The sequence below is a fragment of the Cupressus sempervirens genome, chromosome 9 (genome assembly GCF_028749045.1).
Source record: "Cupressus sempervirens isolate cs-2001-9-10 chromosome 9, ASM2874904v1, whole genome shotgun sequence".
NCBI lineage: Eukaryota > Viridiplantae > Streptophyta > Pinopsida > Cupressales > Cupressaceae > Cupressus > Cupressus sempervirens.
In genome coordinates this window covers 694,437,071-694,581,249 of record NC_143126.1, presented here as the reverse complement: position 1 = coordinate 694,581,249, position 144,179 = coordinate 694,437,071, and the positions used below count along the sequence as shown (strand labels likewise).

At 34.4% G+C, this 144,179-nt stretch overlaps 1 protein-coding gene across 1 annotated transcript; it reads left to right on the top strand.

Moving 5' to 3' along the window:
- Positions 1-29,877: 29,877 nt before the first annotated feature.
- LOC149540622 (Cysteine proteinases superfamily protein) lies at positions 29,878-85,256 on the top strand. Its single transcript, XM_089801712.1, has 10 exons — positions 29,878-30,335; positions 45,380-45,968; positions 49,475-49,548; positions 52,517-52,571; positions 52,772-52,846; positions 62,833-62,906; positions 63,011-63,059; positions 76,586-76,670; positions 84,616-84,672; positions 84,959-85,256. Exons 2-10 carry the CDS (start codon positions 45,804-45,806, stop codon positions 85,000-85,002), a joined length of 678 nt encoding a protein of 225 aa, XP_089657838.1. The 5' UTR covers positions 29,878-30,335; positions 45,380-45,803; the 3' UTR covers positions 85,003-85,256.
- The last annotated feature ends 58,923 nt before the right edge of the window (positions 85,257-144,179 follow it).

Sequence of the window (144,179 nt, the reverse complement as noted above, 5' to 3'; positions counted from 1 at the left end):
AGATCCTTCTTTGGACCATTGACAACCTAGGAAGCTTGATCTTATTTTTGATATGTTAAGGACACACACATCCTTATGCCCAAGTCATTTTCAATTCTCTTTTTGGAAAATGGGATTATCTTAGGGTCCGTTTGGTTCATGGAAGATGACAAGAATTGGACTTTTCATAATCCGGATTTGAAATTTTTTGTGTTTGTTTCAAATTTGAAAAAATGGAATTAGAATACCAAACTTCTGATTTTGTCTAAAAACTAGGTAATTAGACTTCCCACTAGCAACTAGGAATTGAAAATCAAAACTAGTTATGCTTTTTGGGGAGTGTAAAAATAATAGATTGGAATTTTTTTGGAGTCTGCTTGCAACTCCAAGCTTATGCATAAAAATGTGTCTTCTCAATCATCTTTCAAGTGAAACAAATGGTTGAAGAAAAATCCCAAAAATAAGAATGAAGATTTGAAAAACCTTGATTTGGATAAATTGAGATTTGTACAAACTAAACGGATCCTTGAGGATTAATATTTTTGATGGATTGACTAGCATACCACACACACTTTCTAGACTAGTGAATTCATCTTTGATGGGTTGACTAGTATGCCCCACACACTTGCTAGACCATTCAATGCCATCTTTTGTAGCAACATGCCTTTCTTGTGTAGTTCACGATAAGGAACACAAACCTCATTGAGTGAGTTGAGTACGCCCACATTGCTAGCGACATATATCTAATTGTGATTTTGGATATGATGAAGACTCGAGTCTATTAAGGCTTGATAGTTTCTTTGTCTCCTTGGTCATGATGAGATCAAGACTTATTTTTGATATACTTTACTACAATTATGTGGTAACTCATATTGCCACTAAAGTGGGGACTAAATATGCCATCTTAAAGTGAAAGCACCCATCATTAAACCAAGAGGCTTTCTACAGTGACATCAATCTTCAATGTAAATATTTAGCAATTTGAAATAAAATTGACATGCAACTGGTTGTTCTAAATTAAAAAAATTGATTGAATAAATTGCAAAGGACAACAGAGGAATGTTATCTAGATTGTAAGAGACAATAAAGAAATGTGAAAGGTCAATAAAATAATAATTTATAGGAGTTACAAGAATGAGTTTTGAAACTTACTAATTTTAATACTCATTTCCTTACCAAAGCAATAAATTTGTAGATAAGTCAAAGAAAATCTATGCCACAACTAAAAGTTTAAATGCTCCACAGAAGAAAATTGACTTCTCAGGAATAGTTTGATGCTTTGTTTTAAATGCTCTATTTTTTAAAATATTAGAGTTAATGGTTTTTTTTTTTAAATGCATTGTATTTTATAAAATGGTAAAGGATATGTAGTCTACTAAACACATCTAAGTATGACAATATATGAATGAGAGTTAATTGGTCATTGATAGTGATCTTCTCCAAAATGATATTTCTCAACTTATTTTACTTATATTTTTTAGAATATAAGTATGTTAGTTTAAGAATTTTTATATCTTGCCCTTTAGTGACCTTATGGACCATGGATGGATTCATGCTCAATCAACTCTTTCTCATGTTCTATCTCACGTCTTGTATTTTTATTTGTGCAAATTTTGAGACCTTATGATTAGATATTTTTAGAACAACCCTAGAATAGGTCAAGCCAAATCAAACTATTTTGGAATAAGATGACCCAGGTTGACCTATTCCCTAGGGAATTTAGTTACTAAGGCCAGTTTTGTCTTAGGTTGCAAATTTGGAAATCAGATGACTATTGGAATCACAATAGGAAAGGTAAACTTATGAGGGGAGGGGGTGGGGGGGTGAATCAATAGTTTAAACTTGGACCCATAAAAATTTTACCACACATCCATCTCATACATTCAATGAGTAAAATGGAAAAACATGTAAAGCATGTACATCTAGAAAATGTAAAACATATAAGCAATCACACACATATGACACCAGATATGATTACCTAGAAATGCTCCAAGTGAGAAGGTAAACTGGGGTGGGGATGACACCCACAAATCTTCACTACTATAGTAATAAAGTATATCAAATGAAGGTTACAATATTTTGACCATGAGGCATGATCTACCCTATGAAAGGTCTTCTTTGTTAAAGGCTTACAAAGACTATTAAGTCTCACCTTGTTAGAGGATTTCAACACCCTATTAGAAGTGTGGCTTGCTAAACGACTTTAACTCACAACTAAGTAAGCACCCTACTAAAGGATTTCATACAACCTATTAGGACTACTCTGTTAAGAGATTTTGACTAAAATCACTGTTAGAATGTCTCAGCTTTGATCATGCAGTTAGCACTTGATTGCTTGATAACAAATCACCTCTAAATAGTGTCTTCTTGATTAGATGTCTCTTTGTTGTATCCTTTTCTCTATCCTCAATTCTTCTCTAACTAATTATGTAATGTAGTTTCACTTCATAACTTCTAAGCCACCATGAATGTTATGTTTACGCATGCAAACTATTCTCTTCGCTCCTTCTACACCTTACACACTCACTAATGAGTTTAGGGTTTGTCCTCCTTATGAATACTTAGGTGACTTAGGGTTAGGTATGAATTTGTGATTGAGATTCATCCATTTTTCCACTTAATCCTTCCCTTTTTCTAATTGGCTGCATGTAATAGTATAGGGAATCCAACTTGAGATTCGTCCTTATCTCCAAAAAATCAAAATTCGATCTTAAGTCGGCTTAAAAATGGTTTACATAGTTGTTTGTACCTTTACAAACAAATATGTCAAAACTGTCTTACTTGATATTTGAAGTCTTTGATGCTTGGCGTACACTAATCTTTATACTGTGACTCGACACTTGTATTGCTCGGCATCCATTGTTCACTCTGCTTCTGTGTCACTCGACATATACTATCTACTCAACACTTGAGTGACTCGGCACATGAGTGGTTCAACACTCACTATGACTCGGCATGGTCTAATATATACGTGTTGTGCTTGGCATGTACTTGTTATTTGATATGAACTAAGTAAACAACTTAAGTGTGTTGACACTCACTTGTCAAAACCAACCTGAGATCAAAAATCTCCCCCTTTGATATGAGTGTCAAAAACACTTGAGTATACTTTAACATTCTTAATCATACAAGCATGACATATCTCAACTCGACTTATATACAAAACTTCAAAATTTCCAAAACTTTGTAACAACTTATATACCTCAAAAGTTGATAACTCCCCTTGAGTTAATATGTCTATTTTGTAACCAAAATTTTGTACTCCTGTTAAGTAAATGTGTCTCTATTGATACACTTTGACTTCATGCTCTATTTTGTTGATACTCTTTCATTTGATACTTCTTGTATTTTGATGCTTCTCCCTCTTTGCTTTCTCTCCCCCATTTCTCACTTTCCTTATGTCTCCCCCATTCTCTCATTCTTCCCAAAATATTTCTCCCCCTTTATCTTATTCACCCCCTTTTTGACACTTATGTCAAATGGGCTATACACTTATTCTATGTTTGTCTAGAAAAGATTTATGTACATCCAATATCATTTTGAGAGCTACATCCCAGTTCTCACATGCTAAATCCAATGACTCGGTTTGGATTGCTAGCTCAACAGCAAGGTGAACTAGACCATCTGAGGTAGAAATATTTGGGTCTTTATTCATTAAGGTTTTGACATAGCCTAGTTCCTTGTGCAAAATTTCCATATGGGGGGTAAGAGTGGCCTAGATGCTAGTCAGTTTGGCCCTGATGTTGACCTCATCTATTGTCAATACAACTAATTGACTTTGGGTTTGAAGCAGTGTTCTAAAGTGTTGGCTCTGAGCTAGATTCATTGGCAGTTTTGCACCTAATGTAATAATTTGGCTCTCTAGACTCAGAATGTGACTTCTGGTCTCTTGGGTGAAGAGTGATGGATTGCACAATTTAGTGTACAATGATAATATGTTCTCAAGTACCTTCTTCACATCCTCAACTTTAGTTGCCAATGCAACTTGTGTCAGTTCTATTTCACCTGATATCTTTTCATTCACTTTGCTTTGGAATTTCTTTTCTGACCATTCAACTAATTTTGCATTAGTATCTAGGTCTTCATTACTGACCTTCTCCACTATACCTATTAGTTGTTCCATTAGTGGCTTGGTCTCATCTAGAGTTGGCAAACTGAATGCATCTAAAAAGATGTCTTTAATATCTCGCAGTGCCTACTTTTTCCTACGCTCCCTTCAAAGCATTTCTTGATTTTTTTCCTTACTAGGGCTTGTTGTAGTATGTCCATTTATTCTATGGTCATGGTATCATAATAATATTTTGGCAAAATGATTTCTTTATCAAGGCTCACATCTCCATATTGAATTACTTCTTCAACCTTTAATGAACTCATGCTCGACGCTAAGATCTGCAATGGTGTAGCATCTATGCTCGACTTTTGAAGAGTATGACTTGATGGAGTGCCAAATACTGGTAAGCTTACTAGGGCTTGAATAGTTTTTTGCTCCTTCAGTTCTGGTGTCATCTCACTCTCTTCAGGTTTTCCTTGTTCTACCACAATAATCTGACTTGCACCTTGATCTTGTGTTGTAGGTGTAGATAAGTCTATCTAACCTATTTCTTATTGTTTTATAGTAGAAACTTTTGCTTCCACTATGCTCTTTTCTACTATATCAATATTGGCAATTGTATTGACTTTGTCTGATATGGCTTATGGTATCTAGACCAAAGGTTGTACATTAGTGACTTGAGGGATGATAGAAGGTGGTTCTTGTGGATTCACCTTTTCCCTTTCAGTATCAGTCACTATCTTCTGTAATTCATCCACACTTACCAAAACAAGATTGTCACAAAGTTTGGCCTACAGTGTAGACTGATCTAGTATTTTCTTCAAATCATCCTTTGTAAGGGAATTGATGTTATGAGCTAATAGATCAGAAACATCCTTAATAGTTACTGTCTCAGTAGTCTCCCTCGTTACATGTTGAGGATTGACACTCAGCAATTTGTGTCTTACACACTTTGATCTTCTTGTTGCTCTTCCTCAACTATTGCCTTGTCATCTATTATCATTTCTGCTCCTCCCTCAATTGTACCTTCATTCTTATCATCTTCTTCAACATCCTTGACCTTAATGGGTTCTTTCTCACCTTCCTCTGTTGTAGTTAACCCATAAGTAAGTTTCCACATCTGAGTGGTCTTCTTAACAACATCCTTAATATTATTTTGCAAAATGTTGAAGGCTCTATATTTAGGTACAAACCTAATTGCATATTTCTTTATAGCCTTAGCAATCTATGCCTTGGTAAGTTCAGGCATCACTTGAGCTAGAGATGTTTCTCTAATTTGTTTCTCCAAGTTCAGGCAATAGTGCCATTTTTGCTCAACTCTCTCATATAGACTCTTAGGTATTAAGCTGGAAAGTTCTAGTGGAGTTGTCTTGAATTTCGCCATAATGGCATATATGGCCTCCTCCACTTGATTTTTCTCTACTTTACCCAAATTATCAAAATCAACATGACTAAATCTTGATAAGTTTGCACTATTCTTAACATTTTCACATAAATTTTCTAAATCTGACAAAGGATTGTGACTCACCACCTTAAATTGGTTGTTTTCATTTGATTCTATTTTCTCTTCATCTGACTCAACTTGTGCCACATAATTTCTTCTTGGCCTTTCCTGCTCTTGGCCTCCTTTCTCTACTGGTTTGGTCTTTTCCTTGGCCTTTTGAGTTGTTGCACATGTACTAGCTCTTGTAGTAGGTGCAGTGGGCTTGGGCTAACTTGGCTTGGCTACCTTCTTAGCTTTAGTTACTAGTTGGACCTTAGCTTTCCTCTTCTTTAGCTTGACAGGAGTAGGTGCTTCCTCAACTTCTTCTTCCTTGGCACCTTTAGTCTCCTCCTCTTCTTGGTCTTCTCCCATACCTTGTGTCAAAGCTAGTGGTGCATGTGTCTGAGAGTCTTCTTCCTCTTCATCCTCCTCTTCTTCTTCTTCTTGCTCAACACCCTCTCCAAATTTGGCTTTCAATTTCTTCACTATCTTCTCCTTTTTCTTCATGGCAGAGGCAGTCTTCAATTCCATGGTAATTTTGGACTTTACCATCTCATAGTTTCCAAATATCTTTGCACTTTTATCTACCTCTTTTGCAATTAATATTCTAATGGCTACATAGGCTTCATCCACATTAATTTCATAACCTAAGGGTCTCAACCATCTTACCCTTGGTGTAGTAGCTTGTACATAAGTATAATCAACATCCACTAGAAAACATACATCATCATAATGTTTCTCTACTAGTGACACTAGTATTCTCAATCTTTCCTTCATTGACTTCTTGAAGTCTTCAAAATAACGTGTCAATAAGGATTCAAAATTCTCTCCTAACTATTAATGTACTCACCAATCTACAATGCTACTGATCTGTTGGTTTTCCATCCCACAGTGCCAAATGAAGGGAATGTGTTTTGCACATAAAAGAATATACAAATTAATATAAACCAAAGTTGCATTATGCACTCTTTCTGATTGCTCCAAGGTTCTCCATCAATTGTTGCAATTGTAGCTCTACTAGATCATATGTGTGATCTTTCTTGATAATTTTGTATCCCACATACACAACTATATAGGGCACACTATTCAATCTACTAGATTGGGAAAACTTGTGTCAAATCACCCTTGCAGCAAAGTCAATCAATGGATCAGTAATTGTATCAATTGTCATGCCTCTTTTGTTCCAGATAGCTCTAGTATTCTTCTCAATCACCTCCTTTGAATCACTTCTTAGTGTCTTAGGCCAATCCAAGGTTGGGTAACCAGTAACCCTATGAATTATTCTCTTAGTAATTTTGACAAGTCCGTTGTCTAGCCATAATAAACCATCATGAATTTGGCTAAGCACTATACTTATCCATTATATTTTAAAAATATTTGGAAAATATAGGGCTCATGTCAATCTCTTCCTCTGTACGATTTTGAACTCTTCTTTTAAAACACCACTATCATAGAGTCTGCCATATGCTTCCCTAATCTCCATATCACCAATGTTTCCTATCTTATAGTTATAGCATTTTCTTACATCTTGTGCCAATATCACATTTGATGGAATCATCAACAATGCACTAGAAGGATCTTGCTTATAAGAAATGTTAGGAATAGCTTTGAAAATGGGTTGCTTAACCTCATTACTCACTAACTAAACATTTAAAACTTCCTTCCCCTCTACATTCTTTGAATTTGATGCCATAATGTAAAACTAGGGTTTACAAAATTTAAACGGCGTAGCTCGACTCTTGATAAATACCTTATGAAATCTGATGAACAAGTGTAGAATCACTGCTTAAATCTTTAGTAGTTTCTTTGAATGGATTTCTAGATCACCTTCTACTTTACTCACTCTTTCTTGAATTTGAAGTGATGAAAAATGAGATAAAATCAATCAAATACCCTTTGAAAATCTTGCAATAAATGTTGAGTGCTTACACAGTTGTAAGCTCAAGCTCAACAGCAACTGATATCAAGCTCACTTGACATCCACTAACATTTCAATCACTTGGCAACCACTATGAGCTCGACATCAACTAGCCAGACTATTAGCTTGACACCTTATAGCATTTCACTCAACACACATAGGAAATATTTCATGCTCAACAACAACATGAAAAACTTAAAGATTTATCTTGGATTTCTAATAACTGTAGGATTTGAGCAAATAAGCCAATCAAATCCACGAAGCCCAAGAAAACCTGTCATGGAGAAGAAAAAGACAAGAAGAGGCAAGGGTTTGATCTGAAAAACATGCAAAAATGTATTCAGATGAAGAAAAATATTATTCAATGGATTCAATGAATTACAAAGAGATCAATCCTTATAAAGGAGATCAAAACCCAAAAAGGGTAACCTAAAGCCTAAAAAAGTTGCACATTATAATTAATAAAATATTAATTATATGCACCTACGAGATAGCTTAAGCAAACTAGAGTAATAGGAAACTTAATTAATTAAATCAAAGTGATTTAATTAATAAGTGAAAATAATTAATTACTCTAACACCCTGCCTTAAGCGAAGCTCAAGAGGTAAGCTAACCTAGCACAACTATGAAAGCAGAAAAATGGGTCCCGGCAACAAGGCCTGATCAAATACCCAATACAACAAAATCTCTATGAAATGGAGAAACAGAGAAAACCACATGGGAAAACCCTACTCCAAAAAAAGATAGCAAAGAATGCTCCAAAAGGTAGGAACAAAGAGAGATCATGAAGAGAACCACTGAAGCAGAAGAAGCTGCAAAACTCTATCAAAATGTTGATCTATAGAACCTCCACGAAAATAGAAGGCACAAACTGAGAGTGTCTATATGGTAGATGATCCATCTCACCAAAATGCATAGGTAACCAGCCACTGCAATCGCTTAGTATCTAGGATCAGGTACTAAATACATAACTCACACTAACAAACCATCAAACCAAGGAAGCATTAGAACCAACAATATAACCCCCCCGTAATGCAAACGGGGTGAGGTGATAGGCAACTGAAAAGGTGGGCCAAAAATCTCCTACAACACAAGAACCAAACACATCGAGAGTGAGGTACAGTCAACTATAAAGGCACGTGTCACCAACACATCATGGGGCTGATGTCATGGAAGGGACACTCACTTGAAAAAGGAAGAGGGCCTAAACGAAAATCAACTATCCCCCATGACACTTTATAAAATAGTGCAAGCACAACAAACCACAATGATTAAAAGGATCCCAAAATGCAGGAAGTGGCACTTTATCTTAGTGTGTTTGCATAAAGATTCTTACAAATGATATCAACAATAATCAAAAAAAGCATAAGAATGATACAAAAGAAAGTACAGCCCAAACTGAAGCAACTAAAGCAACAAAATTGATCCTTGGACCTAAAACAACTAGGATATCCACTAGCATGCAAAAATGTTGAAGACTGAATAAAATGTTCTTGGGGAAGAATTTGGAACAACAACCAACATCATTGGAAAAAACATGGAAATAACTTTCCAATGATATAAAGAAGTCCAAAATTGGAGATTAGATGCTCAAGATACGCCTCCCGGAGTGCAAAAAAAAACATCCAGATTTAACTACCAAAATAGGCAACCAAATTGCATCAAAACCCAAAAACACCTATGCAAATATCTACATCTCAAAACCAACTTTCCAGTGCATTTTTTGGATTAAAAAAATATATCTGTATGCTCAAGTTATGGCGAAAAAACCACCAGGGCCTCCAGAATGCATGAAAATTTATTATTTTAAAATAAAATAATAATAAAAAACAAAAAAACTCACCAGTGCTAGCAGAGCGACAGCTAAGCGGTGGAAGGGTGGAGGGTTGCAGCAGGGCAAAGCTATGGTGAGGCCATGGCTAGGGCCACTACAAGCCGCTAGCAAACCGCCCGCAGTAACCACTACTAATGGCTGCTAGCAGTGACCGCTAGCGGTTCTGTCGCGGTTTGCTAACTGCTGCAGGCCAAAAACCATGCAGAACAATTTTTTTTATTTTTTCACGTCTCAGATTGTGTGCAAAGGTCGTATGGCCCTGCCTGACAAAAAAAAATTGCCTCCCAAATCCACGTTGTCCAAATCGGACAAATTTTATATGGAAACAGGGGTTTTGATGTCTTTTGAATCCATCTTTGATGTTCATTTGGCCTCAAACTACTTTGAAAATCAATGACCCCTATTTTCTTAGAAAAAAATAGAAAAAATACCAGATTTGATCTGCCAAACTCTTGTTCTCCCTTTTTTCTCCAAATACCAAACGAGCTACAACAGATATGGCTTTGATACCATGTAGAATTTGAGCAAATAAGCCAATCAAATCCACGAACCCAAGAAAACTTGCATGCAGAAAACCTATAATGGAGAAGAAAAAGACAAGAAGAGGCAAGGGTTTGATATGAAAAACATGCAAAAATGTATTCAGATGGAGAAAATTATTATTCAACGGATTCAATGAACTACAAAGAGATCAATTTTAATAAAGGAGATTGAAAACCAAAAAGGATAACCTAAAGCCTAAAAAAGCTAGGGTTGCACATTATAATTAATAAAATATTAATTGTATGCACCTATGAGATAGCTTAAGAAAATTAGAGTAATAGGCAACTTAATTAATTAAATCAAAGTGATTTAATTAATAAGTGAAAACAACTAATTACTCTAACAATAACATCTTGCATCTTTATTCGTGCTAATGTAATTTTTTTAGTGCTAAGTCATTTTGAAACTGATGTATGATATAACCTTTAAGTATCAGTTCCACATACCTCTTGATTGCCTAGTTTAATGAGGTGTGATCACTTGACCCATTGGGTGAAGTGATCCCTTCTCCATTTGATGTACTAAAATCATCATTTCTCTTCCATGTCTTGTTCATTTCATCTTTGATGTGTTCAACATTTGCCTTGGCTTTGCCTTTATCAAATTCACAACTTGGTGCCTTTGACCTAGTTGGACAATACCTATTGACGTGACTAGTCTTCAAACAACTAAAACATGTGGTTTGGCTCAACCACCTTTAGTAGTTACCTTTGAAGTGTGTCCTAATACAATTCTCAGGAACATGTCCATATTCTTGAAAATAATGACAGCTATACCTTGCATTATAACCCCAGTTATAAGAGTTGCCATTGTTCCTTACCTTTGCTTGCTTGCTTGATGACCACATGGGTTTGGATCTGCACTCAAGAGGTCTATGTCCATACTTCTGATAATTATAGCAATTTCCTTCAAATCTTTGTGTATGCATGGTCCTAGTTCTGCATTCACATGCCTGATGACCTTGTTAGTTGCACTTATGGTAGTGAACCATGTTCTTAGGCTTTACACTTTGATTTGTAGACTTGCTCCTACACACATTAGCAATATGTCCTTTCTTACCACAATTATGACAAGTGGGTTTGGAATTCTTACCTTTGTTGTTCCTTTCTTCTACATTTTTGGATGAATTTCCTTCTTTAGTGATTGTGTATCCCAGTCTAGATGTATCATTATTAGATCTAGGGGATCTCAATAGTTGCTCAAAGTATTTGATGGCTTCATTCGGTTTGTTCAAACTTTCAGCAAATTCCTTTTCCTTCTTTAGGTCATTTTTTAATTGCTCATTCTGCAGTTTCAATGTTGTTATCTCAACATCCTTGACATTTAATTCATAATTGGCATTCATCATTTGACTTAGAGTATCCAATTGCATGTTGGGAATCTTGGTTAGTTCTGATGATTCTTCTTCAAGTCTGTTGGCCAAAACTCATTTGTCTTCTTCAATCATAGCTTTGTCGTCCATGGCTTTCTTCTTCCGTTTAGTCACCTCACATAATAGTATAGCTTGTGATTCTTTCTCTAACTTGAGATTTCTAATTTCCTCAGCTTGGGCTCTATTCTTTTCCATTAGATATGCATCTATTGCGTCAAATTCATTGGAGTCTCCATCTACAAATAACTTAGTAGTATCTATCTCTCTATATTGTGTGCCATTCTCCACAATAGCAATTTCCTTCTCTTCAAGGATTTCTTTAGTTCTTCTCTTGCTTCATTCAGTTGATTTAGAATTAGATGAATTTCAATCTCCTGGTTCTCAATAGTCTTTCCCAGCTTGTAGACTTCCATTTCAAGATCTTTCCTCAAAGTTGCAAAGCTTCTTTTTTAGAGAACAAAGCTTTGATACCAATTGTTGTAATCACAATACGAAAGGTAAACTTTTGAGAGGGGGAGGGGGGAGGGTGAATAAATAGTTTAAACTTGGACCCATAAAATTTTTATGACACATCCATCCCATACATTCAATGAATAAACTAGAAAAACATGTAAAGCATGTACATCTAGAAAATGTAAAACATATAAGAAATCACACACATATGACACCAGTTATGATTACCCAAAAACCCCCCAAGTGAGAAGGTAAGATTGGGGTGGGGATGACACCCACAAATCTTCACTACTGTAGTAATAAAGTGTATCCAATGAAGGTTACAATGTTTTGATCATGAGACATGATCTACCTTGTACAAGGTCTACCCTATTAAAGACTTACAAAGACTGTTAGGTCTCACCTTGTTAGATGATTTCAACACCCTATTAGAAGTGTGTCTTGCTAAAGGACTTTAACTTACAACTAAGTAAGCATCCTGTTAAAGGATTTCATATAACTTGTTAGGACTACTTTATTAAGAGATTTTGACTAAAATCACTTGTTAGAATGTCTCAACTTTAATCATGCAGTGAGCACTTGATTGCTTGATAACATATCACCTCTAAACAAGGTCTTCTTGATTTTTCTTGATTAGATGTCTCTTTATTGTATCCTTTTCTCTATCCTCTATTCTTTTCTAACTGATTCTGCAATGTAGTTTCACTTCATAACTTCTAAGCCACCATGAATGCTTTATTTGCGCATGCAAACTATTCTTTTCACTCCTTCTACACCTTACACACTTGCTAAAGAGTTTAGGGTTTGTCCTCCTTATAAAGACTTATGTGACTTAGGGTTAGGTATGAATCTACAGCTTAGATTCATCCATTTTGCCGCTTAATCCTTCCCACTTTATGATTGGCTACATGTAATTGCATAGGGAATCCAACTTGAGATTTATTCTTATCTCCAAAATATCAAAATTCAATCTTATTTCAGCTAAAAAAAGGTTTAGATAGTTGTTTGTGCCTTTACAAACAAATATGTCAAAATTGTCTTACTCGGCATTTGAAGTCTCTGATGCTCGACATACACTAATCTTTATATTGTGACTCAACACCTATATTTCTTAGCATTCATTGTTCGCTCGGCTCTTATGTCACTCGACATATATTGTCTGCTCGGCACTCACTATGACTTGGCATGGTCTAATATATACATGTTGTGCTTGACATGTACTACTTGTCTGGCATGAACTAAGTAAATAGCTTAAGTGTGTTGACACTCACCTATCAAAACCAATTTGAGATCAACAATTACCTCGTCGGATTGTTTTATTTTTGCACCCAAAAAATGGTATGAAAGGAAGCCTAGGCACCTCATTTTCACATCCAAGGATATCAATCATTCATTATATAAATGAATAGTACTCAAGAATTCAAGTAAGCAATTTTTCCCATGGAATTTCAAGAATATAAAGCATTCAAGATTCAAGGATCCTTTGTGAGAATTCCCTCTTCAAGATCTAGCATTTTGTTGGTGATCAATGAAGGAGATCTAAATTGTGACATCCATCGTATAATTATTAATGCACATTTGCATCCATGGCTCCATGATGTGATTTTGGTAGATCCAATGTATTTGTGGAGATTTCCTACATCCTTCATTACAAATTCAACATTGAAAACACGCAAGCATTGCAAAATCCTTATCGACAAGGGTTTCATCAAGCATGGTGAATATTTACATTTGTCTTACTTCCTTTCATTCTTTACATTATATTTTATTTCAAGGTTGATTACTCAATATAGGGCTTGACCAAGGCAAGCCCTTCCCCAATAAACATAACCAAATTTTCTTTTGTGTCAGAGTAGAATATTTGAATCATGGTTACATATTTGAAAACTACTTGTCAAGATCTCTCCAAAGAGGTTGGGTTGAATTTTCTATAGTTCCCTGAGAACAAGCCCATCCTCCCATAAAGTTTTTAGATACTTTCCCACCAATTTGACTTGAGAAAAATAGGGTTTTCTATCGTGATCGTAAATCCACAATCAAAAGTTCAATCATAGTTTAAGATCTATGATTCTAAAGGTGAAAAGATATATTCTCTTACACATTTCAAGGTAATTAATTCATCATTTATTTAATATTTTGGCATAAACATATTATCATATCTTAATTAGGATGATTGCATATATTTAGCACCTAGATCTGTCTTACACTTGTCATTAAATCAATGGGTTTAATTTTATATTCACATCGCATGAAAGAGGACTTTCGTGTATACTTCCTTAATATAATTTGGGTTTAGTATTGACATTCCTTCATCTATTCGGGTTGTTCTAATCTAACTTGGGTTATATTGAGAGTTATGTTTGGAAGCCCCTCTTTCTCTTGTACTGAATGTTTAATGGTGAAAGTGGTTTGTTAATTAATTTACTACACATGGTTACATTATAAAACTCATTAACACACATTCTATTTTTCACCAAAATAGTTTTTAAAAATACAAATCAATAGTTTATCTAGATGTGTATTTTTCAACAATCGTGTGATTTTGGTGAATTTTAGTGAGTGGAGATTCAATCCTTTTCTTAAGAATTAATGAAAGTTATAAATCCGTTTAACACATACAATGCATTAATCAAAATATGCTAGGATGAGTACACTTAATGATGATTTTTATTATTTTGTGAGTTTGAATTTGACCAAAAGAGGTTTGATAGTCTTTAGTAGGGGACAATAAGTGTATAATTCAGGTACATAAAATGAATTGAAAAAAAAAAAAAAAAACTTTTATCATTTCAAATTACTTAGAATAAGATAACTTCACATTTAAAATCATAAATTCTCATTACTTGTATTAGTGAAATTAAATATTCATTACACTTTACTTAAGCTCACTTAGGATAATGGATTGCATAGTAGTTTGCATATGAGACACTAAAGATTTTACACTATATTTGCACATGGTGTAGGAGAGAAATTTCACTTTAAGCTTGGTGATAGTTTTAATCATATTCCACTTTATGCGTATGATATTTACATTTATTGTACATATTACATTATCATCCTCCACATGTCACATATACTTCATTACATAATAGAGGATGACTCACCTTTGGTAGATATGTGATTCCACCTTGTGTACGAGATACCTTGTCTAATCCTTATCATTATCTCCCATTGCCTTATCTATATAAGAAAACATTTCTAAATTGTAAATTATTCTAGTTGAATCAATTCAATCCATCAGTTATGGTATTGGAATCTAATTAATCTCCATTAGTGATAATATCATTCTTGCATCTTATTGCAATTGCCTTTCTATTCTCTTGTATAAGTTACGTTAGTATTTTATTTGATCCTAGAGGTGTTACAAAGATGTAATACCCCTCCTTTACTATCATTATAGACTCTATTGTTAAAGTTTTATAAATTGTAAATCATTCTATTTGAATCAATTCAATCTATTAGTTATGGTATTGTAATCTAATTGGTCTCCATTAGTGACAATATCATTATTGCATCTTATTTCAATTGTCTTTCTATTCTCTTGTATAAGTTATGTTAGTATTTTATTTCATCCTAGAGTTGTTATAAAGATGTAATACCCCTCCTTTACTATCATTGTAGACTCTATTGTTAAATTTTTATCTAACTCTTCTTTGGACATGATATCCCTTAACTGATATTTGAAATACAATACTTTGCTATGTAAGATAATTGATAATATCACATAACGATGGTTACTTACTTGCAATGATGATGCTATAATTACTCTTAATTAGTGAATATAACTTCATTATGATGTGTCTTCGAATGATATTTACCATATCTTCGTGATGATGAGTTGATTATGTTAGGATATGATGATATTTATAGTCATGCTTTATTAATTATACTTACCCCATATTTGCATGTGTATGGTGTGTGTGTGTGTGTATGTGTGTATGTTTTACATTTCAGTTTGATGTGCCTGATGTGGTCAAGGGAGGGAGTTGTATTCACTTACAAATCAAGATCTACATGATGTACCCCTCCTTGTCATTGCTTGTTTAGCTTATATATATATATGCACATGTACACACTCATCTTTATATAGGTTGTAGGTACCGAGCATTGACTTCCCTTTATCATTAGGATGACTATGCACTATCACAATAACTCAATGATAAGAATGGGGAGACAATGTTCAAGTTTTAGTCCCATAAATCTAATTACTTATCCTAAGAAGGAGGACATTTATCTAATTGAATTCCCTTTTAAACTAGTGAGTTTTTCTTTGTGCATGTCATTTGATTTTGACTTTAGTCATTTTTGCTTATGTTTCTTTTGTGTGAGTTTGACTATGTTATTTACTAGATAAAGGGTTTAATTAAGGTGCTTGGACTAATCATATGATATTTAAATTATTGAATATTAATTGATTAAAAAGAAATATTAAAGCATGCTTATATTTAATTAAGCGAGAAATTAATTAAATATATGATTTAGTTTGATTTAAATACATATTTTAAAAGTCTAATTTGGAAAAAATTTTAATTTTAAAAAAATATTCAATAAAATATTGCAACTTAGTATGTTAATTTCTCTTGGGTTCCAGAGCGGGGCTTTACATTTGGTATAAGAGCCCGAGTTTCTACATTGGAAAATTTGGGTCTATTGTGTTCCATCATATAACAAGTAGTAAAACTTGCAATAAGATTAAACAAAAAATACCTATAAATAGAAAACTTAGACAACATAGTTGGACAACAAATTGGGAATAATAGTACTCTTGAAATGAAACTTTTATTCATAACACTTAACTTTTCAGACTTTTCTTCTTTAACCATACATTTTATCTTTATTATCTCTTAGCTTACTTGGAGTTCTTGATCAAGTTAGTATAATAGACTATATTGATTATGCACTTGGTAATGTGATATTGATTTCTAGTTGATGCTTAGATGCATACGTATTGATTGGATCTTATTTAACATTACAATACATCTTGTATGATTGCTAGTAAGTAGGACTCATAATTGCATGAGATGATATGAAAAATATTAGTAACAATCATAACTGACCCATCCATCCATTTTGTTCAAAGTGCATTCTTTAACACATCTAGAACACTAGATCATTGGATTTCATGAAACAGTTGCTCCCTAGAGTGTGGCTGCCATTAGTCACCTTGTTATGTGACATATGTTCTTAGAAATATTTGTTTTTGGTTATTAATGATTTGTTTGTGTTGTGAGTGGGCATGTGCTGAATTTTGATCTTTATTATGCCTAGATTAGTCACCTTACTCTCCTTTTGATATCTATTTTGTGACATTGATCACTCTTGTTTTACTATTAAGAAATATTGTATAGTTTTCTTTTCTATTTAACGTTGAACTTGATATTCACCCACTTGGGTTTTTCTTTGAGTTCTATGGTGACTGAGGGGCATCTACGTTTATATTGTATAGTGTTCTTTTCTATTTAACGTTGAACTTGATATTCACCCCATTCAGCTTAGAGCCAAGGACTGAGGGGCATCTACGCTATCAAAATCACTCGGGGCACGATCTTAGCCTCATCCCTTATGATGTTGGAGCCTTGCACTCAGCAAGACTTGATCCCTGGTGGGCTCTTTGTGAATCATTCAACTTCACCAGTAGACGAAGGGCCCATTGACATATGCTTTAATTTGATTTAAAGACTTAATTTAAAAGTCTAATTTTGAAAATAGAAAACAAAATAAAATAAAAAGAGAATTGAAATATTAAAGAGTAAATATTGATTTATTATAATGATAAAATTAGAGTTGCACTTAAATAGTGGACTTTAATTAAAATAATAAATTATGATTCTAAAAGTGTCATGCAAAATAAACAGAGTGGAGAAAAGAAAGAAATCAATATTTAAAATTAAAAGTGTTTTGAGTGTGCATAATTTTTAATAAATTAAGTTATTTAATATTTAATTAAAAGTAAGCAGTCTTTTATTAAATTAAAAATTAGAAAACCCTAGTTAGGGTTATGACTCTTTATTACAGGTTTTTTGGTCATTTAAGAGATAGACATGTTTTAGGAGAGCAATTGCGGGGGGGAGGGGCAGTTAAAGAATTTCTTAAAAGCTTGGGAGTATTTTGGATTGCATATTTTTGAGCTTGTGTTGTCTTCAAAATTTTGCTCGCATGTTTAAGGTAGTGTTTGAGAATCTTACAAATCTTTCTTTTAAAAAGATTGTCTTCTTCATGTCTGTCAGATTGTCTTCTAGTGATTGTTAAAATTTATCAATGATTTGTATTTGTGAGATCTAAAAGGGAAATTAATTTTGGGTTATATTATTTTTGACAAATTAAGAGAAAAACTAATTAACTATTCTTGTGTAGAAAATTCGTTAAAACTTAAATTTATAAAACCTTGTTTTAAAATTACCAAAACCATGTTTCATGAAATCTATCAAAACTCTAGGTTCTTCTTGGGAAAACTTACATGCAAAATAATTAGAAATTAAGAATATTCATCCAATTTAGAGCTTAATTAAATTTCCTTGTAAAATTAAAACAAATTGAAAGTCAAAGATGAATTAGACATCGTCAGTCAAATGACAAGTTAAATTGAATATTAGAATAAAATAAAATTGAGAAACTTACATATCAAAATATATTTACATATTTTATAAATAAAATAGAATATATTTATTATGAAAAGAATTATCTTTAATATATATGTGTGTGTGTGTGTGTATACATACATACATACATACATACATACATATATATATACACATATGTATGTATATATACATTATATATACATACACACATAGATATATCTATGTGTGTATGTATGTATATATATACATTACATATACATACACACATAGATATATCTATGTGTGTGTGTGTGTGTGTGTGTGTATATATATATATATAACATATGTATATGTACATATATGTGATATACATATGTACATATATGTATGTATGTACATATATATGTATGTATATATGTACATACATATTTATATGTGCATATATATGTATTGTGTGTGTGTGTGTGTGTGTACATATATATACATGCAATTCAATGTTGTTATGCATTTAAAAGAATGATTACAAATGAATAAATGCATGTTACAAAACTAATAGAATAATCATGCATGTTTAAAAGTAAACATATGAATGTGAAAATAATGTATGCAATCTCACTTTTACATTGTATATATTAATTTTTCTATTTATTAAAAAATTATGGATTAATTTCAAAAATTAAAAGAAAATTTGAAAAATAAAATAAAAACAGTTTTTATAAAAAATTATTATTTATTAATTTTAAAAAATAAATACTTATTTATTTGTAAAGTGGATGTTAGTATTAATGCATTCGTAAGTCTAGTTAAACTCTTAGTTGCATATAAGTGATTATATTTTTATTAATGCAAGTGGAAAGTTAATAAATACATATTTATGATATAGCTATATTTTAAGTGAAGTTGTAGTGAAGTTAACTATATAATAATCATTTATTTATGGTTAGTAGATATAATGAGTGAAAAAAAAAATATAATTATAATTATAATTTTATAGTTGTAATTTAAGTTGAGCTTTTTATAATTGAACTAGGAGTTCATGGAAGTTAAAGTAATATTCTAAGAATGGTATTGATATTAATATTTAATATAATGCTTTATGTTATTAACTAAACTATTTATAATGTAAGATCATTTAAAATTAATAATAGCATGATAATAGCAAATAGTTAAAATTGTTGAAATATTAATATTTAATTAAAAGATAATTTTTGAGTTGAATGTTAAATTATTCAATAAATTATAGAAAATAATATCATTATAATATTGATTAACTGTGGTGAATATATATATATATATATATGAAGAATCTATTTTCACTTACACTGTAGGTATTCGTGCATGTTTTGAACATAAACTCTTGAGTCAAAATTAATTTTGTTGCAAAACTAAACTTGTACTATTATTGTGATTTCTTATTATGTGGTTTTGTTGTATTTTCTTTTATGATATTTTGGGGGTAATGTAGTTGTCCAATTAGTGTTGTACACCAAAGGCTATGTGATTCTATTTTCTATGTGAAATGATATAACCATTTTTATGTATCGATTAGTCCATGTATGGTTTGGACTATAAGTGTGAGTAACCCTCCTTGTTTTGATCATTATGTTTTTTAACCAAAGGTGTGACGACCATTATTTTGTTAAGTTTGATTTATTTGGTCACCTTGTATTATCATTTTTGTTGACATATGTTTTGGATGATTGGGTTGTGGAGAATTTTATTTTATGATTTAATCTATAATTTGAATGGTTATCCTTATGTATGATGTATTCTATGATGGAGATGGATGTTATTGATATAGGTTTATTATTATTGTGATTAGGAAACTTAAAGGAATGTTTTTGATTAAGGAAAATAGGTTTTAACAGGGCCCTAAAACCTAAACATTACATAGAACTAACAAAAAAGAATGCTTAAAGTATCAAAAGAAACTAAAAGCTACCAGTTGAAACAACTCCCCACACTAAAGGATAAAACCAATAAAAAGCTAGGGAGTCAAAACAAAAAACCAGGACTGTTAGAATTCTTTAGAATAACTGAGAGGTGGGGGGTGAATCAGTTATCCAAGGTCCAAATGCACTAATAATACTTTTTCACAACTTATAATGAATCCATACACTTTTCATCCATCCAAACTTAAATCAACCATCTTAGCAAGTTACAACAAATCAACATGCAACAATAAAACATGCAAGATTAACACATGACACAATGACTTACGTGGAAAACCAATTTGGGAAAAACCACCAGTAACATGCTACTTGATTCTCACTCTTCTAAAGTGATGCCCTGTTAAAAGCCTGCCCTGTTAAAGGCTTACAACACACTATTAAATGTGACCTTGTTAGAGGATTTCACCAAACTATTAGGAATGGGCCTAATCAAAGGACTTTAGAACATTCACTTGGAATGTCACCCTGTTAAAGGATTTACAACATGGCTATTAAACCAACCTAAGTCCATAGGATTTAAACTATCTGTTACAATTGCTAGAGAGTAACAATAATGGATTGTTGATCTGATACAACTTACAACATACTTTGTAGATTTCAGATCACTCTTCAGTTCAGTCCTTTTGCTTGGCTTTTAATCACTTCAGTTCTTACAGCTTGTCATCTCAAGCTTCATCTCCTTGAGTAGTCTTACTCATCATACCAATGCAATCATCCTTGTGGTCGTCTATCCAAAAAGAGTTTATGTGCTTTCTTCTCCTTAGAACCTTCTTTAGCACTTCATGCTTTTATGCTCGACCACCTTCTCTCTCACTTTGCTTCATGACCTTATGACTCTTTAAATAGAAATTTGATTTGCCTTTTCCGCTCAATTCTCCCTCTCCAATTTTAGGGTTTCAAATGGATTAGGTAGGATACAATGTATCTACCCTATATCTTGCTCTTATCTAAAAATCTCATCTAGACTCCAGTTGTAATCTCCAAAAAACGTTCTACATGGTGTTCTATGCCACCAGCTCATCATTCTTATCTTCCATTTAATTCACAGATTTCTAGATAACAACCTTGTCAGCTTAGATCTAGCGAATCTTTGATTTTCAAAGTAATGCATCAACTCGGCATTATTGATTTACTGATGTTTGGCATCTCTGTGTTACTCGGCACTATTAGTTTTCTGATGCTCGACATCTGTTTCTACTCGGCATCTAAAGTTCACTCGGCATCTGAAGTTCACTCGACATCTGAAGTTGAACTTGCTCGGCTTCAACTAGGAATCTATTCGGCACCTAATAGCTTGCTCGGCTCCCTCTCTCTAATGAACTTTAGTTAGGCTTTACAAATGTCTTAGCTAAAACCTTACATCTTTGATATGTTTCAGTGTGCCCATTCTCTATGTCTTAGAGTATGTCATCAATATACTTTTCATCAACGGCTTAGCTGATCCTTCTACTTCATTTCAACATCATAGCTTCAACCTTTCTCTAGGTGTTCTAGTTACATCTTATTGATTGCCTCCTCCTTATCAATCAACCACTTGATAGTATTTGGATCACTAAAGCAATTGTCATTCCTGCAAGTAGCAAATTTGACATCAATGACAAAACAATGATTGAGAACATTCTTTACCAGTTCCATATGATCATTCCAACAATTTTCCTCATGATCTTTTCAATCATTTCCAACACAGGACAGGCCAAGAAAAGCCAGGGCGCTCAGGAGATATCTCTCAACATTTCTGCTGCATTGATTTCCAACCGCCTCCTTCATGTCTAAGAGTTTCTGGTCATGTTCCAAGGTGTTCTTCTGCCTCATGCTGGATCTAGTACACTTACTCAAGCTATCATCTGGGGTCCTGTCCCTTGCACTAGGGGGGACAGGGTCCTCCTCCTTGATGATTCTTTGCTCCTCCATTTTGTTAATGAGTAGCTTAATATTCTCATTGGCCTCTTTGAGAATATTATAGCTTTGTTCCACTATAATCTGCATTGAGCTCTCCATGATTCAGACCCTATTCTTGACCTCCTCCACTCTGTTGTCCATGCTCTTTTCTTCCTCCGTTATCTTGTTCTTCAAGCTGTAGTTCTCCCTTTCCAAGTTGCTGACCCTGTATTGACTTTATGGAATGTTACTATGATTATGGGATGAATGATTCTTTGAGCTACTATATTGAGATGGATAATAAATCCTTGTGTAGATGTGATTTTCTTTCCTATGCTCCATTATTTTACTTTGGTGACTTTTATCATTATGGTTTATAAGAATGTTTTAGTATTATTTGGATTATTTTGAATGAAGCATTACAGTAATTTATCTAGGTGTATAAGGGGGAAGTGGCTTGCAATGGGGGTTGGGGCCTTAAGTGTTTTACAGGGTAACACATTGTAAGTAACTTAATTAAGTGATAACACTACACATGAAATGAGTTTTTTTTAAAATGAATTAAAAATGTTAAGTGTTCCTCACCCATGCTTTGAGCACTAGTACAGGCTAGGATGGGAGTGAGAGAAGATGCTTGATTGTGATCTTGCATAATTAGTTTCCTTGTCTGTACAAAATGATTACTAATGCCACATAGAGTCACTAGGGGGCCAAAGTCTAGAGAGAGTGCTAGGATAACCTTAGAGTTGAATGATATGACAATACTTCCTCGTATGCATCTTAAATTTCTTATTTATATTTGTAGTTATGTTTTTATTTTCGATTGCCTCTAGGATTGTCTTTTTGTATGAGTAGTACCACTTGTTGTAAAACATTTTTAGGATCCTTGCCTAAGATTTGTGTTATTTATTCTTTGGTTTGATTATTCGTATGTGGATCATACATTATCTCCCCTATATGGTGGGAGTGGGAGCCTAACTTGGTGACCACACAGTTGCGAGGTAGCAACTTTTTACCATTTGGGTTACCAGTAGTTTGGCAGTATTGGATGTTCGTCGATGAGTTGTACTATTATCATTCTTATTATTATGTTGGAGACTCTATTCCTTTGATGGATCTATATATCATGTACCTTATATCCTTAGATCTTAGGAGATGATGTACTGTTTATTGATGTACTTATATTTTTTATTACATACCCTATGACATGTGTAATGGATGTGGTTATTTGGATGTTTTTTATCATATTAGTTGTACTTATGTATCTACTTATGAGATTTATTTTATTCATTCATTCTTGTGGACGTTATATTTAAGATTAAACTAATTAGTAAAACTTCTTAAACATGACTCAACGTGAAGGAACCCTTGAGGAATGAAAATTATCATCAAACTTCATTTGGATTCTACTTTCTAATTCTTATCTAGAATGGGAAGCATTTGTACTTGGTTCGTAGACGTTGGACTATGTTTTGTCTTCAAGTACTCATTGTTTTTGCAAGACATTAGCCATTATTTGGGGGGGGGAGGGGGAGGCTAGGGAGAGTTGTTTCCTTCTTTCCTTCGTATGCATTCTTTGGGGGTTCTTAAGTCCTCCATCTACGCATCGTGCATTTTTAAATCTCTTTTGAAGGGGAGTTTTCTCCATTTCTCTGCTTTATGATAGATTCTTGCATTGTACATGGATACCTAAAATGGCATTGTAGTCGACATCCATCTTACATTGTGAGTTTATGTGCATTCTCCTAAATTTTACTTAAGGGAGTGTTGGATTAATTAAATATTCACTAATCATACTTTATTCAAGCTTACTTTGCATAACAATTGGCTTATGAGACACCTACGAGTTTGTGCCTTATTTGCACATGGTGTGGAAGAAATTCCACTTTAGATGGTGATAGTTGTTATCACATTTCACTTTATGTGTGAGATCCATCTTTATTGTACATAACACATTATCATCCTCCACATGTTGCACATACTTCATTCCATAATGAAGGATTTTCTAGCTTTGGTGGACATGCAATTTCACCTTGTGTGGGTGATAAATCACTATCTCTCATTGCCTTTCCTATATAAGAAGACACATCTACATTATAAATCAATCCAAATAAATCAATTAAATCAATCTATAATGCTTAACCCTAGTTTTCTTTTTGTTATATTGCTGAATTCTTTTAGGCCAATTTTCATGGTTACATGATTTGAGTTAGTGGTACTTGGTTACTTGATTTGGTTGATAATATTTACATGTTTTAATTATATATTTGATGAGCTATTCTATACTCATATATTTGATGTGCTAACGATTATTTTTTTGATGATGATGTTTTACATACTTAATATAGTGATTTTAGTTGCTTTCATGATGACAATTATATGGATGATTTATATATGGTTTTATGGTTACTTACCCCATACTTGCATGTGTATGGTGTACATGTATGTTTTACTTTATGTTTGACATATTTAATGTGGTTGAGGGAGGGAGTTATAGTCACTTGCTAGTCAAAATCTACATGATGTACCACTCCCTGCCATTGCCTATTTAGTTTTTATATATATGTACATGTTTGACTTTTGTGCAGATTGTAGGTTCTAGACATCGACTTTCTTGAATTGCTAGGATGAGTGTACCCTATTGTAGTATCTCAATGGTAAAAGAGGGGAGGTAGTTCTCAAATCTAAATCCTAAACCCGAGCCTAACAATCCTAGAATAAGGGAAAAGTAACTGACTTCACCTTTTTGAATTTGTCAAAGTGACATGAATTCAAGATTTTAATGTTTGAGTTTGATTTGTACTTTGTCTTTTTAGTCAAGTTTTATCTTATTGAGTTTGTGTGTATGTTGTGATTTTCAAGTATAATTAAATCAACTAAAGAGATTATTAAGTGATTTAATTAAATAATAATTTAAAAAGAAAAAATAATTTAATTATATTTAATTACTTGAGAAATTAATTAAATGGAATAATAGACTTAAAGATTTAATTAAAAGACTAAATTTGGTGCAATTATATTTATTTAATTTAATAATAATAAATTTAGAAGTTGCATTTAAATAATGAACTTCAATTATTATTATTAGTTAAATTAATAAATATGTTTTCTAAAAATGTATTTTTATAAAAAATATGAAGTGAGAATAATTTAAATAAATTTTATTCTAATTAAAGGCAAAAAGCATGCAAAAGCGAATTAAATAAATGAAAATAATAAAAGGTTTATTTTAATGAGAGACCTTTGCATGTTAAAAATCAGAAACCCTAGGTAGAATTAAACTCTTTATGAAGAGATTTGAGCCCATTCCTACACAAAGATTTTAGGGAGCAAAATTTGGAATTGAAGTAAAAGAATTGTTGAAAGTTTCAGAGGGTTTGGATTTGTAGAGATTTGAGCCCATTCCTACACACAGATTTTAGGGAGCAAAATTTGGAATTGGAGCAAAAAAATTGTTGAAAGTTTCAGAGGGTTTGGATTTGCATGCATTCACAGATCATCTTAGATTTTAGCTGTTGTTTTGAGGTAATGTTTGAAAACCCATTGTAGAATATTATTAAAATATCCATCTACTTTGTGTCTTCCTGAGTGCTTGCATAATGCTTATTAATTTATTGTATTTAATTTTCAGATAAAGAATTATGTTGTAGATTCTTAAAAGGAAAACTTATTAATCAAGAAGATGCGGCTAAAAACTCTAGAAAAAAAAGAAGTAAATTATTTTGACTGTATTATTTTAAAACCCTTTCCAATATGGGGAAAAACTGGTTATAGAAAATTGGAAGAAAACAACAAATTCAACAGCTTTGAGCTTTAAATTTGCCATGTGATTATTAGAAAGTTTCTAAATAAAGATAAATATTCTTCTTACATCTAAAATAATTTAATCACAAAATTTATTGAAAAAGTAAAATATTAATTGAGAGGAAAACATGTTGTAGCTAAACTCATACATACATGTGAAAACAAATATACTAAATATAGTAAACTAAATATATTATGGTTGCATGCCAATAGTGGCATGTTGTGATGGTTAAGTTGTTGAGTTGTTATCCTTGCCATCAAGGTTCAAATCTAATGAGATGAGGTCTCCTGTTTGTGGCCTCACTGGTTCATAGCTCGAGGGCAAAGCGTTTACCCCTTTTTAAAAAAAAAAAAAAATATTATGGTTGCATGATTTGAGAGATCAAAGACATGCAAAAATATTAATTACATGTTTATTTTTATTTTATAAAAATATAATTTAATTTTTAGATTTATTTTAAATACATTAATTTATTTAAAAGATTAATTATTAATTTCAGATTTTAAAAAATGTTATTTATTTATTTTAAAAATTAAATAAATACACACTACTTATTTTCTTATAAGTGAGTTTTTAATATCAATTCTTTTCAAAAACTGTGAGTGACTTATAACTTGTTATATATTTATTAATACAAGTGGAGCTATAAGTTAATACATATATATTTGTGACGTAGCTATATTTTAAGAAGAGTTATAGTTAACTATGTAATCATCTAGTTCTAAATATTTAAATATTATGAGAGAAATTGTAAATAGTTTAATTAAAATTATAATTTCAAGTTTGAGTTACCTCGAGTTGCATTATGAACTAAAGGAAAAGTAAATATTCATATTAGACTTCAATAAATGTCAAATTAATATTTTAGAAATGAAAATTGATATTAAGATTTAATCTAATAATATACATTTATGTTATTAATTAAATCATTCACGATTTAAGATTATTTAAATTAATAACATGATAATATTTTGTGATTGATAACCTTTATCCAACTGTGAAATGATTATGAGATGAAAACTTGAATTTGATGCGTGCGCGCACACACACACACACATACATATACACACACACACGCGCGCGCGTGCACACACACACACACACACACACACACACTCTTGTTTTAAATGTATGTTGAAATGTCATGTTTTATCACGATTATTTCATTCCTAAACAATGTGCTATATTTACATGTTTCGTGATGAGATTGAGTTCTTTTTTGTAAGCTCATGTATTATGATTTTCTTGGTGTAACTTACGAGGTTTCAATTTGTTATCTATTGGTGCTTTCTAGTTGCTTATATATGATTGAGGTGAATATTGTGATTTTATGAGATATACTTTTTATGAGCTTAGAGTAGGTTATCTATGTGTATGCTAGGAAGTGGCTTCCAATGGAGGTCGTAGCCCTAAAGAGGTTGCTTGGGTAACCTATTGTAAGTTGTATTAATAAATGACAACAATGGGGTTATAATGAATTAACAAGAGTCAATGTATTACCTCACCCATGTCTTAAGTGCTAGTACAAACTAGAATGAGAGTAGAGAGGATGCTTGGTTGCAACCTTGCCTCGTTAGTATGCCTTGTCTATAAGAAATGATATTGATTCTGCATAGAGTCACTAGGGAGTCAAAGTCCAGAGAGACTGCCAATGTAACCTTCAAGTTGACTCATGTGATGACACTTGTCCACATGCATATTAGGTTTCTTACATGTCATTGTTGCCTCTGGGATTAGATGTTACTTGTCTACTTGGTACCTTTGAGATAGATTGCTATCAAGATTCCTTGACCTAGATTCTTGTTACGACTTTTGGATTCTTATTCGTTTGGGACTTGGGGATTATCTTTTCAGTACATTGGGAGTGGGCCATTTAAGTTCCACGAGGTCGGGTTGTAGTGTTTCTTATACCATTGAGATTCGACAACTTAATGCTGATGCTAGATGAGCCTTTTGTATTTGTTCTATTCTTCTTATCTTGTGATTATGTTCTATGGTCATTTTATGGTATTTTGTACTTTGGTTATTTGAGATTCTATGGGATGTTGTATCTTCTCATGATAAATGTTCTTTTATCATTTAATACCCTGCGACGTGTGCAAAGGATAAGTATGCGTTCTGGTTATGCCATGTGGCATCTTATGTACTCGTATATTCTTTCATGTGATTTTGTACCTATGGTTATTCTATGACATGGACTTTGTTTACTTATCAGATTTAATTTTAATAAAACTTATGTGTGAGATTCAACATTATGGAACCCTTGAGAGATGTAACTATTATTGTATTGTTCATATATGTATTTGAGTTATTGCTTTCACTATGTTATCTCTTGTTTGTTTTAATCCATTTTTTTATAGCAAACTTAGTGGCATTATAGGTTAATTTCTCTTGGGTTCCCTAGCGGTGCATTACACTATAAATTATGATACTATAGTCCCATTGATGTCCATTAACAATAACATCATTCTCGCACCTTCTTGTAATTGTCTTTCCATTCTCTAATGGAAGTTTTCTTGGTCGGTTATTTGGTCCTAGGACTGTTGCAAATTCACCTAAAACTTTAACTATTTGTAATATATAACTTTTTGCTAAAGTAAACTCAAAAATTCATCTCTAGACAAAAATCTTACTAAACTAAAGGAATCATTTCTACAAAAATGTCGTACTCCAAAAAGAGGAATGAAATAAATCACAAAGAAATGCTTCATGACAAACCGATCAATAAAATGTCAAGATCAACAATAAATAATAGATAACTCATTTGCTTTGATTCTACATTACTTGTTGCTACATAACTATCATGACGATGTTTGATGTTCCTTACACGTGTTGTTGCATAACCATCTCAATGACGTTCAATATTCAATCTCATAGTCAACAAATAATAGTGTTCAACATGTCGATATATCTAACATGGAAGATTTTTGAAATGACACAAATAAAAAATCACCACCTATGTATCACGTTTTCTAAAATTATATAAAGACTCACCACACAATATTGTGCAAATAATTAATTAATAATAATTAGTATACAATATTTTTTTAATATAAATTACAATCCACATATCTATCACACCTCATTTGTTACAAATATTATTATATAGAATTCTTTATTTTATCGGATAACATCTATTATTAGTTCCTGCCAAGGCAGGATACTATAGCATTCATTGAAATGCAACTGTTCCATTTAATTGTCCAATGAGATTTGAGTATTTTTTGACAACTTTTTAGATTTCTAAAGTTTTAATATATATTGAAGTTTTTAGAATTATAGAGAAAACATTTATCTTCAATATGATTGGCTGCTTTTTGCTACAGTAGTGTCTTTGGCTCACTTAAGAACTTTATACACTCCAATGTGAAAAAAAAGAGAGTAATAAATAAAGTTGAAAAAGCACCATAAATATCTTGTACTTATTCTAAAGACAATAATAAATGAATTTTTAAATGTATCATAAATATTTTGTACTCATTTGAGAACAATAACAATCTTGAAATTTTTTTATTTTTTATTTTTTACATTCTACAATATTGTTGAAGTATTTTTATTTCAATTTAAAACAAAATTGGCACATAATGACAAAAATTGTACCACAAGATAGATCAATGTAATTATCCAAACAAAATAAATCTACCTCTACATTATTTTTCAAAAACTATTATTTGTCTTGCTCATCATTAATCGCTTAATACAAAATAGACATTCTCTTGGTCACGTATGATTTAAATGTATTTCTATATTTTTCTTTTACCACAACAAAATCAATATACATTATGTATCAATGACATTTCATTTTTTAAATTTTGTATTAGCTTATTAGTCAATGTTGTATTTGCATATACAAGCATAATACAATTTATTTTTTAACTCAAATTTTTTTATGAACTAATTGTATGACTAATGCAATAACAAATTATACACCGGCAGGAACTAGACGCTATGCGTCTTGTCTTTTATACTCATTCAACTTAATTTTAAAATACACAATCCATAAAAATCTTTTCGTATATGTTTGACTGGTGAATGAACTCATTCCAATAAGGTTGCAGCTATCCCATCTATAAAAAATAAATATTTTGACCTAGTTCAATTCCCCTTCAATGAGAAAATACTCTCAAACACGTGGAAAATTAAAAACGAATGGGATAACTCCACATACACGCAAATCAGGCGGTTGTCCTCCACAACAACTTACCCGCGGGAGAAACCCCGCAGAAGTAAATATCAGACAAACCTAATCGATCCATTTTTGAATAAGCATTACGCAACACGTACTTCCTTGCCACTTCAACGTTTCCAAATTGTTGGATTCTATGCATTGATTTATTTATATCCCTCCGTAAATATGTATTCCAATCTTCACTTTCGGGGCACCATGATTTTTTGAGGTTTCTTGTTCTACATTACTGGCGACTTTAAATCTGCAATTCCAACCGATCTGTCAACAGGTTACAAAATATTAGAAGGTCTTTGCTCCTGGGGACGTAATTCCTAACTGTAAGTCCCAGCTTTAACGGCCCTTGTAAGATTTGAAGCATTTTTCCGTGTAATTTGCAACTTTTATGATAAAAAATGAACAATTGTATAGGCTTTATAAACCATGCTGCAATCTTAAATGTGTGGAAGAGTTCATGACAAATTAGATCCAGGATTGATGAAAACCTAACTAGGCCTCTCAATTTAACGAACCCTTGATATGGGCTGGACAACGGAATTTTCGAAATTGTTTTAATTTTAATTATTTTAACTCGCGTCCGAGGTATTAAACCTTGCTAGGTTCTGTATGGGTTGTTCATCTTGTCACTTGTGGTTCACTTCCTGTTGCATATCCTTAGTTTTATAAAAGTTCTGACTGTCAGAAGATTTACCCTCCGGAGTTTCTCCTCATAATTTTTTTTCTGCAATATGAGCTTTTTATTCAATTCTATATTAATTTTTATAGTGGAAATGGATCTGTGCTTTATATGCCAATACATGCTTACTAGGATGATGGAGTTTAGGCTCATTTAGGAGCATATATAGACTTGTAGCTGCAAACGGCTGATCCTGTTCACACGAGGCTTTAAATATGATTTTTACCAGGACTTTTAAACTTTTTAAATGCGTGATCCTTTTACTTTATCCTTCCTTCGCACACCCTATCTTTGCGGGAAATTCCCATGGAAATTGTGCAATGCAAAAAATATCCAAGTTATGACAAGTATTTTCTTAAACTACAGTTAACATCTATTGAAAGAACATTAACTGAAACAGTTTTTCTATATAGGGGAAAGCTTTTTGGCTATTTGTTAGCAGTTATTCGTTTTCAATACAAAATTTGAGAAGTATGTTTGTTGATTTGAAAAAAATCATTTGATTACCATGCATTTTGGTCTAGGACTTTCTCGTGTCATGATATTTAATTTTTTTTTGGGTTAATTTCATCTTTTAGGACTTTACAATTTTTCTTTCTATGTATAACTTTATTGGGGATGTACCAGGTACTCTTGTTGTGTACTTCCAGTTCTGTTGGCCTTTCCTAGCCGCGCACAATAGGAAATTTTTGATTGAATAAGTTAAATAATTTTATTTTAATATGCACATAACTTTTACTGTATTCCTCAAAGCTGAAAAGCATTTGTAGAATTCCTTGTTTTCTCTCAACAATTAACCTATAATATTTACATTTGCATGTTTAGGAGTGTATAAAGACACCAATTATTCTAAACCTGGGGAAAAAAGTCGATTCCTTAGAGTTTCCTTGGTTCTAGATGATTTTATATCATTAGTTATTCATGACTTTGATTTACCAATCTCAAGGAATGGTTCTCTACCAAGAAATAACTCAGAATCTTTTCATACTTTTAGCTGATGCTAGCAGAAAATGGACTGTCATTGGCTGTTATGGTTTTTAATTTAGAAAAAAATCTACATTTTGATTTTTTAGGGTGTTATTGGTTGTGACAAATAGACGAATCAATAGAGAAAAGAAGACATTGAAAAAAATTAAATTTGATATTACTAAATTATAATCAAAAGAGAATCTCCTTTCATAAAATTGCATGGGAAATTTTACCAATTATTTTTCAATGTCAAGTGGATCAGACATAGACTTACATGAGTAATAACCAAGGACAATAGGAAACTAAATTCTTCCCTTTTTCCTTTCCTGCCATCTTATGTTCACTTCAGCTACTTGTCGACATGCACCAATCAGGACAAATCTATCTTCAACATACTAGGGCAATTTAAATCAAATAGGGAAGCACATCAAATCCTCCAGTCCTAATGTAGGTGGATCTCTAGAATCGTGTGGAGTAGCTGCCATTTGTGTTATTTGATTGGATGGCATCTAGAGAGATTCTCAAACCCATATCTCCGTGGATTTCTCTCACCATTTGCATAGTGAATGCATCATTCACTCTTTTGAAACTCCTCTAATTCCTTTTCTATTGAAACCGAGTATAGTAGTCTTGATCAGAATCATTTATACCTCTTTCAATTTCCCTCACCATTCATATAGTGAATGCGTTATTTGCTCTTCTGAAGCTCCTGTAATTCCCTTTCGATTGAAGCTGATTATAGCAGTCATAGATCTGACTGGATGGCATCTAGAGAGATTCTCAAACCCATATCTCCGTGGATTTCTCTCACCATTCGCATAGTGAATGCATCATTCACTCTTTTGAAACTCCTCTAATTCCTTTTCCATTGAAACCGAGTATAGTAGTCTTGATCAGAATCATTTATACCTCTTTCAATTTCCCTCACCATTCATATAGTGAATGTGTTATTTGCTCTTCTGAAACTCCTGTAATTCCCTTTCAATTGAAGCTGATTATAGTAGTCATCGATCTGACTGGATGGTCTCTAGAGAGATTCTCAAACTCGTATCTGCTTGGATTTCCCTCACCATTCACATAGTGAATGCATTATTCACTCTTTTGAAACTCCTCAAATTCCTTTTCTATTGAAGCTAAGTATAGTAGTCTTGATCAGAATCATTTATAAAATTATATCTTTTTCAATTTCCAAGCTAAGTATAGTAGTCTTGATCAGATTCATTTATATCTCTTTCAATTTCCCTCATCATTCACATAGTGAATGCGTCATTTGCATTTCTGAAACACCTGAAATTCCTTTGCAATTGAAGCTGATTATAGTCGTCATAGATCTGAATCATTTCATCGCAGACTTCTATTGGCAATTAGCCTGGCCATGGTCTACTGCATGCAAGTGCGTGGAATAAGTAAGAAGCCATATACAAGGACTTGTTGGTGGAAATTGAACCATCATCGATTGTTCACTAATGAGCTGAGTCCAATCAAGACATTGTTCACCTTCAATAATTATTTGGATGAAGAAATTCATCCACTAAAAATTGTGGGCATTTTCATTACCCTTCAGTCAGTGTAGGAGGACTAATGTCTGAATTTTTCTCAGCAAAATGGGACACTTGTAGTCTCTTAGGCAACCGAGATTTACCATTCTTTGGAGTTACGGACCGCTTCTGAGAAAATTTGATTTTACATTTGTTTTTCTTCTCTTGAAAATGCTGATAAGAGAGAATGGAGTTGAAATCTGTATGCTACTCTCTCATGTAAATGCAGGCAGGAGCTGAAAGTTTCTCTACTCACCATGATCAACCTGTTATCATTTGTTCTTATTTCCTTCATCTCAGGATCACGATGGTTTATGCTTTCAATTACAAGATCTGTTCATTGCACTTCTACTGGATAACCTGTAGCTCGTAGTAACTAACTCTCAACTAATTGTTGTGTCACTGGAAGTTTGTCTTCTTTATCAATTCTCTGCCTAAAATCATTTAATTTTATTGATAAGTAGGAGATAATTTCCACAGCCAGTCAAATTGTGATATTGCTATCAGGATTAAATTGTGTGATTTTTTGAGTCAAACTCATTGACCCATGTTTCATGAGTAGTGATTCAACATGAATCCATCTCTCATGAGAATAAATGGAACACTTAGCACTCATTGGATCTAGGTGATGCTCACACGGGTGAAGCACTGGGACTTCCCGGGAGGTCACCCATCCCATTACTACTCCAGCCTAAGCGCGCTTAACTGCGGAGTTTCCTCTGTGGTTAAACCCAAAGCTTGCAACCCCATTTGCAAAACCTTCACTAAGTGTTGTGCCTTACGAACCATTTATTAGAAAGCCCCTTAAGCTCATCAATTGATAAGTAGGAGATAATTTCCACAACCAATCAAATTGTGATATTGCTATCAGGATTAAACTGTGTGATTTTTTGAGTCAAACTCATTGACCCATGTTTCATGAGTAGTGATTCAACATGAATCCATCTCTCATGAGAATAAATGGAACACTTAGCACTCATTGGATCTAGGTGATGCTCACAGGGGTGAAGCACCGGGACTTCCCGGGAGGTCACCCATCCCAGTACTACTCCAGCCTGAGCGCGCTTAACGACGGAGTTTCCTTCGTGGTTAAACCCAAAGCTTGCAACCCCATTTGCAAAACCTTCACCAAGTGTTGTGCCTTATGAACCATTTATTAGAAAGCTCCTTAAGCTCATCAATTGATAAGTAGGAGATAATTTCCATAGCCAGTCAAATTGTGATATTGCTATCAGGATTAAACTGTGTGATTTTTTGAGTCAAACTCATTGACCCATGTTTCAGGAGTAGTGTTTCAACATGAATCCATCTCTCATGAGAATAAATGGAACACTTAGCACTCATTGGATCTAGGTGATGTTCACAGGGGTGAAGCACCGAGACTTCTCAGGAGGTCACCCATCCCAGTACTACTCCAGCCTGAGCGCGCTTAACAACGGAGTTTCCTCCGTGGTTAAACCCAAAGCTTGCAACCACATTTGCAAAACCTTCACCAAGTGTTGTGCCTTATGGACCATTTATTAGAAAGCTCCTTAAGCTCATCAATTGATAAGTAGGAGATAATTTCCACAGCCAGTCAAATTGTGATATTGCTATCAGGATTAAACTGTGTGATTTTTTGAGTCAAACTCATTGACCCATGTTTCATGAGTAGTGATTCAACATGAATCCATCTCTCATGAGAATAAATGGAACACTTAGCACTCATTGGATCTAGGTGATGCTCACAAGGGTGAAGCACCGGGACTTCGTGGGAGGTCACCCATCCCAGTACTACTCCAGCCTGAGCGCGCTTAACGACGGAGTTTCCTCCATGGTTAAACCCAAAGCTTGCAACCCCATTTGCAAAACCTTCACCAAGTGTTGTGCCTTATGAACCATTTATTAGAAAGCCCCTTAAGCTCATCAATTGATAAGGTTTTGCAAATGGGGTTGCAAGCTTTGGCTTTAACCACGGAGGAAACTCCGTAGTTAAGCGCGCTCAGGTTGGAGTAGTACTGGGATGGGTGACCTCTTGGGAAGTCCTGGTGCTTCACCCCTGTGAACATCACCTAGATCCAATGAGTGCTAAGTGTTCCATTTATTCTCATGAGAGATGGATTCATGTTGAATCACTACTCATGAAACATGGGTCAATGAGTTTGACTCAAAAAATCACACAGTTTAATCCTGATAGCAATATCAAATTTTAATTTTATGTGCCCTAGCTTGGTGTCTTTGATTTCTGGTAGTGTGCGTAATGAACTAGATAAATTTATCACCTAGATACTTGTACTTCATGGTGATTAAATTGTGTGTAATGAGCCCAACTTGGACTCACACCAATAACACCCGGAAAATTATGAATTTCTAAATTTTTTGACTTCATTATCTAATTCCAGGAAAAAATGCGAGCTTTAATTTTATCCAAGATGCTAAATGATGCCAAAATGATATCAACTTCCCACTTATTTCATTTGAATACCATATCAGAATAACAATTGAAATTGATGAGTAAATTCTACCTTCAATCCTGCCCCCTGAGTTTGCATATATATTCTGAAAATAATGTAACTCTCCTTGACTATGCAACTCAATTGAAACACTAACTGAAATGCAAGTAAATGAACAAGTGATGCCCATTATCAATCATTCAATTATTTGCCTATTACAGTAAATTTGGAACCTGTTCTCAATCTTCTACAGGCAGCCTCAAAATGATTAATCACTTCTCCCAAACTGGACGCCCTCTTCTCCCACTGTGATGGCAGTCAAAATACTCAATGATGACCTAGCAACGTACATGTTTTACCCTCTGATGTCAGTCACAGCCCACCTGATATTAATCATAGGTCATAGGTGTTTCTTTATTGGCCTCCAACCTGAATATTAGCGCCCAGAAATTATTGCAGGCCCTAAATATGGAAAATGCAGACCTCAAATAAGGAGATGCAGGTCTGTAAAACAGAATTGCTAGCCTTGTTAGATGGATCGCAGACCTTCAAAAATGAAAACGTTGTCTCTAGGATTTCCCAACGCTGCCACTGAGATGGATCGATTTCTTCAGGCAAACACAGCAATCTTTCCCACAACTGAATTGTCATGTCCCTAAATTTTAATGTAATAATTGAATTAAATTAATTAATTAATTAGTCTCAGAATTTAAATAATATAATAAAATGACTTTTGATTAATTACTTTAATTGATTAAGATGGGCCCAATTTAATATTATGTGTATGTGTGATTCCGATTGATTTAGTAAATCTTGGACCCACTTTTATTTAATTGTTCCGTAGGTGTTGTCGTCGGCTATCTTTGTACACTCTCGGAAAGGTTTTTCCCAACGGGTATTTAAGCACGGCTTGTAGGTAGTCGTTGGCATGCATTATTTGGATATTTTTCTTTGTATTGCGGACTCCTTTTGGGATTCTCTATTGTTCGCCATTTCAAAAGTGAAAGATCTTCCCTATTTGGTTTGTTCGGTTTCAGTGGGATTCAACCTTCACCCTATTCTGTTGCCTGTAATACTTCGCTCGGATCTAGCAAATCGGAGCACCATCTTGTGGCAAATATTATTTGAAGATTATATATTCTATCTCCATTCATGTTTTGGCTTTATTTATGAAGTTGGATTTATAAGTGTTTTGGTTACAAGACTTAGCATTCTGCTGCACACCATCCATCATTGTGGCGTACAACATCACATACACCTGCCCATCACCATTCTTTATGGCCATTTGGGCCTACGTACGACTACCCAAGACAACCACACTGCCTGATTGTCTCACCGTACGACCTCCTACCGTACTGCACCCTACTCGATCGTATGACCATTGTCCCTCCTGTCCGATGCTGAAGCCATCATCCACCGTATGGGCATATTCTTGACACCGTACGACCATTCTTGTACGACCTTTTTTGTGAGTTGACACCGTACGACTTTCCTATTGTGCCTGCTCTGTCACCATACAACCTTCTCGTGTTCTTGCTCTCGCAACCATACGGCCTAGGTCATTGCACGACTGTAGCATTACCAGATCGAAACATTACAGTGGTATCAGAGCAATCCCCTTCGGATCAAGATTCCCTTTAGGCTGAGTTTCCTTTTGGATCAAGTTCGCCTTCAGACCGAGATTCCTTTCGAATCAAGATCGCCTTCGGGACGAAATCCTCTTCGGGTCGATATTGCATTCGGGTTAAGATTACCCTCAAGTCAAGTTTGCTTTCGAAAAATTACAGTGGTATCAAAGCTTAGTTATCTTGCTAGCTTGCTGGGATGATTGAGAGATTTTGGTATTGGGATCACACTATGGCGTCGAACAACGATGGAGAGTGGTGGTTAAAGGCATTACAGAAGATTGGCAAAGAGCTCAACGAGGGTGTTGATCTTCCATTAGATATATTGGAAGTATGTTTGTGTCAGGTGAACCAATTACCTTCAAGATTTATACAGAGAATCCTCTTTCCAATTAAAGATGCCTTAAGTCAACCCAGGCTTTTAAGACACCACGACAAGGATAAAAGATTGGCAGTTGCAACATGTCTCAACTAGGTCTTGAGAATTTCGGCTCCTAAAGCACTGTATGATGATAACACTATGATAGAGATATTGCAATTGATAGTTGACAGCTTTCAGAGTCTTGATGACTTCAGTAGTGACCCTTTCAGTAGGAGATCTACAATATTGGAGAATTTTGCAAATGTCAAAGTAACCTTCTCTTAGATCTCAAATTGTAAAATTTGGTCCATGATATGTTTCATCACTTCTTGGTCACCATCAAGGAAGATCATGATACTAAGATTCCAATTGCTATGGAGTCTTATGATTTCGTGCATGGATGAAATATCCCCAACCCATCACATCTATGTTATGGGCTGTTGGTAATCTAGAATGTATCCCCTTTATAGCAACATATAGATTGGTCAATAATGTTTTCAAGCATTGTGAAGAAAAACTAATATCTCATTTGCACAAGTGGGAAAAAATGGATGACAATAAGGGTGATGCTTTACGTGAGGAGAATGAAGGCATGATTATAGGACTGCTCTAGGAGGATTTTCTAAATCTTTCTACTACACCAAAGTGGGGAGAACACCAAAAAAATGAAGAGGTTTCTTGCACGGACCTTGTGAAGACATGGACATATCAAGTTGTGCCCATCACCGAAGTTGTGCCTGAGGTTGTGCCTGCCACCAAGGCACTATTCGTTGAGAAAGTTCTATCAGTTGCCAAAGTTGTGTCCATCATAGAAGCTATGTCTGTTGCTGAGGCTCATTGTGTCATTGAGTTTGTGTCCGTCCTCGAGGTTGTGTCCACCGTTGAGGTTGTGTTTGTTGTCGAGGTTGTGTTTGTCATCGAAGCTATGTCCATCATTGTGGTCTTGTTCATCGCTAAGGTTGTATGTTCGTCACTGTTGTTGTGTCTATCACCATCGTGTCCATCACCATCATGTCTATCACTAATGTCGAGTTCGTGTCTGTCACAGACGCAGAGTCCGTGTGCATCGTTGAGTTCGTGTCTGTCACAAACACCGAGTTTGTGTCTGTCACAAATGCCGAGTCTGTGTCCATCACCGTCGTCATGTCTGTCATCGACACCAAGTTTGTGTTCATCGTCGAGTTTGTGTCCATCACCATCATCACCAACTTCGAGTTTGTGTTCGTAGTTGAGTTCGTGTCCGTCATTGTCGTTGTGTCTGTCACTGTCATGTCCATCACCGTCATGTTCGTCATTGATGCCGAGTTCATGTCCCTTGTTGAGTTTGTGTCCGTTACCGTCATGTCCATTAGAGACACTGAGTCCATGTCTGTCATCGAGTTCGTGTCTATCACCGTCGTATTCGTCATAGACATCGAGTCCATGTCTGTCATTGAGTTTGTGTCCATCACCGTCATGTCCATCACTGACACCAAGTTCGTGTTTGTCGTCGAGCTTGTGTCCATTACTGTCATGTCCATCACTAATGTCAAGTCCATGTCCGTCATCGAGTTCGTGTCTGTCACCGTCATGTCCATCACCGATGTTGAGTCTGTGTCCGTCATCGAGTTTGTGTCTGTCACTATTGTGTCCGCCATCAACACCGAGTCCATGTTCATCGTTGAGTTCGTGTTCGTCACTGTCATTGTGTTCGTTGTTGTCACCGTCACCATATTCATCATCGTCATTGTGTCTGTTGTCATCACCGCTGCCTTGTTCGTTGCCATGTTCATCATCGCCGTTGTCGTCATGTATGTCATCTTCATTGTGTCTGTTGTCGTCACCGCAGTGATGTCTATTGCCAAGTCCATCATCATGTTCATCACCGTTGTTGCATTTGTCAACGTTGTTGTGTCCGTCACCGACATCAAGTTTGTATCCGTCATCAAGTGTGTATTCGTCACCGTAGTTGTGTCTATCGACAACATGGCTGTCTCTTTCATCATTGTGTGTCTGTCATTTTGGCTACATTGGTTGCAATAGCTACATTTGTTGCCATTGAGACATTGCTTGCTATCGAAGCTCTATCCATCATCGAGGCTTCAACCGAGGCTCTGTGATCCATTGAGGTTTTTATCTGCAACTAAAATTTTGTTTGCTGCTGAGGTACTCTCCGTTTTCTGCCAAAGTTCCCTTTAATGAGGTACTCTTTGCTGAGGCTCGCATCATGCTGACACCCTTCACTGAAACTCTTGTCGCCGAGGTCCTCACAGTCGAGCCCCCCTTTGTTGACATTCTCATCACTGACGCTCTCTTCGTCAAGGTTTCATCCATCAGGAATATTATAGTGTTCGTTGTGATTGCGTTTGTGTGCATGACCATACCCAAAGAGATTTTTGAACATAATGACATAAAGATTTCATCAATTTGTGTCATTTGGATATTGGTGAAGGCTACGACAATGTTAATATTAGAGTGGCACAACAGATGCTTAATGACAGTGTGGTGCAAGGGAGGTTTGATGACAATTCACTCATTTCGCCTGTATGTTTGGTTTGGGATCCTGGTGACTCAGGATACGTCAATATTTATATTAGAGAGGCGCAACGAAAGTTTGATGGCAATGTGGTGCTGTGAAGGATTGATGTCATTTCACTTGTCTTGCCTGTGCGTTTGATTTGGGACCCTGGAGCTGTTGGTGTTTCGTCATATGACAGATTGTATAAGGGCAAGCAATCTTTGGGCAGTGAGGATTTGTCATGTCCCCAAATTTTAATGTAATAATTGAATTAAATTAATGTATTAATTGGTCCTAGAATTTAAATAATATAATAAAAAGGACCTTTAATTAGTTACTTTAATTAATTAAGATGGGCCCAATTTAATATCATGTGTATCTGTGGTTTCGATTGATTTAGTATATTGCGGACCCACTTTTATTTAATTGTTTCATAGGTGTTGCTGTTGGCTATTTTTGTACACCTTTGGAAACGTTTTTCCCCAATGGGTTAAGCATAGCTCGTAGGTAGTTATTGGTATGCATTATTTGGATTATTTCTTTGTATTGCGGATTCCTGCTGGAATTCTCTATTGTTCGCCATTTTCGAAATGAAAGATCTTCCCTATTTGGTTTGTTCGGTTTCAGTGGGATTCAACCCTCACCTTATTCTGTCGCCTGTAATACTTTGCTCGGATCTGGCTAATCGAAACACCATCTTGTGGCAAATATTATTTGAAGATTATATATTCTATCTCCATTCATGTTTTGGCTTTATTTTTGAAGTCGGATCTATAAGTGTTTTGGTTACAGGACTTAGTATTTTGCCGCACACCATCTATCATCGTGGTGTACAACATCACCGTACACCTGCCCATCACCATTTTGCATGGCCATTTGGGCCTACTATACGGCCACCTAAGACAACCGCATTGCTTGACTGTCTCACTGTATGGCCTCCTACCGTACTGCACCCTACTCCACCATACGACCATTGTCCCTCCTGTCCGACGTTGAAGCCATCACCGTACAGACACCACTCAGTAACGTACGGGCATATTCTTGACATCGTACAACCATTCTCGTACGACCTTTTCTATGAGCTGACACCATACGACTTTCTCGTTGTGCCTGCTTTGTCACCGTATGACCTTCCCGTGTACTTGCTATCGCAACCAACAGCCTAGGTCACTACACGACTGTAGCATTATCAGATCGGAACATTATAGTGGTGTCAGAGCAATCCCCTTCGGTCGAGATTCCCTTCGGATCAAGTTCCCCTTCGGATCAAGATTCCCTTAGGACTGAGTTTCCTTTCGGATCAAGTTCGCCTTCAGACCGAGATTCCTTTCAGATCAAGATCGCCTTCGAGACGAAATTCTCTTCGGGCCGATATTGCATTTGGGTCGAGATCACCCTCAAGTCAAGTTCGCCTTTGAAACATTGCATGAATCTCGTAGGTATTCAATGATAAGGCAGTCACAAATTCTCATCAATTATATTGAATCTATTAGTATTAACTAGCGTTTCAAAGCCTAGATATGTAGATAAAACTAACCTTCGAAATCTCAAAATAACAGTCCTCCAAGAAACAGTAATATAGTAATTTATAATTCCAATCTCCCAGTGACAGACAATAACAGTAAGGGAGATTAAAGAACAATTCTTAAAAAACTAATTCACAATAACTTAGCTGTGAATTACTATGAACTTTTCAGGAACAAACCCTTATGCTTCAACGTGGGCACATAACTCATCAAACTCGGAAACTCTTCACAAGCAACAAGAGCGAATAATTAAGTGAACGCTTTTCCCATCAAATGGGTACATATTTATAATCTCCAAATGGTACAAAGTTTCCCGAAAGCAACTTCACTTAAGAAGCTTCCTCAACACAACATTAAAATATAACAATGTGCCATATAATATAATAATTATTAATTACTTTTGGCTCCCAAAAATGACCTTTTCCACCATAACATAATATTTTGACACACAAGGCCACTGTTTCTTGTATCCACGATTTAAAACTTTTCATCCCGGTTCTAATAGGCAATGATATTGAGGTGACTAACATAAAACATCAACAAAAATAACAACCTCAACAAATCTTGATGAATAATAACAATGATTCAGCTGTCTTGCGAAAACAACTGAAGAAGTATTAGAATCAAAATTTGACAACACTAGAGTGATCTTGATGAAGAAAGATGATGAATGAACTTGACTGAGTGACTTACTATAAATAGATGCTCCCTCCAAGATTCTTGGAGCCCAAACCAAAAGCTTGAAATAAAAACTGAGAGCATATCTCTCATCAGAACCAACAATATGACTTACTATAAATAGTAAGTTCCTCAAACGAAGCTAAAACACACCATAGGCTGCTGGAAAGCCTATACCCCAACCCCACAACTGAGACCCTCAAATCCCACTGTTAGCTCACGAGGGTCACGATGGCGAACTGACCAAGCCAATTGCAGGAACCTGCTAAAAATGGAGACATGACATTGTATGCTCAGAGATAAATTTTGATTAGGGAACAATTTTAGTAGAATTTTGAGAGCAAAGAAATCTATAATATATTACTGTTTTTGAACTTATTAACCTTTTCTAGATTACCTTGTGGCACATAGCTAGCTTGGAGATTTGCGTGATTCACTATACCTTTGAGGAAACCAAGCCTTGTATCATCACAATTCGTCTCTACATGAGCTCCACAATTTTACTTCTTTGTTTCTGCCAATTTGCTTTTGAGTGCCTGTTAAAATGAGTCTTAGGGCAATCTAATCTACTACATGCACCATCATAGGTGAGCATTAATGGCATGCATTAATTGTTTGTGCATGTAAGCTGTTCTTTGAATGCTTCTTTTCGCTGCTATATTTGAAAATAGTGGCTCAAGTAGTTGATTGGGGAAATCAATGATTTCAAAAATCTTGTTGGGTTCCAAAGGTGGTTTCAGAAACTTATACAAAGCTGAAAATCAACTTTTTAAATCCTTTGAAAATATTCTTTGTATGCTAATGCTTAAGGATTTTTCATGGTTATGGGTTCTTTGATGGATGTCAACGTGACTGAGAGAATCTTGTTGGCTCCTGACAAAGCTTTTGGAATAAGGCCAAAAGACTGACACAAACAAATGAAAGATGCTTTGAGTTTGAACTTTTCAAAACATAAGTTTTGCTGAACTCAGCAAGGTTGTGAGAACCTTGTTGGAGATCAATGTGGTTGTGGAAACCTTGTCAGGTTTTGACATGAGTCAAGGAACTGAAAAAAAAGAGCCAATGCAAAGGAAATCATTTTTAATCCTGTAAAGATTAAATTACTTCGTTGGAACTTGGAAGGGTTTTCAGGACACAAGTTTCAAAACCTTGGGACTTCTCTGCTAGCATAAGCCAAGAAAACTAAGAAAAATTGAGGCCGACAAATACAAAGACAATACATAGCACATGAAGTCAAGTACAGGTTAGTGCATTTACATGTATATTATTCAAGTTTTGCATTTAGGTTTTCAGCACTTCAGCATACCCTTGTGATTTTTTTTTTCAGACAGTATCATGTGCTGCAGCACTAGATCCGGTATTGACTTTATTGAAGGCGTCATGTTTTGGACATCTGACCCCAGTAGCCAGGGCAAATGATCATAATGTGAACTTGGGACTGAATTGAGACATGCTCATTGGGCAAATGATCAACAACTTCAGATGGGGTTTGGGTTTCTGACATTTCCTCAATACAGTGAATTTGATTATGGGAACAGTTGGCTGGGAAGACATGCAGTAATAAAACTTAATGTGTGAAATGGCCAAACAGAGATATGGAGTTGCTGTCCTTGCAGACAGTAATGCTTTTTATGTTTTGTCGGATAACAGAATGTTGGAACATGTATATTAAATTGCATCTTAGGAAGAGTGGACAGCAATTACGTGCATTTTGATTGGCAGTAGGTTAAAATTCTTCATTTGTATGCCTGAAAGAGTCCCTCCTTTTTTTACTCCTTCAGAAAGTTGGCCTCTTGGCATCTAATCATTATATAATGACTACTAGTTCAAATGGTTAGCAAGCATCTGGCACTAGGTGCCCAGGCGGTCTCTGGTTAGTTGCAATTACCATATTCTAATGTAATACAACATTCTCATTTTACCAATAAAAAAGTCAGAATTTATCAACATTCTTGCAAAATTAGAGGTCCATTATAGGTTACAGGTTGATAGTACATTTTTTGTGCTCTGAAAGCTCAAACATGACTTTAAACACCTAAACACAACTGCTAAAGTCCTTTTACACAACATATAGGGAGACTAACTGTAAAACTGATGTTCTTTGATGTGGCATTATATATATAGATATATATAGGCTTTCATTGTATTGCTTAGGCTGTAGAAGACTTCTTGGATTGTCCAAAGTATATTCCGTTGTCAAGTTGAGTGGTTTCTTATTGGGCTATTCTTTGCCCATCTAAATCCTTGGCCAAGGTAGATTAGAGGCTGGTTTGCTGCAATTGATCGCTAGAGGTCTGGGTGCTAGCTGACAGAGGGGAGGTTGATGGGGAAACTCCACAGCCTTGTCATCTGCTTAGCCGACACTTTTAACACCGGAATGCTCAGGTGGCAGGACTAAGGTGCCCCAAGCCTAACCCCGGGGTAGGGAGGGCCTTTCTCGTATGAGATTGTGTGGGGATATGATAAGGTCTGCAGTTGGGTGGTTAAGTTTATGTCAATGCTTCTCCTCTTCACCTGATGCTGAGGTCTGCACAACATATTGACAGTTATTTCGATGCATATATGAATTCTTAATCTTTTGCTTGTACATACTTTACATGTTACTTTGAAATGCATAATCGTATATATGGTTTATTATTAAGTTTCTTTCAAATGTAATGATGGAAGTTGGTAATGGAAGTTATATTAGTTTCTTTCATACGAATTTGATATAGTCATTTGCTTAATTTCTGTTTACTTATTCTTGTATAATAAATTCAGTTGATAGTTTCCTTTCTATACGAAGTAACGGATTAGAACTACCTTATGTCTTTCTGTTATGAAAGTCAGTTATAATCTTAGAATATGTTCTTCAATTTCAGCTTAGTAAAATGGTATGTTACAGCTGGGGTTTGGGAACTCATGATTTGGTTTGTGCAACAATTAGTTTGACTTTCTGACCACTGAATGCAAATGCATTTCTAATGCCATCATGGGTGCATAAACTGAGCCTATTTGTTATTTCTTTTTTAGCCAATGCGTGTGTTGAGCTCTAATAATTTGTTAAATTGCTATCATTGCAGAAGAGTTACTTTGGGGGAAATTTAGGCTTCTGAAGATTGAATTGCAACGAGTTGGCTTGTTGCTTGGTGCTTCTTGATACTTCATGCTGTCTTGAGAGCATGAAAGAAGATCTAAGTCTGCATGTTTTTCCTGTTAAAAAATCTTTGTATATTATGGTTATGTCTGCATAGTGATTTAAGTCATTTCAATACTAGGCAACTGCTCTTGAATCATTCCATATTTGCTCCATGCTACGTCAACTTTCTGAATTAGAAGGTTATTTTCAACACTTGGCGATCACTACACACAAGAGGAAAATACTTTGCTGTGAGAAATTAGAGAACATCAAGTTTATCCTTTCTAGTAACAGAGTGATTTAACCTGGCATCATCTCTGATTGGTCCATAGAAAAAAAACATTTTGCTGCTATTTCAATAAAGGAATATGAATCGGGATAAGGGGAGTTTTGGGGAAAGTTCTAGTTCAAGTTCCTTGAGCAGTCAACAAGATGTTGGAGATGACAGGATGATTGCAGAGCTACTTTCTGAAGAGTACTCAAAATCAAATGCTGCTGTTGGTAGGCGCCTATCACATCTAGATTCCATTCCGGTGAGATTTTCTTCTGTAATGCTGTCATTTTGTTTGGTTAAAACCATAGCTTTTAGTTAGGTAACTATAATAGCTTTTCTATCATGTTATATATTAGTGGTTGTGATTGGCTTCCTTATTTTATGTTTGTTGCTATGTTTTATTGATTCAGCCATCAAAATACTATTGTGATTCTATTGACTATGCTTAGCATTGTTTGCTACTTTCTTATTCAGTATGAGTGTTGTGAATGATTTATCAATTATATTGTATTATGCAATCTGTATATTATGGAATTGCTTCTAGTTTGTCTGATTTGATAATCACCATTGTAAGAGTCAATATTTCCTTCAATTTAATAGTGAATATTCTTCCAGATATTTACTACAATAAATTCACAAACCTTGTAATTTAAATACCTTAATATTCTATCTCTTTAAGTATCATTTTTTTCATTTTAAAAATATTTACATTATATGGATGCAAATATCTAAATTTAGGTAACATAATTTTTTGAAAACACAACGAAAAGATAATGATGGTATAAATGAGAGAGTATTAAGAAGTGTTTCCGAAAGCACAGTTGCACAGGCAAGTGCAACAATTTGCTGGACAAGTGTCCTAATGGGTGAGCAGCTACCACTTTCATGTATGGCTGAGCTTGATGTTGTAATTGAGACTATCTTAGAAAATACCTACTATACTTCTACAAGAAGAGAAGCTACATGTACATCACATAAGCAATGCTTGTATCAGACATCTAAGGTTTTTGCCTTTTTCCTTTTACGTGCAGAATGCTTGAATTATTTTAAAAACCGATTCATTCATTTTGACTTGATTACCTTATTGGCTTTTTGTGATATAAAGGCATACATATTTATATTGTCTGATCCGGAGGTAGTATTCTAATCATTATAGAAATCATTTGTAACTCTAAATAACACTACTAAGGCACTTTTTTATAATGTAAAAAATGATATATATCATTGAATTATTATTAATAACTTGCTTACAACTTACATCATGAAATGTTCAATCGATGTTGAAAATTTGGGACATTGTGAATTACATCAGATGAGTACTTAAGATTATTGTTTCTGTTATATAAAACTCTTGAGTCTCCCTTCTGCTGTTGGTTGAATCATACAAAAATTTGACAAAAAGAAAAAGATTTGTACAGAAACAGGAAAGTTATTATTATCTTATATGGTGTGCTTTGATGGGTTTTCTGTGGAAAGTAGTGCATTTATTTTATGAAGGGTGATGGGTTCCTTTATAATTCCATATGCAAAGAGTGATCACAAAGAGTCTGAAAGAGTGTAGGAAATAATTAGAAGTTTAGAAGAAATGCCTTTCTAGGTAGATAGGTCTTTTACCAATTTAGTTTAAGTGGATTCAATCTTTGCTGTAAAATTAGGTAATTTATTTGTGTGGAAACTTCTATCCTGTTGTTGGCTATAAAAGTTAAATAAACTCACTAGTTTTTGTAAATCCAACCATCGTGTTACTGGTTCTGCTAGGTTAAGTAAATAGTTCAACCACCAAATTGATGTATGGAATACAATCATACGTGCATGACTCAAGGATGTGATATGCTCAAGAGGTCACAAGTAAACTCTTAGTTGCTCTCAATCTGGTGTTGTAAATTAACTAAGGTAGATGTGGCCTTGATTATATAGAAGTGACACCTAACTTCTGTCAAATTAAGGATTGATGAAGCAGTGGTGGCACTTGATTACCTCAAATCAAGGCGTACACATGTCCTTATTAGTATAATAAAGCAAATTAAACCTACCTAAGTTGAGAACTGGTGATGTATGCTTATCCTAGGTGGGTAATAAGCAATAAAGTAAATAACTGAATGCAATAGATAAAATAATGCACCAAGACTTCCAAGTAATTCTTGGTTAAGAGTGCTCGGATATTCTACAATGTAAGGAAAAATTATCATTAAATATATGTTAATGGTTGTTCAGTATCTCTCAAAATCAACATTACTTATACATACTAAGGTTTGCAACATTTCTTCATTGACATTTGTTCCTAGGACTCATCATTGCATCAAGTAATCTTACCATTTCAATTGAATAATAACAAAATGCAGATAAGGTAGGCCTGTTATATATGTGATCATAAACTGAAGCTATGTAAATTAGAACCAATCATATTTTGTATATTATTACAACAGAAGTTCTGCCCTCACAAAATTTGTTATCATTTTGCTATCTTCACTATGACCAAGGAACTTGCAGAACTAAGGACAAGGCCAATCATGTTAATCATAGTTTGCCGACTCAGATTCGGACAGTACTCAGCAAGCTGAAAATTATCAACTCGGGAAAAACTCAGCATATATTCGACAAAAACTCGGGAAAAACTTGACAACTCAAAGTACTAAAATTTAAAATCTCTTAAAGAAACATATATTTTTTGTAGAATTCAATTACAAATTGTATTAAATTAGAAATTGACATCTCAACAGAGAAAATGCATAGTTTTATAGCACTAACATCACATGAAAAATGCATCTGATCCAGTGTTTTCCTTGCATTGAGATTTTTACCTACATTTTTTAACATCTATAAATACCCAACAGTTAAACTTGAGAGTACTCGCCCAACAAAAAAAATTGGGAGTACTCGGCAACTCTGAGAGTACTCGCAGAGTTTGCAAACTATGATGTTAATCATATCTAAAGTTATATACTTAATGAAAAGATCTACTAAAAATATACAAATAGTTTGAATTAAAAATGCAAGTGTAATCTGATTGATGGCACAGTTGCAGGTCTTTAGGGAATTGATCATCAGAAAGGAGAAAATCTCAATTTTGACCTCATTCTACTGTTATTATTCATGGACCACTTGCATATCCTCCCCAGGAATCAAAGGAATACAGTTCTTAATAAAATCATAGATAACCCCAAGAGCGTTTTCTTCAAGGAAATATCATAAAGTGAAGCCTCCATCTATAATTATTTACTAATCAAAATTCCTATTTGATCTTGTAAATTAAGATGAAGATACACAACCCTTTCAGGTCACTTGCATTGCTAGAGAGTGTTCATTTTCGTAAACATAATTTGCTAGTAATATAATTAACTTGAGTAGATGGGTATGATGTATTGTAGTTCTCCTCCAATAGAATCATATAACCTCAAGAGCATTCTCTTCAAGGAAGAATTAAGGTTAAACTTCCATCTATAGTTATTTGTTAATCAGAATCTCTAGTTAATCTGATTAATTAAGATGAAGGTACGCAACCCTTTTCAGGTCACTTGCATTCCTAGTTTGTCTTATGATATTTTGTTTAGTGTTTTTTTGGGCTTTAGTTTCTGAGCCAGGTAGAGGTTCATGCAACATGTGGTTGAGCATGACCATCACTGGTTGAAATATGAGTTAGAAGTTTGAGTTGATTTTATATATTCTTCAAGTACATAAAAAGGAGAATCTATTTCCTGCAAGCTTTGAATATCTTTTAATTTGCTGAAATGAAAAGCACATGTTTGACATTTGTCTGGTTGACAGCATGTCCCTCGCATTAATGGGGCTATACCTGATGAAAATGATGCAACTTTTGATCACCAGCGACTATTTGACAGGTGAAATATTTTCTCTCTTGCAATCAGAAGGGGAACATTAAGATACAGTTTATAAGCATATTTGTTTTCATATGACTAAGAAATAATTTTTTTTTTTTTTGTAGATGTATATCAAATAAATCCACCATTGTTTCTCTGTTAGTTTCAAAATTTCTTTTGTTATTTATTGCTTTATAACACAGGACACTTTGTACAAGACATATATCAAAGAAGTATCAGGTTGCAGACACAAACAATACAGTCAAAGATTGCTTCTTATAAAAGACTGGAAAATATTTGAGGAAATTAATAAAATACAGAATAGATCTGAGATCAAGCACAGAAATTACAAATCCAGTCTGAAGGTCTATCCCTGCTAATAAGAAAAATAAGAAAAGAAGAGCAGTACAGATCTTAACTAGCATTACAAATATGCTACATAAATAAATAAGGCCTTAGTGGGGTCATAAATTTCCCTTATGACCTGCGATTCTATGTGATACTGCTGAGAGTAAAAAATGCAGGCCTTCATTTCTCATAAAATATTATATCCTATAATTGTCTGGATAATATAACCAAAAACCTAGACCTCGTCAGAGTCTCTAACCAGCTTTGTTTCCATGATAAACTTTCAATGAGAGAGGACCCAAATTGAGGGTTTGATTTTATGTAATTCATTGTGTAATGCTTATAATGACAACACCGACTATGTTCAGCTTAAACCTTTACTCCAAAGTTCCAAACATGTTTTTGTTTGTAAAACATCTTTAAAATTTCAAATTGCAATGCTTTCAATAATGGCATTGTTTCCATGAATAAAATACTCATTTGACTTTCTCCTGAGCTCCCTAAATAAAATTTTCACAATTCTGTGCTAAACAAGGGATGCAATGCGTCAAAATTCTTGCCAATAATTGGAAAAGAAGGAAAATGGAGATTTGAAGGTAGAAAGGAAGGATATGAAGAGAGAGCTAAAAAAGAGAATGATATGTTATTATAAGGACAAGTAAAGGTAGAATGATAGAGAGAGTTGAAGGGAATTTAAAAAATATTAATAATTATATTATTTTAAGAAATATATAAATAACAATAGAAATTATATTATATGAACGAACTGGTCATTTCTACCAATTAAGTCATAAGTTGAAATAATTGATTAAAAAAAAAAAATTGTTGATGACTTAATTCAAACTACCAAAATATCTAATTAGTTTGAGGGGTAGTATTAGTTTTACAATTTGTAAAATGGTATTAAAAAAATTAGAGTAAGATTGTAAAATAATAGCTAGTAAAATATAGTGTAAACTTAAAGAAATAACATTTTACAAATGACAAAAATCAACATCAATGTAAAACTAATAATAAATATATTCAAAATAAGAAATATAAAACATTTAACTCTATATTTGTACTTGGTAAGAAAAATAGATAGTGATAATTAATATTGATTAGACATTCATTGGTGAGGTGGAAGATAAAAATGATTACTTTTTTGAAAAGTTAATCTACTTGTCACAAATGTGGAAAATATAAAGTTGTAATTAATGCATTCATTAATGCATGATAGACTTGTTAGAAAATATTTGTATTTTTGTGGAGAAAATTGAATTTTCTCCTTACCAAAAATAGTATGGTCCAATAGAATGAATGAAAAATGTGATTTATAAAATAATGAAAAATTAGAAAAAGATATAAACATTTGAAATTTCTTTTAATCTTTTAAATTCTATGAGTTGATTAGTTAATTGAATTGAAAAATTGAATTGAATGATTCCAATACTTTCCTGCCAAAGGCAGGAACTAATAATTGGGGCATCAATCAATGGTCTACAGGTTCGCACATATGAATGTAGGTCACAGTTTAATGGTCATGATCGAGGGCATGATTTATTGATAACTTTCAGATAATGTTCTTTCTTATCACTTAGACAGTAGGTCTATCCCTGCTAATAAGAAAAATAAGAAAAGAAGAGCAGTACAGATCTTAACTAGCATTACAAATATGCTACATAAATAAATAAGCCCTTAGTGGGGTCATAAATTTCCCTTATGATCTGTGATTCTATGTGATACTGGTGAGAGTAAAAAATACAAGCCTCCATTTCTCATAAAATATTATATCCTATAATTATCTGGATAATATAACCAAAAACCTATACCTCAACAGATTCTCTAACCAGCCTTGTTTCCATGATAAGCTTTCAATGAGAGAGGACCCAAATTGAGGGTTTGATTTTATGTAATTCATTGTGTAATGCTTATAATGACAACTCTGACTGTGTTCAGCTTAGACCTTTACTCCAAAGTTCCAAACATGTTTTTGTTTGTAAAACATCTTTAAAATTGTAAATTGCAATGCTTTCAATAATGGCATTGTTTCCATGAAAAAAATACGCACCTGACTTTCTCCTGAGCTCCCTAAACAAAATTTTCATAATTCTGTGCTAAATAATTAGGGCATCAATCAATGGTCTGCAGGTTCGCACATATGAATGTAGGTCACAGTTTAATGGTTATGATCGAGGGCCTGATTTATTGAGAACTTTCAGATAATGTTGTTTCTTATCACTTAGACAGTAGGTCATCCCTGTAATTTTTACCAAGCATTTCATGACCTGCATATTATCTTCTAAGGAAAACCTTAAGGCTTCAGGTATATAATGCACTTTGTTGCCATGCTAAATTTCAGAGAATATACACCAATTTATGTATAACAGAATAATAAAAGTAAATAATGTATTGAGAACAGTTGGCTACTGCAGCCATTATGTCTTAATGTAAATACATTTATACAAGCTTTAGCAGTTACGGCCAACATGGGCTCAAGTTGACATTTATGAGTTACATTCTAATAAATGTGTGATATATCTTGTGACTTCTACTGACTACTATTATATAATCTTCTTTTTCCTGTTTTTTTTTTTTTTTTTGCTGCCCTAATAAATCATTATGCGAACGGAGTTGAAATAATGGTTTTCTTGCATGGTAGGTTAAATCAGCACGGTTTATGTGAATTGAAAATGGCTGGTGATGGAAACTGCCAGGTCGGTAGGCTTCTTTATAATGTATTTCGAGTTTTCACTGCAGGGAATCAGATAGAACTCATGAAAAGGAATCACTTGTTACCTTTTCTTTTGTGATGAAGTTGATCCTTTATAATTTCCTCATATATAAATTTAAGCTTGTGGTATTCCAGTTCCAAAATATTAATATTTTGTGGGCTAAACTTTGATTGTCTTTACAGTTTCGGGCATTGTCAGATCAGCTATATAATTCTCCAGAGTATCATAAGCATGTCAGAAAGGAGATAGTCAAGCAGGTAATAATAAATATACAGTAGTACATAGCAAGGTTATGCGATCTTGATGGGTTGGACCATTTAAAACTGAGGCTAATGCCTTGTTCTCTGATGGTAATTCTATGCTTGAAGCTGTGAATCATGTGCATTTATTGGATTAGAATCTAGATAGAGTCAGTAGTTGTTTGAACCTAGAAATACTTTATATCTTGTTCTCTTTTTTGCTTCGTCCATCTTGTGTTCTCACACTCAGCTTAAGACTTCTACATCATCTCTGTCAGATATCTCGATTGAGGAACATTGCTACAACACCCTCCAAGAGAACTACTTTTTAACATAGCTTATTTTGCTAAGTTATAATTGCTGTTCGAAAGTATACCATTTTCAAGATGTTATCTCACTGACCTGTTGCTGGTCAATATTAGTAATGTCTCATATTGATTACTATATTGGTTAGCTCACTAGATCAACATTAGTAGTTCCCTCAAGTAAATGTTTTGAATATTTGTTGAGCAATTCTTGCTTTCTTTTGTGAATATGGAAAATATTTGATGTACATGCTCATAATTGCTGTTGCTATTTAGCCTAGATGGCCGGATTTTCTTTTATGGTGTTCCTTGCATCTTTTGAAAATTTGACCTTGTTGCATAATTTATGTTTCACCAATTCATTTATATAGTTGAAAGAGATATGAGCATTGTTCTTTTGCGTATGGACAATCAATTTGTGGTCTTTATTCTTATGCTTGTCGATAATTCAAATGACCAGACACTTTGTAATGCTTGTTGCTCAGGTACTGCATCAGTTGACTATTCTTGTACAATACTATTCTCCGCCTCTTTTGTTGTTGGTTGATCATTATAGTTTAAGAAACTTGTTCAAGTGCAGAAATGGTATATATTGATTAATTAGAACTCAAGGATCATCAAATTATTGAGACCACTTGCTACTTGCTAATGGAAATCAAGTTTACTTTTTAAGAGGAGAATATTATGAAAACAGAAATGAAACTTTCAACAACTCACACCAAAACTCAATTTTATCCCGAAAACACCCAGTGTGGATATCACTGGCTTTTATGGAAGTGGCAATGGCCTTGCCACCCTCTATATCATGTTGGGAAGATAATTATAAGAAGTGGGACTTTAATTCTTCCCTCTACTTCTGCTTGGCAATGAGCAGCTCAACTCTCTCTATAATGTTTCTGCCTTTCTTTTAATCTCAAAAACATGCTTTCGAATCAAGTTATAATCTTCTTTTATAGATTTCATTGAACAAGAAGTTTCTGTCAGGCCCTAATTACTGCACACATAGGAAGTTCGTATTTTGATGGATACTCCTGTTGTTGCAGTCTTAACAAGGTATCTACTACTATCGTGCTCACTTGCATTTTGTTGTCAGTTTTTGTGTTTGAATTTGTCTATGTACTTGTTTAATTTATTGTTCAAGTTTTGTTTCTCAATACATTTTCTAAATTCAATATGGATCACACCTCCTTTCTTAAAAGGCTTTTGGTCTCACAATAGCTTAACGAGAGAATAAATTCTGGCCGAGTTCTCCCACTCTTTCTTTGGAATACCACTTTGCTTGTCTCACCTTGTGATCTCTGTGTACTATTTTCCATGTTTCTTGGACTCTATTTGAGGTTTCCCTTGTTTTCTCCTCTTCTACCACATGCTCTGTGAGTGTGGATCTTCCTTCCATACCCAAATCTTCTAAGGAGAGTTGTACCCTTAGTTGAAAATCTCCGTGACTACTTGCAGAACTCTTGAGTACTCGTAAGGCAGAATGCTGGGTGTGTAAATTATGCAAAATTCGGCCACGATGTTATCATTGTTTTATGGCAATTTTAGGGCACGAAATTACTGTCTTGTTCCCCTGAATCGCAGCAAAAAATCGTCTGACAAAAAGTATAAAGTGCAAACAAAATATTTTCTGTGGGTTTTGCTGGAATTTTCGATGTGAACTGCCAGACAAATGGCATGCGACTCAGCATTTTGCAAATCATTCTTACATTTGCCTGAGACAAATACACAATATTTCATTTTATATTTTATATATCCATAAAAACAGTCTTAACTTTATGTTAATTTTCTATATAGGTTTTATCATTTTATGCATTATTGAAAAAGAATATGAAAAATAATCTTAAATTTACGTTAATTTTCTATATATATATTTTATGCTTTATTGAAGAAAACCCTATTTTGAATCTTTATTTATTGAGTCTTTCAACATAATTAAATTTTATTATCAGTAACTTTTTTGTAAATTTTTTTAAAGATTTAAATGATTTTTAGATGAAATTTTTGATTTATAATTTTCATTGACACCTTTTAAAAATTTTAAGAATATTTTAAGCAAATATATATATATAAATGTTCTATAAATTATATAATTTTAAAATATTTTCAAAGAAAAAATCATCAGTGTATGCGTGTGTTTTTAAATATTCTAAAAATCATTTACTTTATTGGAACACAGAGATGCAATCCACCTAATTTATCAACATTGATAAATCATCTAATCATCTAAAAACATTACTGTATGGATGTATTTTTAAATTTAAAAATATTTCCATTTTTTTTTTTTTTGAGTGTTTGATAAATTTGCCGAATTATTGCCTTTTTCGTCCTTGAGGTATTGCTGAGTCCTGATTTTTTAATTTTTTTGGGTCAGCTGAGTTGGTGCTGATTCTTTATTCAATTATAACTTGTGCCAGCTTTTCCTCTTCATCATTGAACATGGACAGCTCATAAAGCACAAATACTCGCAATGAACTCTTGAATGCATCTTCACGAAAGGAGGGAGATCAAGTTTGAATCTCATCACATTGTCTTGCTCTACTTGTTCATCTTGTTTATCTAAAGCTACAGTAAGTGGTCTAGAAGGCAAATATTGTAAGCATGCATCAAGTGGCGACTCATTAGAAGAATGTAATTCACTGTTTTAAGAATGCTTAGTGTATGGGAGTGATTCATCCCATGTCTTGGGACTGTTACACCCCTTAAGGAGCTGCACCTAGATCGTATTGACCACAATTGTCTAATCATCTAATCATGTATTTGAGGGTGAAAAGTTGTTATCTTTTTAATCTTTGCATTCATCATACTCCATAATATAGGCCAAATGCACCAACATACCTTGTGTCTCTATCTAAAATTACAGACGTAGGAAGCCCAAAGTGCACTCATATATTTTAAAGAACATCTCGACTGCCTCTTTCCTTGCAACAATCTTTTTTTTACAGTGGTTAGATTACACATTTTATTTAACTTATTAACTACCAAAAACAAGTAATCAAGCCTATCGCTACTCATAGACATTTTACAAAGTCCATAGAGACAATTTCCCATGGCCTCGTGGAGATTGGCAAAGAAAAATGTATTCTCTTTCCTTCTCTTGTGTTTATGAGTGCAATATAGTTTTCAACTTCTAACAATCTTTCTGTTTGCTGCATTTAGGACCTAGGCCAAAACACATGCCATTGTAAATGACTTCTATAGTTAACCTATGTTGGAGTTACTTGTCATGTTGAAGGTATGTGTTTCCTTCATTAGTAGAATTCTCTATACTCTTGGCACACAATTTTCCTACATTCTTGAGTTTAGAGTTTATTGCAAATGCTTATGGAAGAAGTTTTTCGTTCTCTTCTCAAAGCCTTTATCATGTGCAAATTCTACAATGTAAGTCTCTTTTGTGTAATGTTCCCTTTTCAAAAAGATTCACATTATGGATTGAAACCCCCTTTTCCCCTTATTGTTGATGAGCTAAACTTGATTGAGCCCAACCTCTTAGGTGTTAATTTCTCTAAGTGTGGAAGTTGTGTGTTCAAACTTTTGTGTGCGCACAAGTTGTCGAGGTTTTAAACTTGTCGTCTCAGCATGCCTTTTCATGGAACTCCATGCTTTCTCCTTTACCCTTGTTGGAGTTTTAGACTTTGGCATCTTGGCATGCCTCCCTACCAAACCTCAATTCCAAAACTTGTTGCATGAGTTATGTGGTATCTTTGATCCTCAAACTCTGATAGTCCCACCTTTTTGACCTATTCTTCTCATCTACTTCCTTGCATAACAAAATTCCAATAATCGCCAGTTTTTACATAACAACCACTCTAGAGGGGATTTCCCACTTAGACAAAATATTGCTTATCATTTAGGTGTGGATGCTCATGTACTCATAGTGTCATAAGAGGAAGATTGATGAAGGGTGCTCCCTTTAATACCATAAACCATAACAGAAATAAAGAAACAACAACAAATGCGAGAACGGAATATGGACTTCTTTTTTGCGCCGCAAATGCGGAATTACAGAATTCACAAGTACAATATGTTAACCCACATGGGCGCCTTCATTACAATAATCTGCAAGACAAGTTGCGAACTATCACCTAGGGCTATCCTAGAGAATGTTTGGGCCTTTCTTAAATAGGCAATTTTATGCCGCCCGGGAAGGTTCTAGATGCTCAAACTTAATACCTAGGGCCGACAGACCCTAACAATACATATAGAGTCCACTAAATACATCTTTGACAAATTATTTAGAAATTTTGGTAGCCCAACTTCGGAAGGCCACAACTCTCAAACTGTTGCTTCTATTGGCTATTATAACCACTTTCCAAAAATGCATCTTTTGATCTACAGACTCGAAACTGTGGAAGCACCCTTCCGTTGAGTTTTCAGAACTCATCCGAGCACTCTAATGCCTCCAACGGTGAGCCTGAAGATTTTTCTGCAAATTTTTCCACCAAAAATCTGCAATAACTTCTCCGATACTTATGCTGGAGCAATGGGATTTTTATGGTAGGCTTACATCTCTAAAGTGAACCTTCCTGTAGAAAATGAGAACATTTCGAGCTCATATGGCAAACTTTCTAAAAATAGCAAGTTCCCATAAATAGTAACCACCCTGTCTACTAGTCCTTATTATTAAAATAGAAAAGACTAAAAAGAAAATATTTTTGGGTGATGCAAGATTGCTCTTACACCTAGGATGCTCCTGCATCAAAGACACCAAAATTTATTTATGCAGTGGTTGCATCCTCAGCAACCCTTGATCCTCGTGCAAATTTGTGCTGTTGTTTGGGGGGGAGCTCTTATCTACCATCAATATGAAGGTTATAAAAAGAGGGACACATTAGATAGAAGATTATTCCATTCTATGCACAAATGCTCTATTTGAAACTGCACAATATATTACATTTCTCTCATGTTAATTAATGCTATTTTTGTTAGGAGGTTACCACGAGAATCTTTTGGAATGTTTACTGGTTTTATATTGGGTTTGGATAATTATTTAAAGCATTTCCTTTTATACTACCTTTTCTCCTTTCCATGGGTTAAATTGTATTTTGAGTGATAATAATCAGTTTTTTGAAATTTTAATATATTTTCCTTTTCTATGGCTTTGTTATCACAAAAGTTCAATTATAAAATCTGTAAATGAACCCTATGCTGGTGGCTGCCGACTTACACATTTGTTTTACTTCGAGAAGCCTGATTTGAGAGTAACCTTTTTCCTTTTATAGGACTTGTGTTCTCATGTTGACTAACAACTACCCAATAACAGAGTGAAGATTGAGGCTGCAAAAGCATAATAACTTGCCACCAAAGGATCAATAGATATCCCAAAATCAAAACTAGAAATAATTTCAGCTAGAGCCAACAACTCCACTGGTGACTAGTGGTGAATGGGCTGAGATTCTTCGATAATTATCCTTCCAAATGAACGAGTTGTTAACTTTGTTAACTAGGAGGTATTTGAAGTGCTGCAAAGAATTCAATGGAGTTAGTTGAGTCTCAGACATGTTGGCAAAAGGGAAGTCCTTGTTACAAGAGAAATATTGATGGCTTCCTCACAGTTATAAAGCACTTAAGAAAATTGTTAGTCATATTGAGAACTCGATAATTATTGATAAAGAGAAGAGAACTTTTTATGCAATTAAAAATATTTAACCAAAGAGACTAGAACATAAGCCGCGTGTTTATGGACTGAGAAAAGAGTTGAAGGTCAATGACGTGTTTGAAAATGCTAGGAAAACATCAAAATATTACAAATATACATTCCATATAAGGAGATGAGGCAAAAGGAGTAGTTCAAAATTTTGGGAACCGTAGCTTACTTAAACAGTGATGGGTTAAAGGAGCCTCTTCATCATTGCAGAAATACATCACATTTTGGGCTGCTAATGGAGATCCATCCATATTTAGGTATTTGGCAATGTGTACACACACACACACACACACACACAGTGTACACATATTGGGAGATAGTGACGAACTTGGCATAAACTTCAAAAAACAATGCAAAAAGATTTATGTTGCTTAGAGATGGCAACAAAAGTATCGTTGAAATTTTGGAACACCCAACAAGGAAAGTATGGGTCCTTATGGGCATACAATAGAAGATTCAAAGAATTGTTGGAGAAATCAGAGGAGACAATTGATGGACAAAGGAAATAGCGGAATAGAGGGATTGATACACCTTTATGGAGCAATATGAAGGTGGTCCCACCTACATCATAGGAAGATGTATAGAATTGAGCAATGGACTTTGGATTCTAGAGCAAGTTGTCCATCAAGTTGATAATGTATATTGACAACTATGATGAAAGTGATGACACATCTATTGATATTATTGGAGGTTTTAAGAAAATATATTGAGAATGATGAGAGGATTGAAGGAGACATGAAAGACTGAAAAAGACTTGTGCATTAATTGCAAAATGGGTCACATAGGAGCTTATTGCTTGAAAATGTTGCGTAAGGTTTGGCAAGTAGTAGGTTATTTTGTCAACTTAAAGAACAAGAGCACATATAGACCTTTTAGTATTTTACATAAGATGATTTGTCTATGCCACCCACCATATTGACCAAGCCTCAGAACCAAAGAAATAATGATCAATGACAAAATAGTAATAGTGGGAACAATCAAACTTATTATGATCTTCAAGTTCTAACAAGTACGCAATGTGAACAATTCAATAGGTAAACAACTTGTGCTCAATATTGTCATACTAATTAGAATAATGAGAATTCCTATCAATGGTGTGGACTAGGGAACCATAGTGATGCTAATTGCTTGAAGCTATCTTTAATGATGCTTCATAGTGATTGACATATAAGTAGGCTAAGCTATGGAAATTCACTCTCTAGCAAAGAAAACACAATGCCTTGATAAAAAGACAAAAGGAATGTCAAATTGAATTCAAACTTGAGGTTGAGAAGGGCTTCATGCATATTTGATGCTAGGGATGATGCCTATTAACAACATTGTAGATGGAGGGTTGAAATACAAACTCTATTTGGTCACTGATTTTCCAAATTGTTTGAGATCAATACAACATTGAAGTAATGGATGTACCAAAGTCACATAAGGTGCTCATTGGAGCTCAACCAATCATACTCAACTAAATGACCATCTCCTTATAGAAGAAGGTTTATGATGTTTTCTTAGGCTTTCTTTGGTTGATATTGCTAGTTACAGAGGACGATCATAATCGGAAGAAGAATCTTCTCTTTGTCGAGAACAAAGGAAGGTATGTAGCTAACCTTAAAGTCAAGTAGTGAGCGAGGATCCAAAGTTGTCAACTTCTTTAGATCTAGACTCTAAAGAAGAACCTAATTGGAGTGCTAGCTAGATAGTGTTTGAGGAATCAACTATCCAAGTCTTAAAATTTGGTTTTTGAAGAAGGCCATAGCTAGGGTTCTATAGAATCAAGCTATGGAGTTTTAGAGGTGTAACAATGCTCTGAAGCTGAAACAAATTCACTTGTTGGTCTCTTTATTGGTAGATGGAAGATTAGGAGGTTTTCTATTGAAATTGTTATTGTATCAAGATGATGGAAATAGAAGAGAATTTATTTTGGGACTAGGAGAAGTCAATGATGTTGAATTCTAACTTCTTTAGAAATTTTATTTCATTCTCGGTGTAACCTTCAAAATAAATGATACAAAGTTGATGAATCCAAAGTCGATAGTTATCTTATGCATAAGTTCTGGAGCAGTGTTGACGTAAATTAGGAGCTTATAGGAGGAAACATATGATTATGGAAGGTGAAATGACCTTTGAAAGATTGGCCTACTAAGGAACAATCTTTAGAAGAGCAATCTCTTGAAGTTTTACTCTTTTGAAGTATAGATTGTTCAAATATGATCAATCTTGTACTTCAGTAGGGCTTAGGTGATATCTACTTGCTCATACTACTACATGCCATAGCTCTACCATTCTATGACCCCCGTTGCACAACTACTTGTACTATGACAGTGTACAATTACATGTCTATATGGTTATTGTGGTTCTTTAGAAACCCATCCATATGATCATTCCCATTCTTTGACCTTTAGTACAAGATTTCATTGACTATATGACCATTCTCTTTGTAAGGGCATGGGTTGATTGTATGACCATTTGTACTTTGGTTTGAACTTTGTGTCAACTATATAGTCATTTACTTGGGTCTATGTCAACCTAATGATCACCATGGTTTATATCATACAAAACACCTCTTGGGTGTTGTTCCACCATATAGTCACACGGAGCCCTATATCCTTGTCATACAAAATATGTAGGACCTTTTGTTCAAACTTTATTATTTTGTATGCGCCCACTATTGACTTGGAATTGTATATTGTGCGTCATATGGCCTTGAAACTTAATGTTTGGTGATAAATTAAGAAACGCATGGGGAAGTTTTAAAAAACTGATCAATACCAAAAGTGATTGGTTAGAGATATTTGGCAGGTCATAGGTGAAGTTGGAGGACAAAGCTGAAGGGGGATCGAGTGCTAAGCCCACTTTAGTGTTTCAACCTGTTAGATTGGTAATTATCATTTTCTGGAAGACACCTATTTGTGGAGTGTGTTGTAGGATAGGCAGGCCCAATCATTTGGGTTGCATGTGGAGATGGTAGATAAGAACAAATGTGAAATTTGTTTATTGAAGTAGAGGTAGAATGATGTCATCTCATAGTTACCAATGGAAAGTTAACACGATGATGACAGAAGTGGGTATACTGGTGTAGTACTGCAGCCAATATTAGAAGTTTATTGCTATTTGAAAAACTAAATAGAGAGTTGTCAACACTTCGAGCTGAGGATACTTCCAAAGAATTATTGTTTTTGTCAGTATGGTTGTTGGCTTGACTTGTTGTGGTCTAAGCAATTAAACACTTAGTCAACCGACATATATGTAGAATGAAGAAGGACAAGAAGGGAGTTCTCACATTGTCAAACTCTTCTTGTACCATGGCCATTGGAATTTCTTTACCTTCTATCGATAAAGTTGCAATTATGTGATTCTATGCTGTGCAACATTTTGTATATTCATGCATTTGTAGTACTTTACATTTGTGTTCTTTAATGGCCTGATGATACATGGAAGTTAGTCTTGTTCTAGGGCATTCGTTTGCCACTGTCTTGTTCTATATCCTTCTTGACTACAAGCGAAACCTTGTTCCTCCTTAAATGGAACTTTATTTATGAAGTGCAATGCTTTATCCTTTTGACAGATAATAAAAAATTCAAGTCAATTTTATAGTATGTTAAAATTGAGGTGGGCAAGAGAGCCATTCATGATCAGTTTTTGTTATTCTTTCCAAATTCATTGGTTACATCTCTTCAATTTACCTTTTGTGTTTTAATGAAAGCTCAAGTAAACTAATCATGCACTGTTGCTGTTTTCCACTAATTGCATCCATGCACATGCTTGTCCAGAATGCTTATTACAATGTTGCAGTTGCCAAATGATTTCTTTAGCTATCTCATGAATTACTCAACTTAAGATGCCTCTTCTCCATGGTTGGTTTTGTTTGTTCAATAAGGGTTTCGTACAATTATGTCTTTTCTTCAATCGGTATAATTGTTTTGTTTGAGGTGGAGCCCAAAGTTATGTGAGATGCTCATCTGGGTTGTATACAGTGTTGTGATAACAGATCATGCAACACATTTAATATTCCTTTGTTTCTCATGTTTCTTTCAATTGTTGATTTTACCTTTTTGAAGTTGCAGCTTAAGAAATATCGATCTGCATATGAGGGTTATGTACCCATGAAGTACAAGCGTTATTACAGGAAAATGAGAAAGTAAGGTTTCTGCCCATGAAAAAATTTACTTTACAATTGCTGACTGGATGTTAGTCTGTTTATTCTTTTTTCAATATAAAACACTTATTTGCATTGATGTGCAGGTCTGGAGAATGGGGGGATCATGTTACCCTGCAAGCAGCTGCTGACCGGGTATGGTTTTCACTATATTTCTTTTTTAGTGTGTTGTGCAATTGTTCAATTTATGTTTTGCATTTGTTCGGCAAGGGAGTTTATCACATCAAATCATTGTTGGTTCACTGGCGAGGTGAATTGTGATTCAGTCCATTCATCAAGGCTCCGATCTTGGAGAGTTCCCTCGACTTTGGTGGGACTATAATAATTGCTTTGGAGTAAAGCACTGCACAAGTTTGACAGAAAAGATGCCTCTTATTTTGGCATCTTAGTTGAGTTTTAGTGCGAACCTCATGCTTGGTTGAGTCTTCGGGTGTGTTGACTGCTTGTGATTTGCAGCCTGCTGTACTTGTAACTATTCCAATAAAATGAACATTCCTTCTGCAGCATTTACCAAACAATATGAAGAGATTCTATCTTCTGTATGGTAGCGGCCATTCATGTTTTGGTTTGAATCACGAAACCTTAAATTACAGTAGTTGATGATTTCACTTCCTTGTGTGCAAGATATTTCTTTTATTTATCAGGGAGAATGACACTTTCCAGATTGGCTGATGAAATATTTGATAGCTCGAACATTTCTAATTTTTAGGCATAGGTTGAGATAATGAGATGAAACATAGAAGCTGCATTGGTATGCTGTCAAACCAATATAAACTCTAAAAATATTATTTACATATTGTTTTTTGGTTGGAGGAGAACCACATGGATTCACTGGGAGGGCAATATGATGCCATGTTCATTGATATTGGGGGTTTTTAACTTAGTTATAGGTTTGAATCTGGATGCAGATGCCGGTTACCTGGTACGCTGATATATATGCAAAAAAGTGCATGAAATACAAAAGTAAATCATTTGATAGCATGATACTTCCTCATTGATCAATGCCAAATCCTAAAGGTAAGTATTAAATGTCATCTGATAATTCACAGATAATCAAATAAGATGAATGTATATGTTCACAATTCCAATGAAAACCAGAAAATCATTGCAATTACAAAATGTAGATCATGATTAATAAATTAGAATTGTAAGGATTATCAAAAATTTAATCTTCCTCTTCAACTCCTGCAAGTTCAGGATCATTTGAACCCAAAGTGGTTCCACTTGCACTAGATGCACCATGTGTCAGGATGTAATCATCATCATCATAAGCCACAGTGAGTCTGGAATGTCCTCTTTTGAATACTCCATATTTTATGTTTTATTTTTCCTTGGTAATATGCAAATTATGTCTCAATCATTTCTTTTTTTTTTCCTCTTGTGATTTATTACAATATATATCTTTTCCTTTTCTACAGTCGCGCGCCTTTTGGAAGAAGGCATAATATTGTTTTATTAGTAATAGATTCATATTGATATTATTGTTAATTAATTAATCAATCAACAAATCTGTTTATTTGTTATTTTATTCTATATTCCATATTATGATTACTATTGTATATTATAATTTTATTATAAAAATATTATATTTATATTTAAAATATCAATTATATAATCATATATGATAATATTATGGATTTAAATAATAATATCATTTATTTATATTATGATTATATCAGTTATTCATTTTTGATATTTTATCATTATAATTATTTCTTTATTTATAATATATTAATATATTTACATATTATATATTTTTAAATCTGTTAATAATATATTATAATAGAGTATGTTGATTTCTATTTTGTTTTTATTCTTTCATTCAATTATTGTTTGTATTCCAAATTGGGGACATCAAAACAAGGGACATGACAATCCTCCCCTGTCAAATTTTGCTTGTCATCAAGCAAGACCATCTATATGAAACTTTTCTTATAGAACTAACATACAACATTAGGATGGAAGAAGACACCAGGTATGCATTAAGTATACATGTAATAGACACATGAATGGATGAAGACATGGAGCATACATGAAGTAGACACATGAATGCATGAAGACACGAACCATACACGATGTAGACACATGAATGTACTTACACACGAAGCATACACAATGCAGACACATAATGCATGCATTCTTATTTAAATCTTACATTCTATAATTTGCAATGAATTGGGGTTAGGAAAATGATTTACAAAATTTACTTCTTTGTTATGCTTTTGATTATGAGCCTTGCAACTTATTATAAGTGCATACATGTATATATAAGTTACAAAAAATTGAGCCATGATAAATTATTCCAAGCCAATCTCGTACTAGGCCCAAGAGTTGAACTTTGGCCCCCTTGGCCTCGACGCCAGGTGTTAAGGATCCACATGAGCTGGCTTGCTTAGCATGATCCTTGTTTTTCTTCCATATTTATTCAGGGTGCTTATTTTGTTTCGCTCTTATTATTATTGAAGTCAAGAAGAACGCTTAGGATGTAAATAGATTGCTTATGCACCAAACTCAATAGTTTCCCTCGAAGTTTACAGATCCAAGGCCTTAAGCCTTTCTTGGAACTTGCCTGCAAGGCGCTTAGGGTCACTGATCCCTACCCTACTCGGGAATAACTGACCAGCGGGATTTATACTAGCTTATCCCTAAATACACCAATGTTCTCTCATCTCAGACTTAATACCAATTGTAATGTTCCATGATAGGATTAGTTCATCTTTAACACTCATATCCAATCTTATTACTAATTCAGCTCAAGATGGAAGAAGTTGATGTTATCCAAGTTGCCTAGACACCACTATCAGTGGATTCCTCAAAGTTTACATATCCAAGCCCTTAAGCCGTTCTTGGGCCGATGACTGCGAGGTGCTCAGGGTCACTGATCCCCACCCAATCTTGGGACAAATATCCGTTACTTGGAATTTATACAAGCCCTTCTTAGCCAAATAGCAATAGACTAAGTATCAATGCATATATTTATATAATTTCAATTTAGTTATCAATACCATTTGTAATGTCCCTTGATTGGGTTTAGTCCAAATTAACATAGATTAGGGATCTTACTATCCATGATTATTACATTCATGCTAACCTTATTATTATTTTAGTTTAAGAAGAGTGCTCTCGATGTAATCACATTGCTTGGACACCAATCCTCAATAGGCTCTCTCTCAAAGTTCACAGATCATGCCCTTAAGCCTTTCTTGGGACGATGCCCTCAAGGTGCTCGGGGTCACCGATCCCCACCCTATTTTGGGATCAACCTATTAGCTGGAATTTACTCTAGTGTCTCCCTGAATACATCTCTGATCTCCTTCTCAAAGACTAAGTTTAATAATAAGTTTAGCATGCACATTTGTGGGTGTATATATATTAACTATGATTAGCAAAGGATTTAGGTTTTTATACATACCTGATATGCATTTGTATATTTATAAATACATAATTTGGTGCTTATTAAGATTACCTGGCTGTTCAAGTAATTTATTTATATCTTTATTCCCATAGACTGGTACTGTTCGGTGGTTCCTTTTCATGGTATTGCTGAATCAATAGTTGACTGTTCTGTATTTTCTAACTGTTCTTTTTTATTTCCTTCTCTGCTTTTACAATTCTGAGATGAATGTCACTGTTGTTACAAATCTTTGATGGTTTTAACTTGCTTGTCATCACCATTATGTTGGCTGCTCTATGGTTGCAAGGAAGGCTAATTGAAAGTTATGCCTCCAAGTTCAAACACTTAAGTGACCTTGATCTCATACTACATACTTAGGTTGTGAAGTAGTGTTTTAGTTGTAACCCTACGTATAATATTTATCCAGTCATACGATGTTTATTGTTTACAATTTTCCTTGTATTATTACCCATTGCAGATTTATTTGATTGTATTGTCATTTCCTTGTACTGCCTTTGTATTCCATAAACCCACATACTGCAGAACAATCTGAACAGAAGTATTTTGCATATGTTTTGAGAATTGTTGTAGTAGTGAATATTATTATTACTGATTATGTTTATTAATGGAGAACATATATAGCTGATAGATAGTGGGAGTCAAATCTCTAAATCTGAATCCTTGCTCCTATGTATCATTCCCTTCTAATTGATTCCCTTTTACTTATTCTGTGTGGTTAAGAGTGATCCTCTGTACTTCCTTCTTAATTCTTGGTTGTCATATACATGTTATTCTGACCTATTGTGTGCAACATTCATTGACTTCATTACATTTATTCCATCATGCAGTTCCTTTATGTGCTGATAGATGCTCGATGATTGCTGACTGTACCGTTGCAGGCAATTCCTGAGCATGATATTCTGTGTGAAATCTCTCTGTATCCTTGACTGCATTCAACCCCATATTGTATGTCACTTGTTTTCACTTGTTATATCCACAGCAGGGATAACTTTAAGAAACCCCCCTTTGTAAAAAACTATAAAACTTTGGCGAATCCAACATTATTTCTGGGGGAAAAAATTATTTTCTATTGGCGATTTTTTTTTTCAAAGTAGGAAAAAATTTAATCTTATTGGCAATTTATTTTCCAATCCTATTCAATTTCTATAAAATGTTGGCGAATCATTCAATATTGAAGAAAATAAAAGCTAATAAGCCATAGCTGCATAAGTACACATACCTAGAAACTATTATTCTATTATATGTAGCCTAACTAATTATTGGATTTGAAGGTTAAATGAGCCTAAGTTAATATTATATCGTATATCATATAAAACCCCTATTTTTATAACCGTTGGATGATTTCTAATCAATGGCCCAAATCCCATTTCAGGCTTTTGTTTGGACACGAAGTTTTAGAGAAAGTTCCCGAAATAAAGACACGTGCCTACAATATTATCTATTCAGGACAAATTGAGAAAGGATATAAAGTTCCAAGGAAAATCTCTGGAATAGAGACGTGTCATATATATGTACTTAAACTCTAACTTGACTTAAATTTATACTACATAATGGCGAATATGACTATCAATAAAGGCAAGCCTTGGGAATTGTAGGTGAAAATATTTAATGTACCGTGTGAAAAGATTAAATTCTATTAGTGAAGACATTACTAAAAATAAAATAATTTTGTATCATTATTGGCGATTGGTCGAATCATGGGACCCAATTTTCATAAAGTGGTTGATATGACCATCTCAAAAGTGCAATTTTTTTTCGCCAAATCCGAGGTCCCTAGTTAGTGAGATTTGCCATTTGGCAAATATTCGCCACTAAAGTTATCCCTGATCCATAGTGACTCCTTTTACACATGTTTTCTCTTACTTGAAAATGATGAGATAAGCTTTATAAGCCTCTGAGGTTTAATTTCTCATGTCATATTGATATTTTGGATTGATCTACTTTTATCAATTGCAATTCTACTGCTTGATCTGCTCTCAAAAGCCGAATAATACATTTTGTTTGTTGTACCCAAATTACTTTGATGTATTATAATATGCCTAGTTGCAGTCAACTGTTGACAACAACAGCTACTTTTAAAACTGACTAAGTACAACATTCGTAAGGTCACTGGGATTGCTATTATTATCTTTAATAGGCCTTCAAAAGTCAATATATGGATTGCAAAAATTAAAGAAGCCTCTTTTAATGTAGCAAATCCGGATGTTTTAGATGCCCTGAAGTGGCAATTGTGTCTGGTTATAATAATCTTCTAAGTAACTTAACTGATCCTATCATCCACCCCAAAAGCATATACTTGATTATGTCTCCTTCCAATAATAAAACTACTCGCTTGTCAAGCTATTATCGCTCCGGTATAATCCTATACTGCTGACATAGGCATCCTTGTATGATGTGCCCTCCCTTTGCTGGCAGTGTATGTACCGTATTCATATTTGCTGCTGTGTTTAGTTGTAGCCTCCATCCTTCTATATTGCTGTATAATCCACAGAATAAGAACATGTTCCACGTCTATTAATTATTTTCCAACTATCTACCTCTAACTCGATCTCATTTGTTTTCTTTTATTGACTCCAGACAGTCGCTGCTCACTGAGTCAACCAATATTTCTAGAGAATAATGTCTTCGATATCTCTATTTTAATTAATATAATCACCTGTAGCTATGTTTCTCCTTACTTGATGTCCATGTTTTTTTCTTTTTCCCTGCAGGATGTCAGGTTCTGATACTACTTGTAATGTCCCCCTTTGGGTACTCCATATTTAATGTTTTATTTTTCCTTTGGTAAAATGCAAATTATGTTCCAATCTTTTTTTTCCCTCTTGTGATTTATTACAATATATATTTTTCCTTTTCTAGAATCTCACCTTTCGGAAAATGGTTTGCTATTATTTTATTAATAATAGATTTATATTGATATTATTATTAATTAATTAATCAATCAACAAATCTGTTTATTTATTATTTTATTCTATATTCCATATTACGATCACCATTATATTTTATAATATTATTATGTATGTATAATATTATTTATAAAATATTATATTTATATATAAAATAACAATAATATTATTATTCTTATTAATTTTTTTATAGATTTTTTGATCGGTAAAAGGTCAAGGCCAATACTTTTTATTAATTATTAAAAGGATTTTACATGGTTCCTTCGTTCAAACAAGCATTGGTAGGAAAGAACAGAGTCAAGAAACCCTCTAGTCTTGTCAGGGGACTAATGTCCACTAAAATTACAGACAATATTATTGGCGCATTCCCTATTTACAAATTGTTGAGATTGTAAGGATTATTCCTCAATTTTCCCAAAGTTTACATTTGATCTATCTTTCCTTGGCAATTTTGTAATTTCTCTTTGATGGATGTTCTTCTTGCTGCTTTGCCTTCTTGATTGAATTCCCATTTTGTTTAGCCTGCATCTAATTACCTCTTGACCAAGATCATTGTTAGAATTTGAAAATTAAAAGGTAAATATAGACTTAGCACAAATCGATAAGAAGGATATTAGTTCAGCAAGGATACTTCATAGATATTTCCAATGCAATGCCAGATTTTATTCTAGACCTTAACATTGTAATCAAATTATTACTATTATTAAATTGTGTAGAAATAATAATATATTGATGCAAAGTAAATATAACAATAATATTATTATATATGATGATATTATGTATTTAAATAATGACATTATTTATTTATATTATGATTATATCAGTTATACATTTTTATATTTTATCATTAATTTTTTATTTATAATATATTAATATGTATTTTTTGTTGGGTAGTAGGCCAAAGCCAATATTAATCATTATTATTTGTTGTGATCAATTATTATTTATTAAGCTTGGGTAGACTTGATCCCAAGACCTCCCAGATAAGAGGTTCACAATTTACCATTATGTTGTAGGCTCTTGCCTTGTAATATTTTAATATATTTACATATCATATTATTTTAAAAAATATTTTAATAATATACTATAAGTAGAGTATGTTGAGTGTTCTTTAATTTTTATTTTATCATCAATTATTGTTTGTTTTTCAAATTGGGGACATCAAAACAAGGGACATGATAGAGTAAGATCCTCAACGGTTGCATCCTAGTTGGCACACTCAAGGGTTACGTCCCAAAGCTTCACTACCCCATCCTTGTAGTTTGGAGTCTTATAGGAGATGTAAGTTATGAATATAAACCAAGTCTGCACTTTTATATGAACCCAACTGGTTATGCTTTATTGAGTGGATAAAGGTGTATGTACTCCAATTCCATTCAGTGGCTGAAAAACTTGCAACCTGGACAGTTTCACGAAATAAAAAATCAAAATGCGAAGTAATTTGAACAATGTTAGTACTAAATTGTAAAATACAAGTGGTAACAAAAAAAAAAAAAAAACTTGTGAGAGGATCTTGATTGCAATTGGTTAGAGGAATGCAAATGTTTGACCATGGAGGTAACACCATGTGGTAGCTTCCATTTCGTATTGGTCATTAATAACAAATCGGGTCTCAACAACCCAAGTCAATATCAATATGTCAATAAATATTAAGCAAATTTATATACAATGTGATAATTGCACATGACATGAAATTTATTAAAATTAAATAAATAAACTAAATTTAATAATTTCCTTCAACAACTCCAATTTCGAGAATGTTCTGAATATTGATTGTGACATTTTTTGGTTCCTCTCAAACATCTAGATCTCCTCCCCCTCTTTGTATATTTGTTTCACCCACTCTATTTGAGTGCCAATTTATTGTATCACCAAGTTGAGGGACTATATAGTGCATGATGTCCAAAAAATGTGCTCATAGCGGTTCTCAACCAAAGCACCTATACTCCTACAATTTTTTGCATTTTCTATGATTACTTGGACCACATTCTCACTACCCACCATCTATGGACACAATGAGATTCTTGGAAATGAACTATCATCTTTCACTTCCCCTTCACAATCAATTGGCTTTAAAAACTTTGCCCCTTTTGGGGACACTACAATAACATTAATCAATAGACGGTTTGTGGTATCTTTCCGTCCATCAGAAATAATAGAAACACCTGAATCAATCAAAGAATCTCTAATTGGTTGAAGGGATGTCTCTATAGTATATCACTCCTTGCAACAAGGTGGTATGCACCTTTTCATACCGAAGACTTGTGAAACCAATTGGTGCACTATTGATTGCCTTTGCCATTTCGTTCCACTATGGTGATCTCACCAAGCTGAAAGGAAGACCATTGACGTAGAGGCAACACCCAATTTCTTCTTCAGCAATGTTTTTCGCCTCCATTTAAGTGTCTTGTCCAATGAACCTCTTTTGTGGGTTGTAATTTATACTTCTTCCACTTCTGATATAGGCAAGAATGAATGTTTGGAGGTTGCAACTGATTCACTGATAGATGCATCTTTTTCTTTGTGGATGGAACATCATTAGAAGTTTGTATTGATCTTTGAACCAATCTATCAGCCTCTTGTTCTTTTACAAATGCTGCTATTTGTACATGAGACAACCTCTTCTTATCTTTGCCTTTTCACATTCCCATCCCTTTACTAGTAGGGCCCATAAAGTGAAGTTTGACTCAATAATATGAGCTATTTTTTGGTTTATCATCACAATAATGACACTTATATGCCCCACCCCTTGCAACTTGTGAAATTCTTGTGGTATGTCTCCTTAAAGGAGATGCTTATGGTGGTTTCACTCCCTTATGATTGAACATTCACTACCAACCATTCTTGCAATTTGATTTCTTGCTATTATAAGAAATTTAAAAAAATTAAATTAGAAAAAACTAAGAAATACAAGCATACAAGTGCAAAAAAAGATACTAAAATATTATAATAGAGAGCTAAACTTGTTTCTTTCTTTCTTAAAAAAATTGAAATATATCATCCCAAATTGGAAAAAATTCATCAAAATCTTAAAAACATTCATTCGAAGACTCAAGAATGGTGTCAAATGCGTACTTTAGACGCTTAGATTCCCTTTGTGGAAGCTATTTGGCACTCCATGAATGATCCTCTTCGAAAATAATCACTTGCTCTTTGAATTGCCAAAATGGACTACCCTTTGAAATGCCAAAATGAAGACCAAATGAGAAGAGAGCAGAAATGGTATGTTAAAAAAATGAATGACCTCTTTTAGGGCCGTTTTAGGGTTTTGTGAAAAAATAAAAATAAAAAAAACGCTTATTAGCACATGCTTTAAGTGAAAATTTTCACTTTTAAAAAGTTTTTGCAATTGTTTTTGTGTTCTGTGAATCCAAATGTGCATGGGCGTGCACAGGAGCACTTTTTCTACTTGTGGGTGGACTGAGCACATGCTTTAAGTGAAAATTTTCACTTTTAAAAAGTTTTTGCAATTTTTTTTGTTTTGTGCATCCAAATGTGTATGGGTGCGCACATGGAGCACTTTTTCTCCTTGTGTGTGGATTGAGATGCGCATCCTTGCACACCCACAAGGTGCAAAAGCACTTGTACTCATGTGCACCACGCACTAGTATCCTTGTCTGTGCACATCATAACCCACATCTAGGCCTTGTGATAGCACACTCGGTAAAGTAAGTTTTAAGATAAAGAGATCTAAACCAAAAAATTAAAGCATTAGGGTTGATGAGGTTAATTTAATTTATTTTAATATCATTTTGGGTGGTCGAATGGGTGAATATAAAGTTTTTTTAAAAAATGTATTTTCTTGTGGTCAAAGGTCTAGAGTATTTTGTGGAAAGCCAAACAATAGAATTTATGATAGAAAATTTGTGTGGATGAGGAACTTTATCAGCTTAACTGTTTTGGTTATTTTTGTGTTTAAGAGTACACGAAGAATCAAAGAGGTGATAAAACTTAAACAGATATAATAAGACAATACATCCATAAAAAGATGTGACCACAAATATTAAGTGTTAGGTAATTCAGGGTTTAGATATCTCTCAAGTTTTAGTAAGGCTGTATAAGTTTAGATTTTCTCTTATATTCATAAAATTGAGATGTACACTAACATGAAATTAGAATCCAATTTATTTTGCATGCCATTTTTTGGAATGTTAATATAATATGCATGCAAAACAATTAATAGAATTTTTCTATGGGTGTTCATCAAGCCTATCATGACTTTACATGAAATGATATTCCTCTTATGAAATATTTATTTAGTTCTTTTTGATGTATTTATTATTAACTACTGAATGTAAAATTATTGTAAATGATGTGCTCCAACTTCCAAGTTATGAGGTAGAAATGGAAAAGGGATGTAAAAAATGTTTCCAACATATAGGTATGGCGATTATTTGGTGTGTGTTTGATAGAAATGAGTATCAAAAGGTGGTATTAACAATTGAGAGGTAAAAATAAAAGTAAGGGTATTATTTAGTATCCTATGATTAAACATGATAGGGCATAAGTTTACTGAATGCCTTATGAGAACATGTAATTTCTGTATTTTGCCTTTCTTTTGTCGGTATTCATTTTTTAAATATTTAGTGGTCATCTCTTTTGATTTATTTAACTGTGACTTTTTTTTGATTGAGCTGGATTCAAAGTTACCAATCATCTTAACTTTGTATTTAGACATTGAAACTTAAACCTTTCTCTTTGAATGCACAATACATCTTGGAGACCATTTCCTAACTTGAATATGTAACTATTTTTAAAGTTTATCAAGGATAAGGCAGGACATGTGAAGTCCATGAGAACTGTCTTGATCTCTGAATACAATTAATTTTTTCATTCCCCGCAAGTTAAAAGATTTGGATTGGGATCTTTTTTTTTTTTTTTGATCTTTGTTACCCTCCCTGTAAAATCAGGAGAAAATTATGCATCCAGAGCAATAACAAAAGAAAGTGCATTGGGGTAGATCTTGAGAATAGATTTTCTTAGAGCTTTGGTTTCGTGCAACTTATTACTAATTGTTCTGTTTTAAATTTTAAAAATTGCATGTGAGCTTGCTAGATAGAAGGTTTTGTGATTTTGGCATTGAAGTTTTCTTGACATGTAGAGTGGATCTGTATAGCTGTAATCATATCCGTTGTACCAAACAAATGCATGTAAAATGTGAATCTATCCAATGCACTGTTGGTTTTTCATTGCATATGCTAACCTTGACTCCAAAGCCCTAATCAGACTGTCAAAAGTCAATTATTGGAAAGAAACTTGATATATAAGTGATGCATTAGTTTTTAATTTTGTGTGCTATGTTGAACATTGGGTCATAAGATAGCTAGTTTTACTTTTTAGACAATTAATTGTACTGTTGTACATGCCGTAGGTGTTTCCATTTTAAGTTCGAGTTTCAAACTTGTTCTTTGACTGGTGACTTAAGTAAGCAGACACATCTGCTTTTAATCATCAGAATTAAAAGAGAATGTTTTGCAAAGAGACCTTCAACAATTATATCCTGCCAGCTATCCAAAATCATAAGGTACTAACAAAGTTAATTTTTAGGTCACAGTCAAGACAACAATTTGGCGTAAGAGAGATCCCTTGTGAAAGTTCATCAAGGATTATTTTTTTATATAAATCTATGTATTGCTTATATATTGTACCTCTAGATTCAACATCATGAACAATCTGAGGAATAAACAAATCTTGTGTATCTTCCTACAACCAGATTTAATTTTGTTTCTATATTGGGATGTCATAACATTTGTATTGGTATGGTAAAATACTATATTACATGTGTATGGAACTATACATTAGGAATTTAACAAAAGGAACAGCCATAGAATCTGCAGGAAGCAGGATTTCTGAAACCAGAAAGCCTCCTTCAGAATTGAAGTCAACCAGATCATGCATATCAATTCCATTAAAAAAAGATCACATCAAAAGATTAAGGCAGCATAATTGTTGTATCAGCCCTATTGGGTAACCAAAAAGTACGCACCTCACCAAAACTAGTGAGGTTCTCTGATGTGAGGTATGCATGGGGCAATCACAGTATTTTACTTTCCATTAATTCCACCATCCTCTTCTAAATCTTACAATTAGAAAAGTAGATTAAGCCAGTGGTCAACTCAGCTTATACCTTGGTCAGAAATTCTTCACCTGTTTGCTTGATACCTCACACAATGAAACAAAATCCCTTACTCAAACCATCAATTTCTCTATCAAGGGTTTGTTCTTCCAATAACTAGTGAATGACCCCTTGTCTCTATTATCAAGGGACTAAAGGATCTTAGAATTGGTGCCCCCATAACATTGTTTAATAGAAACAGTTTGGCTAGCTTTATTGAGACCAACTTTACTACATTCTTCCATGACATGATTAGTCTTAATGCCAATATTGAGGGTAAATCAGAATTTTAACTGCCAAATGGATTGCTTTTTCCAGTTATCTCTAAATTAATTTTAGCCTAAACCATTGAGTGAAGATCCTAATTGATTGATTGCTAGTTACTTTGATGCTAACCCAATCACTGGAGAAGGGTCAGTACAAATTAGTACTAGTAAAAAGGTCATGTTTATCTTTAGAAAAATGGCACAATGATGCAAACTGGAGTTATATAAGCTTTTGGCATGTTCATAGGAATACAATAAATTCAGTAGACAAAGCAGGGTTCTGGTTGTGTGGACTATTTTGATTTCTTTAAGAAGGGAGTGAGTGATAAGGTTAGGGATCATTAGGCTCGTACAGTCCACAATAGTGATGTGAACAAATGTTTGGATTTAGCTTTGTACCAATTTACAATATCACTGTTTTGGATCACACTCTGTGATCATTGTTGGGAGAAAAAAATTAGAGAAAAAGAGTTTGTGCAGAATCTAAATTGAAGTTATGAAATGACAGAAATCCTTAAGGCTAATTGCACAAATAAGAAAAGATATAATATACAACTGAAGATTAGACCATATTCTGAAAGCACTTTGTAAATGGAAGAGTTAGCCACCACAAGGTGGAGGTTTTCTTGCACAAAAAGTATTAAGACACATTTGCTTTTGAAAATTTCCTATGGAGATGAGTTGATTGTCTGGAATTTGGTGTCTTGACTTTTTAGCTTTCATATATACATATGGATGAAGTTGGTATTGTTGTTCCTTTCCACGGCATTTATTAATTACTTTTTGATGTTCATATGCCAAACAAGAGTTCATGCTCATATTAATCAACTTATAGTAAATTGAAGAAGACTTCTATTCCTCTGTATTTACGACATCTATAGTGTTTATTTTCTTCTATGATTGGCAGATTGTATGCCTGAGTAACGTTGTTGATCACAGAGGTTATTTTTTCTGTGCAGTTTGGAGCTAAAATATGTCTTCTTACTTCATTTAGAGACACTTGCTTCATTGAGATCATTCCACAGCAACAGACTCCAATAAGAGGTGAGGTTTCTGGAAGGCTTTCAGAATTATGATAAGTATCCCTCATAGAGTCAACTTTGAAATAATTTAATAGAGGTTTGTTTAGATTAGTGAACCAAAACATGCGTGGAGTTCTGGCCAAAGCTGCACAATTAGTTTTTTTATTCTGTAAATTCATTTATGAAGATTATTAATTCTTTTTGAGGAATATGGAGAAAGTAGCAAAAAGCCCAGATGTGTTAATTTAAGAAAATATAACAGAAGACACAGACTTTGAGTCCAATTTGAAAAGTAACACCTGTAAACAATGTGAAAAAGTGAACTATAAATTCCTAAACTGCAAACCAAACACCACTGTGAACTATTTGGTGGAGTTCTGGTTTATTGACTTCTCTTCTAGTTTGCTGGGTTCTTGGGGCTTGGGCGCTATTGCAGGACAAGGGGCCTGGGTTCAGGACTGGGATCTGGTTAAAGTACTGAGGGCAGCAGGGACATGTCCTGGCCATCCTATCGGTGCTCTCAACAGGATTTAAAAAAAATCTAAAAGTATTATGATTTTCATCATACTTTGCAGGTACAAGACAAGTTGTTGATAAAGGTAATACAACCTGGCATCAGCCCCGAAGAATTGTCCAAATGAGAGGGATGGTTTGCAAGAGAGCTCACTTTGATGTCATGTATGCAACATAAGGATTTAGTCAAGGTTTATGCTACTGGTTTTTTTCACAGCGAGTAGCTTTCCTTTTGTGTGGAGATGCATATTCGAACCAACCTACAAGACTGGCCAGAGGCTTACACAAGCTTGACATGGCCTCTATTATTTGTTTATATATAGACATATACATATACATAGACATATACATATACATATACATATACATACACACACACACACATACCTAGGGAAAAAAATTTCTGTACAGCATAGCTGCATACCCAATGTTTGAACTAGTACCTGTACCAGCAACTTAGCTTTACTTCATGTATTTTGAATTTTTACATATTGCGAGCATGTTGCTCATGCTATAATTGGAGAATCGCTAAATTAGGTAGGAATTAGTTGGCTATTTGGAGAGGTTCTAGAGGAACTATCTGCTTGCTAGAAATGTCCCATTAAAGTAATATTGTTAGATTTACTATGATGGGCATGTAAGCAACTTTCTTTCAAGTCAGTTTTTAGTTACTTTCTGTTCTTTAAGTTGTTTAATTAGTTTAGTAACTTTCTATTCCGTCTTTAGTTCTCAATCATTTCCTTCATGGAAAGATCTTCTAATTGCTTATTTAAGGAATATTTCTCCCCTTTGTTTAACACTGAATATCAATCAATTATAATTTCATGTTCAACCTGTTCCCCTTCATATGAAATTACAGCATTGTGGATTGGTCCAGCAGTTGTGCTGCCTGAAGATGTCCTTGGTTTTGTTTCCAACTTGAGTTTTCAGTACAAGTGGCAATGTTGGTTTCCAACCTTAGCCTTCAGATTTGTATTCATTGGCTCTTTGTTTCTGTCAAGGGTTTGTCTCCTTGAATGGCTTTTATATTTTTTTCTCTATTATGACTAGGCTTTACCAACCTTTTCTATAGGTCCAATTCATTTTTCGGCCTTTAGTTTATCGGTTACATTCTTAGTCAAGTTTTCAGCTTCAAGGGTTTTTCCTTTAACCTAATGCTTTTCTATTCATGTACAAATCAGTCCCATTGTCATTTCATTCATTGGCATAAGATTTCTTTTTTCTATAGGGAGTTTCTTTTTAATTATTAGTTTCTGGTTGTCTTGCAGTATTTGTTTTCTAGAAAGATATAAATATTTGTATTTTCAAGCCATAATTCACTTTTGTTGTGAAATTTAAGATGCTACTGTTTTGTTGATCAACACATCGCTGGCACATTATTAGTGTAACCAATTTTGGTCCAAAACAATTGGAACATCTTGAATGAGCCCTATTTAGCTCATGGGGTGAAGTTGTCAATTGGACCATATTATGTGGGCACATATAGGGTTTACAACTGAATAACCAGTGACAGATTTACGGTTCCAAGTGAAACAACATCATTAACTCAGTAACAATAGCATCTATGATATGATCCATAGGGTTTTACTTTTGTTTTCTCAATAAAATCTAACCTGATAAATTAAAACCATAGGTCTGCAACCTAACTGTTAGTGTTATAAACCTAATTTATAATTTCACCATTCACAAAGATGTAGAAAGAGAACTTGGTTATCATACACTTTTGCAAATAGGCAATAATTAACAGTCTCAAAATGCATTAAAATCCGAGCATGGAAGTACATAATATATTGCTGTTGGCACAGCTTTGAGGAATGCTGACAATATTCTACCCAATTCAGTTGTGATTTCCTAAGGGTTTCACCCTGCTGGACTCCTAGAAGGTAAAACTAGATGCACAATGATACAATTGCTCCAGTGGAAGGAGAGCTGCGCTCCAAAATGAGGGATTGAGGCATGCAATCCTTGATCAGTTGCTTCTCTAATTTGCATCCTTTATGCAGGATGATGATCTGAGTTCAATTCTGAGTTGTAAATTAGTTTCTTGTTGGAAATTGGCAAGTACTCTTAATTTCTAAGTCAACTTTGTCTTGCAAATCTAGCTGCACAAGTCTCCTATGCCATCCAGTGACAAGCCCTTGACTCTGGCAGATCTTTATTTTAGACCTCCCAGGATTGCTACGTGGCAAACTTCAGGCCCCTTATCACCTGATGGCGTTTGCATCCTGAAAGTGCGACAAAATGGTTAAATATTTTCCAGATTCTAGCCTGCCTTCAGGAACCTCCAAAAGCAAATAAGTGCACAGCCCAGCTAGGCACCTGAGTTGAAATTTTATTTTGGGCACCCACTTTAGCATTTAAAATTCTAATTTAAAAGTGTTTCTTTAATATTTAATGGTTATTAATTATCACATGTACAAACTTAGTATTTAAAAACATCTAAGTTACCGATTTGGGTGCAGATTTTGAAGTGGATTCCGGAAGCGGATATGGGATGCGGGAATTTTTTTTCTTTTTTGGATGCGGATGTGGGAGGAAGTGCATATATATATATATAATACATGCCTAGATTGTTATCCCCTTATTTAGACAAACCAGCCGAGGGTTCACCTTAAACGGCATAGAATGTGAAAGTCTGAGGAACTAATTTAGTTTTACTTTCTAATTTTCTCTAAATAAATACCCGCAATAGAACAACAATGGCATTAATTATTTAAATACATATGAAGTTAGACGACTGTCAAGTCATAATCAGGCCAAATCTTGATTCCCCTGGCGACCTTGCTGATATTAGCAGCTGCGATATACACAAAATCTTCTTGCAAAGGCCAAGTGTTGAGCACATATGCTCATGTTATATTCTCCTCCGTCAATCACATGAAAAAGGAATGAGCCCCCGTGGCCGCTCCCTTGTGCTGAAAGCTTCAAATCTTGCCAATGTCATCTACATTGACAAACACAAAGAGTCCCCTCGAGTGGTTGAACGGAACATCCCCTTTCAGAGACTTCTTTTCAGGCATTGCCACATTTAGCATGGTGTACACCGCATACTCCCACAAAACTGCCAGATGCTGAAGTCCGTCGATATGTTCGACAAATTTGACAATGTCACCAGCGCTTCCCACCCAGCCGACAGCGAAATCCAGGCCACTATAATACAAGTTGCCGTAGTTTGCGTTTACGCATTCGGAAGCCTATGGCTGGCTTTTGGGAAGCCTCCGCAGGGCATCTGGATGCATCCGGAATCCATCCGCATCAGCTTCTGAATCCATTGCTCAGGCAGATGAATGGGTATCCTAGAAAAACACTTTTACAAATAAAGTGCTACATGTTGGACTCAGGAAGCAAGGGATATGATAGTCCTCCAAGCAATTAAAAAATCTACACCCCTTCTCAAATTAATGGAAGATTCGTCCATTTCACCAAATACTCTAGAATGACTTTGTTCCATAGCTTTTCTTCCCTCATTTTGATGATAGCATTGGGCTCCAAGACCAGTTTCCCTTCATCATCAATTAGGGGCAGCTCCAATGAAGGAATAACCTGCTATCGAAGGGCATTCTCAAGGCATGACTTTGAAAATGTTATGAATCTTAACGTTCTCTGTTAGTTTTAGCTCATACGTAACCTCATGATCCTCCTTATGATCTTGTAAGGCCTGTAAAGTTGTGGCTTAAGATTTCTGCACCATTTCTTTTGAGGGCAGATTGTATATAGGGTTGCAGCCCCAAGAAAGCCATGTTTCTCCCCTCAAAACCCTCTCTATTCGGTGGCAATCAGCATACATCTTTTGCTAGTTTTGGGACTACTATAGATTATCTTTGAGCACATTTACAATATCTTGGTTTTGTTGAACCAAATCTGTAGATCCAGGATGAAAGAATCAAATCCATGAATGAAATAACATCATAATAATATAGTGCATTGAAAGGGGTTATAGACTGTCACACCCTATCAACACTATCAGATTTTGTTAGAATTAGTAATCTTTCCTTGGTTGTATTTATTTAATTTGGGATAAACCAAGGTATCCCTCATGTATTTTGTCCTCTAGTCCACATGTGAGGACATGTCATTTACTTGTCCTCTTGTCCATGTGTGAGGTCAACTCATTTTTGTAATTTCTTTATTAAGGAAAATAGTTTATTCCTCCTTAAGAGGATTATGACACATGTTAGGCACACACTTATGAATATGGCAATCATTCACATGGGAGTTACTAAATAACTCCTCTTTCTCATCTCTATATAAGAGATGCTCCTCTCTCATTCTATAACACTCACTCACTATGTAGTGCTTGTAATGAGCTTCTCTCTCTCTCTAGGCATTTGCCTCATTCATTTAATTCACAAGGGGTTTTTTTTGCTTTCTCCTTTCAAAATCTCTCTATCTCCTTTTGTGTTGATACTTGGAAAGCTCTCATTGGTTTATGGTAATTATATTCATATCAAACTCTCTTGGATTTTTTTCATTTCATTTTGGTAATATTCTTACGGATTTCCACAAATCAAGGTCAATGTATTTTCTTACATTTGGGGTTCAATTGTGTAAGAAGTTTTACACAATTGAGCTCAGGAAAAGGAAAATACAGGAGCTAAAATCATAGATGTGGTCAGCAGAAGTGTAGAAATAACTGCCAAGGTAAAACCACTTAACCCAAACTATTTGTTGCCTTGTAATATAGTTCCTCAATATCCTTCTATCCCGTTGGTCACAATTTCCATTTGCCTTTTAGTTTGTGGGTGGTAGCTAGTGCTTGGGGTCAACTTTGCAACTGTCATGGAAAGAGTTCTTTTTAAAACAAACTGATAAATTTGTTGTCCTTGTCACTTACCATATTCCTTAGCAGTCCATGAATTCTAATAATCTGTTTAAAAAACAAATCATCCACTTGTGGAGCCCTCTATACTGAAGATATAGCATGAAAATGAGCATATTTAGTGATCTATCATTAACCACATAGATACAATATTTACTTTAAACCCTTGGGATTTCCGTGATCAAATCCATGGCGATGCTGTCCTATTTCTGGCTTGGAATGGGCAGAGGCTGCAACAAACCAGCTGGAAATATATGCTTTGCTTTGTTGTGTTGACAAGCAAAACACTCCCTAACTTGCTTTAGAACATTACTTTTAGTCCCTTCCATGAAAAACGTTCCCTTACCTGTTTGTATGTCTTGTAGTACCTTGGATGACTTATAAGTTGTGTCATGGCATGCCCTCAAAATTTTCTCCTTCACTATGATTCCAATACAAGATATGCCCAATCCTTACATTGAATGAGCTCAACCACTGCTTTGTACCTGTCATCTTCTAGCTTTCCTTCCAAAATGTCTATAACAAATGTTTTCTTGGCATATTCAGCTATTATCGAAACCTTCAAATAAGCTATTATTGTGGCCATCTCCCTATAAAGCTTCTGTTGTTATTGGTGTCCAATAAGGCTTTCATGCTTATATGCATTATATGTTTATCATTATCACACACTTACCAAAGTTAAGTCATGACTTCATCATGACCTAACATTTTTTCACAAAAAATATGGTATGGATTTTTTAAAATCACATGGTGTCATAGCAAAAGAAAGCAAAGATAGAAAACATAACTCGAATCAGTATATCATGTTTTAGCCAAACAAGGTCGTACTTAAGTACGTATAATGGTTTGGTTACCATGGGAAGTTCCCTGGTTGTTGTCAATTGCATAAATGGATTGTATCTTCATTATAAACATAATATATCTTTATACAAAAACCTAATTTACCAATTCGGATGCAGATCCAGGAGCGGAGGTGGGAAGCGGATATAGGATGCGAGATTTTTCTTTTTTGGGTACAGATGCGTTTGGAAACGTGTGCGTGCGTGCGTGCGTGCATGTATAATATTAATATATATGCAAAGAATTTAAGAAACTTATAAATACAAGATCTTAGAAGCTAAGAAATATACAAATATACATCATTTGAGAGTATCATGTGATACTTCACCATTGATCAAGATTCATGATATTTCATATGTCAATTAAGTAGTTCAAACTTCAAACTAAAACTTCACAGGCACAAATATTCACAATGAAATTCACTCAAGTTTTAGACTCCAAACTACAAAATAAAAAATACCTCAAGGAAAATCCGTATGCACCAAAATATTATTAATATATAAAGCTCAGCATGTAGTTGGAGATCCCTGAAAAGAAGCTCGTCAGAAACAAAAAGTCCAAATCTATTCATAGTATTGGTAAGGTAGAGGGCCTAGCCAATTGTAACGATGGCTGTTAATGGATAGCCAGCTTTGCACTTTCTGTTAATTGTGATTTTGATCAAACAACTAAAGCAAATGATTCAGCATTTGTCACCTATCATTAATTTTCGTAAGAAGGCTAGGACAAAATAAATGACACAACAGAAACACATATTTCTTCTAATGCAGACCACAATCTAATGCCAGTTTCAAAAGTTACTATTTCTGTGTGGATGCTGACGGAAGCTCCTGGTTGCCCTGTGGGTGCCACCTGGATGCCACTCACAGGCACTCGGATGCGTCCGGATGCCTGAAACAGGCATCTGTGCGCATCTGGGTGCCTGTGAGTGGCATCCTGGTGGCATCCACAGGGCACCTGTCCACCTCCTGGCTTCCGCACGCATCTGCTTCAGTAATCCATTCATTCCAGGCAAGTATCGGTATTTAAGACAAAAACAATAGAGTTATAATAGGACTGTATGAAGATGTTGCTCAAAGAAAGTCATTAATTCTGGATAGAATGGGTAAGACTGTTGAATTTTAATTAGAACAAAGGATTGAACACAAATAACTATGCAGAGATCCTTTTAATACATGCAAAGGGGTTTAGTATGATTTCAGCATGGGCATAATTGATCAGGATGTTTGGAGAAACTTTGTGGCCATCATCATATTGGTCAAGCTACATGTATCAGCAAATGGCAGCTAGAATATACTACGATAAGATTGATGACACCCTGTGAGCAATGCAAAAAAGTATGAGCCTGGAACAGGTGATAAGAAATTACAATGCCATGTCTAATATTCTCTCTAAGCAATCTGTGCAGTTTGACCTTGCTAAGCAATAAAACATGTAAACAATAGCTTTCATGCATTAGACCTTTGGATTTTTTGTTAGAACCTTGATGATCTGTGGAACAAACAATTCCATTGAAAGGTTGGCAAAGAATGTTCAGTAGCTTTATTGGCACATATCTGATTGTTTTTACATTGAGAAATGTTTCGTACATTTGGAAGGAAGGATTTTAACATAGTAAGTTACACAACAGATTTATTTCACATTGAAGGTAGCTTTCACATTATTCCATGTTAATTACAATTATCCAAAAAGAGTTTGTCTGTGTTGTTAGCATGCTTCTCATTGCTATTTTATAGTGTTCAGTGTTACTTCGCTATTATACTAAAATTTACAAGGTGCTTTGATATGTACACAGAAGTTTGGCTGAGCTTCTGGTCTGAAGTACATTACAATTCTCTATATGAAGCTGGAGGTAAGTTATGCTTTGGATGAAGTATTATTAAATAAATTTCTTTGACCTGATTGCGCATTGGATTTGAATGCCTTGTCAAATTAATTTGGGTGATGTAAAAAGTGAATGTGCTTCTGAGTCGAATGCAGTCACAATTTTGTAAGCTCAATTTGTCTTTTTCTGTGCTACCCTTGCAGAAGGCCTTCCTAATGCCATTACATGTTGTAAACATTTAAGCTTCATCTTTTGTTTTCGGATTAGGCATATTTTTAATGCTGACAGTTCTGCTTGTTTATCATTTCAACAGAAGTTCCATATAGGGTGCCGAAGAAGAAACATTGGTTGTTTTAGTGAATTTCAATATGCCTTTTCCAAGTTTTAACTGGGGAGAAAGATTGCTTGGGAAGCATGCTGCTTAATTCATGGGGCATTTATTTTTTGACAACGAAACTTACGAATTTGGTTATTCCATTGCCTGAATTGTTCTGTACTATTTGAGGTTTTCGATGTATATTAATGACACTAAACAAGGCTTGTGCAAAGCATCATGATTTTTCATTGTAAATAGGCTTTGCTAATCTGACAAAAAGAAAAGGTTTTCAAAATTTCACCCTTGTCATTTTCCCTACGATTATGAGATCTCAAAATTCAGTTTTTAAGAGAGGGTACTCACTGTTTAAAGATTAAATAGCAATACAAATAAATTAGCCCTTATACTATTTGATAAATGCTGAAATCAACAAACAATATTTGTTATAAATATCAATGCCTCTCTCTCTCTCTCTCTCTCTCTCTCTCTATATATATATATATATATATATATGTACTTTCCATTTGATACCATATCACATTACACTAATCAACAACATATATAAACTGAAATGAGAGACTTAATATTCCACTCGAAGGTCTCTCTTCAATTTCCAAATACAAGACTCTTCATGTTTCCAAATGCATTACTCTTCACATGACGCATCTTTTCATGTGACATTATTGTTGACACAATAAAGAGGTATTTTTCCAATAGCAAAATTAGAGATAAATATCTATATCGCAACTACAATCTTCAACACCATCTCTTAGCAAGAGATAAATCTTTAGCATGACAGAGACACATAGCTGCAACCAAAAATGTCAATGATAAATCCATTACATAGATTCTCATCAAAACATGTTGTCTCAACATAACATAATTCACTATATAAGTTTTAGGGTTTGACAGATCCAAAACAATATAAGAATAAACAGTTATATGCAGAAACAAAAGAAAACAAAAGAACACAAATAACACATTAAATGTGGTTCACCCCAAAACTTGGGCTACATCCACCTACACAGCGTTCAACCTTTCTATTAGCTGGAAAAAACATACACCAACATTCCAATGGATTATGCATCTTAGCAACTTATAATGATGTTTTAAGGTAACCTGTAAAATCGACCATTTTAGGGTTTTACAATGTTGTCGGTTTTTTTTTCCAAAAAAGCACAACATCAACACTCACAATATGATCAGTTGCCACAATATCAACAATCTCTCACTTGGAGACTGATCAGGCTCCACACCAAAACAATCTTCCACTTGGAGACTGAAACCAGACGACAATGTAGTATGTGCAACTCCCACTGGATAAAAGACTTTGATGTGTATTACCTCCACTATTCCCAATCAAGAAGCCCAATAGAAGCTGAGCAAGAAACCAACTTCTCCTTGGGGGCTGCCTTTGTGAACACGTCTGTAGAATTTTCACTTGTGTGAATCTTTTCAAGTCGCAATTGGCCATCCTCCAAAATAGCCCTTATAAAATGGTACCTGAGTTGTATGTGCTTTGTCCTTGAATGAATAACATAATTCTTTGCAAGATGAATGGCACTTCGGCTATCACTGTACAATGGGCGATCTTCTTGCTTCTAACCCAATTCCTCTAGAAAACATTGTAACCAAATCATGTCCTTGTTAGCTTCCGTAGCAATTACATACTAAGCTTCAGTGGTTGAAAGTGCATTAACCTTCTGCAATCTAGAAATCCAATTGATTGTAGTGCCCCCTACAGTGAAGACATGCCTTGTAGTACTCCTCCTTGTATCAATATCTCTTGCCGGATCAGAGTCAACAAATCCACTCAAAGCAAAATTGGATCCTGCGAAACATAATGCCTTTGTAGTAGTACCTTTCAAATAACGAAGAATCCATTTGACAACATTCCAATGTTCCATACCTAGATTGCTCATAGACCTGCTGACAACTCCTATTGCATGAGCATTGCATACATTAGATTGCCAACAACTGATGAATATATGATGTTAGACATTTTATCTACCTCTTCCTGTGCTTTTAGGCACATTTCCTTAATCAATTTGAAATGACTACCAAAGGTGTACTAATTGCTTTTGCATCTTGCATATTAAATCTTTTAAACACCTTTGTATACTCTGTTTTTCCCGTCCCATGTAATCCTCGTACCAAGGATTTGCTTAGACCTAAATCCTTCATAGCAAATGACATTACTAATTTCTATTTAAGTTCATTTATTTATTGCAAATTTGACCCAACAACAAGTATGTCATCAATGTAGAGTAAAATGATAATCTAACTCCCATTATCCAATCTCTCAAAATATACATAGTGATCAGAATGACATCTATGGTAACCTTGTTCAACTATGAAACTATCAAGTTTTAAATACCATTGTCGAGGTGCCTGCTTTAGGGCATACATACTCTTCCTTAACCTGCACACCAAATTCTCCTTACCCTTGACCTCATATCCCTTCGGTTGCTTCATGCAAATTTCTTCATCCAAATCTCCATGGAGAAAAGCTGTCTTGACATCTAGCTGTTCAAGATGCAAGTCATCTGCAGGCACAAGACATAGTACAGTTCTAACTGAAGTCATTTTTCCAATAGGGTATAATTTTTCATAAAAATATATACCCTTTTTTGTGCAAAACCCTTTACCACAAGTCTAGCCTTATACCTTTTCTTTCCTCCATCTTCCTCCTTCAGCCTATAGACCCATTTGTTAGGCAAGACTATTTTTCTTTTAGGTAAAGGGACTAAGTCCCAAGTCTTATTTTTCAACAAGGAGTCCCATCTCCTCTTTCATGCCCAACTTCCATTGTTGTTTGGCATCCACTTGCATTGCTTCTTCATATTCTTCTAGTTCACCAGAATCAGTCAATAAAATGGAATACATAGGAGAAAGCCTTTCAGGAAGTCTACTTGACCTTGTAGAACGTCTAACACTTATAGGAGTTTGTGGGATAACCTGTTCTTGCGGAGCATCAAGTACCAACGCTTTTCATTTTTAGGAGTCTCACACAACACCACATATTCTTGTTTGACCTATTCATGCTTCTTTTCCTGCAACTGTTCGTTATACATGACCTTCTCATTTAATATAATTTCTCTACTTCTAATTATTTTAAGATTTTCAAAATCCCATAATTGATAATCATAGTCATCTACTCCATATCCAATGAAGGTACATTTTAGAGATTTAACATCAAGCTTGGCTCTATTTTCTTTATCAACATGGACAAATGCTTCACAACCAAAAGTTTTCAAAAATGAATAATTAACTTTTTTTCTAGTCCATGCTTCCTTTGGAATACCACCATCCAAAGGGGCTGAAGGTCCTCTATTTATCAAATAAACAACAATGTTTACAACATTTTCCCATAAATGAAGAGGCATACCAACATGCAATCTCATGCTCGTTGCACATTCCATGATTGTCCTATTCATTCTTTCGGACATCCCATTTTCTTGTGGGGTTCTTGGAATTGTCTTCTACCTTCGAATTCCATTAATAGAACAACAATCTTCCAAGGTTGTACTGCAATACTCACCTCCATTATCGAATTTGGGACACTTCAACTTCTTTCCTGTCTCATTTTCAACCAAAGTTTTCCATTTTTTAAATGTTTCAAAAACATTAGATTTTTGTTTCAAGAATTATACCCATGTTTTCTTAGTTGAATCATCTATAAAAATAATATAATAATGAGAGCCACCAAGAGATGGTACCTGAGATGGTCCCTATACATTTGAATGCACTAGCTCTAACTTCTCACTCTTCTTTTCTTTCCCAACTCTGAGAAATCCAACTCTTTTTTGTTTGTCATAAACACAATTTTCACAGAACTCTAAATTGATATTTTTTAGTCTTGGCAATAGATTTTTAGAGTGAAGGATTTTCATCTCTTTCTCACTCACGTGCCCAAGCCTATGGTACCATATTTTTGAATCTGTTCTTGCAACATCTATTTTAGTAGCTTTCCTTGCATTAACATTATTAGTAGCAACTAAGGTAGAATACATGTTATTAGTCCACAAATATAATGTGCCTACCTTTGCACCTTTAGCTACTATTGATGAGCCTTTAGTGACCTTCCAAATATTGTCTGAAAACATGACTATATAGCCTTCACTACCCAGTTGTCTTGCATAAATTAAATTTCTTCTTAAATTAGGGACATACTTTACCTCTTGCAGTATCCAGTCATTTCCGTTTGGCAACTTGATCTTTATTGTTCCTTTCTCAACAATAGGACATGGCTCATCATCACCCAAATAGACCTATCCAAAATTACCTTGAACATAATCTTGAAAATATATTCTATGGTGTGTAGCATGAAATGAAGCCCCAAAATCTATTAGCCAGGAATCGTTAACGTTATCCAAATATAAGATTAAAGCATCTTGTAAAGTATTACTTTCAACAATAGCTTCCTTACTGTCATCTTCATTTTTATCTCCTTGTTTATTTTTCCGAGACCAACAATCTTTCTTCAGGTGACTAGGCTTTCCATAGAATCAACAATCTTTCTTTCCTTTAGATTGAGAATGTCCTTTCTTTGACTTCCCTCATGACATTTCATGTGAAGGCCCTTTTCCTTTTTCCCTTGTTCTTCCTCTATTCTCTACATTTAAAGTGGAGCCCGATGAGGTCAAAGTTTCACCTGTGCTTTTCTATTGCATTTCCTTGTTTAGGATAACACCAACAACTTCATCAAGTTTCAAAATATTTGAACTAGAGTTAGAGTTACTTACAACCATAACCAAGCTATTCCAGCTTTCTAGCAAAGAACATAAGATTAGGAGAGCCCTAACCTCTTTATTGAATGAAATTTGTACGAATGGCAATTGATTGGTGACTGTGTTAAATTCATTTAAATGATTCGCTATAGATCCTACTTCACTCATTTTCATATTAAATAAATGCTTCATAAGAAATACCTTAGTCAAAGTTGAGGGTTTCTCATATAACGTAGCCAATGTCTCCATCAACTCTACTGTCATTTTTGCCTTCGATATGTTGAAAGTTACAGACAATGCAAGGCACAATCGAATAGATCCCAGTGCCTTCCTATCCAAGATCTCCCAATCTTCCTTTGTCATAGTTCCTTGTTTCTTGGTTTTTCCTTTTAATGGCCTCCACAGATCCTTTTGATACAGATAATCTTCCATCTGCATTTTTCAGAACTGGAAATTTTGGCCATTGAATTTATCAATCTTGAATCTGGAATCCTCCATTGCTCCCACTCAAATCTGAAAGTCATGCCAATCTACAACAACAAACCTTGCTCTGATACAAATTGTTAGGGTTTGACAGATCCAAAACAATATAAGAATAAACAGTTAAATGCAGAAACAAAAGAACATATATAACACACAGATTAAACGTGGTTCACCCCAAAACCTGGGCTACATCCACCTACAAAACCTTCAACCTTTATATTATCTAGGAAAAACGTACACCAACATTCTAATGCATTATGCATCTCAGTCGCTTATAATGACGTTTTAGGGCAATCTTAGGGTTTTACAATGTTGTCAATTTTCTTTTCCCAAAAAAAGCACAACATCAACACCCACAACATGATTAGTCGCCACAATATTGACAATCTCCCACTTGGAGACTGATCAGGGTCCACACCAAAACAATAAGCACATAAATTAAAGTTATGGTGTCATACACATGACTTCCACTATGTCTACTCGCACAGGTGGTTCACCATTCTTACTCACAAAGGATGGACTGCGAGCTTTCATCTCAGACTTATCCTAGAGAAGAATGCATTTTCACCATGCCTACTCACAAAGGGTGGTCCACCATACATTCTCGTAGAGGGTTGAACAAAGGTTTTCACCTCATACTTGTCCCTCTATCACATTTAACCTCTCTCCAAAGTTAAAAAAAACCTTGTCTCTAAATGTCGTAAATTCAGTCCCATGGCTACATGCAACATCCTTATGTTCATGAATCTCTCATCATCTCATTGATGTGTCCTTCAATGAAGGGAGGTTAATAAAAACATCAATATATCATGAAGAGATATATAGAGATTAATGCTAAAAGCAATACTATTCGCAGTGCTATACTAGAAATTTTATATTCAAGATATAATCATAGGATACTTATCTCTTTGTGGTATTTTTCCTCTGAATTTATGCAATTTAATTTCCATCGACAACCTCTTCTTATAGATAACTTCTACCAATCTTGCTCAACTTCTACACCAACTATTGTTGTATAACAGTTAGTAGAAGAATATCATTATTTGTTGAATATAAACTGCTCTCTTCTCTCGTAGATAAAATTTGCAAAGATCTAAACTTAAGGATTACACACATAATTTTATACTAAACTTAACAGGTAAACACACTACTGGAAATCACAATCATAAAGTCCAACAAATGAAGGTGACGTGAGATATTTATTTGATTCTCCATCGCTGAACTAAAGGCACCACCTCGTAACTGAAGAGTTCCTTATGAAAGTTCAAAAGACGACGATTATGAAACCCAAACAACATCCTCAAAGAATGAACCAACAATTCCATCACATGAATCGATGACACCTCCAAAATATGAACTGATAAGGTCAAATAAAAGAACGACAAGAAGTCCAAGATGCCATATCGTCTTAAGATGCAATTCATCATACAATGCCAAGTCAAATTATTTATGATCCTCTTCAAAGCACTCTGAGCACAGTGAAAAGTAATAGGTCGAACATGATAAGGGAGAACTGTGTCACAATAAGGCACAACTCGAAGCAAGATCGTTGCAGGTATAGAGAGGCAACAATTTCTAGTCGCAAGGCAAAAGACTATGATGTGAGCCTTGTCCTTGCTCAGAAAGAAATGAGGGCACCAAAGTCTTTACTAGATTTGGGCCATACAGAAAACAAAGGTAAATCCCATTGAGGAGAGGTCTCTACAAAAAAAAGCCTTTGGCATGAAAAATAAATTAGAAATGGGTAACCCAACACCAGAAAATTGTTAGAATGCTCAATGTGGAAAATGTGTTCGATAATGTATTAACCGATTCGAAGACAGACAAGGACAAAGAACTCACAATAATCTACATAGAAGAACTTAAAACCAGAGAAACTCTCTTATGTGGTGATATAAACTGGCTCTAATATTATGTTAATGATTTGTCCAAACAATAATGATAAAAATAATAAGAGAAGTAGAATAAAAATACAAAAAAATAATATGAGATTACCCTCAGAAAACATTTCCACTTAAGGAAAAACTCCAGCCACACTAGAAAATATTTCTTTTATAAATATTCAAGTACAATGCTTTCCTCTTGAAACCATATCACATTACACTAACCAACCACATATATAAATTGAAATGAGAGATTCTTCATATTGCACTTGAAGGTCTCTTCAATTTCCAAATATAAGACTCTTCATGTTTCCAAACATGACTCTTTACGTTACATGTCTTTTTCATATGACATTATTTCAAATATTATCATAAATATCTTCTCAAGCTATTGACACAACATAGAGGCATTTTCTTAATAGCAAAATCAGAGATAAATATATTAACTACAATCTTCAACATAGTGAACTTGGATTAGTCACTTAGGAGTTGTAGAAATTAACATCAATGTCTGGTGTTTTGATAATATAGTTTACTAGATGAAAAAGAATACAAATATAGCAATTGTTTTTAGGTAAAACAATGTTTGAAGGGACCAAGAGACTTATTTACAAAATGTTGTCATTATGATACTCACAACCAACCATGTAATGTCCCACTCAGACATCCTTGGAAACAAGGATAAACAAAGACAAACATATTTTTTTAAAACGTAGATACATGCAACAACAATCAAATTAAAGATTACAGAGATTGCAACAGAAGACTAAACACCAAATTGTTAGAGTAAATAATTAATAATTAATAATTTATTCTATTACTTAAGCTTACTTAGGTAAATGCATTTCATTAATTAGTTGTAGTCTAAGAGTTTGTTATAAGTTGTTGACAATACGAGAGTTTGTTCTCTCCTAAGTCATACTTATCCTCTCACCTTGTTCGAGGACTTTCCACCTCATGTGGATGTATGCTTAGTTGTCACACTTATCTCCTAGCATCTTGTAGCTTGTTCTAGGAGATTCCATGAGGCTTTTATAAGCGGTCTCTCCCTCATTGTATTTCATCAACAACATATCACATTTAGCATATTGTAAATACATGTTTTCTTGTGTTTGCATATTTTCTCTCATGTCCATTTAGGGTTTTTCCCTTGCTCCACGCTCTTCTCTCCTTGGTTTCCCTTTGACAGGTTATTTGCATGCAAGTGATCCTGGGCATCTTCGGAGTTGGATTTCATCAACTCCAACATGGTATCAGAGCCTCCTTGCTGCTGCTTGGTTGAAGCCGTGATTTGGAGTCACAAACCCTAGTTTGTTTGTGCATTTTTCTTCAAATCAGGGGAACAATAATTTTTTGGAGCACTTTGGACCCAAACGGACGCTACCATTGGATTCAGAAGGCCGTTTGCAATCAGGATTCATATAAAACTTTTCGATTTTAGAGATAGAGCTCCGGGAGGCAAAATTTTTTAGCTCAAAAGACCTTCCGTATGGTCGTATGGACGCGCAGGCTTAAATTTTTTTTAAAAAAAGAGTTGCGCAGAGCATGCCACCATGGCTTTGCTCAGTCGCCACCGCGGGGCCGCCCATGCTTCGCTTGCGCCCTGCTGCGAAAGACTACGCCACCCCGGGCTTTGCCGTGGCCCGACCGCCACTCGTTCGCCGCCCTTTGCGGAGCACCACCAGCAGATTCCTCCGCAGCGCCACTCAGCCCTCTGCTCCGCCGGCGATCTCTGCTCCTGCAGCGCTCCTCCGCCGCTTGGCTCCAACTCAACATTGTCCGCAGGTTTTCTGCCACTTGGCACCTCGTGGAGGTGACACGTGGACCTTGCCACGTCACTTGCCACGTCATCATGTCTGCCACGTGGCCTTCTTTTTTGTTGCGATGGCTGATAGACCGTCAATTTTAATGGCGTGAATTGTTGACATCATCATGACATCATCGTTGCATCACCCTTTTGCACCTCTTCTAGGTCCTTTTTGACCTACTTGCGGTTTTTTGGCCATAACTTGAGCATACAGAGGTATTTTTACGATTTGAAAGAAGCGCCAAAAGGCTAGTTCCGAGACGAAGACATTAGTGCAGGTATTTTCAAGTTTTGATACATTGTTGCCTATTTTTTAGTTGAAGTCCGAAGTTGTGTTTTTGACTCTAGCTTGCATATCTTTTGCGTCCCATGTATGTTTTTTGAAAATGTTATATTTTTGGAAATCTGGTTTTGTCATCTTTTAAGAAATGTGGTCTTTTTCTTTAAATTTTGGCCTATGCTCTTTCGATCATGTTTTTGGCATTTTTGCTATATGGTAGATATCTTGAGTGTTTTAGGTCCGAGGATCGTTTTCCTGACATGGTTTCTTTTCTTTTAGGTTGTACTTTCTTTTGTGTCGGCTTTTTCTTTGTTCTGATCATTGTAGCTATCACTTGTAAGCACTTTTCTATACGCACTGAGATAAAGTGTCACTTTTGCATTTCAGGTTCATGAACGTTGTTTTTGAATCAGTTGTACATGCACTTTTTTTATAAAGCACCATGGAGGGATAGTTGTTTGTTGTTTTAGGTCTTCTCCTTTTGTCAAGTGAGTGTCCCTTCCACGAAATTAGCCCCATGTAGCGTCAGTGTGACTGTATCTTTATAGGTGCCTGTACCTCTTCCTCCCTCATCATTCCTAGTTTGTCTGCAAGAGATTTTTGGCTCACCTTCTCAGTTGCCTGTCATCTCACCTCGTCTACATTAAGGGGGGGTTATGTTGTTTTTCTAATGCATCCGTGGTTCGATGGTTCGATAGTGTGAACTATGTATTTAGTGCTTGATCCTATATAAAAGGCGATTGCAATGGTTGGCTACCTATGCATTTTGATGAGATGGATCATCTACCATATGGACATGCTCGGTTCATACCTTCTTCTTCCATGGAAGTTCTTCAGATCAACAGTTTTCTTTCTAATGGCAGATTTTGCGGCTTCTTCATGCTTCAGTGATGCTCTTCATGATCACTCCTTGTTCTTTTTTTAGGGGACATTTCTCTAGTTGGAAGCTTCTTCAGTTCTTCACTAGGTTCTTACCTCTTTTTGGGGGAGGGTTTTTCTCACGTGGTTTTCTCTCTTTCCCCGTTTTCAAAGGTTGCATCTCTTTGCTTTGTACATGGGTACCTAACATGGCCTCGTTGCCGGTACCCATTCGACATTTATGCATTTCTTAATTTTCTAAGCTTAAGGCATTTCCCTAAGTTGCACTTAAGGGGGGGTGTTAGAGTAAATAATTAATAATTTATTATATTACTTAAGCTTAGGTAAATGCATCTCATTAATTAGTTGTAGTTTAGGAGTTTGTTATAAGTTGTTGACAATATGAGAATTTTTTCTCTCATAAGTCATACTTATCCTCTCACATTGTTCGTTGACTTTTCACCTCATGTGGATGTATGCTTAGTTGTCACACTTATCTCCTAACATCTTCTAGCTTGTTCTAGGAGATTCCATGAGGCTTTTATAAGCGGTCTCTCCCTCATTGTATTTCATCAACAACATATCACATTCAACATATTGTAAATACATATTTTCTTGTGTTTGCATAGTTTCTCTCTCATGTCCATTTAGGATTTTTCCCTTGCTCCACGCTCTTCTCTCCTTGGCTTCCCTTTGATAGGTTATTTGCATGTAGGTGATTCTGGGTGTCTTCAGAGTTGGATTTCATCAACTCCAACACAAACCACTAAAAATCCCCAAGTGTTCATCACTTGCAACACATTCATTTTAAAGTCCAAAGCACAAATTCCTAATTGATTAAAATCATACAAGTTCATTCCAATTAACATGATGAGAAACCCAAAGACTAAGCTCCCCAAAACACTCGATATAAGATTTGTTATGATCTAAGAGGATGCGAGACACAAAAGGGTATCCAAAACCACAAATCATCTTTCAAAATTTTTTTTTGTTCATTGTTTGCAAAATGACCAAACAACTTGTTAGGCTTATATGATTCAGGACTAGCTCCTGGATGAGTTTTGCCCATGAGCCATATGAGTAACCTTCTAGGTTTGTACGAGTCAACAAAGTTCTATACGAGCCTGACAAGATGTCCCCATACACGTGAATGCTTGTCTCGTACTTGACTTTGCAATCCCATACGACCTTAGGACAACAACAAAGCACCAAGTCCAAAGGGAATCAAGGAATAAGGGAAAACCTCCATAACAGGGAGTACCTGATCTAGTAAACTCGTGCGCAAACACTTGAGAGCATCAATAATAAGAAAGTGTGTCAACATACCTCACATGGACAACACACTATGCTAATACAAGATAATCAATAACCTCATTAAACAACATGAATAAAAGAAACATCACAATGAAGGGAAAGCACAAGAACAATATGCAACTAAACTAAAACAACTGTGCTCATTTCCTCCCTATCATAATGACATCATGAAACCTTAAGGGCCCTAACTATACCCAAACACATGGAATCTCAACTTGCCAACAAGATCATTGGTAAGGTATTATGATATATTTCTTACCAATAACCATCAATAAACATTACATGAACAAGTACATCTAACATGATAATCAATAATATTACTCTTCCATAACAATGGTAAGAAACATTATATAAGCAATAATATCTAACATTGTTATAAGAAAATGCAACAAGTATACATACTAAGCATCATCTAAATTATCATATCAATGTATCTAAAGTAAAGCATAAGCCACAAGGAAACATACTCCAGATACACCGAAGTACCAGGTGAACATCTAATATTGGTCTCAAATAGGAAGTAGACCATCTCTGCACATTGGTCTGCAAAAGTGGTAGCCCAACTTTGAAAGGCCATAACTCACAAATTATTTCTCTAATTGGCTATTATAACCACTTTTCAAAAATTCCAGCTCCTGATCTACAGGCTCAAAATGGTGCTAGTGCTCTTCCGTCGAGTTTTTTGACCTCATTCGGGCACTCTAAGGCCTCCAATAGTGAGACTAAAGATTTTTCTACAAATGTTTCCACCAAAAATCTGCAATACCTTCTCTGATACTTATGTTTGAGCAATGAGATTTTTATGTTAGGATTACAACTCTAAAATGAACCTTCCTATAGAAAATGAGAACATTCCAAGCTCATATGACAAACTTACTAAAAATAGAAAGTTCCCATAAATAGTAACCACCTTGTTTGCTGGTTCTTATTAAAATAGAAAAGACTGAAATAATTTCTTTTATGGGTGATGCAAGATTGCTCTTACACCCAGGATGCTCTTGCATCAAACACTCGAGGTAATTTGAGAAGTGACCCCATTACGTCTTAGGTGTTTAGAGGAAAACCAAGACGGTTAACCTCCTCCCTTGCTAGCCATGGTGAATCCTCTATTGGCCGCCCTTTCCATTTGACTAGGTATTCTTCATAAGTTTTGTTCCTTGTACTTTTTCCAATATGACTATCTAGTATCTCCTCAATCTCCTTTGTAACTGAACTAGCTGCTAGAATACTCTACTGTGCTTTTGCAACTTCATCTCCATCACCTCCTTCATAATACTCTATCAAATCTTAAATGTTAAATATTGGTGAAATATTTAATTCAGCAAGCAACTCCTTTTCATAAGCATTTTCAGAATCATGCCTTTTCACTATCTTGCACGGTCCAAATTTCTTCATCTTCAGCTTATTATATGTACCCACTAGAAAATGCTCCTATCTCAAATGAACGATGACTTCATCTCCAATCTAAAATTTCTTATACCTCCTTTTCACATCCGCCTTATCCTTATATTATGTATTCATCTTTATTATGTGCTTCCTCACCTCCTCATGGATATTCTTAAAATGTTCAACAAAATTTTCTGCTTTAGCACTACTTATCTCTCCTTTATCCAACTGCATCAATTCAAAAGCATTTCTGGGACTACTCCCATATACAATCTGGAATGGTGATTTACTAGTACTCCTGTTCACAGAATTATTATATGCAAATTCTTCTTGCGATAAAATCATATCCCATCCTTTGGCTTGTCTCTAACCAAACATTTTAGCAAGTTTCCAAATTGCGATTCACAACTTTTGCCTATCAACCAATCTGTGGATGATGTGATGAATTGAACTTCAACGCTTTCTTCAATTTCTTCCATAATGTACGCCAAAAATACCCAACAAATTTGGTATCTTGATCTAAAACTATACTCTTTGGCAGACTATGTAGTCTCACCACTTCTTTAAAAAACAACTCTACCACATGAACACCATCACTAGTGTTCTTGCAAGTAATAAATTGTGTCATCTTTGAAAACCTATCAACCACCACAAAAATAGAATCATGCCAGCGCTGTGTCCTCAGTAATCCAAGAACAAAATCCATGCTAACATCCTCCCACAACTTCTCTGATATAGGTAATGGATGATACAAACTTATATTCTGCTTCACTCCTTTTGCCATCTGACATACTCTACAACTTTATACACACTTCTTCACATCTTGCTGCAACTATGGCTAGTAATAATTCTCAGCAACCAAAGCTATGGTTTTTTCTCTGCCAAAATGTCCATCCAATCCTCCACTATTCTTCTCCTTGATGAGATTCTCTCTCATTGAACTTCTGGGAATGCACAACTAGCTTCCTTTAAACAACATACTATCCTAAATCATGAAATCCAACCACTTTGTCCTGTTAAGTGTTACAGGTTCTATACAAACCTTTCATGCTTCACCAAAATTAGAATCATCTGGATACAAAGTACTGAGTTCCTTGAACCCAACCACCTCTGTCTTAATTTCTATCAACAAAAGTTGTCTCCTACTAAGAGCATCTGCAACTTTGTTAGACTTCTCACTCCCATGTTTCAAAACCAATGTATAACTCTGCAAAAACTCAACCCACTTCAAATGCCTTTGGTTCGATTTTCCTTGACTATTCAAATATTGCAAAGCTTGATGATCAGTATGCAAAACAAACTCCTTAGGAAGAAGATAATGTCTCCACTTCTTCAATACTTGAACTATAACATAAAATTACTGATCACAAATAGAATATTCTCTTTTTGCATCATTCAATTTTTTATTGAAATAAGCAACAGGTCTACCTTCTTGGCTCATAACAGCCCCTATTACAATACCACTAGCATCATAGTCTACTTGAGAAACCTTGTTAAAATTAGGACGTGCTAAAATAGGTTACTCAGTAACTTTCTATTTCAACATATTAAAACTCTTATCTACTCCTATAGTCCACTTAATTTCTTTCCTATTCCCTCTCATTGTTTCAGTCAAGGGTCCACAAATACTGCTTAAACCTCTTATGAACTTTATGTAAAAACTAACTAGTCCATGAAAAGATCTTACCTCTGTTGCACTTCTTGGAGTAGGCCATTCAATGATAGCCTTCACTTTCTCTGGGTCCATTTTTAAACCTTCTGCTTAGATTAAAAATCCCAAGAAAACCAACTCTTTTACAAAAGTGCACCTCTTCAGGTTTATCAACAACTTTTCTTCCCTCACCTTATCAAACACCTTATGAATGTGGATCAAATGCTCCTCCAATGTCTTACTAAAGATCAAAATATCATCTAGGTAAACATGACAAACTTAACTAGAAACTCCTTCAGTACCTCATTCATGAGCCTCATAAAAGTGCTTGGTGCATTGGTTATCCCGAAAGGCATGACTAACCACTTGTACAATCCTTTTTTTCTTGAAAGTAGTCTTCCATGCATCTCCTCTGATATGAATACAATGGTACCCACTCTTTAGATCTATCTTTGTGAAATACTCAGCTCCACTCAAACAGTCCATAATACAATCCATCCTTCGCAATGGAAATCTATACTTGATTGTGATATTGTTGATAGCATGAGAATCTGTGCACATCCTCCATTCTCCATTCTTCTTTGGTGCTAATACTACTAGTACAACACATGGACTCGTACTCTCTCGAATCTGCAATAACTCATGAACTTGTCTATTCAACTCTTCACTTTTTGCTGGCGTCATTCTATGCACTGCCTTGTTTGGAAAACTGACTCTTGGAACCAAATCCATCTGGTGACTGATCTTCCTCATTGGAGGCAATCCATCAGGTATATTATCTGATACAATATTAGAAAAATCTCCCAACATATCTACAACTTTTGCAAGCACCTCCTCTACTTCTTCTTTGCTATTTTTTGGAATTATAGCAAAACACATATGCTCACACTTCATACATTTGAGAAATTCTTTTCTATCAACAAAAAATATTTTGGCAGCACTACATACCTTTTCTTCTTTCTCCTTCAACGACTTCAACTTATATTTCACTCCATCCTTGGTTCGAGTGTAGTTATTTTCTTACCCATTATGTACAACATGTCTGCTTGTCAAACTACCATAGCTTACCCAACAACATATGACATATGTTCATAGATATGATATCACATAGTACCTCATCATGGTAGCTTTGAATCTTAAACTTCATGGAGCGTTGCTCATTGATCATGACCTTGTGGTCATCTTGCACACAAGTAGTACAGTATGGATGTGGGTGTTTCTGTCTCTTCAACTTCAACTTGGTGACTATCATTTCTGAGACTAGATTGTCAGTACTTCCACCATCAATGATCACATCACAACACTTATCTTCACATCTGCACTTTGTGTGAAACAAGATCTTTCTTTGATTAGGTTCATTGTCACCACTGAGTAGGACTCTTCTGTTAACTAGGAATTCTTGTCTTTTAGCATCTTCAGAATGTGATGATTTGACATCTTCATCAATATGTTCAACTCTGGCTTGACCTTTTGTTCTTCAATCTATCCTTCCTTGGCGCTGGGTACATTCAAATGCTTTATGCCCTCCTTCTTTGCAATGAAAACATTTCCCACAAAAGCCTCTTCTTCTAGATCCTTGTCCTTTGCCTCTTCCTCTCTAATCTCTATTATTTTGATCATGGAAAAGATTGAAATTCTTTCCCCTCTGGTTCTGAATGCTACTTCCAACCTCATCCTTATCCTTCTGATCCTCATTACGACCTCCATAAGATCATCTGCTAAGTCTTCCACCACGACCTCTTCCACTATTCTTGTTGTCAAACTTCTTTCTTAGTTTCTCCTTAACTCTTAGGGAAAACTAGTATGCTTCTTCAATACTATTTATTTGAACTAGACTCAGCTCATCCTAAATGCTTGGCCTTAACCCATTAAGATAACAAGTGACTTTCTCCTTATCAGCTTCTACATGGCCAATTCTGATGAGAACTTGGTAGAACTCTTTGGTATATTCTTGAATATATTTTTCCACTTCCTTTAACCCTTGTATTTTTTTCAATAGATCAAGCTCATAATCTACGGAAATGAATTGTCATTTCAATTTAGCTATCATCTAATCCCATATGGTGATTTTGTCCTTTCCCTTTCTATTTCGCTCCAACTGAACTTCGTGCTACTAGATCTTCTCATGTCCCTTTAGTTTTACCTTCGCAAACTTGACCCTATTAGGATCATCAATATCTTCATACTCAAAGTACTCCTCTAGTTCATTGATCCAATCGATTAGCTCCTTTGGGTTAAGATTTTCTAAAAATGTGGGAACCTCAATTTTTTCCAATCTTGGAGATGGCCTTAAAAAGCCTCTCTTCCTCTCAGTTTAGAACTGCTTTTGCTTTGGCATTTTCTTCTACTTTGTCTTCATCCTCGCTTTCATCTCTTATGGGAAGATTTATTCCTCTATGCATTTGTTCTTCCAATGCTTGCATTTGTCTTTAGAGGGCTCTAAAACCCTAAGGTGTTACACCTATAACTCTTTTTCCATGCTCTCTTCGTGGAGGCATTTTTCTGCTTCTATTGAAACCCTAGTGCAAACTGCCTCACAATTGGTGATTTGTCTACGTGCTCAACCCAAACCATGGTCCTGGTGTGAACTTCCTCACAATCAGTGATTTTTTCACACACTCAAGAACTCTAGCTCTGATACCACTTGATGAAGAGTGCTCCCCTTAATATGATAAACTCATAATAGAAATAAAGAAACAACAAAAAATGCGAGAACAAAATATGGACTTCTTATTTGCACCACAAATGTAGAATTACATAATTTACAAGTATGATATGCTAACCCACATGGGCACCTTCATTACAATAAATTGCAAGACAAGTTGCAAACTATCACTTAGAGCTGTCCTAGACAATATTCGGGTCTTTCTCAAATAGGCAATTTTATGCCACCTGGGAAGATTCTAGACAATGAAACTTAATATCTAGGGTTGGCAGACCCTAACAATATATTTACAATTGGCTAAATACATATTTGACAATTATTTTAGATATTTCAAGTAGCCCAACTTTAAAAGGCCATAACTCACGAATCATTGCTCTGATTGGCTATTATAACCACTTTTCAAAAATGCTAGCTCCTAATCTATAGGCTCAGAATGACACTAGTGCCCTTCTATCGAATTTTTGGACCTCATTTAGACACTCTAATGCCTTCAATGGTGAGTTTGAAATTTTTTTTGCAAATTTTTCCACCAAAAATTCGCAATAACTTCTTCGATACTTATGCTTGAGCAATGAAATTTTTATGGTAGGCTTACAACTTTAAAATGAACCCTCTTGTAAAAAATGAGAACATTCTAAGCTCATATGACAAAATCACTAAAAATAACAAGTTCCCATAAATAGTAACCACCTTGTCTACTAGTCCTTATTAAAATAAAAAAATCTTTGGGTGATGCAAGATTGCTCTTACACCCAAGATGCTCCTGCATCATCTTTGTCCACTTCTTCTGTAAGTAATGTTGTGATTGCTGCAGAGACCTCATCAACATTAATCTCATAACCTAATGGCCTTAGCCATCTCACTCTAGGAATTGCTGCTTGAAAAAATGTATGATCAACATTAACTAGGAAACAAATATTATCATAAAATTTTTCCACTAATAATACTAGAATCCTTAATCTCTTCTTCATGGTTTGTTTGAAATCCTCAAAATAACTAGTCATTACTGACTCAAAGCTATCACCTAACTGTTTAATGAACTCTCAGGGACTATTTGAACTGCAACAGAGCTATTCTCCATGCAACATTACCAAATGGAGGAAATGTGTTCTGTACATAAAATAAGATACACACCAAAATAGATCTGAATATACTCTGAAAACTCTTTGATTTTGTTATTGCTCCTAGATTTTCAATCAATTGTTGTAGCTGTAGCTCAACAAGATCACATGTATGATCCTTCTTCACAATCTTGTAGCCGATATCCACTGCAATGCAGGGTACACTATTCAATCTTCTTGATTGATAAAACTTATGTGCAATTATCCTCACTGCAAAAGCTATCAAGGGATCTATGATTGTTCCTATGGTCATTCCCCTCTTGTTCCATACAACCTTTGTGTTTTTTTTCAATAACTTCTTTGGAATCACTTCTCATAGTCTTTGGCTGATCTAGGGTTGGATACCCTATTACCCTATGAATATCCTCTTTTTGATTTTGATTGGTCCATTATCTATCCACACTAAGCTATCATGAATTCTACTCAAAAGAATCATGATCCACTCAATTTTGAAAACGTTAGGAAAATCTAGGGTGCGAGTTAACCCTTTCTTTTCTACGATCTTGAATTCTTTTCTCAACACGCCATTTTCACATAATCTTCCATACTCCTCTTTGATTTCCATGTCACCAATACTTTGAATCTTAAAATTATAACACTTTCTGACATCTTGAATCATTAAAACTTGTGGCAGTATCATAGATAATGTACCAGAGGGATCTTATTTGTATGCTATGTCTGGAATAGCCTTGATAATAGGTGGTTTTATCTCATTGCTAACTAAGTAAACATTTAAAATCTCTTTTCCCTCTATACATTTCATTTTGGAAGAACTAGATGCCATTATATATATATATCTATGGTTTACAAAATTTAAAACAACATAGCTCAACACACAATAAATACCTTGTAAATCTTGATGAAATAATGTCAAACAACTACTCAAATCTCCTGCAAACACTTTAGATGAAATTTCTAGATCACTTTTAGCTCTTCTTGCTCTCTCTCGAATTCAAATGATGTTAAATGAGAAGAAATTGATCAAATAACACTTTAAAATAATGTAATTAATGTTAAGTGCTTACACAACTATAAGCTTGGCATCAACTAATTTCTAGCTCACTTGGCATCCACTTATCTTTCCATTCACTTGGCAACCATTACGAGCTCAACATCAACTAGCTAATTTGTTAGCTTGGCATCAACTAGCATTTCACTCGGCAACCATAGGAAATTTTTTATGCTCGACAGTTACATGAAAAACTGACAAAACTTAAAGATTTTTCTTTGATTCCTAATAACACTTTGCATCTTTATTCATGCTTATGTAATATTTTCAGAACTAAATCCTTGGACCTGATGTATGATGCATCTTTTTTTAAAATATCAGTCCCACATAACTCTTGATTACTTAGTTTGATGAGGTGTGATCACCTGACCCCTTGGGTGAAGTAATCCCTTCTTCACTTGATGTGATGCAATCCTCCTTTCTCTTCCATGTCTTGTTCATTTCATTTCTGATATTTTCAATATCTGCCTTGCCTTTGCCTTTATTGAACTCACAACTTGGTGCATTTGACTTTGTTGGGCAATTTTGACTAATGTGACCAGTCTTCAAACAACTAAAATATGTGGTTTGACTCAACCACCTTTTGTAGTCACTGCTGAAGTACATGTTCTAATACAGTTCTTAAGAACATGTCCATACACTTGATAGTAGTGACAACTATACCTTGTATTATAATCCCAATTATAAAAATTGTCATTGTTCTTTACCTTTGTTTGCTTGGTTGATGACTACATCGAGTTACTTCTACACTCAAAAGCTCAATGTCCATACTTCTGACACTTATAACAATATCCTTCAAATCTTTGAGTGTGGATGGTCTTGGTTCTACATTCATCTGCCTAAATCCCTTCTCCACTTGATGTGATGCAATCCTCCTTTCTCTTCCATGTCTTGTTCATTCATTTCTAACATTTTCAATATCTGCCTTGCCTTTGCCTTTATTGAACTCACAACTTGGTGCATTTGACTTTGTTGGGCAATTTTGACTAATGCGACTAGTCTTCAAACAACTAAAATATGTGGTTTGACTCAACCACCTTTTGTAGTCACTCCTGAAGTACATGTTCTAATACAGTTCTCAAGAACATGTCCATACACTTGATAGTAGTGACAACTATACTTTGTATTATAATCCCAATTATAAATTTTTTTATTGTTCTTTACCTTTGTTTGCTTGGTTGATGACTACATCGAGTTGGATCTACACTCAAAAGCTCAATGTCCATACTTCTGACACTTATAACAATATCTTTCAAATCTTTGAGTGTGGATGGTCTTGGTTCTACATTCATGTGCCTAATGACCTTGTTTTTTGCACATATGACAGGGACCCATGCTTTTCTACTTAACATTCTAATTTATAGTCTTGCTCCTGCACACGTTAGCAATATGTCCTTTCTTACCACAATTATGACAAGTAGGTTTGGAATTCTTACCTTCGTTACTCCTTTCTTTAGCACTTTTGGATGATTCTCCTTCTTCAGTACTTGTGAATCCTGGTCTAGATGTATCATTGTTATATCTAGAGGATCTCATCAATTGTTTAAAGTACTTGATGGCTTCACTGGGTTTATTGAAACTTTTAGTAAACTCATTTTCCCTTTTCAGATCATTGCTCAACTGTTCATTCTGCAACTTTAGTGTTGTTATCTCAATGTCCTTGGCATTTAGTTCATGATTTTCAACCATCATTTGACCCAAAGTTTCTAATTGCATGCTGAAAATCCTTGTTACCTTTGATGATATCTCTTCCAATCTACTGGTCAAAACTCTTTTGTCATCTTCAATCATGGCTTTGTCTTCCATTGCTTTCTTTTTTTGTGAGGTCACCTCACATAGTAATATTGCTTGTGATTCTTGCTCTAACTTAAGATCTCTGATTTCTTCAACTTGAATTTTTTTTCTTTTGCATTAAATATGCAATTGCTACATCAAATTCATTGGAGTCTCCATTTGCAAATAGATTAATAGTGTTTGTCTCTTTGTATTGTGTGTCATTTTTTTCAATAGAAATTTCATTCCTTCTTCTCAATGATTTCTTTAGATCTTCCCTTGGTTCGTTCAGCTGATGTAGAATGAGTTGTATTTCAATCTCTCGGTTCTCAATAATCTTGCCCAACTTGTAGACTTCCATTTCCAAGATCTTTCCTCAAAGTTGAAAAGCTTCTCTTTCAGAGAACAAGGCTCTCATACCAATTTTTGGAATTACAATAGTAAAGGTAAACTTCTGAGAGAAGGGAGGGGGGGGGGGGGGGGGGGGTTAATTAGTGCTTTAAATTTTAACCCATAAAATATTCACCACACATCCATCTCATACATTCAACAAATAAACTAAAATACCATGTAAAGCATATACATCTAAAGCATGTAAGTAAGTATGTATTCACACATATATGACACAAGATATGATTACCTAGAAACCCTTCAATGAGAAGATAAAACTGGGATGGGGATGACACCCACAAATCTTCACTACTACAGTAAAAAAGTGTATCTAATGAAGGTTATAATATTTGACCATGAAACATGATCTACGCTATGAAAGGTCTGCCCTATTAAAGGCTCACAAAGACTGTTAGATCTTACCCTATTAAAGGATTTCAACACCCTATTAGAAGTGCGCCTTGTTAAAGGACTTCAACTCACTAATAAGCAAGCACCTTGTTAGAGGATTTCAATACAACCTATCAGGACTACTCTATTAAGAGATTTAACTAATTCACCTGTTAGAATGTCTCAACATTGATCTTATGATTAGCACTCTTATGCTTGTTGATAGATCACCTCTATTCTAATGTGTACTTGATCCTTCTTGATCAAATGTGTCTCTGTTGTTCACTATTTCCTTCCTCTGTTCTCCTTTAACTAATTCTACAATACAATTTAGATCATGATACCTTGGTCACCATGAATGTCTTGGTTTGTGCATGCAAAACTCTCCTTGATCATTCATTCATTCCCTTTCATGCCCATAGAAAGTTTAGGATTTTTCTTCCTTAAGAAGACCTAAGTGACTTAGGGTTAGGTATGACTCAACATCTATGATTCATCTATATTACCATTTAAACTTTCCCTTTACCTAATTGGGTGCATGTAATGCATAGGGATTCCAACTTAAGATTCATCCTTATCACCAAAATATCATAATTCAATCTTTAAGTTGGCTAAAAAATGGTTTACATAGTAGTTCATTGTGCCAATACAAACAACTATTACAAAACTTTATTACTCAGAAACTAAAATCTCTAGTGCTCAACACATATTGACTTCAATATTGTCACTCAGTATTTAAATGACTCGGCATGCACTGCTTGCTTGACTCTTGAATCACTCGACACATTCTATCTAGTCGACACATGAGTGAATCGACACTCACTATTTACTTGGCATGCTCTAACTTATATGTTGTGCTCAACATATGTTACTTGTTCAACATGGACTAAGTAAATGACTTAAGTGTATAGACACTCACTAGTGAAAACCATTCTAAGATCAACATAAACATGTCAACATGTGACTCCTCAAGTAGTTATAGATAAAGAAAAATATTATCCTTACAACAAAATTCTCTACACTATAAACAAAGAAGAAAAAGAAACAACCCAAAATATGACAGTTGGCATGAAATGTTCAAGTATAATCTTGATTTTTTCTATAGGTGTATCGACAACATAAGGTAAAGCTAAGATAATATGTTATGTTTTTTGTCCTCCCTCTATTTTGTCTCTTTTGCATCCATTAGTTGTCATCTAACTGCCTCTCATGGACAAGGCTTTAATCTCTCCAATTTCTTCCCATGTGTAGATTTCTCTTTTTGTGGGCCATTCAATACCTATAATTACTTCTAAATCACTAAATTATTTGTTCCATCTAGAATTTGTGGCGGCTCTTGATTCTATTACAAATTGACTCATGTCAATTTCCACCTTGAAAAGAGAATCAATTAACTCATTGAATGCCACCTCATCAATGTTTCCATCAAAAATAGTTGTCACCCTCTCCAATGTTAGAATCTAATCAAATGAATTGAAGCACACCTACCAATCCTTTAATGTATTATCATTATCTACAATTTATGGGAAAAAATAATCAATGCCTTTAGTCATTATTTTTATTTTATTCAATTTTCCAGTGAAAACACCAATTAATTCTTTCACAACTTCTAGCTCTTCTTTCACTGTGAATATTTTGTGTCATAAATCTAACTTCTTAGCCATTAAACAATCAATATCTCAAAGAGTTGTACATATGGTCCCAATTGGTTGAAGATTGGTGATAACCATGTTAATGCTTCTTTACAAATGTACTCAACATTTTGTAATGAAATAAAAATACTATGTGCCTGCTGAGAAATTCTCCTAAAGACACTTATCCTATGATTCACCATACCTTTCAACACATTTACCTTTAATTGATTTTTTTGTTGATGAATTTCAATTTTCATTGCTACAGTTTGAGGCTCAGGTTCTATTTGCATTTCTCTTGATATTTGAATTGTTGCTTCCTCAGTGGCCTTTTCTAGCTCTTCAACTCTTACTTCAACTTTATCCTACTCCATGGCTCTAAGTTTCTCCCTTAATGCTACAACTTCTCTTTCCAATTCTTGAGCTCTTTCCTTCATCTCTTTTATTCTTTTTTCGTATACATAGCTCTTTTTGAAATCTTCTTCATAGAGCTTTCTTGCATCAATATAATCTCTAAAAGTTTGAGCCAATCTTGTCTCAATCTGATCAACCCTAGATTCGTTTATAAATGAAGACTATTTAAGAGCATTTGAAAGCTCTTCACCTATGGTATTGTCCAATGTCGACATCCACATATACATATGGAAATATAAGCTTCGTAAGATTCCTCACCCATGAGTTTGAAACTTGCACCTTATCAAATCTAAAACTATAGAAAAATATGAACAATTCATACCCATTGGTAACAAGGCAAATTACATCTCTATAGAATGCATACATATCTCTGAAATCATGGTCATTTGCTGAGATAACATTCGATGACTTAGGGATCAATTTCATCCATTCTTCAACATACTTGTTAGGTTTTCATTGCCTTGTCTTTCCATCTTTGATGTCAAAATCTCAAGAACCTTTATATCCTTGGATTGAACTTCTTCTATCTCCATTTCAAACATCTTCTCTGCAATAAAGTCTTGAACGTTGCAACTTTTCTTGTAGCACACTTAGCAATCTAGTATCTCTGCAAATTCAAAAGCTCAATAAACTTTTCTCTTCTCAACAAGGGGTAGCTTGTTATTTCACAAAGAATGTTTTTATGCACATGTTTGCTTCATCAACCTCATTTATTTCATTAATTGTTAGTATGCATGAGGCTTTCAAATCTACAACTCAAATGTCACTTTTGAAAATGATGACTTTAGTGTCTAGTTAAGTACCTTTTACTTTATATTTTAAAAGATTTGATTGGCTAAACCCCTCATCCTTTTCCATCTCAGAGGAGACATACATATACTTTATGTTGAATTAGGGTTTCTAAATTTATGCCCTATTGAAGTTTTGACTTTTTATAACCCCATGTGAGTAAACAACTCAACCCTCCAATCTTATGCTCAACAATTCATCAAAACATTAGAGATCTCAACTATCCTATTTTCTTTTAAGTCATGAAATTATGCTAGCTACTTATAATATTTTGGCGTAGCATCAAAATCCTTCCTTTCATATCTTATGACCTTACACTTTACTCTACTATAAGATCAAAAGCCTTAACTATTTATCTCTATTCTAACCACAATCATACATTGACAAACAACTAATAGCTTATCATAACTCCAAAACTTCAATCTTACATCTTGACTTGACCTCCTGATCATACGCCTAACACTTATCATAGCATTGAGGATCTCTTCACTTTATTCTATGATCATGAGCTTCTCCTTCAATCGTAACTCTAGAGGCTTTCATATTTCATTTTGTGATCCTACAATCTCCCCTTGATCGTATCTCTAAAGTCTTTAAAAATCACATGCCCAATTTATTTACACCTGTACGCTAAACCCTTTCATCCTAAGATCGTATACAACCTTATAACTTTGAAAATCCAAAGACTTTAAAAATCACATGCCCAATTTATTTACACTTGCACGCTAAACCCTTTCATCCTAAGATCATATACAACCTTATAACTTTGAAAATTATGGCTTGCAATCTTATGCCTTCACCTTTGGCGTATTGTCAAAACACATCAAGTGCCCTTTATGAAATAGATTACACCTCTATGCCATACATTTACATCATAAGATCATAAGTACTTTGTGAGCCTTTAGAAAATAGACTTATGGAGATATGCTTCCATCATAAGCGTAAGGTTAGAAAATATGAGAAATAACTCTTACATTTTTATGCTTTACCTCTAGGACGTAACTTTAGGAGACTTTGGAATTCAACCTATGAATCCTTGCTTAACCCTAGACCATAAGATTGGAAACATGTTAGAAATATTTTGATTAAGCTTTCAATTTCTCACTTATCAAAAGGATCTAGGGTAACATAAAGGTTGACTATAGGATAGAAAATTTTCTTAGTAGAACATAAGATAGATGATTTGAATACATTCATAACCTTAGGGCTTGAATAAAATTTGGAAAAATCAAAAGGTATAGACTTTTCAACTTAGGGTTTTCTTTGCAAAATAAGACAATAACATAAATGAAACCCTAGTTGTAAAACACTATTTATTTAATTTCAAAAAAAGTTGCATATTAAAAATATAGTACCAGGTTCCAAGAAGCTCTTCCCACTCTTTTCCATTAACCAAGTTGGCTTTGTCTCTTAATCCTGAGTAACTAGTTAATAGTTTCATTCTTAACAAAATTCATAACCAGATTCTCCATAGCTAGTTTTCTTCTTGATTGCTACAATATTTTCTCCTCAATTGAACAATTTATAATCATTTGACATATAATCATAGTTTTGTCTTGGCCAATCCTTTAGGCATATCATTGAGCCTTTAGATCCACAAAAGAGTTGAAATCTAGATTTGGTAGAAGAATACTTTTAGATCCCCATTTTTTAAACTTCATCACCCAGTAAATTTTCAAGTTTGAATGGCACCATTTGATAGTTTTCATTACCACCAAGAACTTTTGAAACAATAAGCATTTTAAGGCATATGTCCCCCATCATCGACATAAGATGAAGGCCTAAATTTCTTTCTAGTTATTCTGTATCCAATGATTTTGAAGGGAGTACCATTCTTACCAACAAATTTAGTTGCTAAGCAGATATTTTCCTATTGGTTGTGTGTATCAGATTTTAGTATCAAAAGCCTCTTGATAGCTTTTTTCCAATGTACATAGGAATGTATAGCCACTATAATGCGATATGTCTTATCATCTTCAACTATTATTGTTAGTGTACATAACTGCAAAGGTTTTATCAGTTTCACAAGCTATAGACTCTAAAAGACCACTAATAATTTGGTGTCTTCTATCTATTGATAATTTGACAAGATATCCAAGGATAATCATATACAGACCTTTTTTGAATAGACCTTCTCCTACTGAAAACCTATTCAAGGAGATGACAATTGAAACATACGCCTCCTTTTTTGTACTACTTGTGATAATTTTTGAGCTCCAAGAGTCTCGTACATTGATAGGTTGTGATGATCCCTTAGATTGTTGAGATTGGGAAGACCTAGTTAACATTAACCTTGGTTTTTTGGATCGGATTTTGATATCAAAATCCACTTGATGTCTTTTTCCCAATGTACATGGGAATATACAACCACTGTAATGTGCTTTTTTTTATCATCTTTAGTTATTATTTTTAGAGTGTAAATGACTGGAAAGGTTTTATTGGCTTGACAACTTATAGAATCCAAAAGAACACTAACAATTTGATGCCCTCTATCTGTTGATAATTTGAATTATGGATAGGAAAGATATTCAAGGATAATCATATATATAACTTTTTTGAATTACCTTCTCCTACTAAAAGCCTATGCAGATAGATGACAGTTGAAATTTTCTATACTTCTTGTAATTCCAATACTTGTTATATGGATTCCAAGGATTGCCTATCTTCATAAAATAAAAAAGAAAATATCCCAATGTAGAAGTAGCATACAAACTTGTATAGTGATCATATTGTGTTGAAGATGAGTTTTGATGTCATGTAACAATGATGAAGAATAATACTCACCATATACTATTATCTCAAGTAGTGACAGAAGTTCTTCAATGCACTTGTACTTAGAAACAAAATTTAGAGAGGTCTTATGTGATCTTAAGGGATCCTAATATCTCTTTTGACACACTAGGACCCCTCATGACCCCTTTCGATACAGTAGAGCAAACAAGTTTGTAGAAGAATTTATATTTTTCAATAGAGGAGGCACACCCCTTGGATCTACAATAATCTTAGATATCTCACCTCAATTGATGTCATGTTAGTTTTGAAGCTTTCTAACAACTAGACCTCCTAGTCCTTTTATAGTAACTACATGAAAATAGAAATCTAGAGTTTAGTGATAAGCTCTAAAGATACCTTGAAAAATAAGGTGCACTAAAACACAAATTTACATGATCTTATAAAAAGATATAGGAAGGATGACAACAAAAAAAGCATTCTAGTTGTCAGAAACTATATCAAACCTTTCTTGATCCAATTTTTTTTAATGTTTATCTTGACTTGATACCTTTGTCCATCTATACATGTCTATTCTTGTTCTTGTTCTTGCCACTCTAAAGAATTTTGTGAATTAGGATTCAATGGTTGTACAAAATCTTCATGCAAAATCTAAAAGAAATATTTATTTTTCAAAAATAACAATATTTAACCCATACTACATACCCCATTAACATGTAGAGTCATAACTACATACTTAAACCCAAATACTTATACAAACATTCATTACAATGGAAACAAGCTCATGTTTACAAGTGGCAAAATGTTTGCAACATATGAAATGAAGTGTACCACATATGATAATGATGGTTGCATTTTCATGCCCTTTAAATCTAGTGGTGGTGGCATATTGAAAGATTCTGATGATTTTTGAAATTTTTGAGATTGGGAAGACCTATTTAACATTCAATTTGGTTACACTTAAGACGTGATATGCATGTGAGCCTATGCCAGATGATGATGATAAATACTCACCATCTACTACTAGCTCAAATAGTAATAGAAGGTCTTTAGTGCACATTTATTTAGAAAACTTGTGATGAAGATGACACCTGCAACTGTTGGACTATCATGGAAAACTTGTGATGAAGATGACACCTGCAACTACTAGTATGTTATGGAAAAATTGTAATGAAGATGACACCTACATTCACCAGAGCACTTATCAACATGTTTCAATATTTTAAGATCTTCACTAAATTGGTTATCAAGGTTGAGCATCAATTTTTATTTCATCTCAGCAAGAGCTCCAATAATTCGTCTAGCCATTCGAGAAGAATATTGTTGTAGGTTTCCTTATTTGTCATGGTGATGCACCCTTGGCTTACTTTCATACCCTTCTTCTTTCTATTCTTGACATACACAAAAACCAATCACTAAATTTTCCTACATGATAAAAATCAAAGAGAAATTTTAGTAAAATGAATCAACGTACCTTAGATCCTTCATAGGAAGTCTCTGTCATTTCTTCAAAAGATGATTTATCTTATGGTTTAACCATAAGAATGTCTCTTCTATATCCCAACTTACATTGTATTGTTGCATTGCAATTAGGTCTTCCCTGTAAGGGTTGCCATTTTGATGAACAACAAACTAAATGATTTGAAGACCCATAGTCTGAGTTCTAGAAGCCAAACTTTCCTTAATAGAATTGACATTTGAGTCTTTGTATAAAAACCACTGTGCATCATCCCTCCACCACACTCTTTGTATAAAACCCACTATGCATCACCCCTCCAATCATTTATTTGATGAAATTATACCATTTTTAGGTAGTTGTTTAATTAATTGGGCCTAATTAGGGTTGTAAGGCCTTTGAACAATTGACTATACTTTTAGATAGACATAACGCAATCGTGTTATGTCTAGTAAACTCATACTAGACATAATGTGATCACGTTATCATTCACTAGTACATTTCCCCTTGTTTTTCTACCAAATTTTTTGACCAAAGGCCACATTGGCCTATGATTTCATCTTTTTATTTTATTTTATCCCCATGTTGGTCAAAATTTTGACCAAATTAGGGTTTTATGCCCAAGTTGGTCAAAATTTTGACCAAATTAGGTTTTTCCAAGTTGGTCAAAACTTTGACCAACTTGAGTTCATAACAAAAAAGAAAAAAAGTTATGTTATATTGCTGCCTGCCTTAAAATATGCCTATCAAAATAATGATTTCGAGCGGCGGCTTTATTAGTAGCAACATAGACCACACTAGCAAACTTTTAACTGTATTAGACTAGGAGGTGGAGGCTCACTAATAGACCTAACCACAACATTGACAGACATAATTGATAGAGTGCCTGCTTGCATCTTGAGCCTTCTTATGACCCCCTCATCTATATATGTTAGGTCCAAGAGTATACACATCTTGAGGAGGGAGCCTTGGCCGAAGTAGGTTTTGTTTGCATCATCATGGGAGCTTTTTGAGGTAAGTCTTTTTGTGTTTTTTGTAGTTATGCTTGGAAATTGATTTGCATAGAGGGGTGGGACAAAACCCTAATTTGTGGCATTAAATATATTATTTAGGATCAACACTCCCTCATATGGTGGTTATTTAGTGCTAGCTCTTTTCTTTTGTTGAATAAATAGGTAATTTTGATAGCTTTCTTCTACAATCATCTAGACATGTTTCAACTTGCTGTTGTACATTTAGCAAATATATATTAAAGGTCAACTATCAAACATGAAATTGTTTGTCAAGAACATCAATGCATATAGTGACACTCTAAAATGTTTGTCAAGAACATCAAATCATTTTTTACTTATAAGAGTTGGCATCATTATTGAAGGCATGCAATGAACACATCATATTCCTAAAAAATGAAACTAATTAACCTGTCCTTTAATTGTAAACTGCCAAAAACTCAACAAAGGTTTAGATCTTTCACCATAGAGCTAAGAAAGCAAAAATAATAGTTTGTAATTAAAAAATGTTTAAATAAACACCTCCAATATTAGAGATATGCCAACCAAAATAAAATCAAAAACTTATTTACTTTTTATTCCAATGCCATGACCACATGTAACCTAAAATTAGCCATGAATTCCCACAAATAGGAAAAAATGTGGATTGTCAAATAGAAAATCTTATCATAAATAAGACTACATAAATGAGTTGTATTAAATTTTAGAATTCATGATTTAGTAATTTCCACCTTTTACATGTATGCCTTTGGCTTATGGTTTGTCTTTTCATATCCCAAACTCAAGGATCATAAAATAAGCCCTCATGTAGTGTGAGGTTATTAGAAGATCCATGTTGTAGTAATGGCAGGTGTTGTTTCGACCTCACAAATCATGGGATTGATTAAACTTGTCTTTGCTTAATCCTTAATGTTTAGAGTTTGACTTCACAATAATTTTGACTATTGTCATTTGAAAGATATGCTTTACACATCAAAAGTCTCAAAAGCCTATTTCTTCACATTTCAGAACCCAAGAAGAGAGATGTTTAAATCCCTCAATTGAAGTCCATATGTGGGATGAAAATGCGAAGTATTGAATACAAATTTAATGCTATATCATCTTTCTAACTTCTAATTTCAAAATTTGAAAAGATTCATAGGTCTAAAAGGCAAGTCATATTCTAAAACAATATTCCATGCATCAATCAAATGCTTTTTGTGGCTTGCATTTTCTATTGTCTTATAAAATTAAGAACATTGTCCATTGTAATAATCTAGTAATATGAAATAAAAGATATATTTTCTACCAAGTAGTTTTTTGAGTCAATGTAAGAATATTTAGTAAACTTTATCAACTACAAATTAATTTGTCATTGGCTACTATGAGAATCACTAAAATAATCCCTCAACATGAGCATGGTTATTGTGCACTTCTATGGCCTAGAGAGCCTAAAATATAAATAAACACTTAAGTGTGGCCATTAGAAAACCAACAAAGAAACCTCTAAGGCACTTGGTAGGCAAGCTTGAGGATTGTGCATGTTAATCTCAAATTGGTTTCGACTAGTAAGTGTCTATACACTTAAGTCATTTACTTAGTTCATGTTGAACAAGTAACATATACCAAGTAGAATATATAAGTTAGAGCATGCCCAATAAATAGTGAGTGTTGAGTCACTCATGTCCTGAGTCACTCAAGTGTCGAGCAAATAGTATATTCCAAGTGATTTAGGAGCCGAGCGAGCAGTGCATGCTGAGTCATTCAGATGTCGAGTGACAACATTGAAGTCATAGTATATGTTGAGCACTAGGGACTTCAGATGCCAAGTAAGCACAATTTTTTCATAGTTGTTTATATGGGCACAAACTAGTATGTAAACCATTTTTCAACTGACTTAAGGATTGAATTTTGATATTTTGGTGATAAGGATGAATCTTAATTGGTAATCCCTATGTATTACATGCACCAAATTAGGTAAAGGGAAGGTTTAAGTGGCAATATGGATGAATCACAATTGTTGGTTCATACCTGACCCTAAGTCACCTAGGCCTTCTTAAGGAGGATAGACCCTAAACTTCATATGAGAGAGGAAGGGAATGAATAAATGAATGATTAAGGAGAATTTTGCATGCACAAACTAGGGCATTCATGGTGACCAAGGTATTATGATCTGAATTGTATTGTAGAATCAGTTAAAGGAGAATAGAGGAAGGAAATAGTGAACAACAGAGAGTCATCTGATCAAGAAGGATCAAGTACACAACAGGATAGAGGTGATCTTTCATCAAGCATCAAAGTGCTAATTGTAGGATCAGTGGTGAGACATTCTAATAGGTGAATCAGTTAAATATCTTAATAGAGTAGTCCTAACAAGTTGCATTGAGGTCCTCTAACAAGGTGCTTACTTTTTTGTGAGTTGAAGTCCTTTAACCAAGCACACTTCTAATAGGGTGTTGAAATACTTTAACAAGGTAAGACCTAATAGTCTTTGTAAGCCTTTAACGAGCTAGACCTTTCATAGGGTAGATCATGTTTCATGATCAAACATTGTAACCTTCATTGGATACACTTTATTACTACAATAGTGAAGATTTGTGGGTGTCATCCCCACTCTAGTTTTACCTTCTCATTGGAGGGTTTCTGAATAATCATATATTGTGTCATGAATGTGTGAATGCTTACTTACATGCTTTAGATGTATATGGTTTACTTGGTATTTCAATTTATTTATTGAATATGCGAGATGAATGTGCGATGAATATTTTAACGGGTCAAAGTTTAAAGCACGGACCACCCCCCCCCCCCAAAAGAATTTTACCTTTCCTATTTGTAATTCCAACAATTGATATCAAAGCCAAGTTCTTTGAAAGTGAAGCCTAATAGCTTTGAGGAAAGATCTTGGAAATGGAAGTCTACAAGTTGGGAAAATCATTGAGAATCAGGGAATTGAAATACAACTCATTCTACATCAGATGAATGAAGCAGCAGATGATCTAAAGAAATCATTGAAGAGAAGGAAGAAAATTGCTATTAAGGAGAATGACACACAATAACAAGAGATCAACACTACTAAGTTATTTGCAAGTGGAGACTCAAATGAATTTGATGCAACAATTGTAGAGCTAATGGAAAAGAATAGAACTCTATTTGAAGAGATCATAAATCTTAAGATAGAGAAAGAATGACAATCCATATTACTATGTGAGGTGATCAAATAGAAAAGGAAAGCTATAGAAGACAAAGCCATGGTTGAAGATGACAAAATAATTTTGATCAGTAGATTGGAGGAAAAATCATTAGAAGTAAACAAGATTGCCAACATGCAGTTGGAAACAATGAATCAAGTCATGATTTCTAATCATGAAATAAATAGTAAAGACATTGAGATAACAACACTAAAATTGCAGAATGAATAGTTGAGCAATAATTTGAAAAGGAAAAAGGATTTTTCTAAAAGATTCAATAAACCAAATGAAGCTATCAAATTCTTTAAATAGTTGATGAGGTCTCCTAAATCTAACAAATGTACATTTGGACTAGGATACACAAGTATTGAAGAAGGAGAATCATCCAAAAGTGTTGAAGAAAGAAGTAACAGAGGTAAGAACTCAAAACCTACTTGGCATAATTGTGATAAGGAAAGACATACTGCCAAGCTGTGCAGAAGCAAGATTGTAAATAATAATGTTAAGTAGAAGAGCATGGGTCACTACCATAAGTGCAAAAAATAAGGTCATCAAGCACATGAATACAAAACCAAGACCATGTACACTCAAAGATTTGAAGGATATTGTTATAACTATTAGAAGTATGGTAACAAAGCTTTTGAGTGCAGATCCAAATCCATATGGTCATCAAACAAGGAAACAAAGGTAAAGAACAATGACAACTCTTATAACTGGGATTATAATACAAGGTATAGTTGTCACTACTATCAAGAGTATGGACATATTCTTGAGAACTATATTAGAACACACTTTGGGAGTGACGACAAAATGTGGTTGAGTCAAACCACATATTTTAGTTGTTTGAAGACTGGTCACATCGGCCGATATTGTCTAACAAGGTTAAAGGCACCAAGTTGTGAGTTCAACAAAGGCAAAGGAAAGACAGATATTGAAAATGTCAGAAATGAGCTGAACAAGACATGGAAGAGAAAGGAGGATAACAACACATCAAGTGTAGATGGGATCACTTCACCCAATGGGCTAGGTGACCACAACTAATTAAACTAAGCAATCAAGAGGTATGTGGGATTGATATTTAAAAGTTATACCATACATTAGTTCCAAGGATCTAATTCTAAAAAGATTACATATGCATGAATAAAGATGCAAAGTGTTATTAGAAATTAAGAAAATATCTTTAAAATTTTCAGCGTTTTCATGTTACTGCCGAGCACGAAAACTTACTTATGGTTGTCGAGTGAAATGTTAGTGGATGCCAAGCTAATAAAATTGGTTAGTTAAGGCTAAGCTCATAATGGTTGTCGAGTGAATGGAAAGACATGTGGATGCTGAGTGAGCTAGAAATCAATTGATGTCGAGCTTATAGCTGTGTAAACACTTAGCATTAACTATAATATTTTAAGGGCTATTTTATCAATTTTTGATCATTTAACATCATTTGAAATTGAGAAAGAAGACAACAAGCTAAAGGTAATCTGGAGAAGAACATCTGAGTGTTTGCAAGAGATTTGAATGTCTATTTGACACCATTTCATCATGATTTGTAAGGTATTTATCGTGTGCCAAGTTACACAGTTTCAAATTTATTAAACCCTAGATTTATGTGATAGCGTCTAGTTCTTTTAAAGTGAAAGGTGTCGAGGGAAAGATGTCTTAAATGATGTTCAGTTAATTAGTAATGAGATTAAATAACCTATTTTCAAGGCTATTCTAGACATAGCATATAAGCAAGATCCCTTTGGTGCATTGTCTATGATATCACTGTGAGTCCTAATGATACAAGATGTCAGGAATTGTTATAATTGTAAGATTGGAAGCATTGGTGATGTGGATTAGAGAAGTATATGGAAGACTATGTGGAAATGGAGCATTGAGAGAAGAATTCGATATTGTTGAGAAGAAAGGGTTAACTCATGCCCTAGATTTTCAAAATGTCTTCAAAACTGAGTGGATAAGAATTGTCTTAAGAAGAATTCATGACAGCTCAGTATTGTTAGAGAATGGGCCAGTTAAAATTACAAAGAAATTTTTTCATAGGGTCTTAGGGTATCCGACCCTAGATCGACCAAAAACTATGAGAAGTGAGTCAAAGGAAGTTATTGAAAAGAACACATGGGCTATATGGAATAAAAGGGTTATGGCAATTGATACAATCATAGATCCCCTGATAGCTTTTGCAGTGAGGGTAACAACACATAAGTTTTATTAGTCAAGTAGATTGAAAAATGTACCTTGCATTGCAGTGGGCATGGGCTATAAAATTGTGAAGAAAGATCATACTTATGATCTTGCCAAGTTGTAGTTGCAACAATTGATTGAAAACTTCGGAGCAATAAGGAAAATAAAGAGTGTTTAGTGCAAATTTGGCTCTACTTTGGTATGTATTTTCTTCTATGTACAAGAAACTTTTCCAACTTTTGGTAAGGTTGCATGGAAAACAAATAAGTCAATTGCAGTACATATAGGAGAATTCATTGAACAATTAGGTAATAACTTTGAGTCAATAATGACTGGTTATTTTGAAGATTTTAAACAATCCATGAAGAAGAGATTAAGGATATTAGTCTCACTAGTGGAGAAACATTATGATGATGTTTGCTTCCTAGTTAACACTAATCATATATATGTTCAAGCAAAAATTCCTAGAGTGAGATGACTAATGTCATTAGGTTATGAGATAAATGTTGATGAGGCCTCTACAAAAATCACAACATTACTTGCAGAAGAAGTGGACAAAGAAGCCAAAGCATTTGGTAACAATGAAATAGCCAAATCTAAAATCACAATGGAGTTGAAGGCTACCTTTGTAATCAAGAAGAAAAATAAATTGGTGAAGAAACTAAATGAAAAATTTGGTGAAAAAGCCGAGGAAGAGGAAGTAGAAGAAGATGAAGAAGAAGAAGAAGAAGACACACAGACTCAAGCACCACTAGCTCTAACAAAAGGTCAAGAAGAGGATTATAAAGAAGAGGAGATAGAAATTGTAGAAGGTGCTGAGGGAGAAGAAGTTGATGAAGCACCTACTTTCACTGACAAAAAGAAAAGAAAGCACTAGTACATTTAACCCTAAATTTTGACCTTAAATTTTGACCACAAGTATAATTTGCTTGGTTGGTCGAGCATTATAAAGGAAACTTTTGGTTTTTTTTAACACATGCCCGTGTTGGTCTCAATTGTGATCAATTCTTTTGTGTTGGTCTCAATTGCGACCAAAATGGAAACATAAGATAAAAAAAAATTGTGCCAATAGGCATTTCAATTTCAAGCATTTTGGCAAACGTGAGAAGGTTGAGCTAACAATCTCTCTCTCTCTCTCTCTCTCTCTCTCTCTCTCTCTCTCTCTCTCTCTCTCTCTCTCTCTCTCTCTCTCTCTCACAGTAAGGAATTTCTAGTGTAAGATTTCAGATTTCTAGTGCAACATTTTAGAGCATTTTAGATTTTGCAGCCCTAAACTCGAACTGTTGGGAGTATTTGGAGCATATATTGCAACATTTTGAGCATTTCATTGCAACATATACAAAGAATCTGGGGTTAGCGCAAGTGGCTGGAAGCCAGTGACACGGGAGGGACTGATACATGTTAAGATGGCATGTTTTGTTGGAATTGTCCAAGTTTTGTGAACATCTATCCAAGCGCAAGGTAAATATGGTTTGTGAGCATTTGGAATTTTTGTGTGTCTTCTTGTGAAAATATGGCAGTTTATATTAGTTTAGATAACGAGGATTTGTAAGATATTTTAGTTTGGGACATTCTGGGCATTTGCATTTGCATTGAGTTTGAAGGTTTGGTGGCATTTATGTTTGGTTAATGGGGAGTTGTATCTATATTAAGATAACACAACTTAAATGAATTTTAACTTTCTTTGTTAGATTTTTTATGTCATTAGATTCGATGAATTTTAAACAAAATTACCTTTGTTTAAGCCCTAGTTTGAGGAAGCCCTAGTTATGAGGGCCTAAATAGGATGGTTTGTAAGTTGAGGTACCATACTAGTAGGAAGATAGGTCATTGTATCCTAGACTTAAAAATTATACAACTAAGTCCCTAAGAATCATATTATATAGGTAAAGATACAATTGTGGAAACATCCCTTTGAATATAAAACATGTCTATCCATTAGCGTGCAAAGAGAGGGAAACTAATTGAGCTCCGGGTGGTAATTGGTGAAGCTTCAAAACTTGAGGAAGCCAACTTAGTCTGAAAATCCAACAATGCTGGTTGAGTGGGAACATCTACAATCTCCACATCTTTTGATAACATTGAAAGAACATTAGACATTGATGGCCTCTGAATTGAAGTTGCTTGAATGCAAAGAAGAGCAATGTGTATTGCTATTGAAATATGTGTTTGCTCATTGTGAGTCAGAGTCCCTAACTGGAGCCTTGGATCAACAATATTGATGCCTTCATTTCTTTCATATAAACTCCATGCCTACATCAATCAACTATATATTAACATTGCCTATAATAATGAAACTGATTGAAACAAAATGAAGAATTTCATTAATCTCTAGTTTTGTTTGTTGAGACATATACATTGAAATCATAGTTTGCAGATTAGGATTCAGAGAGTATTGGTCTTAAGGCTAGGGCCTCCACAATGTACCCTCTCCAAGCACTTCTAGGCTTAACCAATGATTGATTCACCATACATAGGACAATACAAGACTATACAATTCATTATAACTATATCTCTTTCAGGTAGATTAATGGCTATTGCTCCCAACCAAGCATTTTCTTAAGGAATCCTTCCACAAATTCAGTCCTTCAACATACAAATCAACTTCTCAAGGTGATCACCTACAATATTGCCTTCATTCTTGCATTTACTAGGTTAATTTATCATAATAAAAGTCATGGATTCATCCCAAGTCACAGTTAACACATTTTACGGATGAATCCTTAATTCATGTTTCCAAATCAATGCAAACCCCAACACCTGTAACAGACTAGTCAATATAATTTGCCAAAAATTGATATAAGGAAGATGAATGTGATTCAAAATGATCAAATGCATTATGCTTGAGCCATAGAAATGATTCAGAATCAACAACACATCGAATGGATACAAAGAATGCAAGAAAACCTTAATTTTTTTTTATTGCGTTCTTCCTCATAGTTCCTACAAAATACTTCACCAGTCCATACCATCCCTATTTTCCAGGCATTAAAGGTTGTTTATAATATTTTTCCCAACTTCCATAACTGACCCCAAGTGATTATAAGTGTTTACAATTTTTTTAATGCCTTAAAACTCATTTTCCCTCCAATTTGCATATAACCATTAATATTCAATTTTTTTGAATTTTTAGATATTGGTTTTTTTTTTCTCATTCTAACTTATTAATATTTATTCTAATTTGTTCCTAGGACCTAACTAACCTATAAAATCAATCTAGATCCCTATTTGGCACTATTGGCCACCCATACAATATGTTGGTCCTAAGTCCTTACCAGGACTTCTAGGACATTTAACTTTTAAATCAAATTGATTATTAAAAGTTGCCATTATTGGCTTCAATATTTCCCAATTAAAATTCAAACATGATTTTGATCCTCTGACTCCATTTGGTTCTAAGGTGGATTGAGGTGATTGGATAGGTGCTCCTGCACCATTACAGATATTCTAGGCATATCGTTCCACACATCTTTCTTTATTTGATATGTAGAAGACCATATTTCCTCAAATCCAACTTCTTGGCAAACAAATCATAAAAATCAATGAGTCAAGTCTCCCTACATCTATTTCTAAATCTAGAATCGGGCTTCAACACAATATGAGGTTGATATTATAAATTGAAAATCACATACCAAATATTATAAACTTGATATTATTCTTCAAAGTAAACAAATATACATGATATCTATTCATATTCTATCAAAAAAAAAAACAATATTAACCCAAACAAGTAAATTTTTTTCATAGTTATATAAGAACAATTTCCAAGAAATAAGAATTGACTAATGTTTTGTAATTTACACTCCACCACAAAGTTAATAGATTTTTGTGAGTTGGGATGTCTGTATTCAAAAACAAAAACTTCTAACTTGTGAAGATTGATTCTTTGAGTTAATTTATGTTCCAAATAGAAATCATAACTTGTACCCCAAATCATGAATCACATAACTGATAGAAAATACAAAAAAATAAAAATTAGAATCTGTTAGTTGTGCGCCATAATATGTATGCTATTTTTTCCAAATGCATCATTCCTCGCATATGAATCAACCGTAGGCCAGTGATTGTTTCAATGATCAATTTGAAGGTTGCGTGGACTTCTTGTATAGGTTTCCCTTGGTGCCAACACATGTGGTGCAAGTTTTAATATGCAGGATGAATTGTTACCTCATCTAGACTAATGGAAAGAAGGGTAAAATTAGGAAGCGGCTCAATGTTTAGGTTATTTTCATGAGCAACGTAACCCTAGAAATCCTTTAGGTGCCATTTCTGGGAATCCTACCATGGAAATCAAGCAAATTGGGTAAGCATTCAAAATAGAAAAGAAAGGATTTTATTTTGAAGATACATTCTATGAAGTACCCCAATCTTGATATTCTTTATTCGAATTTTTGGTTTTCTTATCAACTTACGACCGACGTCCTTGGAGAAAAATAAAACCCTTAATCTTATGGTTTTGTGAATCGATCTTCCTCATGCCCATCAAAACTGCGTAATCTGTAATATGCGGCCATTAGTTCTCTGAGATGACTGCCTTTAGATCCCAGGAATCTAGTCTTTCTACACCAACTTGTACAAGGGTATGTCTTTATTTTTTTGAAAACTTGTCATTTTGTTTAGGACTCTGCAGTGTGTGGCACTGGTAATGTTTTCAGGATAGTAGGAAAATACATTCACTTTTGGATACATTGACACTTAATTTTTTACTTTGATCATGTTCAATTTCCCTCCTTCTAATAAATATAGCTGTTCATCAAATTCTCCACCCAAATTGAATCTCAACTAGACTAACAACACTAATATGGAGAATGGTCTCGAGGAAGGTGCAATTAGAGAAGTTGATAAAGTTACCCTTCTTCTTGAGCATAATAGTGATGAAACATCATCTGTAAAGATGACCCTAATCATTAGTGTAAGAGATCTCTTATTGATCTAGAGACTTCTCTAGGGCTAATGTTTTTCCTATAGATCATCCTTTGCCATCCAAACCAAAAATTAAATTAGCTTTAATTGGTTTAATGTCTTCTTCTCCAAAAAATGGTAATATATCAATATATAAGGACTTGAATACGGTTCCCACACCTCTTGATACTATAAAAAGAAAACATAATAGTTTAAGAAATGGACCCTGATTCTCTGGTTGCCAACCCAAAAAATGATAAAGGAATGTCACGTACAATCTCCCCTAAACATACACAAATCATGATAAATGAAGAAATCCTGGATGAAAACTTCACTAAGGTTGTGGGTGAATTTATTGATTTGGAAGCTATTAATAAGGAAAAGGAAATTCTGATAAACAAAATCTTAGATTTAGAAACCTAGTCTAAAAATCTCAACAAATCTTGGAAGAGGAATTAGTTGAGCTTGAAAATATTGAAAAAAACACAAAATCTATTAATGTAGGGATTTCAACAATTAATTTTTTTTTGGTGACCCCAGATTGTAGAAAAACTTTAAAAAAGAGGGGTAGGAAATCTCTAATGGAACTTAGAAATAAAGATGGTAATTTTGAAACCAAACCAAAATCACTTCCTTTGTTCAATATAGGGAGGGGAAAGTACCCTCCCAAGGGCTAACAAAATACTTTCGTGGAATGTTAGAGCCAAGAATGCCCCTAAAAAAAATGTAAGATAAAATATTGTGCAAACAAATTTGAACCACAAATGATGCTAATCCAAGACACTAAGTTAACTATGAATGAACTAAATAATTATAGAAAAAACTTGGAGTTTGATAGATATATGGGGTCCTGATTGAAGGTGTCTCTAGGGGCTTGCCATGATGGTGGACCCTAGGAAATAATTGTCCACAACTTTAAGTCATAATAAATACTAGATGATGGGGAAAGTAAAGAGCCTTAAATCTAATTTGGCATATATAATCATTAACATTTGTGGTCCTATTTGATCGCTAGATAAAAGGAAAACATGGAATGAACTTAGTATTAACCTTTACACGTACCCTAATAAAACCATCTTCATTGGCAGGGAATTTGATACTATATTAAATATCAATGAAGAAAAGGTTCGTAAATGAATTAATACTAAAATATGGAAGATTCTAGTCTTGGGTACACAATAACTTCCTTATGGACATCAAAATAGAAGATGAAATAATCACATGGGCTAAAAATATATAAGTTAATGATTTATTGTCAAAAAATTAGGCAGGTTCTTTTTCAAAGGTAATTGGACATAATTTTATTATCCTCTTTAAGATAATATTCTCCCTTCCTTAGGGCTTGATCATTTCCCTATACAACTAAATATCTACGATGACCTAAGAATGCAAGGATGCCCATTCAAGTATGAGATAATTTGACTTAAGGATGAGAATCTATCACTAATTGAATAATGGGTTTATTTAAGGCTCTAGACTATTTTTTCTGGTAAACAAACTTAAGACAATTAATAATAAACTAATAATATGGAATAAGGAATAGTTTGGAACATATTTAAAGAAAAGGGAAGGGTATAAAAAATTTAGAAATACTTAAAAAAATAATTATTAAGGAATAAATCCTAACATTTTTCAAAAATTAAAATCCCTTAAAATCAAACTAGAGGACGTTCAAATTTCCAGCAATGTTGTTTCAAACATGAGGGCACTTCATTGGTAATGAAGTGGTGGAAGCATTAGAGGGTCTATGAAACTAGAATTGTTAGAAATAGATAATATGAGGGGGTGCAAATCACTATTCTATCCTACAACTAGATATTGGTAATTACTTTGCAACATGCATGATCATGTGTAGTAAAGAAAGTGAGACATGATGGAAATCCACATAGTCAACCCACCATAGACCCAAAAAATGATCCTTGACATGAGCATTGAGCTCTCATGGCTGCAATGCATATGATCCTTCAACTCACTTCTCTCTTCAACCTATGCTCCAACCCCCTATACTTCACCAATTTGCACAAACGCCACCTCAAACTTCCAAATTCCCTCAATTTGCAACATCAATCATCTTTGATAATTCATCCACCCATACACAAACAAAACAACACTGTGGGATAATTTTGGAACATACACCATAGCTCTTCCCTCCCTCAAAATCCCAAATAAATTTACTTTTTCCCAAAACACTTGGTAAAGTAAAAGCATTTTCAAATACCCTTTTCCAAGTACCTTAACATACCCAGACCTTACTATAGACTTCTTTGGACCAGGTTTGACTGTTTGCACAATGTGACCCTTAAGTAGCATAAAATCCCATCAATTAATAGAGAATCCTCACTCTTCTCTCATCCTTATCACTCCAAACTCTTAGCAGAGTCATATAATGGCTAAAAATGACTAAATCCCAAAGGGTTCAGACTCTAATGCAAAGCATGCAACAAAAGCACCAAAATGCTCTTCCAAACTTCAAACAACACCTTAACTTGCTTTCAAGGATATTGACTGATCCAATGGGCTTCTAACACAGGTAGACTCTGCCCTACAAGTGGACTCCACTTTACAAGCCAACCCTCAAATCTAGGGCATTCAAACAACTTAGATCAATCACAACTATTAGCGACTCCTTATCACCAATAGGCCTAAAATGTAAAATAATTCTTAGATTGATTAGGACTCAAATTCTCTATCAGAAAATGGTTTCTATAGACTCAACTCAATAAGAAACTCCAACTTTGAACTTCTTCTCATACCCAACAACAAATTTGCAAAGATTTTTAGCAACATTCTACTAGGACAAATTCTAGTTTCCATGGTCAAACTCTCAAACCATAAAAAGGACCACCCAATTTTTTTACACCTTTAAACAACCTTCAACCACTTCTAAGAGATTACAAAAGATAAAGCACAAACTCTGCTCCAACATCAACTTATGCCCACTTTGTGTCATAGTCCTAATTGGCCAGATTAGGCTGGATTACAAGGAAACATAAACAAATAGGTTCATAGAATTGGTTAAACTCCTTGGATCTCTTCCACACATTAAATTTTTCTTTCTACACCCTTCACCTAGGTCAAATCAATCAAATTGAGAGCTTGATTTTTCTTTTTCCTTCAAAACTAGACTAGACATAAGACTATGTTCAGTCTAGGGCTTGCTGGTAAAAATAGGTGCCCTATTCCTACAACCCTGAAACTATTCCATATCAAAGAACCCTCTCCTAACTTGCATTACACAAAGTGTCATTAAAATCCCACGGTGGATTTTCAAGTTAGGAGGCCATCTTGCCAAAACCCCCAAATTTAGGTTAAATCTAGGTAACCTTAACAAAAACTGCTATAACTTTTGTTCTAAATAAAATAAAGCCTTAAAATTTTTTTTAATAGAACCTCAACTCAATCCTCTATCCAATCATGTGAAACTTGTACCACTACGAATCTATACAAGCTGTACAAAATTGAAAAAATAAAGAAAAAGATAGAAATTATGAGTTTTATTCACTAAATGCCATTCACCCGTCCGTACAATGACCTTCTCCACTTGTGGAGACCTTAAATAAATTCCTTCCAATAGTTGCAACTTCTATTTGAATGGTTGGAATACCATACAACCCCTTTTTCAGTTTGACAACCAAAATTGCAAAAATTTCTATTTAGCAACTTTCTTGCACTTTTTGCAATTTTTTACAAACCCTTAATCCAATGGTGTCTTAATGATTCAAAACCTATAAACACACTTATACCCACCCAAAACATCCTAAAAACATCAAAATACTCAAAATCACATAAATTAAGACTCTTTGGTTACATATGGTCACTTGCGTTATAACCACACCAATGTGCCAATGTACCTTACAAGTGAGTCTTTATAATAAGTATGGACCAAACCTCTTTCCTAACAATTATAATCTATCAAAAAACCTTGAGACCATGCCTTGGAGACTTAGGTGCCCTGCACTAGACTCAATCCACCGAAAACCCCCAAAACCCCAATTTATGACTTCCAAACCCTCAATCCAAGGGTTTCTCAAATCCACTGTATCCGATCAATTCCAAGAACAATTGATAGTTGTTTCTACTTTAGATGATCATAATAAGATGGTTCAAACCATAAAATAGGTTCCTCCTTTAGACCAAAACTCTACTACTGCTCTATACCCACGAATTCCTTCTAGGAAACCTACACTGTTTCATAACTGTCAACCAATGCTACATTATCCTCTGCAATTAAAAGGTTAGAAGAAAATTATACATGTTAGAAATGCACATCCCATGAATTTTTAACCCTTAGAATTCATGGGATGGCCATAAAGTAATAGGTCTTAGGACTGGTTACAAGATAACTAACAGAATCAACACTTGTTTACTTGCACTAGGTGTACAGACTGCTCAAAACGAAGTGAATTTCATTCAACAATGATTAAAATGGAATCATTAAGCATTAATAATTCATAGATATGTCAATCCAAACAATGAAGAGTTCAAAAAATCAATGAAACAACAAAATGAGGATTTTATTGCTCACTATTTTTATCAGTTCGTACAAACGGATCTCTACCGTACAATAGATGCATTTATGCTTTAATAGCCTTCCCCAAACTATCACAACCAACTCTTACCAGTTGGAGGCTTGGTTTAAGCCTAAAGACACCCCAAACACTAATTCCCTCCAAATACCTTTATAGCCGTTCACTTTTAAATATTTGAATTTTAAATAGCAAAAATGGTTTTAAATTTATATTCAACCCTTATTCTAATACCTAGACCTATCCCATGCCCATTCTAAACTTCTTGTAAACATAACTTAGGTTTGGACAACATTAGTCCAATATAAACAAATTCTTGGTCCTTTAAGGACATTACAAGTATGACTTTTAGTCCTTTTAGGACATTACAAAATAAATAGCTTTTAATTCTAGTCCATTTTTATTGCTTGGATATCTCCTTGTCCTACTTACTCCTCTGGTCTTAATGGTATGTTTTGGTCTTCATAGGATGATCTTGGTGCCCCTGCACCACTAATTAGGCCTCCAAATTTTCCATTTTGAAAATATTTCAAAAAAACCTCAAGAAGATACCAATTAAGTTATGGTTTTAGAGAACTTGAATATTTTCAAGGTTTTAGTTTTTCAACCCCTCCATACAACTTATTCCTATAAAATAGCCTTCTTACAAGGGTTTTAAGACTTTACTTGTTGATGGGCCTTACAAAGATTCAAAAGGAACACAAAAAGATTCAAATCCTTCTTAGTTCTTGGAAACTATACCTTTAGATATTTCTATAAATACTCCAATCCTTGATTGGCACAAACCAATCAATCTACTACTATATCCAAACCCTATAACCATCAAGTCACCTTGTCGGGTATGCCTGAATCCACTTAGGGATTGATTCAAAAAATAGAAGACCATTTCATGTTTACCCCAAGTTATTTATAGTTCCCTAATAGATTCCTAAAGGCTGTGTTCCAACAATTAGAAATCAAATTAGAGAACTTTCTATGATAACTACTGATGCAGAGGAAGGGTGGTTGGTATTAAATACACAATAAAAGTTGCAAACTTAAGAGACTTAGATACTTGTGCCTATTGACAACTTCAAATTCTTCAAGGAATTAACTTGTTTAAGTCTATCACAATATTCCTAGATGCTGACTTGGTTTCTTAAACACCCAATTAATTGGCATAGGGATCTTTAAGACTCTAAGACAATACCATACTTCAATAAATTTGGCTCAAATGCACAATACCCTACCTGTCAGTCCTGTTACATGCTTGGAATGGGGACAACTTTGGTTTTCCTCAAAATATTTGAAAATCTAAAGACACTTCCTAATACCCTTTTTAAAGAGTTTTATAACGTAGCAAAGAATTGTACATGGTTACCATAGACCAATAGGATTGTATAAGGTTACCATAGATCGAAATGTTTTCAATTTGTCTTTATCTTTGAGCGAACTAGAACATTTATGTTGAAAAAATACCAGATCTGAAGAATGCCAGTTATTTTGTCTATGTCTTTGAGTGAACTAGAACATTAGAGACTCTCCTCTCTTTGGATCAACATTTCCTCTTGCCCATTGGTCACTTTGTGCATCCTCCTCTTGAGCCAAATGGACTCTTCTATTCCCTTCTTGGCTACCACTGCCCATTTTCTTAGGAAGTGCTTGTGTGTAGCAAGTGCAATATGTAGAGGTAGAGTTATGGAAGGTCAACTAAGTATTTGTTTCTTTTCATTTTTTATATTTCTTTATCTCTTTATCAATCTATCTCTCTATCTATACCTCTTTCTATATGTCTTGCTTTAGTATTCATTTCTATATGTGTCTTCCTCTTACTACTCCATTTGCAGATTGCAAACAAATCATCCTTCTTCCACCAACAAGTCATTCCATTCAAGAAAGACCATGTCTAAAGATATCAACACACAATAAAATAGGGAGACAATTGCTAGACTGTGGTCTAACTTAAAAGAAAAGGTGATGGAAAATGTTATTGTCCTTGCAAAATTTGTAAGGGCTTAAATACTCGAAGATATCTAATCAAAATATCTAAGGAACATTGTAGGCAACATGGTCACATTGAAGGGGGAAATGAATATCGTCCATCGGTATGTATTTTAATAATTTATAAATTACATAAGACATGATTTGATGATGGAATCATGGTCATGGCTAATATAAGGTCATCATTTTCATATAGGTCAATGTCCTTGAGTTTCATGTTATGGACCATGACAATTCAGAGAGTGCAGATTTGCAAATGAGGGAACATGGAGGTGTGAATTTGAAGTAGAAGGTAATGATACCATGGAAGAAGACCACGATGATCAAGATGATGATGATGATGATGATGATGATGATGATGATGTTGACATAGAGCTTGATGTACCTATACTTAAGAAGGCACACGAGTCCCTATATGAAGGCTTCGAAACAAGTCTTTTGGCCACTATATTGTTGTTGGTGAACTTGAAGGTTATGAATGGTTTATCCAACATAGCAATGACATGTATGTTAAGGTATGTCATCTTCTTTCATTATTTTACTCATAGTTCCCTTACAATTAATATTGGGTTTGTGTAGCAATTAATATTCTTGAAATTAACAAATTATATTTTTGGTCATAGGTTGATAGATGAGAGTTTGTTACCAACATCAAACATTCTACCTCGCTCGCACCGAGAATTATCTGCCATCATGAAAGATATTGGAATGGAGTATCAAACAATACATGGATGTCTAAATGATCATATTATATATCATAAACAATATGAATTTGCAACACAATGCCCTATTTGTCATACTAGTAGATATCAATAAGATAGATTAACAAAAAAGGTGCCTTGCAAGGTTCTTCAACATATTCCCATTATTCCACATATGCAACGATTATTTAGGTGCAATAGCTTGGCACAATTTATGAATTACCATGCATGCAATAGAAGTCAAGATGACATTATGCGAATGCCTATAGATGGTTCAACATTTAAGGAAATAGAGGAAAAATGGCCACACTTTAAAGAAGAACCTCGTAATCTCAAGCTTTCATTGGTAGTAGACGGTGTCAATCCTTTTGGAGAGATGAGATCTACTTACTTGGTGTGGCCTATTTTTTTTATCAATAATAACGTACCTCCTTGGTTGTCCATAAAGAGAGAGCACATAATGTTGACACTGATTGTTCCAAGTATTTTTTGATTTAATGATCATCTAAATTAATTTATTATTACTAATCCATCAAAATAGTCATAATAATTATGTAATGTTTTTGTTCATTCAACTAGGTAAGTACCAAGTTAAAGATATCAATGTATATATTGAACCCCTTATCGATGAGTTGATAGTGTTATGGAATGGGGTTATTATATATGACATCTGTAGACCAATAGGACAAAGATAATTTTAATTTCATGCAATGCTTGTATGGACAATACATGATGCCCCTAGGCTAACATATATTTGTGATATATTCTCTTCTTAACACCTCTTTTTTGGTATGTTATAGTGAAAACAAAAAGTTAACACATTTAATCCAATAATACACGATCTTGTAGGTCTTCAGACAAAGGAAAAATTTGCATGTCCAGTTTGTGGTCCAAAGACAAAATCTCGTCATTCAAAAAGTTTAAGAAAGCAGGAGTTCGATGAAAATAGACACTTTTTGCATAGAAATCATAAGTATCGAATTATTAAAAAACATCTTTTCAATGGGAAAGAAGAGGCTACATCAAAACTATAGAGAATAACACCTCGCCTATGGAAGATGACATACAATAAAATAAATCGTCGAGGTAATGTAATTCCATCTGATGGTTTTTGTTTCAAATTTATATTTCAATATTGTGTTTTGTTTACTGATGATGTAATTGATGCTTGTGCAGGTCGTCAAGGAATCAATGACCAACTTCCAAAAGGACTAATAATTTATCCTATGCAATTTATTAGGTTTTTGTACTATGAGCAACTCCCAATTGTGTATTTGTTTGATCCTATGCATATTGGAAAGAATGTAATAGAGAGATTATGAAAAATCTTGGATGGAAGGCGTGACAAAGACCAAATTGTCAAAAATTGTAGTGACATTGAAGAATCCAACCATGCAATGAAAAATGGAATTTGATCAAATAACAATGGAGACCACATTGATACAAGTGCCTTTAGTTGGTTATTGTTAGAGTAGCAGAGCAATGCTATAAAAGAAGTCATAAAAAAAATGATTTTCCATAAGATTTGCTGCGAACATAAACAATCTCATATCAAAGAAAAGTGAATTTGGACCAGAGTTGAAAACACACGATTGACATACATTTATTAAGGTAATTCATGTTATTTTGTATTCACTATATATTTGTATATTGCATGTAGTTTTAATTGCATTCTTTTATAAAATATTGACAAGATCATTTTACACATATCATAGTATGTTCTACCTCTATCTCTCCCACACCACTTCGCCAACAATGTCAAATAGGTTATATATGATCTTGAAAAATACATGAGGTGGTTATCATCTAAAGAAATCAATAAAGAAGATATAAAATATTGGAAGAGAAAAATTCCTCTTCTTATGTGTGAAATGTCAAAGTGTCTACTTCCAAATTTTTTCAATGCACAAGAACACTACCTCATATATCAAGTTGAGGAGATTGACTTGTGTGGAATTGTACCAACTAGGTCAATGTGGGTGGTTGAAAGACACTTGAAATTTTTGAAAGACTTGGTTTGACAGAGAGCACATCTTGAGGGTTCTATGGTGGAGGGATACATGATATACTAGACCATGATATACATTAGTGAATATCTTCTTAAGTTTGCAGCAAAGATCCATGTAGATCGTATTTGGGATCCCAACTCAATTAAAAAATTTGGAAGGGAGTACCTAATGGGCAAAGGTAGATCGAGGAAAGTGAGAGGTAAATCTAAGATGTTATTCTAGTTAATTAATTCTTATAAATCTTCAATATAAATTATTTATAACTGGTGTATTTTTTTGATATAGGTGGTCGAGAGTGGGATGCAATACATTTGTGTATTGCGAATAATCTTGATTGGATAACAGTATGGATTGAACGATGTCAACAAAATAGCTGCTCATTAACATGGGAAGGTGTTGCTTCATTGGTTACAGAAGCTCATCGTAATAGAGATTTCAATGTTACGCCAATGGTAGTTGATCTAGTAAAGGGTTTAAAAGGTGGAAAGGTATGTAAAAATTTATTAATGATCATAACTCGACGTATGTTTCGTATCAACTCATGATGCAAATAATTTAAACACACTTCAAAAATTGTAGGTCAAGCACCACAAAGCTATGCATTATCATGGCCACAAATTTTGCATAAAAAGTTGGATGACACAAAGAAAACTTGTGATTCTGGGATAACTACAATTTTTGAGGTCACCAATATATCATCTAGAAATGACATATATCTTAAAAAATCTCAAAATCAATACTATGGCATCTTGGATGATATAATTGAGTGCGAATTTAACTCTTTCAAAGTAGTTCTATTCATCGTCAAATGGTACAAGTTACTACTTTATCAAAATGATCCAGATAGAACGGTTATTCAACATGATAATGGATTTACAATGATTAATACAAGGTCATTTGAACTAGTTGGAGATGAGCCCTATGTTCTTCCAAGCCAATGTGAGCAAGTGTTTTACTCAGAGGTTCCACATCAACAAGGTTGGTCATTTATTGTTAGACATGATCCAAGAGGAAGGCTGATAAAGTATCATGTTATGGAAGAAGAAGATATTGAAGATGATGAAGAAGCATATGATGGTGATGATGATGATTGTGGTAATGATGATGATGATGGTGATGGTGATGATGGTGATGATGATGGTGATGATGGCGATGATGATGGTGATGATGATGGTGATGATGGTGATGATGATGGCGATGATGATGATGATGATGATGATGATGATGATGATGAGGATCAGGATGAAGACGAAGAAGATAATCAATGATTATAGACATCATCACCCCTTCTGTTGACAATCTTGCATTCCATATATAAGGTAAATTTGTTCATGTTTAAGATGTTGCATATTGTTCATGTTGTCTTCTAAGTTATTTGTAGCATACGTGTATCATGTAATTTTTAGCTAACTTAAGATAAATGATTAAAATATGCAAGAAATATGATTACATATTTATTGTGTTCAATTTTAATGATTACAACATATGTTATTAATAATTACCATTGTTTATATTGTGTCTTATTATCACCCTTTTTGCAAACAATCAATTGACTACAAACATCGTCACCCCTTCCGTTGACGATCTTGCATTCCATATATAAGGTAAATTTGGTCATGTTTATGATATTGCATATTGTTCATGTTGTCTTTTAAGTTATTTGTAGCATACTCATATCATGTAATTTTTAGCTAAATTAAGATAAATGATTAACATATGCAGGAAATATGATTACATATTTATTGTGTTCAATTCTAATGGTTATAACATATGTTTTTTATAATTACCATTGTTTATATTGTGTCTGATTATCACCCTTTATGCAAACAATCAATTGACTACAAACATTGTCACCCCTTCTATTGACAATATTGCATTCCATATATAAGATAAATTTGTTCATGTTTACGATGTTGCATATTGTTCATGTTGTCTTCTAAGTTATTTGTACCATACGCGTATCATGTAATTTTTAACTAACTTAAGATAAATGATTAGCATATGCAAGAAATATGATTACATATTTATTGTGTTCAATTCTAATGATTACAACATATGTTATTTATAATTACCATTGTTTATATTGTGTTTGATTATCACCCTTTTTGCAAATAGTCAATTGACTATAGACATTGTCACCCCTTCTATTGACAATCTTGCATTCCATATATAAGGTAAATTTGTTCATGGTTACGATGTTGCATATTGTTCATGTTGTTTTCTAAGTTATTTGTAGCATACTCATATCATGTAATTTTTAGCTAACTTAAGATAAATGATTAACATATGCTGAAAATTTGACCCCTTTGGCATGGATCGTGCATAGTGACATGGATCAACAGGTATGCATCAATAAATGGACATAATTTTCTTATATTCTTCTTGTTTATCACTGACCACATATGTTATAAATAGACATATTATATAATCATATAATGTTGATGGGGACACGACCCAAGCACAAAATAGACACAATAGGAAAGCAAAAATTGTATTAACTATGTAAATATGCTATTACATTCAGTATAGATAAAATAGACTTCAAAACATGCCCTAAGGGCTTACAACAGTATAAGTCTGTAGATAATTTCTCTTTTTAGTACCTCCTGTCAAACTCCACTCCGAACTGCCTTTTACAATGCCAGAAATGTTCTTAAATAGACCCCGGAGGGTTAAGGATTAGGAATACATTCTAGAAAGTGCTAGTTGGCATCCACCGACCAAATAGAAGGATCTAGAAGTTGTATTAGAAGTTGGCACAAAATTAGAAGAATCTAGAAACGGTAACTGAACTTCTCGGAGGCATAACTTTTGAACCGTAGCTCTGATTGACGAACCGTTTACATTTTCGAAAAGCTCTCGAAGTGCTCTATAGCCTTGTGGATCAGCTCCACTCATCCTCCATTTTTACCCTTGTTTGAGGTTATTTAATGCCCCTAACCTGACTTTGAAGCATTCTTAGGAGGTCTCCAGAAATTGAAAAATTGCAATAACTTTCAAATCGTGGGGCCTTTCGACCTGATTCTTTTTTTGGAATGCTCTAAATTACAATTACAATCTTTTGACCAATTTACACCTTCTAGTTCATCAAAATGATGGATCAATTACATACTCCTATTTTTTTGGCATTTACACGTATCCCAAGGTGTTCAAATACTCTATCCTAGAACACTGATAGTGGAACCGTGAGAGTTGGAACTTTTATTTGACCCAAATGGGTATCTAGAAATGAAAACACATGAAACAAAAACTAAGTCTAAGTACATTTTTTTTGGTTGGCATAGGATTGCCCTTATACCTCTGGATGCTCCTGCATCAAACACCCAAGGTAAATTGAAAAGTGACCCTGTCACTTTATGAATGGTAGAAGAAATTTCAAATGGGAAACCTCAGCTGCTGATATCCAAGTTGAGTCCTCGATCGACTATCCTTTTCACTTGACCAAATACTCTTCATACTGCCTATTTTTGGTACTCTTGCCCACACGATGATCTAGAATGTCGTCTATCTCCTCCTTCTTAGAAGTAGGAATTGGACATGGCTCTAACATCGACTCGTCATCTACACCATCATCATGATACTTTGTTAAGTCTGCAATGTTGAAAATAGGAGAAATGTGAATACCATCTGGCAACTCCACCTCATATGCATTTCCTGAGTCATGTTTCTTCAGAATTTTGCAGGGGCCAAATTTTTTTATTTTCAGCTTGTTGTAAGTACCAGCTGAGAATCTTTCTTTTCGTAAGTGTACCATGACTAGATCCCCTACTTGGAATTCCTTATGTCTTCTCCTTTGATCAGCCCTAGCTTTATACTCTTGATTCATCTTGGTAATGTGTTCCTAAACCTCCCCATGTAGACGCTTGATATGTTCAACAAATTCTTCAACTTTAGCACTTGTCTTTTCCCCTTGCTCTATCTTCCTCAATTCTGGTGCAGTCCTTGGGCTACTTCCATATACAATTTGGAATGGTGATATACCAGTACTCCTATTACAGAGTTATTGTAAGCAAACTCCGCTTGTGGTAGAATCAAATCCCATCCCTTGGGCTTATCCCCAACTAAACATCTCAGCAAATTGCCCAGACTTCTGTTTACCACTTCTGTTTGGCCGTCAGTCTGCGGGTGATGTGTGGAACTGAATTTCAAGTCTATTCTCAACTTTTTCCATAATGTTCTCCAGAAATACCCCACAAATTTAGTGTCTCTATCAAAAACTATACTCCTTGGAAGACCATGTAGTCTTACCACCTCTTTGAAAAAAAAGTCTGCAATATGGACAACATCATGAGTTTTGTGGCATGGAATGAAATGTGCCATTTTGGAGAACCTATCAACCATCACAAATACTGAGTCATTACTCCTTTGTGTCCTTGGCAATCCAAGAACAAAATCCATACTTATGTCCTCCCATGGCTTTGATGGGACAAACAATGGCTGATATAGTCCAGTATTGTGACTAAATCCCTTGGCAACTTGACAAATCTGACAACTCTGTACAAGCTTCTTCACATCTTGTGAAATCTGAGGCCAAAAATAATGTTCTCTAAGAATGGCAATGGTCTTATCTCAACCAAAATGTCCTGCCATCCCTCCACTATGTTTCTCCTTAATCAAATTTTTTCTCATGGAACTCCTTGGAATGCATAATTGACTGCTCTTGAATAACATACCATCCTAAATCAGATATTCTAACCACTTAGTTATGTCTACATCAACGGGCTCTTTACAAGCTTTCCACGCTTTAGAAAAATCAAGATCCTCAGGGTACAGATTCTTGAGTTCATCAAACCCAACTACTTCAACTTGCATTACTGTAAGCAACAACTGTCTCCTACTTAATGCATCTGCAACCTTATTAGATTTTTCACTTCTATGCTTCAACACAAATGTATAGCTCTGCAAGAACTCTACCCACTTCATATGCCTCTAATTCAATTTACCTTGGCTATTTAGGTACTGTAATGCCTGATGATTAGTATACAAAACAAATTCCTTTGACAATAAATAATGTCTCCATTTCTTTAAGGCCTGAACTATTGCATAGAACTCTTGATCATAAACATAATACTTCCTTTTTGCATCATTCAATTTTTCACTAAAATATGCAATAGGCTTACCTTCTTGGCTTAATACAGCCCCAATAACACTACCACTAGCATCACAATCCACTTGGAACACCTTTCTAAAATTTTGAAGTGCCAACACAGGTTGTTCTATCACCTTCTTCTTCAGCAATTTGAAACTTCTCGCAGTTGCCGCAGTCCATTTGAACTCTTTTCTATCCCCTCTTATTGTGTCAGTTAGGGGTGCACATATGTCACTGAAATTCTTAATAAACTTTCTATAAAAACTAACTAGACTATGAAATGATCTTACCTCAGTAGCAGACCTTGGAGTAGGCCATTCCAAGATGACTTTTACCTTCTCTAGATCCATTTTGAGACCTTCAGGTGATATAACAAACCCCAAGTAGACTAACTCCCTTTTTGCAAAGATACACTTCTTCAAATTAATTAACAGTTTCTCTTCCCTTAACCTTTCAAGGACACTACGAATATGCAATAAATGTTCTTCCAAAGTCTTGCTGAAAATTAAAATATCATCCAAATAGACAATAACAAATTTTCCCAAGAACTTCTTAAGTACCTCATTCATAAGCCGCATGAAGGTGCTTGGGGTGTTTGTCAATCCAAAGGGCATGACTAACCACTCATAAAGACCCTCCTTGGTCTTGAAGGCTGTTTTCCACTCATCTCCTTCTCGTATCCGTATCTGATGATAGCCACTCTTGAGATCTATCTTTGTGAAGTACTGAGCTCCACTCAGGCAGTCCATAAGATCATCCATTCTTGGCAAAGGAAACTGATACTTGATGGTTATCTTATTTATAGCTCGAGAGTTTGTACACATCCTCCACTCTCCATCCTTCTTTGGTGCTAGTACTGTAGGTACTGCACATGGACTCAGGCTCTCCCGAATCAAGCCCTTCCTCAATAGCTCCTGAACCTGTCTATTTAGCTCTTCAGTTTCAGTAGGAGTCATCCTATGAGTAGCCTTGTTAGGAAAACTAGCTCCTGGGATTAAATCTATCTGATGATTGATTTGCCTTACTGGTGGCAATCCTTCTGGAATATTATTAGAGATGATATCTCCAAACTCACCTAGTAAATCTGAAACTTCAAGTGGTATTTCACTACTACCTTCTTTATCTTTCCTAGGAATCAAAGCATAGCACATATGCTGATGTTTCATGCCATCTAAAAATTTTCTTCCATCAACAAGAAAAATCCTAGCACTGCTGCATACCTTTTCGCCTTCCTTTTTCATGGGCTTCAATTTATGGTGAACTCCATCCTTTGTTAGAGAGTATGTGTTTGCATGACCATCATGTACTGCATGCCTATCAAACTGCCACGGTCTTCCCAACAATAGATGGCAAACATCCATTGGAATAACATCACAGAGAACTTCATCATGGTAACTCCCGATTTTGAATTTCACTAAACATTGTTCACTTACTAGGACCTTATGATCATCTTTCATCCAAGCAATCCGATAGGGCTGGGGGTGTTTCTCCCTCTTGAGGTTTAGCTTAGAGACCATTTCCTCTGATACCAAGTTATCAGTACTACCACCATCAATGATCACATCACAACATTTATCCTCACACTTGCACTTGGTACGGAATAAACTCCTCCTTTGTCCGGGTTCAATCTCACCACTTAGTAGGACCCTTTCATTTACCAAGGTCTCTCCTCTTTTTGCATCTTTTGAATGTGATGATTATGCATCCTCATCCACATGAGCAACCCTAGCTTGACCCTCAGCTCTCCTTTTTTTCCTTTCTTGTCATTGAGGGCATTCAAAGGCACAATAACCTTCTTCATTGCAATGGAAATAGGTACCATGAAAGCCTCCTCTTTCTTTTCCACATCCTCTACCTCTTCCTCTCTGATTTCCAAAGTCTTGATCACGGGAGCGGTTGAAACCCTCGTTTCTCTGGTTCTTGCTAGTACTCACATCTTCATTTTTCTTTTGGGTTTCATTTCGGCCTTCAGATGACCTACCACTACCCCTTCCTACTTGACCACACCCTCTTTGTCTCCCTTCAAACCTCTTATTTAGCTTCTTTTCAACTCATAGGGCAAAGCCTCTTAAACGTTGGTCATTCTTACCAGACTTAATTCCTCCTGGATGCTAGGTCACAACCCATTGATATAATGAGCAACCTTCTCCTTATTTTCTTCTGCATGCCCTACTCTAATCAAAAGTCGATAAAACTCCTCTGTATATTCTTGGACTGATTTTCTTGCTTGCTTTAACCCATGAATCTTCTTAAACAAATCAAGTTTGTAAGCAACAAGAATGAATTGCTTCTTCAATTTGTCCACCATACGATCCCACCTTGTGATCTTCTTTTTTTCTCTTTTTTTTCTTTCCAGTTGAACCTCTTGCCACCAGATTTTGGCATGACCTTTCAATTTGGCCTTTGCAAACTTAACCCTATCTGGATCCCTGATATCCTCATACTCAAAGTACTCTTCGATTTCATTGATCCAGTCGATCAACTCATTTGGTTTCAGATTTCTTGAAAATACACACACATCAATTGTAGGTCTTTTTCCAAACTTAGTAATGGCCCTAAAAAGCCTTTCCTTTGCCTGATTTAGAACTTCTACGTCAAATTCCCCTTCTAGTCTAATTTCTTCTTCTTCATTGTCATCCTCATTTTTGTCGCCTACAGCAACATTTGTTCCTCTACGGAGCTCCTCCTGCAATGCTTGTACCTACCTTTGGAGGGCTCTAACCTCCTCAGGATTAATAGCTCCGACCCTTCCACCACTCTCTCTTCATGGAGACATCTTCTTAAATCAAACCCACAACCACACAGTCCTGGTGCAAACTGCCTCATAGTTGGTGCTCTGTCTAAACACTCAAGAAAACTAGCTCTGATACCACTTGATTGGGACACGACCCAAGCACAAAATGGACACAATAGGAAAGAGAAAATTGTATTAACTGTGTAAATATGCTATTACATTTAGTACAGAGAAAATAGACTTCAAAACATGCCCTAAGGACTTACAACAGTATAAGTCTAGAGATAATTTCTCCTTTTAGTACCTCCTCTCAAACTCCACTCTGAATTGCCTTTTACAATGCCAGAAATGTTATTAAATAGACCCCGGAGAGTTAAGGATTAGGAATACATTCTAGAAAGTGCTAGTTGGCATCCACCGACCAAATAGAAGGCTCTAGAAGTCATATTAGAAGTCGGCACAAAATTAGAAGAATCCAGAAACGGTAACCGAACTTTTGGGAGGGATAAATTTTGAACTGTAGCTCCGATTGATGAACCGTTTACATTTTTTTAAAACTCCTGAAGCACTCTATAGCCCTATGGACTAGCTCCGCTCGTCCCCCATTTTTGGCCCTGTTTGAGGTCATTTAATACCCCTAACTTGACTTTGAAGCATTCTTAGGAGGTCTCCAAAAATTGAAAAATTGCAATAACTTTCAAACCGTGGGCCCTTTCGACCTGATTCTTTCTCTAGAATGCTATAAATTACAATTACAATCTTCTGACCAATTTACACCTTCTAGTTCACAAAAATGATGGCTCAATTACATACTCTTATTTTTTTGGCATTTACATGTATCCCAAGGTGTTCAAATACTCTATCCTAGAACACTGATAGTGGAATTGTGAGAGTCGGAACCTTTATTTGACGCAAATGGGTATCCAGAAATGAAAACACATGAAATAGAAACTAAGTCTAAGTACATTTTTTTTGGTTGACACAGGATTTCCCTTAGACCTCTGGATGCTCCTGCATCAAATGTATATATATATACAAAGAAGGTCCATATAGAAATATAATTGTATAATCACTTTCAACTTACTACATTTTATATCTCTCACGTATAGACAAGGAAGAACTACACGTATGAGTCACGACTTGATTATTCTATATATGTTATTTAAATATTATCAAATTTCTATTTGATGGATTGCAGGTGCCAAAAATAGGTACTTGTCAGATCTATCTACATCAAATGAGGGAAATGATGAAATGGTAGATGAAAGCTCTACATGTAGTACGACTAAAATAGGGAGATCAACTAGAGGTCAAAAGATTAGAATTTTTTTTGATAAACGCATGCAATTTTTCATTGCTAATGAGGGGTCATGTTCTTATGATGATGAGACCAAAGGCGACATCAAGGTGCCCTTTTGGTACACACACATTGAGAAAGAATGGGTACCCAATGAGCTACCTCCAATTAACACAAATTTTTGTATTAATGAGAGGATATATCGCATTGCTCCATCCTCATTATATGGTTTGGGCCTATTTTCCATGGATGGGATAAAGATATGCTACAACAAAGTTGTTGAATTGTTCAAGAATGTCAGTCCATGTTACAATTACAATGATTGGATGCTGATTGTTTGATATAAAAAAAGTATGCGTAGGTATTCACTATCAGTTAATTATATAGAATGGAAAGAAAATTATCAAAGTAAAAGATTTGCTATGTACATTGATGGGAGACCAAAAGAAACAGGTAATATTGTAGGTTTTATAAATAGTACGCGACCTTCCTCAACTAGTAAGCAACCCAATTGCATTTTTGAGGCAATTGAGGGGAATGAAGTTTTTGTTTGTGCAATAAAATCAATAAGTGTAGGGGAAGAACTGCTAATAGATTACCATTTAAATCGTATAGATACAAAAAAAGTTACTATCATGAGGGTTGTAAGTACTATATACCATTTTGTTAATAATTTTTTTTTTGCTGTCTATTGCTTTTAGTTAGCTAAAGTTTTTATACTTAATCTTTGTGACAGGATGATATGGATCCGACAGATGATAGAGGTCACGAGGATGCTACTTTCACCCATTCTTCAACAAGGGTAAACCTTATTGAAATTTTACAAATTAGATAGTTGAAAAATGTTATATTATTATGTTAT

Bases quoted from the DNA above. Each gene is read 5' to 3' on its own strand.
- LOC149540622 (XM_089801712.1), top strand. From the start codon at position 45,804: ATGAATCGGGATAAGGGGAGTTTTGGGGAAAGTTCTAGTTCAAGTTCC. The intron at 49,549-52,516 runs GTGAAATATTTT...CTTGCATGGTAG, and splicing joins CACCAGCGACTATTTGACAG to GTTAAATCAGCACGGTTTAT. The intron at 62,907-63,010 runs GTAAGGTTTCTG...ATTGATGTGCAG, and splicing joins TATTACAGGAAAATGAGAAA to GTCTGGAGAATGGGGGGATC.